Source organism: Mobula hypostoma, chromosome 21 (genome assembly GCF_963921235.1).
Source record: "Mobula hypostoma chromosome 21, sMobHyp1.1, whole genome shotgun sequence".
NCBI classification, from domain to species: Eukaryota; Metazoa; Chordata; class Chondrichthyes; order Myliobatiformes; family Myliobatidae; genus Mobula; species Mobula hypostoma.
The window spans coordinates 16,957,502-17,101,680 of record NC_086117.1 but is presented as its reverse complement, the minus strand read 5'-3'; the positions used below and the strand labels follow the sequence as shown (position 1 = coordinate 17,101,680).

The following is a 144,179-nucleotide window of genomic DNA, read 5'->3' as shown; positions in this document are numbered from 1 at the left end:
CCCCCCCCCCGCCCTTACTGCCATAGGTGGCTCAACCAGGAGCTAAGCACCAGTTGGCTAAACTCTTGGGACCTCAGGAGCTCGCATGGTTCTCCACGACCACAAGGTAACGTTTGTCGGAGAAAATACGTTGTACAATTACAATTGGTTCCAGCTGCCCCTGAATGTCTCACCCAATTGGCCATTGTTTATTTCATTTGATCTGCAAAGTTAATTTTGGTAGACAATCCAATCAATGGACATATCAGCCAAGCTTAATCTTAATATCCCTATAGCACAGATTTTCCAACAGGAATTATTGAATAGAAAACAATAGCAATTCTAGCTTTCTCTCACTTCATAGAGGAAAATTTAGATTGACCTCCGATTTTAGTTGCCATACCAAGCCTTGCTGACTCAGGACTTACTGGGATTAATCAGTGTTGCTGAAAACTAGTGGTTGAATCACGAATCTACAGTTAAATTACATCTTGAAAGTCACTGCTCAACTCAGAGCTGAGGGCAATACAGAGTGACCTGAAAGCCAGGATCAGGGAGGCTAAAGACAGATACAGGAGGAAGCTTGAGTGGAAACTCCAACAGAACAACGTGAGAGTGGTCTGGAGGGGGCAGAGGACCATCACTGGGTTCCGGCAAACTAGCAACAGAGGAACGGAAGGCAGTGTGGACACCTCGGGCCAATGAACTTAACCTGTTCTTTAACAGATTTGACAGTGTGGCCCCTGCCCATCCCCCACATGAGCCATCTGTTGTCGGCCTCCAACCAACACATATTCCACTCCCCCCTCCTACCCCCATCTCATGACTATACCCCTTCCCCACACGAAACCACCACGGTGGGCTTCACAGCTGAACAGGTGAGAAGACAGCTGAAACGTCTCAACCCAAGCAAGGCTGCAGGACCGGATGGTGTCAGTACCATGGTGCTCAAAGCCTGTGCCCCTCAGCTATGTGGAGTACTTCGCCATATATTCAACCTGAGCCTGAGGCTCCAGAGGGTTCCTGTGCTGTGGAAGACGTCCTGCCTCATCCCTGTGCCGAAGACGCCACGCCCCAGCGGCCTCAATGACTACAGACCGGTGGCATTGACCTCCCACATCATGAAGACCCTGGAGAGACTTGTTCTGGAGCTGCTCCGGCCTATGGTCAGACCACACTTAGATCCCCTCCAGTTCGTCTACCAGCCCCGACTAGGAGTTGAGGATGCCATCGTCTTCCTGCTGAACCATGTCTACACCCACCTGGACAAGCCAGCAAGCACTGTGAGGGTCATGTTTTTTGACTTCTCCAGTGCGTTCAACACCATCCGCCTTGCTCTGCTGGGGGAGAAGCTGACAGCGATGCAGGTGGATGCTTCCCTGGTGTCATGGATTCTTGATTACCTGGCTGGCATACCACAGTACGTGTGCTTGCAACACTCTGTGTCCGACAGAGTGATCAGCAGCACTGGGGCTCCACAGGGGGCTGTCTTGTCTCCCTTTCACTTCACCATTTACACCTCGGACTTCAACTACTGCACAGAGTCTTGTCATCTTCAGAAGTTTTCAGATGACTCTGCCATAGTTGGATGCATCAGCAAGGGAGATGAGGCTGAGCACAGGGTTACAATAGGAAACTTTGCCACATGGTGTGAGCAGAATTATCTGCAGCTTAATATGAAAAAGACTAAGGAGCTGGTGGTAGACCTGAGGAGAGCTAAGGTACCGGTGACCCCTGTTTCCATCCAGGGGGTCAGTGTGGACATGGTGGAGGATTACAAATACCTGGGGATACGAATTGACAATAAACTGGACTGGTCAAAGAACACTGAGGCTGTCTACAAGAAGGGTCAGAGCAGTCTCTATTTCTTGAGGAGACTGAGGTTCTTTAACATCTGCCGGACAATGCTGAGGATGTTCTATGATTCTGTGGTGGCCAGTGCTATTATGTTTGCTGTTGTGTGCTGGGGCAGCAGGCTGAGGGTGGCAGACACCAACAGAATCAACAAACTCACTCGTAAGCCCAGTGATGTTGTGGGGATGGAACTGGACTCTCTCACGGTGGTGTCTGAAAAGAGGATGCTGTCTAAGTTGCATGCCATCTTGGTCAATGTCTCCCATCCACTACATAATGTACTGGTTGGGCACAGAAGTACATTCAGCCAGAGACTCATTCCACCGAGATGCAGTACAGAGCGTCATAGGAAGTCATTCCTGCCTGTGGCCATCAAACTTTACAACTCCTCCCTTGGAGGGTCAGACACCCTGAGCCAATAAGCTGGTCCTGGACTTATTTCATAATTTACTGGCATAATTTACATATGACTATTTAACTATTTATGGTTCTATTACTATTTATTATTTATGGGCCAACTGTAACGAAAACCAATTTCCCCCGGGATTAATAAAGTATGACTATGACTATGACTAGACTTGAAGAACGGGTAACTTGAAGTTCTCTCCCTGGATAAATCAGGAGAGGGACTGGAGTTGGGGGGGAAAAACATTCAGAAAGAACATTGAATGACATTTGTCATGTGTTGCAAAATTAGAATCATGAGTTGTTCAAGCAAGCAGAGAATACTTGCCCAGGAACGTGATAAGTCTCCATTCAGACTGGCACTTTGAATTCATCATCCAGCAAGGTTAATAACAGAAGGATTAAGACCATGAGACACAGGAGCAGAATTAGGCCATTTGGCCCTCAATTCTGCTCTGCCATTTCATCACAGCTGATTCATTTTTCCTCTCAACCCCATTCTCCAGCCTTCTCCCCGTAATGTTTGACACCCTTATTATTACCAACCTCTGCTCTAAATATACCGTATGATGTGGGTTGCACAGGCGTCTGTGGCAATCAAATCCAGAGATACATCGCCTTAAAGACCCACAGCCTCCAATACTCCCTGGATGATCTACCTAAAATATATGGAGCTCCATGAATAGAGGCTGATATTACCTTCCCATGTGTATTATTATCTTTTCTTTGTCTGATTTTAGATACCAACTTACTTATAAGGTCTCCAACAGTAAAATAAGTTGATTTAAATATATTTACAACTTCAGAAATACAAAGCGTACTGCAATACACACATATCAATTTTAATCCAATCAGTCAATAGTGCACAGAAATGCTGGAAGAATTGTAATACCCTGTATATCATATAAGCGAACACGGCGCAGCACATCACACAAACCAATCTTCCGTCCGTGGACTCACTTTACACCGCATGCTGTCGGAGCAGTGCTGCCAGGATAATCAAGGACACGACCCACCCAGCCAACACACTTTTCGTCCCTCTTCCCTCCGGGAGAAGGCTCAGGAGCTTGAAGACTCATATGGCCAGATTTTCTTTCCAACTGTGATAAGACTGCTAAACGGATCCTGACCCGGATCTGGGCCGTACCCTCCAAATATCCGGACCTGCCTCTCAGTTTTTTTGCACTACCTTACTTTCTATTTTTCCATTTTCTATTTATGATTTATAATTAAAATTTTTAATATTTACTGATTTTTACTATTTTTAATATTTAATATTTGTAATCCAGGGAGTGGGAAGCACAGAATCAAATATTGCTGTGATGATTGTACATTCTAGTACCAATTGTTTAGTGACAATAAAGTATAAAGTATGTTACTTTTGAAAACCTAAATCCATGAACACCTCTTTTTTTTCTCTTTTTGGACTCCTTATTTAATTTAGCTTTTTAAAATATATATATGCAAGCAGGCACTGAGGTTGGGTGGATTAAGGGTGGAAGGTGAAAAGTTTAAGGGAAATTGAGGGGGAAACTTCTTCGCTCAGAGGGTCGTGAGAGTGTGGAATGAGCTGCCAGCACAAGTGGTGTATGCGAGCTTGATTTCAATGTTTAAGAGAAGTTTGGATAGGTACATGGATGGTAGGGGAATGGAGGGCTATGGTCCCAGTGCAGGTTGATGGGAGTAAGCAGCTTCCAGCAAGGACTAGATGGGTTGAAGGGCCTGTTTCTATACTGTACTTCCCTGTGACTCTGTAAAATTCTTACTGTAATTTTATTATTACGTTGTAATGTACTGCTGCCACAAAACAACAGATATCACGACATATACCAGCTATATTAAACCTGATTCTGATTCTGATCACATTCAGCATTACTTGTTTGCTCCTTGATGTATATTGTTCATCCACTGCAGATTGAGCCCTTCCCCTTGGTACAATCATGGTTACTTCATCTCTACTGGGACAGAGTGGAAATGGGGAACGGCTGTTCTGAGTTTTGAATCGCATCGGATAGGGCACGCTGTGGGTTTTCCCCAACCCCTCCCAGCCTGACATTCCTTCCTGCTGGACTGGCGTCACTAAATGATTTAACTTACTAACACGCCGTTCAGGAATTCTCTGCTAAAAACTGGCAGCGGGCAGGAAGTCTGCCTGGCATCACTCCCTCAAATTCCAGCTGGGCCAGTCTAGGACCAAAGGGCACAGCCTCAGAATAGAAGGACATCTATTTAGAACAGAGATGAGAAGGAATTTCTTTAGCCAGAGGATGGTGAATCTGTGGAATTTGTTGCCACAAATAGTTGTGGAGGCCAAATCATTGGAATATTCAAAGTGGAGGTTGATAGTTTCTTGATTAGTGAAAGCATCAAAGATTAAGGGGAGTGATCAGGAGAATGGGGTTGAGAGGGATGTTAAATCGGCCATCATGGAGTGGAGGAGCAGACTCGCTGGACAAAAATGGCCTGATTCTGTTCTTATGTCTTATGGTTTAATCTTGATGCTAGACTGTGAGGAGTCTTTGACCGCTTGCAGCTTCGCCCAGTACAACTGCAGTGGTCCAAGTCTACTTGAGCTGATTTTAAATGAGGTTTTGCAAGCAATTGCCTTTCTACAGCTTTTCATTTCCAGGCATGGGTAGTATTTCATGAAGGTGGGCTGGAAGGGTGGGGAGTGGGAGCTGCATCCTCAGAAGAATCACATGAGATCAGCATCAAGTTGGCGAACCCAAGAAGGGTTTTGTGCATCTCGGGTCTTGGTTGAGTACAAGCTAGAATAAAAGAACTGAGCCCAGGTCAACGGGCATGGAGGCACGGAATGCAAATGCCTGTAAAAGGAATCTTTTACGAAGCATATTTTATCCTATCTCAGTTGTGACCCTTCTTCCCTGTGGTATCACACAGGGTTCTGCCAATCTGATAAATACTGATAAGCTATCAGTGTTTAAACTCTCCATCCAAATATTTATCCACTTACATTCCTGAAGTAAACATCATAAGGTTGTTCTCTGGGCCAGACTAAAGAGTCATCTAGTTGGAGTCCAGCTACGGAGGAGGTTTCATTCTGTTACCCACAGCAAGTTGTAACATATCTATGGAGATGAATTTGTGAGAATGTTAGGTTCTTGGAATGTTCCCTCTCATCCTTCTCATCTTCTATCCTTATGAAGGGTTTCAGCTCTGTCACCCAAACAGAGCAGAAAGCTGAAATTGCAGTCAGTGGTCAGGCTTGTGATCTGACCTTGTGGAAATGATCCCCGTGAGAATATTGCATCTTCAAGAGAGAAGTGAGGAGACCATGGAAGGGGGTAAAGTGCAAGGTAAACAAACAAATTGATCATTTTCTAAAATCAGAATCAGGTTTATCAGTGATATATAGCAAAAATATATCACTGGACATTCAGATATCTGATGATGGAAGGGAAGAAGCTGTTCCTAAAACATCGAATGTGGGTCTTCAAGCTCCTGTACTTCATCCCTAATGGAGAGGAAGGTCATATCCTGGGTGCTGTGGGTCCACAATGACGGATGCTGCCTTCTCGAGGCACCATTTCTTGAAGATGTCCTTGGTGGTGGGGAGGGTTGTGCCTGTGGTGGAGATGGCTGAGACTACAACCCTCTGCGGCTTTATTCGATCCTGCGCCTCGGAGCCTCCTTACCAGGTGGTGACGCAACCCGTCAGAACGCTCTCCACCGTAGGTCGGCAGAAATTTGCCAGAGTCTTGCCAAATCCCTTCAAACTCCTAATAAAGTAGAGCGGCTGATGTGCCTTCTTCATAATTGCATTGAAGATCCCCACCACCCAGGTCATGCTCCCTTCTTGCTGCTGCCATCAGGTAGAAGGTACAGGAGACTCAGGACTCACACCACCCGATTCAAGAACAGTTACTACCCCTCAATCATCAGGCTCTTGAATAAAAGGCAACAACTACACCCACTTGCCCCATTATTGAGATGTTCCTACAACCAATACTGCCACTTTAAGGGCTCTTGATCTCTTGTACTCGTTATTTATTGCTATTTATTTATATTTGCATTTGCATACTTTGTTGTCTTCTGCACTCTGGTTGAACTTTCATTGATCCTGTTACGGTTACTATTCTATAGATTTGCTGAGTATACCTGCTAGAAAAGGAACCTCAGGGTTGCATACAGTGACATATATGTACTTTGATAATAAAGTTTACTTTGATCATGTCTATACCTATCTATATATATTGTTGTGCAGAAAGGCTGTTGAGGGGAAGGAACTACTTGTGATCAGAGGGGGAAAAAAGGGTTGAATTGTAAACCAGTCCTCTTGGTGTACAATTTTGTAACATTCTAAGCACCAAGATTCAAGATTCAAGATTGTTTATTGTCATTCTTCTGTTCACGAGTGTAAAGGGGAAGGAAATGATTGTTACTCTAGATCCAATGTAGCATGTAAAAACACAATAAACACAATAAAAAAAGATATAAATATAAAAGAAATCCTATAAAACATAATGTACCATTAACTTAATTAGATATACTGATTATAGGTACATAAGATGAGGTGATGTGTATGTAGTGGCAGTGGGGATTGGTGGGGCACGTTAATGGATGAAGGTGTCGATTGGCCTGATGGCTTGGAGCAAGTAGCTGTTTTTGAGTCTGGTGGTCCTGGCGTGGACGTTGCATGATCTCTTCCCTGGTGAGAGAGGGACAACGAGTCCGTAAGCAGGGTGGGTGGGTTCCTTCATGAAGTGAGCAGTTGACCACCAGTGAATTGGTTTGGAGTCACTGTACAGTTGACTGATGGTGGTGGCCTGAGTGAGATCCCACAGGATGAACTCTGCTGAAATCAGCTGGAAAATCATACCCTAGGACCCGCCAATCTGTCTGCACGCACCATTAGGTTGGCAGCTGGAGATTTTCCCATGGTTTGCACAATAGCTGGCATTAGAGAGAAGGGTGAGAATAGAAGTGGATAGAAGGTTGCTCAGTGATCGGAGAGCAACGTTGGTGAGTGGTCATACTTCCTTTCGGAAAGAGTAAACAGCCAGGGTGTTGGAGGGGAATGGGACTGAGGAGAGAGGGAGAATCGAGAGGAAAGGGGCTAAAAGGCGAAGGAGCCAAGTGAAAGTGGAAGTAGAATGTGAACTTCTGGGGAGCCGGTTACAGGAATGAGAACAGAAGTAGGGAGGCTAAAGAACGGGGACAGAATGAGGCAAGGCAGCAGTGTGGGGGGGCTGAGGAAGAAAACTTCAAAACAGGCATGAATGCATATGTTACATGTGTGCAGCTAAGCCTGGCCGTCAACTGCCTTGGACTTCCTTCACATTGGATGAAGACTTCATGCTGTTAAGGTTGTGCAGTAGCATCGGCCACTCAAGTTATAAGAATTTTCACACAAGCAACTTCCATTCCTCGGATCTGGAGTAGAAGCACGTTCAATCCTGAGAGACTCCCTCAGAAGAAAACTTTGTCAGTGTCTATTTCACAAATGCCTAGCTTTTTTTTTCCATACAAGCTACAAGGTCATCAGGTTAAACTGCACCTTCGATTGATGGACTCCAGCTAATGCTTGAAATATTTTGCAGTCTGTTTCCTCTCTAGAAACTCCTTTCTCTCTTCATCTAAAAGCCATTTATATTTCCTCCCTTAATTCTCTTCTCATCTCCTAACGTTGAACATTTGGCCCTTGGACCACAGTTGAACAATTCTAACCTCGAAACACTAATTTGAAAATTTACTTCAGTTTGTCTGGAATATTACCTTTTTTCCCCAAAGCCTAAATTCTTTGATAAAGAAACTCTTGCTTCCCAAATGTATTTCTGACACTCATCCTTCCAAGAGAATTCTTCCTGCAATGATGTGATGTCCTAGTCTATCTAGAGCTAGACTGCCAGTGGTATCCATGTAGAAGGTTAGAGAGATGGACAAACATGGGCTGATGGTGGACCCCAGAAAACTAGGAGATCAGAAACAGAAATAAAATTAACTTTTCATAGGAAGTAGGTGGAACAGATATTTAAAAAATGCTCAGTAAAGGTTGGTGATTGATATTTGATCAATGAGGTCACAAAGACTAAATGACTAGTGTGTACTACTGAAAAAAATAACAGAGAGGGCAGCACAAATGAGATGAAACATAGATTCTGTGCATACCAGAAAAAGAAACTGTTTGAGGTTACCTCTATCAAAAGCATTGAAATATACAGATAACAATCAACTGACAGAGTTCTTGGAATCCAACATGCACAAGCTCTTCCTGTTTGGGGTGGAGTGCTGTTTCGAGCTCTCGGTTCTTTACAGAGAAATTATAAAGATAGCAAGATGGTTGACAAAATGAGAGGATACTATCATTTTTGTCTCCAGATCCAAAATCTGGATCAGAATTTTGAATAAGGTCTCACAGAGTCTTCCACTCATTAAGAAAATATCGCCTTGAAGTCCTTTGGGATTTGGATTTTAAACATCTGGTATTGAAACTATGATTATTTGTGGTCCTTTCCCAGCATAATCCTGCATTGTTATGGGAGAAGGGCCAGAAAGTAGTGGAAATGAACACAATATAAGGTGCTCTTCACAGGCTGACCATTGTGACTATTTTCTAATTTTGCTGTACTAGGATTGAAGGTTCTTGGTTACAGTAACTAAGCCCAGGGCTGTTCAAGAAATGCATCACTTACCTGAGTAACACACACAAAATGCTGGTCAGACAGCATGCATGGAAAGGGATAGAGTCAACATTTAGGTCAAGACCTTTATCAGGACCTCCAGCATTTTGCATGTCTTACGGAATCTGCAAATTTACCTGAGAGGCAAATGCAAAGTCAAGCTCCATTTTGTGCCTCAGTTCCCAGCCTTTCTGCCATTCTTGCCATTTTTCCTCAGTGACATCACTAATTCTGTCTGATTATGAACATTTTTATCACATGAATGTGCTCCCACTGAAAATAATATGGAATCCATGCCAAAGCAAGACAGGGGGCAGGAAGAGAAGCAATGTTTGAAAGTCCCAGTTGTGTCCCTATCACTATATTTGTTCAGCTCATAAATCTGAACATTTCAGACTTTGTCTGATGTTTGAGTTTAAAGGATACATGGAGAGGCTATGAGGGTTGCTTCTATTTTTAATATAATGTAGACAGTTGTTTATTAATATGAGATGTCATATGTCTTTTAGTATTATGGTTGTCTCTTTCAATTAGTTTTCTCCTTCACTTTCCTTCTTTTGACTGATACTGAATACTCTTGCACTGTGTTATTTTGAAAGAGCTATCAGTATATCCACTGGTTGTCAGTTGGTAATCTGAGTTTTAACTGATGTGCCTGGACAGCAGTTTTAAAGGCCCTGCTTCTGTGTAGCAGAGCTCTATGATACCATGACTCTATGGCGTAAAGGTAGGATGTTAGATTATAATCAGATTGATTTAATTGCATCAGAGACCATAAGACCATAAGACATAGAAGCAAAATTAGGCCATTTGGTCCATTAGGTTTGCTCCGCTATTCAATCATGGCTGATTAATACTCCCTCTCTACCCCATTCTCCTGCCTTCCCCCTATCAAGAACCTATCAACCTTCGCTTTAAAAATACCCAATGACTTTGCCTCCACAACCATCTATGGCAATAAATCCCACTGCTTCACTACCCTCTGGCTAAAGAAATTCCTCTTCATTTCTGTTCTAAAGGGAAATCCTTATATTCTGAGTCTGTTCCCTCTGGTCCTAGACTCTTCCAAAGACTAATTTTTTATTTACCTGCTCCATATTCTTATGGAAAGAATTCCCCAAATTAAGCCCTACATGCTGGTCACCTTCTGCCATTCTGAGAGGGATATTTTTCCTCCAAGTTTCAGTCTTTCAAAACACTCCTCATCAGTTGGGCATTTTCTGTCAGGTAAAAAAGACAACCCAGAGGTTGGGCAACATGCCCAATATATGGTTGGCATCCTGTGCTGAGAGGCTAATGAAACTTCTCAAATGGTATAATGCATGAAACATGAGAAAAATCGTGTTTTCTTCTCCAAGAGAACAGCAAGGCTTCACTCTTGATCATCGGCCTATGAACTCTACTGCATACCATCCATACTTTAATTCATTCTTGGAATTTGGATAGTATTAATTGCCCATCTGTAATTTCCTTGACTTGACGTGCATGATGTGTATTTCAGAGACAGTTAAGACAAAGCTCCATTGGTAGGGTTGTCGTCACACTTAGGTCAAACCAGGCAAGGAAAGAAAACTTCCTTCTCTGGTTAGTGGTGAACCAAATAACTGGTTGTCTGTCATATCTGTAGAAACCTGTGTAGGAGAGCTTTCAACGTGGAAAAGCTCTTGCACTGGGGCATTTCCGCTGTCTCAATCTCAGAAGTCTGGTTTGTCTAGTGGTACGAATAGTCATCACAGCTGGGATCTTCCTTGATTGCAGTGGACGGAAGAGCTGGAAAAGAAGGCGCCAGAGGTTTTTGCAGAGCCAGGAAACTTCTTCCAGTTTGCCCGCGAAACAGCTTCTCCTTCCTTTGTCATGTCTCTCTTTTCTTTTAAAGGTGGCTGGTGTCGGAGTCCGTAATCTACAGTTGCAGCTCAAACTATGGTTCTTCGTGGGTGGTGGGTTCTCAGTTTCAGACTCGCTGTGCAGCCTGGCATTTTGATAAGTCCAGCCTGGAAGATGTGCGCCTTCAGGGACAACCTAGTTCCTCGCCGATGTCGCAAACTGCAGTGTTGCAGGAGATTGAAATATTGAGACAGCAGGCAGTGTGCACTGCTATCTGAAGGCCCTTGCACTCAAGCGATCTCTCTTTCTCTCTCTGTCTGTCTGTCTCTCTCTCTCTCTCTCAGGTGAATGAGAGTCTGTTGGTCCTCTAGTCGAGGGAACTCAAGTGAGCGGTGTGGCAGATAGTAACATCAAAACAGAGAGCCGCTGGTCTCCTGCTCTCATTCATTGTAGGAGTGATATCTCTCTCTCCCTCACTAGTAAGAGAGAGCCTGTCTGAGACGTCAAAGTGTTGGGAGGGACAGTAGTTTTCTGATGGACTCCAGATCATGGTCTCTTAGGGGGCTTTGCTGGTGATTGTGTGATGAAGCTGAAATCTGTTCAATTTGGTTATAAATAAATGTTCAAATAATTTTTTAAAAGTGTTAAAAATATTTATTTACTGTGAATATCATGTTGAGAAAAAAAAGAATATTACTGTAACCAGGTGACCATTGGATCTTATTCAGTAGCGTTAAAAGTGTACTTAGGCAGCCATCCGGGTAATGCTAGAATAATTGTTTGTGCCTTTAAGGGAGACGGTGATGTCATTATGCACGCGCGGGATAGTGGGGAGATCATTTTGTTTCTGCTGAAGATGTGGTAAGGCGTTGGAATTGGTCTCTCCCAGAGTGTGCTGGGCATGGTGAGGAAAGATTTTCTCGAGTGAATGACTCAACGCTGGATCGCATGGCTTGGGCAAAGTTCCTCACCATCCCAAGTAGGATCGCCACCACCATATTTGTACCGTATTAGTTCTGGCATTTTTTATACTGCATACGCAATTCTGTCCATACACAAGGGTGTGGATCGAAAGTTAAACTGTGATTGTAACAGCAAGAACTGGTTGTGAATTTGTTGGTTTTGTTTCGCGACCCTCTACTGGCACTTAAACATCGAAGACCGATTAAGGAATTAAAACCCGAAAAAGTCTTTGTTGTCCTGAGCGTGTACTTTTCCCCAGGCTACAGAATCTGGTACCAGGAGCGGGGCTAATTCCGAGCCAGTTGAGAGGGTCTCTGATTGTTGTATGCAGTATAATGTACAGTACCCAATACGGTAGTGGTGAAGACAGGACCGTATTCCCGTTGGCCGGAAGGAGAGAGCGCGGTAGAGCCTCGTGGAAAGTGCGCTGGGGCCTCGGGACTGGGCCGGGACGTCAGCGACTGACGTCAGGACGCAGAGCGGTGACGTGGACCCCGGGAACTGCGGGTCGTAAAGCCATCGCGTTTGCAGCAAAGGATGGCAGCAGCTCCCTTTTGCAGGCTTGTTGTGTGAACTTTAAAGACTTGAGGTTTTACTATGTCACGCTCAGAGGACACACCAGTTGAATTTGATCTGAATGAACAAATTAAGGAATTATGTAGTAGATATGATGAATCCATGGCAACCATAGATAAATTAAGCAAAAGGTCCTATGTATATGTCCTAAGGGAAAGACACATTGTTCCTTTTACGGGGGATGTTGAGAAAGATGGGAGGTCTGTTGATGACTTTATTGAAGTACAACGTGCACTTCATAGTAGAAATCAGTCTGACCAGGATCAGTATGACTTTGTTATGTCCCTGCTCAGGGGTGCAGCCTTAGAGGAAGCACGGATGTGCAGTGATGCTGGGGAAGACCGCGCTGATGACTTGTTCGCCTATCTCAGGGAAGCTTTTAGAGACGAGCGTAGTGCAGCCCAGCTGTGGCATGGCTTCTACAGTCGCAAACAGCGTGAGGGTGAAGATGTAAGAGAGTTTTCACATGCCCTAGCCCAAGCTCTTAACTGCTACTGAAGCACTTCCCTGATGCTGTGACCAATGAGAGGGTGGTGCTAAGAGATCAATTTATAGAGGGGATCTGGGATCCTTCCCTCAGAAGGGAGCTCCACAGATTCGTGAGGGGTCACCCTGAGTCCTCAATGATAGAAGTGAGGGAGGAGGCTCGTTTGTGGCTTGTAGAAGAGCCCCTGGGAAATACAAGGTCTGGAAAGTCAAAGTGTAGCAGTAGCCAGGCGCAATGCTCGATTCTTAAAGCTGGGGAGTCTGAGTCTGTCACACTAGGTGACGTCCTTAAAGTGGTCGCAGAGCAGGGCAAGGCCCTTTGTGAATTGACTCCAGCAGTGAAAGATCTCACTGTGCAGAGGGATTTTGCACGCGCTACTAGCAGCAGACATAATTCACAGCCTAGGTTCACAGAAGATGGGCAACCAATATGTTTCAAGGTGGGAGGGCATTTGGCCAAGAGTTGCCCACAGAAGCGGGGTGCAAGGGAAGTGGAGCCTGCATCCTCCTGCCCTCAAGAGGTTGGGAGTCGGGCAATTCGGCGTAACCTCATAGATACAGATAATGTACAGCGATCTCACGACCAGTTGCTGCAACGCGCCATAGGAACATGTCCAGTTGTTGAGCTTGAAATATCAGGTGTCGCTGTCCGTTGTCTTTTGGACACAGGTAGTCAGGTAAGCACCCTGACCGAGCAGTTCTTTCGGGAACACTTGAATGGAGAGGACGAGGATATGTTGTCCACTGCTGGCTGGCTTAGGCTAACAGCTGCAAACGGTCTTGATATTCCTTACCTGGGGTTTCTAGAGCTCGAGGTTCAAGCAATGGGCATGAAGATACCAAGTTGTGGCTTTCTAGTAGTCAGGGATCCTGTTAGCACCGAACCACCTATCCCATGTATTGTAAGCATGAACATTATCAGCCAGTGTAGGCAACTTGTCTACACAGAGTTTGAAACAACCCTAGAAGAGAAGCTGGATTCTGATTGGAGAGGTGTTTTCCAGAAAGTGCAGATGCACACTACCGAAAAGAAAGCAGTAGTCCGAGTATTGGGAAAAGATACTGAGCACATACCTGCTGGATCTGTAGTCACCATTGCGGCTAGCAAGGCCACTGGCGATGCTGGTAGTGACCATAAAATGTTACTTGAGCCACTTACCTCCCCTTTACCAGGAGGTATTGTAGTCATTCCTACGCTCATTGACTCTGGTAATCTTATAGTGCCAGTGCAGATTTTAAACCTCTCTCGAGAGGATGTATGGCTCGCACCTAAGACCTGGCTGGGTATCCTGTCAAAGGTGGAGTGCATGGATAGTGATCCACAATGTGCAGTAAGATTTGAGCAGATCTCAGCTGGCATTGATCACGTGACAGTGGGTGTAAGGGAGGAGTGTAGTAATCACAAGTTAAAGTCCATTCTAGACAAGCTCGATATTGGGGGTAGTGAAGGACAATGAGCTCAGCTAAGAGCTTTACTGGTTAACTACCCGGATATCTTTGCAGTTGAAGAGGAAGACCTTGGGTACACTGACAAGGTCAAGCATGAAATTCAGTTAATTGATGACGAGCCTGTTTCACAGCCATACCGTCGCGTTCCGCCGAATCAGTACAATGAAGTGAAAGAGCACATCTCAAAGTTGTTGAGGAAGGGCATGATTCAGGAGAGCAATAGTGTGTACGCCTCGCCTGTGGTGTTGGTCCGGAAGGCTGATGGTAGCATAAGACTATGTGTAGATTATCGGAGACTGAATCTTAAGACCAGAAAGGACACGTTCCTGTTCCCACATATTGATGAGAGTTTTGATGCCCTGCGGGGAGCGCAATTTTTCTCGACAATAGACCTCGCGAGTGGTTACCACCAAGTGGCGGTAGAGGAGCGTGATAGGCATAAGACTGCTTTTTCGACCCCGTTTGGTCTGTATGAATACCTTCGCATGCCATTTGGGGTCTGCAATGGACCGGCGACTTTTCAAAGGCTCGTGCAGGCAACCATGAATGACTTAGTTTTCCAAATCATGCTTGTGTACTTGGATGATATTGTGGTGTATTCACAAACTTTCCAGGAACACTCAGAGAGGCTCGACACTGTGCTTAAGCACCTCAAGGAGACTGGTCTGAAGGTAAAACTGAAGAGGTGTCATTTTCTGCAGTCAGAAGTCAAGTTCTTAGGACACCAGATATCAGCCAAGGGGATAGGCACTGATCCTGAGAAGGTCTCAGCTGTTCAGCAGTGGCCAGTACCATCAACAGTTAAGGACTTAAGATCGTTTCTTGGCTTTTGCAGTTATTACTGACGATTCATTCAGGGATTCTCAAAGGTTGCAGGTCCACTGCATGATGTAGTGAATTTGTATACCAATGTAGGGAGTCCAAGTAAAACAAACCGGCTGTTACAACAGTCTTGGAAGAATGTCAGACTGCCTTTGACTTGCTCAAAGAGAAACTGACCAGTTCCCCTATCCTTGGCTTTGCCGATTTCTCCCAGCCCGTGATAGTCGAGACTGATGCCAGCAATCATGGGCTAGGAGCTGTGTTATACCAACAGCAGGGAGGGGGAAAGAGGGTTGTTGCCTATGCAAGCCAGCGATTAAGGAATGCCGAAAAGAATGATAGGAATTATAGCAGCATGAAATTGGAGCTGCTTGGGCTGTAGTAGAGAAGTTTCGTGGTTACTTGTTGGGTTCCAAATTCACTGTAATCACTGACAATAACCACCTATCCCACTTGAAAACTGCCAAGTTGGGAGCAGTGGAGCAGAGATGGATCTCACAGCTGTCAGTGTTTGACTTCAATGTCCAGTATCGTCCGGGTCGAAGCAATACCATGGCTGATGCGCTCTCTAGGCAGCCATTTGCAGGGGAGCCTGAGCCTGCCTCAGAGGATGCAGAGTTTGATGGGGCTGTGGCGATCTGTTGTTTGATCAATCGCGGCACTGCCCTTGACCCGGCACTGGTTACCGCTGGTCTTAACAGCTGTAGGGTTAAGCAAATTGGAGCCTGAGAAGCTGGTGCTAGCGATGTAAGTGGTCCGACGCAAGGGAACACTCCAACCCTCCCGGGTTACTCTAATGGAGACTTGTGTACTTTTCAGAAGCAAGACCCTGTGTTAGGTGTCCTAAGAGACTTATGGGATCAGAAAAGGAAGCTGAGTGGCCAGGAGCGTAAAACTCTGCCTAAGCCTGTTTTGTCTCTGTTAAGGCACTGGGACAATATCAGGGAGCGTAAAGGGTTACTGTGTAGGGAAGTTGAGGATGAGAAGCTTGGGGAATGTTACCAGCTTCTGATACCTAACAGCTTGAGGAGCAAAGTGTTAGAGTATGTGCATGATTCTATGGGCCATCAAGGCATAGAGCGTACTCTGCAGTTGTTGAGAAGCCGATGTTTTTGGGTGGGCATACACGAGGATGTGGCATGGTGGGTCAAAAATTGTCCACGTTGTGTACTAACTAAGATGCTGCAGCCTAGGATCCGCGGGCCCCCCCCCCCCCCATGAAGTCATTTCTGGCTTCTAGGCCGCTTGAGGTTGTAGCGGTAGATTTCACTGTGTTGGAGCCGGCAAGTGATGGGTGTGAGAATGTCTTAGTGGTCCTGGACATTTTCACTAAATTCACCCAAGCATTTCTGACTCGGGATCAAAAGGTGGATACCACAGCAAGGGTGCTCTTGAGGGATTGGTTCATGAAGTACGGTGTCCCTGAGAGATTGCATTCTGACCAGGGCCATAACTTCGAAAATGAGGTCGTAGCTGAGCTCTGCAACCTATACGGGGTAAAGAAAAGCCATACCACACCTCATCATCCTACTGGCAACGCACAGTGCGAGCGCTTCAACAGGACGATGCATGATCTGTTGCGTACGTTGCCTCTAGAAAAGAAGCACAGGTGGCTAGAACATCTACCTGAGTTGGTGTATGCATATAATGCGACACCTCACGCAACCACTGGGTAGTCACCTTACTGTCTGTTGTTTGGGGTGGATCCCCACTTGCCCATGGATGCTCTGCTGGGGCAAGAACAGACAGTGGACCAGAAACGTGACTGGCTAGTCTCAGTTCAGTTCTCTTTAGAGAAGCAGTTAAGGAGGTTAAAAGTACCCTTGTAGTGAGCGAGTAATCGAGGACGATTACTTGAATGCAGGGGAGAATGTAACCGGGTGACCATTGGATCTTATTCAGTAGCGTTAAAAGTGTACTTAGGCAGCCATCCGGGTAATGCTAGAATAGTTGTTTGTGCCTTTAAGGAAGACGGTGATGTCATTACACACGCGCGGGATAGTGGGGAGACCATTTTGTTTCTGCTGAAGATGTGGTAAGGTGTTGGAATTGGTCTCTCCCAGAGTGTGCTGGGCATGGTGAGGAAAGATTTTCTCGAGTGAATGACTCAACGCTGGATCGCGTGGCTTGGGCAAAGTTCCTCACTATCCAAGTAGGATTGCCACTACCATATTTGTACCGTATTAGTACCGTATTTGTACCGTATTAGTTCTGGTACTTTTTAAACTGCATATGCAATTCTGTCCATACACAAGGGTGTGGATTAAAAGTTAAACTGTGATTGTAATGGCAAGAACTGGTTGTGAATTTGTTCATTTTGTTTCTCAACCCTCTACTGGCACTTAAACATCGAAAACCGATAAAGGAATTAAAACCCGAAAAAGTCTTTCTTGTCCTGAGAGTGTACTTTTCCCCAGGCTACATTACTTTAAAAACATACAAATGTGTTCAGCTGAAAATTCTGGGAATCCATGTGCAAGGTATTCTTTTATAGTATTGAGCAGTGAATCTGCCATTGACTTGCAAGGGCTTGCATTCAATCTTCAGCACGTGATTGATTGCTCATGCCTACCAGAATGCCTGTTTTTTTGGGCGGGGGGGTGATGGTGGAGTACATCCTCTACTCATTCACCATGCTTTTTTTTGCTGGTGGGGGTGGTGGGGGGTAAGTCATTGCCTTGCTTCTCCTTCTGCATGGGAGGGGGAGCTGGGGGGGTGGTTTGGGGCTTTAACATTTAACTGTCATTCATTCTTTGGGGCACTCCTCTGTTTTCGTGGATGTTTGCGAAGAATTTCAGGATGTACATGTACAGTATACATTTCTCTGACATTAAATGTACCTATTGAAACCTAAAGTTGCTGATGCATGAACAGTACAGTGTATATACGTTTCATTCACCATATCCCTTTTTCAGGGGTACTACAGTTGCATGGTGGGGTGGTGCGGGAGGCGGTTAGTGCTTTTTACTGCTGCTAGGGTAGAGGGGGTATTGGGGTTCTAACACTTCTGTCATTCATTCCTCGAGTTTTTTCTGTTTTGTGGATGTCTGCGAAGAGTAAGAATTTCCGGTTGTATACGGTATACATTTTCGGATATCAAATTGAACCATTTGACCATGACTTCTTCTGTGCCTTGTCATGCTCTTCGCACTCCACAAAGCATGGCAGAACTGACTTTCAGGCCATCGCATCTCACTGTTGATATCATCTGCCCAGTCAGCTGGAGCTGGGATAGGCATGTCCCTATCTCACCAGAGTATGAGGCCTGCCAGCTGCCCTCACCTGGTCTAAGCAGTGTACTGGGGTGTGGTTGCTGTCGCTGAAAACTACTACTTGGAGCCACAAGTGAAAGCTGACTGACCATCGGGGACAATAGTGAGTGAGTAGTGAATTGACATGACAAGCCCCTTCACCAGAGGAGCTACCCCTCCCTGGACACTCCATAAACCCTGGTGAAACAGATAGTTTTTACAATTATGTTACTAGTCTTCTTATTCCAGATTTACTTAGTTATTTGTATTTAAAATTTTTTCCAGTGTGATGGGATCAGACTTATGTCACCAATTAATTAATTCAATCACGATGGTTCCCAAACCCCATGTTCTCAGACCACATGGTTGACTGGTTTGCCAATGGTCTTAGCCCAAGTCATGGATGTTTTGGGGTAGCAGGATTTTATTTCATTATCTAGTATTACCCCTTCCAAAGGCAGTGGAACTGGAACAGTGTATGGAAATCTCACAGCTACTTGCCACCCCCCTGGCAGTGGAAGGGAGGAGGGCAGATGATGGTGGAAGGAACAGAACAGCCCCCCCTCGTGCAAGGTTGGCGGAAGCCAGGAATAAAAGTACAGATCGGCGTTTCTGCCAACTCTCCATCAAAGTTTTAGTGCAAATTCATGAGAAGCCAGTAGGAGTTCGCCCTTCACAGTCCTCTGAAGTTTGTGATGCACCATGAAAAGGGAGGCTTTAGTAATCTTGATTGAGGATCCACAGAATGTGATCCCTGCTGCTGGTGAAATGTGCTTGGGCCTTCTGCGTAGGTTCAGATAATCCTACTCTATAGGCTTGGATCCCAGCCAAATCCAGTGATAACAAGCCTTGTTAAAACTGACCTCTCACACACTCAAATCTCTGGCTGCAAATCACAGACTATCACACTACACAGCTTAACTCCATTATCAACACCAGTGTGTGCATGATTTAAATAAAAAGTGTGATCCTCGTTGATCTGTGATGCCTGTTCTGCACAGGTCCTCAAAGTCTTTATCCTGTTCCCAGACCCACTCTAAAGTCCTGAAAGAAGGGCGGTTCAGTACCATAGCGGTTAACACAACGCTTTTCAGTGTCAGTGATCACCAATCAATCCCTGCCACTGTCTGTAAGAAGTTTGTACATTCTCCCCGTGAATGTGTGGGTTTCCTCCATGTGCTCTGGTTTCCATCCATATTCCAAAGATGTATAGTTAGGATCAGTGAGTTGTGAACATGCTCTGCTGATGCCAGAAGAGTAGCGACATTTGTAGACGGCACACAACATAGTCCGAGTACTGTGTTGGTTGTTGACGCAAACAATGCATTTCACAGCATTTTCAATGCACATGTGACACATAATGCTAATCTTTTCTTTAATCTACTTTAAAACAATGTAGTTAGAAAATGGGAGAAGGAAGGAGGGATAATAATATCTGAGGAAGACTGGACAATAATATGGAGGTATCAATGGAAGTATACCAGTTCACAGAAATGGAGGGAGTTCGGGTGGAAAAACTTGATATTTTATTACACCCTCTCAGAAATCCCATTATAATAGTAACTCCCCTGCTTGCTGGAGAAATTGTGGAAATCAAAATGCAAACCATTGTCATATTTTCTGGGAATGCCCCGTTATCAAAGACTATTGGAGTGGGATACATAATGCCCTACAAGACATCTTTAAATGTGAAATACTCTTAGAGAGTAAGACCATATATTTTGGGTATATACCTCAAGAATGGTTGAAAAGAGACAAATATTTAATGAATGTACTGCTGATGGCTGGTAAAAAGACCCTTACCAGGAAATGGTTATCTCAGGAGAGGCCAACTTTAAATGTATGGATAGAAATTACAATGGACATTTACAAAATGGAGAAGATAACAGCATCTGTTAATCATAAATTGGAACAATTTTATTCATATTGGAAAAATGGTTTAACTACATAACACCTCATAGGCCTGATTTTATTCTCACAAGTCAATGAGTATGTTGTAAAAAAAATCACTCCCTACTCTGTACATAGTTTTCTTCTTTTGATTTTTCTTTCTTTCCTTTCTATAAGTGTATACCTCAGATAAATATTATGTAGAGATTTGTGACAAATATGATTATATGATATATATGTACAGTATCTGAAATACATCTTATGGAAATGTTTGTTTGATGATGAAATTCAATAAAAAATAAATTACAAAAAAACCCAATATAGTTAGTTCTTCCTTTCTTCCTCTACTCCATCGTCCACATATTGACTATTAAGCAAAGACGGATGGTAGGAATGATGTGGAGGTGGTAAAGGTGGATGGGACGTTTGGAGTGCTGGTACTCTCCAAAAGCCCAGAACTACTCAGGTCAAATCCTAGCACGGCAAGTAATTACAGGATATTGACCAGGTCAGTTGGGGAGAGGGAAACACCATTTTCACCAGAGTCACAGGCACTGCCTGGCCTGCTGAGTATTTCCAGCACCTTCTGTTTTTGTTACAAGTTACCAGCATCTGCAGTTTTTCTTTTTATTTTCATTTCCTGACACAGCAAGTTGTAAAGTGACATTGAATGAATTTAAGTCAACTGCTTGAAAGAAATGGAGATGAAAGTTCTCAGATTGTCACAACAACCCAACTCGTTCACCAGTCTCCTTCAGGAAAAGGAGACTGACAATCCCTACCCATTCTAGTTCAGATCTGATTCTAGTGGAGCACAAATCTGAATCAGAATTAGGTCTATTATCATATGTCATAACATTTGTTGCTGCAGTAGCAGTACAATGCAATACATAAAAATAACAATTACAATAAGATATATATATATATATATCTCTTATTGTAATTGTATGTATGTGTATATATATATATATATATATATATAAATAAGTAGTGCAAAAATCGTAAGGTTGTTTTCATGGGTTCATTGTCCATTCAGAAACCTGATGGCGACCGGACAAAACTGTTCCTAAAATGTTTGAATGAGTGTTCCTGTACCTCCCCTCCAATGGTGATAATGAGGTGAGGGCATGTCTTGAGTAGCAGGGGTCCTTAATGATGGATGCCACTTTTCTTGAGATGTTGCCTTTTGAAGATTTGTGTCTAATATCCCTCATGTTATGGAGGTTAATGTTACTGATGAATCAGCAAATTTGAAAAATGAGACCAAATGGGCCAGAGTCAATTAACGTAACTTCCAGGTTCATTTGAGGATGAATAATTTCCCCCATTCTCATTTTATTGTCAGGCTGTCGATTTCTATGTTACTCTAGCACTGGTAGAACATAGAACATAGAAATCTACAGCACATTACAAGCCCTTTGGCCCACAATACTGTGTCAACCATGTAACCTACTCTAGAAACTGCCTAGAATTTCCCTACCACATAGCCCTCAATTTTTCTAAGCTCCATGTACCTATCTAAGAGTCTCTTAAAAGACCCTATTGTATCCGCCTCCACCACCATCACTGGCAGTGCATTACACACACCCATTACTCTGTGTGAAAAAATTACCCCTAGCATCCCCTCGGTACCTATTTCCAAGCACCTTAAAATTATGCCGCCTCGTGTTAGCTATTTCAGCCCCGGGAACAAGCCTCTGGCTATCCACACGATCAATGCCCGTCATCATCATACATGGTATGATGTTTATGTCTTTGGTTGAGAAGGAGACTATGGAGAGTTTTGAACTACTCTGACTACCTGTGAGAATAATCCCACCAATCATTTCAGGGAATTTTGGGAATTTCGCCTAGTGGTGATAAAAGAGTGGCGAGTTACATCAAAGTTCAAAGGGCATTTATTAGCAAATTATGGACACATTATACAACCTAGAGATTCATCTCCTTGTAGGCAGCCACAAAACAAAGAAACCAATAGAACACATTAAAAAAGACTATCAAACACCCAACGTGCAGAGAGAGAAAAAAGCAAGTAAGCAAATGGCAAATGCCCACGGCAGTATGGCATTAAGGTGTGTTCCCATGTATTTAGGATGTTGTCTGTACTGGTGACAGGGATTAGAAGTCACTATCAAATTTCAGCTTGCTGGATTGCAAGTAGGATGCATGGGACGCTGGTAATGGAATAATTAGCAAATAAAATAATTTTAAGATTATCCATCCAGCAGGAAATTGCTTAGATTATCTACAGGTTTTAGATCTGTTGTTAATGTGTTGTATATGCTGTGATAGAAGCACATGTGTTTTGCACTCATGGATATGAAATTTGTTCAATGACTTTATTATCAATTGCCATTACTAGAATTTCATTGATTTCAGTAAAATATCATTAGCAAAAGGCTGTGCTGTATGTAATACTATGTTTGATTCTGAATACTATATGTAGTATCTAATGAAGAAGATGACGGCGTGACGCAGCTCGCAGCAGCCACTCCGGTGGTGATGTCTGTTATTTGTCAAGTAGGGTGCCGTGCACAATCCTGATTTGATGGAGACGGACGTGAGAGCACGGAGGAACATCTGGTGAAACTTCTGAAATGCCTGTCTTGCTGCTGCTGCCACTGTGTAGCTCAGAATCTCCGGAGGGGAAGGCCCCGAGTCCTCGGCTTTGCTTGTTGCTCAGCGGCCGAGGCGGGGTCGAGGCGCTCCGCAGAGGATGGTGCTCGGAGAGGCTGTGTCAGAGGGGCTGGTCAGAGGCTCGAAGTTTTCAGATGGACTCAGAGTCTGCTGTGGTCGGGTGCTTCCAATGGTGCTGCATCAGCAAGTTGGCGGTGCTTGGAGGTTCATGGCAGGGAGAGTTTCTTTCTTCTACCGCCTGCGTGAGATGATGAGTCTATCGGACTTTGAGACTTTTTTTACCGTGCCCATGGTCTGTTCTTTATCAAATTATGGTATTGCTTTGCACTGTTGTAACTATATGTTATAATTATGTGGTTTTGTCAGTTTTAGTCTTGGTTTGTCCTGTGTTTTCTTGTGATATCATTCTGGAGGAATGTTGTATCATTTTTTTAATGCATGCATTTCTAAAATGACAATAAACGAGGACTGAGTGTCCTCATAATCTAATCTAGTTTATATATTGAATTCATGGAGTTGAATAGCACAGAACAGGACTTTCAGGCCACCATGTCAATGTTAATCGATATACTTAACTATATTTGTCCCATTTACCTGTATTTGATCTACACCCTTCTATAAGAAACACACACAAAATACTGAAGGAACTCAGCAGGTCAGGCAGCATCTGTGGAAATGAATAAACGGTTGATGTTTTGCACTGAGACCCGTCTTCATGACTGAGGAGGAAGGGGGAAGTTGCCAGAATAAAAAAGTGGGGGGGGGGTAGCTGGAAGGTGGTAGGTAAAGCTAGGTGGGTGGGAAGGTCAAGGGCTGGAGAGGAAGCAATCTGATAGGAGAGGAGAGTGGACCATAGGAGAAAGGGAAGGAGGAGGGAACTGGGGAAGTGATAGGTAGGTGAGAAGAGGTGAACAGTCAGAGTGGGGAATGGGGGGGGGGAAGAATTTGTCTACTGGAATAATCGATATTCACACCATCAGGTTGGAAGCTACCTAGACAGAATATAAAGTGTTGCTCCTTGAGGATGGACTCATCTTGGCACTTGGAGATTCAAGTGCATGTCTATTTTTGAAGATTCTCGAATGGCAATTGCAAGAGGTTCTAATGCAATATCAAATAATAGGGGACTAAGAGGACAGCCTTGTCGAGTACCTCGAAAAAGAGGAAAAAAAGGTGAGTTTAAAGAGTTAGTACGGACCGAGGCTACAGGGGAATGATATAACAGTTTAATCCAGGATATAAATTTCAAGCTAAAATTAAACATTTCAAGCACCTTAAATAAATAAGGCCATTCTACTCTATCAAAAGCTTTCTCGGCGTCTAAAGAAATAACACACTCAGGAACATTTTGTGAGGGAGTATAAACGATATTTAACAATGTACGAATATTATAAAAAGAGTAACGACCTTTAATAAAACCCGTTTGGTCTTCCGAAATAATAGAAGGAAGTACTTTTTCTAGTCTATTTGCTAATAACTTAGAAAAAACTTTAGAATCAACATTTAATAGAGATGCACATAAGATGTCTATAAGATGCACATTGAGCAGGGTCTTTATCCTTCTTTAGTATTAAAGAAATTGACGCTCTATTAAAAGATTCAGGAAGTTTACCAAGTTTCAGAGAAGCCTCAAAAACCCTACAGAGCCAAGGGATCAATAAAGAAGCAAAACATTTATAAAATTCAATGGTAAACCCATCCAGGCCAGGAGCTTTCCCCAAATTCATAGAAAGAATAACATTCTTAATCTCATCCATAGTAATGGAAGTATCTAATATAGAAGACATATCCTGTGAAATCTGAGGGAAGTCTAAATTATCTAAAAAATCATTCATATATTTGGAATCTCGAGGAGACTCTGATTGATATAAAGAAGAATAAAAATCACAAAAGGTTTGATTAATCCCCACATGATCCAGTATCAATCAATCATTTTGGTTATAAATCTGATTGATTTGAGATTTAACATAATTAGATTTCAATTGATTAGCCAGCAGCTTGCCAATTTTGTCACTGTGAACATAAAATTCACTTCTTGTTTTCTTTAATTGGTTTACAATCGAGGACGAGAGTAGTAAACTGTGTTCCATTTGAAGTTCAGTTCTTTGTTTGTATAACTCCTCAGAAGGAGCCATAACATATTTCTTATCAATTTCTTTAATCTTGTCCACAATTACCATCTCCTCCTGCTTCTGCTTCTTCCTCAAAGCAGCAGAATACGAGATAATCTGACCACGAATATAGCCTTTAAAAGTGTCCCAAAGAGTGTTAACCGAAATATCCTCTGTATGGTTAATTGTAAAAAAAAGCTCAATCTGTTCATTCATAAAGTTAACAAAGTCCGAGTCCTGAAGCAACAGCGAATTAAAACGCCATTGTCTATTATTTTGTATATTGGCCATAATTTTAATAGAAAGCTTAAGTGGAGCATGATCCGAAATGGTTATAGAATCATAATCACATTTAATCACTGAAGGAATAAGATGAGAATCAATAAAAAAAATAATCAATTCTTGAATAGGAATGATGAACATGTGAAAAGAAAGAAAAATCTTTTTCCTGAGGATGCAGAAAACGCCAAATGTCCGTCTTCATGACTGAGGAGGAAGGGGGAAGTTGCCAGAATAAAAAAGTGGGGGGGGGTAGCTGGAAGGTGGTAGGTAAAGCTAGGTGGGTGGGAAGGTCAAGGGCTGGAGAGGAAGCAATCTGATAGGAGAGGAGAGTGGACCATAGGAGAAAGGGAAGGAGGAGGGAACTGGGGAAGTGATAGGTAGGTGAGAAGAGGTGAACAGTCAGAGTGGGGAATGGGGGGGGGGAAGAATTTGTCTACTGGAATAATCGATATTCACACCATCAGGTTGGAAGCTACCTAGACAGAATATAAAGTGTTGCTCCTTGAGGATGGACTCATCTTGGCACTTGGAGATTCAAGTGCATGTCTAAGCATTTCTTTTGTTTGTTTGTTCGTAATTCAAGTACATCATTGTGTTTTATTTTACACTTTAAAATACAGTTGTAAAATATTATTTTTCTTTATTATTGTTGAACATTGTTAATTAACAGTTTATTACAATATACAGTAATACTCTAATAATCCATTGTATGAACATTTGGAATCTTGCTGGTTTTACATCTGGCTCGTCAGATGTTTTCTGCCCTCCCCATCCACTCAAAGGGGCCAGGTTTCTCCTGGCCCCCTCCCACTCACTGGGGCCCCAGTTCCTGTGCTCCTGACTCGACAGGGCCCTGGTTCCCACACTCACTTCTGGCTCAGCAGGACCCTGTTCCCACACTTCCTTTTACTAAGTTTGCTTATATATTTATTTAAATCTTATATCCATCCCACAACATGAGGGAGTAAAAATATTTGTGTTATGACTCCGTTGCAAGGTACAGACAAGAGAATGTAAAAGTCTAATGGCTTGAAGAGAGAAGCTGTCCGTAGCCTGTTGGTCCTGGGTTTGATGCTGCGGTACTATTTGCCTTTGCGGTACTATTTGCCAGACAGAGGCAGCTGAAACAGTTTATGGTTGGGATGACTGGTGTCTCTGTAGATCTTCCAGGCCTTTTTCTGCACCTGCTGCTATAAATGTCCTCAATGGAGGGAAGTTCACATCCACGGATGTGCTGGGCTGTCCGTACCACTCTCTGGAGTGCCCAGCGATCAAGGTTGGTGCAGCTCCTGTACCAGGCAGTGACACAGCCAGTCAGGATGCTCTCAATAGTGCCTCTGTAGGTCTTTTTCTTTTCATTTTTTTCTGGTGTGTGCATGCGTGTGCATCTGCATGCGTGCGCGATGTTGGCAGGACGATGTCTTTTTTTTAATGCCTTTACAAGGCGCGGAGAGAGAGGGAGAGACTGTGTGACGCTCCACTCCTCACACAGACATTTCGCAGTATTTTTCCCTTTATTTTACAAGGTCAAGTTGCGATCTCGACACTCAACCCAGCACGGATAGAAAGTGTACTCGGGAGCGGCTCTGACCGGGTTCGAACCCGGGAACCTCCATTCCAGAGTCCAGCGTTGATGTCATTGCGCCGCCAGCCAGCCCAACCTCTGTAGGCCTTAAGGGTTTGGGGGCCCATGCCCAACTCCAGTTCCCATGGTGCTTTCCCTTCCCTACTTGCCAGGGCCCAAGATCCCCCATTCCCACACATCTCACTAAGGCGCTGAATCCTACCCTCTTGTGCAACTGACCGGGGTTCCGTTTCCTGCACTCCCATTAAGCTTATCAGATTCACTGGGAAATTTATGGGGCAATTTAAAAAGAAGTGAGTTAAAGGTGTTTTGGGGTATTGATATGAATAATATCCAATAGTCCAGAAAATTTGGTAATCTGACACCTCCGAAGTCCCACATGTGTTGAATTATCAAAAGTTTTACTGTAGTACTAATTATATTATAGTATAATGGTGTAAGTATAGCTGTGCATCACAAACATAGTCAATATTATAAAAGTATACATTTATACTATTACACTAATGGCACTACACCAATAGCATGGAATAGCAATAGGTAACTAACAATAGGGTAAAATTTATATAGTCTATATATAACCGATGATTGATGTTTGTTTTTTTATTTTAACCAACAATGACAGATCTATGCAGGTCTTCTGTTGTCTACTCAGAGGTGACTGTCGCATCCAAGTTGTGAACGACATGGAAATTCACACAAGGGACTTAGAAACTGTCCTAGATCTGGTGGTGGGGCCACTGCTGAAGATGAGAAAATCTGCAGAAGCTGGAAATCTAAGCAACACACACTAAATGCTGGAGTAACTCAGCAGGACAAGGAGCTTCTATGGAAAAGAGTAAATAGTTGACATTTTGGCTAAGACCCTTCATCAGGACTGGGAAAAAAGATGAGAAGATAGAGCAAGAAGGTGGGGGTAGGGGAGGAAGAATTACAAGGTGGTAGTGGTAGCTGATAGGTGAATCCAGAGGAGGGGGAGGGGGTGAAGTAAAGAGCTGAGAAGTTGATTGGTGGAAGCGATAAAGGGCTGGAGAAGAGGGAATCTGATAGGAGAGGGTAGAAAACAATGGAAGAAAGGGAAGGGGGAGGAGAACCAGAAGGATGTGATGGGCAGGTAAGGAGATGAAGTGAGAGAGGTAACGGGAATGGGAGTAATGAAGGGGAGAGGCAGTTCCTGGAAGTTCGAGAAATCATTGTTCATGCCATCAGGTTGGCGGCTACCCAAATGGAATATAAGGTGATACTCCTCCAACCTGAGTATGGCTTCATCCTGGCAGTAGAGGACTGACATGTTGGGATGGGAATGGGAAGTAGAATTGAAATGGGTGGCCAGCTGCTGCCACAATGAGGCTACACTCAGGGTTGAGGAGCCACAACTTATATTCCACCGGGGTACCCTCCAATCTGATGGCATGAACATCGATTTCTCAAAATCCAGTAATTGCTTCCTCCTTCACCATTCCCATTCCCGTAGACCTCTCTCACCTCATCTTCTTACCTGCCCATCACCTCTCCCTGGTGCTCCTCCCTCTTCCCTTTCTTCCATGGTCTTCTACCCTCTCCTATCAGATTCCCCCTTCTCTAGCCTTTTACCTGGTTCACCCATCAGCTTCCCAGCTCTTTATTTCACCTTTGCCCCCTCCCAGTTTCACTATCACCTACCATCTCGTACTTCTTCCTCCCCTCCCCCCATCTTTTGCTCTAACCTCAACTTTTTTCCCAGTCCTGAAGGGTCTCGGCCCGAAACGTCGACTATTTACTCATTTCCATAGGTGCTGCCTGGTCTGCTGAGTTCCTCCAGCATTGTGTGTGTGTTGCCTGAGGCCACTGCTGTAGCTTTCAGTCTTTGTCAAGCAGTAACTAGTTCTGCTTGGAGCCTCTCTTCTAGGTTGTTGTGAGTGATTGTAACCAAGGCTCACAAGACCATTCCGGTCTTGCACACTCTGCTCCAGCCATTTGGGGACAAGTTTTCCATCTGCAATATTAGCTTTCAAGCCTTTAGTGGGGTTTGTCTTGATTTTTCCTGCCAAGGAAAGATCTCCATACAGTAGCTGTTTGGGCATTTGGGAATCCTTTGCATGTCTGACTCGCTCTGTCCACCGAAGTTGTGCTTTTACTTTCATGGCCAGTCTATATATAAAGTGTGGTATATTTGCTTTATATAGTTTCTGTTATTGAAGAGTCTATGTTAGGGTGTGGTACTTGATATATTGTGGTACTATGAATTCTTGTTGCCACAATATTGCATCACAATGCTGTATATCACTTAGCATTATACCAAGTATATTATGTAACATATAGATTTCTATACTTTTTCTGTGACCCAATTTTGGATGCAGGTCACGAGAATGAGAAATGTGTGAGGTTAATTTAAATCAGCTTTTGCTCATCATTACTTTTTAATGGCACCCTAGAAATGGGAAATAATGGTAATTCTGCATGTGTGTCCATGTGTACACACAAATCATTGGATATCTATATTGGTATAGGCACTATCAGTGCTGAGGAACTTGTTATAGTATTGAAGTTCAAATGACAGTGGAAGTAATTTAGCATAAAAGAACTTCAGAGAATGGGCATTCAGATCACAGGAATCATTTAAAGGAAAGTTGCGTTGGAAGATGAGGCCCACACTGGTGATGCAATTTTTTATGCCAAAGGGTGAAGCTGCAGGGCATTTTCTAATCTGTGCAAAGTGAATGAGAAATGGGAAATGAAATTGCAGGGCCGAGGGAATGTTCTGTGAACTAACAGAAGTCAGGAGAATCACCCTAATGGGTTCGGGTGGAACATTGTGCCCATAATCATTCACCACCATTGGATGGAAACTTGGTTTAAAGTTGACAATCTGAGGTCTTGAATTGGTTGTTGAGAATTGCTAAGTTTAAAATAATTAAAGTGTAAACTACTAAGAAATCAAACTGGGGTGCAAAACAATACAGAAATAACGTAACAGTGGTTTCTACAAATCATGACAATAGCCATGGGCCCTGGCTATGCCTGCCTTTTCATTGGCTATGTGGAACAGTCCATGTTCCAAGTCTTCACTGATAATGCTCCCCAACTTTTTTTGCGCTGCATTGACATCTGCATTGGTGCTGCTTCATGCTGAGCTCATCAATTTCATCAACTTTGCCTCCAACTTCCATCTTAGCCTTAAATTCACTTGAATGCCATCTCTCCAAGTTGTCATAGTGTTGTGCTAATCGCTAGGTTACCATGGCTCACCCAGTACATCAGCTTCGACTCCTGTTCCTGACCACTCTAACACTGGCCCACTCCAACAATGGCCCCTCCACTTACACCTTACTACTTTTTATTGGCTCAAATAAAACTCACTCCGGGCGAGATTTTTTCATTTCAAATCGTCCCCACCCTGCAAATCGTTCTCTTACTCACTACTTCAATTATTAAATTGGAATTAACATCTTCTCATCGCTGACAGTCCATATTGGCGCACCTCAAGGATGCGTGCTTAGCCCACTACTCTACTCCCTCTACAGCCAAAGGCTATGCTGTGATATGAAAGGTGATTCATGCTCTCCAGAGTCTTGGTCCTTTATTATTGAAATGTGGTTTTGTGCAGTGGGAGCAGGTTGGCTTAATTTTGCAGATATTGCATACACTCAGTGGTCACTTTATTAGCTACACCTGTACACCTGCTTGTTAATGCAAATATCCAGTCAGCCAATCATGTGGCAGCAACTCAATGCATAAAAGCATTGTTACTTGATGACCAGCAAGAGGTTCAGTTGTTGCTCAAACCAAACATCTGAATAGGGAAGAAATGCGATCTAAGTGACTGACTGTAGAATGATTCTTGGTGTCAGAAGGGGTGGTTTGAGTATCTCAGAAGCTGCTGGTCTCCTGAGACTTTCACGCACAACAGTCTCTGGAGTTTACAGAGAATGGTGCGGGATGCAAAAATACATCCAGTGAGCGGCAGTTCTGTGGGTGAAAACATCTTGTGAATGAGAGAGGTCAGAGGAGAATGGTCAGACCGGTTCAAGCTGATGGGAAGGCGACAGTAACTCAAATAACCACCCATTACAACTGTGGTGTGCAGGAGAACATCTCTGAGTGCACAATACCTCAAACCTGGACATGGATGGGCTACAGAAGCAGAGGAGCAGAAACATTCGTTCAGTGGCCACTTTATTAGGTAGAGGAGGTACCTAATAAAGTGGCTAATTTGTGTATAATGTCCATGCTGCCAAAAGTGAGTCAACAACTTGGAGTTTGGCCACTGAATGTATAAATGAGGAAGCATTTAAACATGGTGCAGCTAAGTGACAAAGAGTGAAGTGACTTTGGTTCTGAAGTTGAAATTATGAAGATTGAACAGTTCCCCTGCATATTAACTCCATGCCAGCAGCAATGTTGTTGAAAGTGGATGGATTGCTGCCGTGAAAAAGGTTGAGTAGAGCAAGTTTGATAACACTCCTGTGAAGTGTTGAGACAGAGTAACACACACAAAACACTGGAGGAGCTCAGCAGGTCAGGCAGCATCTGCGGAGGGAAATAGACAGTCGACATTTTGGGCTGAGACCCATCATTAGGACAGGTAAGGAAGGGGGAAGAAGCCAGGATAAGAAGGTGGGGGAGGGGCAGTGGAGGAGTACAGGATGGCAGATGATAGGTGAGGCTAGCAGTGGGAGGTGGCTGCGTGGCAGAGGGGTGGATGAAGTAAGAAGCTGGGAGGTGATAGGTGGAAGAGATAAAGGGCTAAAGAAGAAGGAACCTGGTAGGAGAGGACAGTGGACCACAGAAGAAATGGAAGGGAAGGGAATGAGGTTGAGCGGAGTGCTGGGGCAATAATACAGGCTTGCTTGACTTCAGTTTGCACTGGGGATGGATATGTGACAGATCTTTTGGTGAGGATCATGACTTGTTGGTCATCATGTAACAGAGATGGAATGGATAAAATTGCAGTTATGGACTACCAATAGATGACAAAACTCTATCCATATAAAATACTTCAAATCCATTGGTAGTTTAAACAATGAACCCCAATGGCATCCCCTGAGCCAATGACCCCAGCTTTGACTCTCATATCGCACGTACCTAGCTCCAGCAGGCAGGCCATATTGCCAAGAGCTTTGACTCCAGGTTCTTGAAAAATTGCTTTCCTTTCCGAGCCATGTCATAAAAGATTCACAAAAATGACAGAGAAATTGCTTTGAGAATCATTTGAAAAGTTACTGTACATTAAAAAAAATCTTCATTGACTGGTGAGAATCAAAAAATCAAAAATCAAAATAGAGCAGGAGCATCCAAGAAGGCACTGAGCACTTGAATCTCTTCCTTGGGCTCACTGAGTAATCTAGTGAAAACAGGAAAAGGACCATGTATTCTAGCAGGTATCTCTTCTCCCACCTGCAGCGGATCTAAAAATCCCACATTAGCTTTATTAGCTACCTCACAGTGCATCAACTAGGGTAATTCACTACACCAGGGACTGAAAAAGAAGTAAATTACCAACTCTACACAAAATGCTGGAGGAACTCAACAGGTCAGGCTGCATCAATGGAGAGGACTAAATGGTCAACATTTTGGACCGAGACGCTTCATCAGGAGCTGGTCTGCTGAGTTTCTCCAGCAATTTTCATGTTTTGCTCTGGAATTCCAGCATTTGCAAAATCTCTTGTTTATGAATTGATAATTTTAGTTATAGACCACCACCTGGTGGTCCATCTAAGATACAGCAAACTAGGAATTTTTGAGCAATGATTGTGGATGGGAAGCGATATATTGTTAGTGTGGTTAACAAGCTGGCTGTATTTTTTTTCTTTTTCCCAAACTTTTTGGGATTTTACTGAACAACATTTGAATATCAAACAGGTCTTGGAGGTCTCCTTGGAAAAACCCTTCCATTTCTATGAAAAAAAAAGTGGGGAAATTTGAAAAGGTTAAAAACAATTGTCATGATTTATGGTGCTATATGTCCATAGTGCTAGGTGCTACATGTATTATTTAAGTTCTAGATTCTAGATTTTAGTCAGGGTATTTTCTCAGGGAAGGGTCAGGAGGGCGCAGACACGCCTATAGCTATGATTCTTAACCACGATGAGGACAAGCATACTTGCATGCATGGGTGATTTTGTGAATTTACAAATAAATAGGCATAAAGCATTTTGAGACAGGAGCTCATGTAAATAAGATTAAAAAACATAAACTATCCATGTTAATCAGAAGTTAACAATTTCATGGAAAGAGTGCCATTGTTTTTATAGGAGGCCTTGTTCATAACTCAAGTCTCCAAAGAGAAAGAGTCAGCCATACCACTAACCTCTGCTTGGTTTCCTACATTGGAACACCTCGTTGGAGTCTAATTGACCAGGATCTGAGAGAATCAATCCAAATATTACCTGAGTTTTGCACCCAGCATTTCGTGCCCGATTGTAAAAGTGACTGCACTTCAGTAATTGCCTATGATGCACCCTCACAGCACTGAGAACAGGAAAAGCATTAATATCGTTCAGACTGAGCAATGTGTCTATTGGTTTTACGTTGGTGATAGGATACCCAATAATACCCAGATCAACTCTTAATGAAGAATTTGGTGGGAATGTCCTCCTCACCATCAAGGACGTCTTCAAGAGGTGGCGCCTCGTGAAGGTGGCATCCATCCACTGAGGACCCGCACCATCCCAGGTCATGCCCTCTTCTCATTACTACCATTGGGTAGGAGGTATAGGACCCTGAAGACACACGCTCAATGATTTAGAAACTGCTTCTTCCCATCAGCCATCAGATTTCTGAACCTGTGAACACTACCTCCGTCTTACTTTCTTCTAACACTATTTATTTTTGTAAATTATAATCATTTTATGTCTTTGCACTGTACTGCTACTACAAAACACGGAGGTGAGAGGAGTGGCAATTTGGCCGTGTTTTCTGATAAGATGATGGTAGAAGTTGGAAAATCCCAGGAGGCGATGTGGCTGTTTGAACGAGCGTGGTTGGAGCCATTCAACAATGGTACACCCTTTGTCTGGGTCCATGGTTATGTCTTGGGGAGAAAGGATGTAACCCAGGATTAAATGACTGAGGTGTGGAACTGGCATTTTTCTAACTTGCAATACCGTTAGTTTTCAAGGAGACACCGAAAGGGCTGATTGGATGTGGCAGACATGGTCTTAAGAGTCCTTGGAGAAGATAAGGATGTTATCGAGGCAACGAGCACATACCTGTGTAGCAAGTCTTAGAGGGTATTGTGAATGAAGGCTTGGAAAACAGCTGGACTGTTGGAGAGTTCGAAAGGCATCATCAAGTATTCGTAGTGGTCAGTGGGTGTTATAAATGCCGTCCCCCACTAATCACCCTGGGGGATGTGGATGAGGTTGTACACGCTCTGTAGATCCAGTACGGTGAACATCTGGGCCCTGCGGAGTGTTTCAAGTGTGCTATCGACCAAGGGTTCTTAATGGTGATTTTGTTGAGTCCACGGTAGTCAATGCAGGGATGGAGATCCCCATCTTTCTTTTTGACAAAGAAGAATCCTAAACCAGCTGGGGACCAGGACAGTCAAATTCAGCCATATTGAAGCACTCTGGGGATGTAGTCATTCGTGACTTGGGTGTCAGGAGGGGAGAGGGAGAACAGGTGACCTCGGAGTGGGGTGGTACCCGGGAGGAGGCCGTGTGGTCTGTGCGGCTGCGGGGTGCTGGTGAATCGATAAGGAGAATTTGGATGGACTCATGGTGCTCCCTGATGCTCACGTGCACAGGCCTGTGCGCACTCTGACCCAACCCAGACCCCAAGGGACGTCTGTCAATGGCCGCAATGCAAAAGGGGTGCGAGATAGACTCGGTAGGGAGTCCAAGCTCCACCCGTAGAAAGTTGCCTGCTGTGCCGAGATCCACCAGAGCCTCCTGTGCACGTGGAGTCGTCTTAGTGTGGAGGAAGAGAGCCAAAGTGATTGGGCTATGGTGCTGGAAGGAATACCCAATAGAAGGCCCTTTGTCTCGATCTGGTGGTTCCACTTTCCCAGATGTACTGGGCATTTGATGTGTGGGTGATCAGCTGCTCCACAAGCGCACAAGTTGTTTCTCTACCTACACTCACCACTCTTGGTGGGGGGGGGGGTGGTTAAGGAGCTTTCCCTAACTGCATGGGTCCTGGAGGAGTTTCTGATGAGGGTCCTGCAGCCTGAGGTAGTTCTGTGAACCGAGCTGGGATTCTGACTGGTAATCCAGAGAGTCCTTCCACATGAAGCTTGTCAACCCAGAGTGAGGAGAGGCAATCTTGGCTCGGTCCATGGAATACAGGGATGGTGGCAGTTCGAAGTGCAAGACGTACTGGGACGGGGAGCTATGCATTGGTAGGAGATCCATCGAAGTGTTCAGGCACCGTAATCCGGGGGTCCAAAGGAGGAGGTTGACTGGCAAGGGGTTGCTGTATTGAGTTGGAGAGTTGGTTGAGAGTGGTGAGCAGATGGTCAATTGTTTCCTGCGGCTTCTGGATTGTGTACTTGTTAAGATGGAGGACTTCCTTTAGGCGAGCAAACTCTGCTGGGTCAATTGTTGGTTCACTCATCCTGTCAGGAAATGTAGAGGAAGCTTGACTCAAACGCAGAGCAGCAGAGACAATTTAGCAGTGAGCAATCACTTTAATAATAAACTGCAAAATAACAAGCCACGAGGGACCCTTAAGCAAGAGAGAACGGATACTTAACACGACAAGGTAACAAAGTAACTGAAGGCCAGGAGCAACTGGTTGAGGCTGGCCAGATCGTGTGAGTGAGCAAGGATTGAGGATGAGAGCTGGGTTTAAATAGGCTGCAGGTGATGAGTTGGAAATGCATGGCTGGTGACTGCTGTTTGCTGGGTGGAGACTGGGAGGTGCCTGTCTGTGCAGGCCTGACACTGGCTGAGTTTACAGCCTTTTGCAACTTTTTCTGATCTTCTTCACTGGCCCCTCCATACCAGACGGTGATGCAACTGTCAGAATGCCCTCCACAGCACTTCTATAAGATTTGCTAGAGTTCTTGGTGAAATACCAAATCTCCTCAAACTCCAAATGAAATATAGCCACTTCATACCTTCTTTGTAATTCCATCAATATTTTGGACCCAGGATAGATCTTCAGAGATATTGACATCCGGGAACTTGAAGATGCTCACCCCTTCCACTGTTGTCCTCTCAATGAGAAGAGACATGGGAGCTGTCCGCTTTGTAATCTGAGTAACAGCATGCACCCACTGATCAATTTCTCAACATTTCAGAAGTAAAATCAGTTTTTCTCCCCTCCCCATCCCCAACTGGGAGCTGAAGAATTGACATGAACAGCGCAAAATGACAGGAAGACTACAACAACGATTGGAGATTATCCATTATACAACACCTCTGGTTGCACATAAAATCTGGAGGTTGAACAGATGGTTTCCAAAAAATGCATTTTTTAAAAATATTAGCTTTTCATCTCAGTATACTTTGGCGTAATATGCTGCTAAAACATAACATCAAAAAGCTTTCTGTTTACCACAAATCAATTTTCCAGGGCATGCTTTCTCTAATGTAAAATTAATTTGTTGCAGACATTTTTTTTTTGTGAGGTTACCCACTGGTAGAACCAGGCTTTAATTTGATTGTTTCTATTACTAAATATGTTGATTTTCCATGTGTAGAAATAAAAGGTAAAACTGAGGTTTTAATTAAGCAACCAGAAAGAAAGGGTTGCACAACCAGAGGGCATAGACTTAAAATAATTGGCTCAAGAACCAAAGGCAGATAAGGAGATGCTTTTTTCCATGCCCTGGATTGTTTTAATCTGGAGTAGCAACTGCTGCTGTAATAAATTCCAGAGGAACTTTTAGAAGTCAATCGTACATGGGCTTGAGAAGAAAAGGAGAAATGTGTTTGCTGGGTCATAGGGTCACAGTAGGGATACAAGACTAAGTTGGATAACGTTGTCAGGTGGCATGACACAAGGGCTCTAGAGCTTCTTTCTCTGCTGTGAGGTTCTCTTCTTGAAAGAGGCAATGAGTTTCACCGTCTATGTTTGAGGCTTGTTACTGAATGACATCGTGATGCAAACTGCTAACCTTATTTTATGCTTCTCAGGGTCTGATTATGATAGATAAATTTGAAAGACGTTTCGAATTTCTTTTTATGTGGATGGTCCAAGTCCTTTTATTTCCCTGTAAAACCTGGAAAAGATTCACTCTATCTGGGTTGGAGCATTGGGAAAGCCTGAGGAATTACTCAGGGCATCATCGAGGTCAAATTCGACAAACACAACAGCATTAAATATACTCTACTACAAGTTGCATTTTCGTGAATGTCTCTTTTTTAAATTATTCCATCATCTGATGGTATTTCACCCAGAACAATACCGAAAACATTGGCCAGACAATGTAGGTATTTTAGGAGGTTATTAGCTAAAATTTATGCTCATTGGATAGTTCTTCAGCTATTATTTAAGCAGCGGATCAAATAAAATGTTTATATTTGTAGTGGAGTCAGAGTACTTACCTTAATTTACTTGTGTGCCTATAACTCTTCGGGGAGAAATCATTATTCTTTTGAAGGACAACAATACAGTGGGTCCCCGATTCCATAAAGCTTGCCATATGTGGGGTACACACAGGTCTTTGACTGTAATGACCGTTACTGCCATAGAGGGAATGGCACAATATGAGTGCAACACTTCTACAGCGCCAGCGACCTCTCACTGTCTGTAAGGAGTTTGTACGTTCTCCCCGTGACCGTGTAGGTTTCCTCCGGGTGCTCTGGTTTCCTCCCGTGTTGCAAAGACGTACAGGTTAGTAGGTTATTTGTTCGCTCGGGTGTAGGCGCATTGGACCTGAAGGGCCTGTGACCACTTTGTATCTCTAAATAAAAAAATGAATGAATGATATTAAGAGGCTGTGTATAGTTCAGTCTGTTTTGTACTGTTGCCAAGGTCAAATTTCGTCCAGAACGGTTTGAAATTCAGAACCTTCAAAGGGACGCAGGTCTCCCAAATTTAGTCTGACAGTACATTTTCTGGCTACAGCACTCTCTCACACACTCTCACTGATTTCCAAACCACATCTGATGGAATTGCAGTGTCACGAGTTTCAGGTTTCTGCATCTCCACTGCTGCCAGCCTTCTGTTCAGATTATGTTGGACAAGAAGTAGAACCCTCCACCCTCTGCACAAACTGTCCCTCTACCTATCTGGCAGAATGACAGGTCTTACACCAAAAATGCACATCGTTCAGCACTAGCACCATCTCCTGCCTGCCACAAACTAACTGTACAGTCCATCACATTCAACTTAAATTGTACTTTTAAATTTTGTACCTAGCTCTTTACATGCATTCAAGATCAAATGATGACAATTTTGGATTATTTTGTATTCTCCATTGCGAATCCAAGAACCTAATAGCTAATAAAGATTCTACTATGCATCTGTTTAAATTGTTCTGAATGTATGATGATCATAAAGTGAAGATGACAGCAGTCTATTTCAGTTGAAAACATTGCTTATGTATAGAATGGCAAATAATGGAATAATCTGATTCAGGTTGTCACAGGCAAAAGAAAATCTGCAGATGCTGGAAATCCAAGCAGCGCACACAAAATGCTGGAGGAACTCAGCAGGCCAGGCAGCATCTCCCTGTCCTGCCGAAGGGTCTTAGCCCGAAGCGTTGACTGTACTATTTTTTTCCATAGATGCTGTCTGGCCTGCTGAGTTCCTCTCGCATTTTGTGTGTGTTACCCAGGTTTTCACAGTTTGCCAGCCACATCATCTATTCATGAAACCTTTATAGATGAAAATGAAGGAGTTGTTGCTTGCTTGATAGAAGCAAAAGAAAGTGTGTGTTCAATATCAACACACGACAGAACTGGAAGAACTCGGGTCAAACGTTTTCTGGAGGCAAATGGACAGTCAATGTTTCTGCACTCTGGTTGGTCTTCCTTTGATCCTGTTTTAGGGAATGGGGAAAGTGAGAATGATGTAAGAAGCTGGTGGAAGTAACAATGGCTGAAGAAGATGGAATCTGATAGGAGAGGACAGTGGACCATGGAATATTGGGAAGGAGCTGAGCAGGGAAACTGGAGGGAGGAATATGTGAGTGACAGGCAGGTCAAGAAGGAGGAAAGAGCTAGGGTGTTGGGGCCAGTGGGATAAGGAAAAGAATGTCCGAGAATATTGGCTACCGGAAATGAGAGGAATTGATATCCATGCTGTCAAGTTGGAGACTAGCAAGGTGCTGTTCCTCAAATCTGCGTGTAACATCAACTTGATAATTGAGGAGACTGTGGACAAGTACTTTATGTCGAGGTGGGAATGGGAGTGGAGTTAAAACAGTTGACCATCCAGGGATCAATGAAGAAATCCCCCAATTTGTGTTGGGTCTCACTGATGTAGAGGAGACAACGCTGGGAACATTAGTGTGGCCTAGTGATAAATAGGCCACATTTGTCACTAGATAGATGATAACAATGGATTCAAGTATAAAGAACTGCTTCACCCAGAGGGGCTGTTTAGAGGCCTGGATGGTGGTGAGGGAGGAGGGGTAGGGGCAATCGGGACACTTTGCGTGGTTGCAGGGATAGGTGCTCGGACAGGGATCAGTGGAAATGGACGAGCACAGAGGGAGTGATTCCTGTGGAAACTTGAGAAGGAGGAGAGGGGTTGATGTGCCTGGTGATAGGATCCTATTGGATATAGGTGAAGTTGCAGAGAGTGAGGTGTTGGATGTGTAGGCTCATAGAGTGGTGGATGAGGTCAAGGGGAACCCTGTGTTCAATGTATATGTTACCATATACTATCTTGATGTCCATTTTCTTGCAGGCATTTACAGGAAAAGTAAAGAAACATAATAGAATTTACAAAAAATACTGTACATCAACAGACAAAAACCAACAAACAACCAATGAGCAAAAGAAGACAAACTGCAAACAAAAAATAATATTGCAAACATGAGTTGTAAAGAGTCCTTGGCAGAGAGTCTGTAGGTCATAGGATCAGTTCAGTGTACTGGTGATCGAACTATGGTTGTTCAGAAGCCTGATGGTCGTAGGGTTATAACTGTTCCTGATCCCGGTGATGTGGGACCTAAGGCCCAGTCCTGAAGAAGGGTTTTGGCCTGAAACGTAGACTGTTTACAATTTTCCATCGATGCTGCCTGAGCTGTTTGAGTTCCTTCAGCATTTTGTGTGTCTTGCTTTGGATTTCCAGCATCTGCAGATTTTTTCGTGTCCCTGAACCTCCTATCCAATAATAGTAACAGGAAGAGGACATGGTTTCAATGGGGCTTTGATAATGGATGCTGCTTTCTTGTTGCAGTGCCCCATGTCTAGTGGCTGGAAGGGGAATGGGGCAGGCCAGGGAATTGAAGAGAAGGAGGCGAGGGGTCCTGTTAATGAGTGGGCAGGTGGGGATTAGACCCCATTTTCTGAAAATGGAAGGCATCCTAGATGTCCTGCAGTGAGGAGCCTCACCATGAGAACAGACACAGTGGGGATGGAGGAACTCAGTGAAGGGAATTGTGTCTTTGCAAGTGACAGGGTGTGATGAGGTGTGGTTGAGGTAACTGTGGGAGTCAGTGGTTTGTCAGTGTCAGTGGATAATCCATCTCCCGAGATGGAGACAGAGAGATCACACAAAGGGAAAGAGGTATCAGGGATAGACCATGTGAATTTTAGGAGGGGTAGATGTTGGTAGCTAAGTTGATGAAATTGATGAGCTTTGCAAAGGGGCAGGAAATGGCACCAGTGCAGTCATCAGAGCAGCATAGAAAGAGCTGGGGAACATTGCTGGCATAGGTTTGGAGCATGGATTGCTGCATAGGACCATCAAAATGGCAGGCGTAACTGGAGCCTATTCAAGTGTCCATGGTTAAAACTTCGATCTGGAGAAAGTGGGCTGAACCAAATGAGACATTGCTGAGGGTGAGCACCAGTTCTGCCAGACGGAGGAGAAACGGCTCTTCAGAAAAAAACGGAGAGCACTGAGTCCTTCCTGATGTTGTCAATAAATATCATTGATAAAAGAAATGCTATTAATTCTTTAAATAAAGCTTTCAGAAATTCATTTTTTAGTATCTGATTACAGGTTGTGGGTAGCTGTAATGGGGTCAGAGATGTCCTTCAGGAGAAATATGGTAGATGGAATTAAAAGTAACGTTATGTGTCATGTGTACATCAAAGCATATAGCGTAATGTGTCATCTTCATTAACAACCAACACAGTCTGAGGATCGTGCTGGGGCAGCCCGCAAGTGTTGCCCTGTTTCTGGCACCAACATAGTATGCTGATAATTCATTAACTCTGACCGTAAGCATGCATCTTTGGAATGTGGGGAAGAAAGGAGCAGCCACACAGTCACAGCAATACACTTTAAAAATAAGAAAGAAATATTTATTTATTTATACATATATATATATATATATATATACACACACACATACATAACATATATCTTTCTTAAATAAGTAGAAACTTGATGGCGGAGGGGAAGGAGCTATGTTCCTACGTTTGCTGCTTTCAGTCAGTGAATGTAATTGAACAATGAAGTCACTGAAGAAATGCAGCTGGTAGATATAAAGTAACCCTTTATTCGGGACACATACACATGCTGACAGCTTTTGGAGTCACGAGAGAGAGAGAGAGAGAGAGAGAGAGACTCCCTGATCCGACATTACAGCACATGTTTATATATTAAAGAACAAACGTAGTTTTCAAATGCCTGGGTCTTCCCACCAACACACCCAAAATGAGTGTTAATTACTATGGTGTCTGCGTCGTATCCATGCAATGGGGTATTGATTGCATTCATGCATATGCAGACATCTCAGTCAATTGGTTGTCTCCTGGTCTACAATCCACTCTAAGTAATGTTGTCTGGGCTGTATTATTCATGCAATTTACTGTTCCGAGCTGCATTTTGAATTCAATCCACAATCCATATACAGGACTGTTGAGATTAGAGATTAATATTTGCAATGTACCCTAACTCTAAAATGCACCCTAACAACAGCAAGGTAATAATGTCCTCCCAAGTTGCCTGCAGGATCCTGCTAAGTTTCAAGAAAATCAAAGTCAAAGTAAGTTTGTCATCGAAGTATAGAAAGACACCATACACTACCCTGAGATTTGTTTTCTTATGGGTATTCACAGTAAATACAAAGAAATACAATAAAATCGATGAAAACCGTGTTGAATTCAAGAACTGTGGGATAATGTTACAGCTATATAAACTCTTAGTTAGACCCCACTTGGTTAGTTTTGGTCACCTCACTACAGGAAGGATGTAGATACTATAGAAAGAGTGCAGAGGAGATTTACGAAGGTGTTGCCTGGATTGGAGAGTGTGCCTTATGAGAATAGGTTGAGTGAACTTGGCCTTTTCTCCTTGGAGCAGTGGAGGATGAGAGGTGACCTGATAGAGGTGTATAAGATGATGAGATACATTGATCATGTGGATAGCCAGAGGCTTTTACCCAGGGCTGAAATGGCTAACACGAGGAGGCATATTTTTAAGGTGCTTGGAAGTAGGTACAGAGGGGATGTCAGAGATACGCCTTTCACACAAAGAGTGGTGGGTGCATGGAATGCACTGCCAACGATGGTGGTAAAGGCGGATACAATAGGTTCTTTTAAGAGATTCCTAGACAGGTACATGGAGCTTAGATAAATTGAGGGCTACGTGGTAGGGAAATTCTAGGCAGTCTCTGGAGTAGGTCAGCACAAAACTGTGGGCCGAAGGGCTGTAGATTTCTATGTTCTAAAAATTACACGCAAAGACGGACAAACAACTAAGGTGCAAAAGACAACAAATAGTGCAAAATAGAATAGAATATAAATCAATAAATAATATTGGGAACGTGATAGATAAGCATCCACCCAGACACTGCAGCTCAGATGAATCAAAAGGCTATTGAGCAACCGAGTCTATAGATAGATTGCTTATCCCTGCTTCTGCAATGAGATTACAATCAAACGCTGAAGGCTGTTAAGTTGCTAAATTTGCGATACCTTTGAGAAGGGATTTTTGCTGTCAACATGTAATCTTGAGTTATCCATTTAGAGCTTGACTGAGATTATAGCTGATGTACTATATCTCTCAGTTGTGGTTTTCATTGCTCAATCAAGAGTCCATGCACCACTCCCTTGAACCAACTTGCCAGCCTCTAGAGGCTGGCCCGCCAGTGCAATGCTTAGAGGTCGCAGTGCTGTCAGAAATGTAACCTTTCAGAAAGGATGTATCCTCCCTTAGATAGGTTCCAAATGATTTATGACAGAAGAAGAGCAACCCGCTTCTCCTGGCTAATAAGTGTTGAAAATATTCATTCAACATGATAGAGCTGCACAAGATGCTGAGAGGCACAGATAGAGTGGACAGCCAGAGACAGTTTTCCGGGGCAGAAGTGGCTGATACGAGGGGTTGTAATACTAAGGTGATTGGAGGAAAGTTTCGGAGGGATGTTCGAAGTATGTCTTTCGCATGGACAGTGGTTGGTGTGTGGCTTGCGCTGGTAGAGGCAGATATATTAGGGACATTTTAGAAGCTCTTAGATGGGCACATGGAGGGCAATGTAGGAGTGAAGAGTTAGATTGATCGTAGAGTAGGTTGGCACAACATAGTGGGCTGAAGGGCCTGTACTGTACTGTAGTGTTCTGTGTTCTATAATACTACTGAAAACAGTTCAGCTTTAATTAACATGTTGCTGTTTTAGGGAACTGATATGTGCAAATTCAGTGGTGTGTTTCCTGCATTGCAACAGTAGTTATAATGTGAAACAGACGTTTATCAATGCAGATCAGTTTTCCCTTTCACCTCACTAATGTCAGAAAGAATACAGTTCACTTAGAGCAGAGCAAAACCATTGATGTATCTTTTGAAGCCAGAATAGAGAAAGAATGTATGAAATATGATAAATATCTAGAAAGTTTTGTCAATATGCTAATCATCTTTTGAAGTTATTAAAGGATATGCTAACAGGCATTGTAGTGTTTGCAATTGCAGTTTCTATTTCCATAAATATCTCCATTTAAAGTATGGCTTTTGCTTTGTCGGTAAGCAAAAAAGAATATAAAAATAGGAGCAGGAGATGGCTACACCTTAAGCCTTCTCTGCCATTTTATATTCATGGCTGATTATGTTGCTCAACTCTACTTGATATTCATAACTCTTGATTCCCTCCAGTGTTCAGAAACAAAAACTATTGATCTCGGCTTTGAATTATTTAACAACTGAGCAGGATAACTGGGAATTCAAAGGTGAACAGGATTCTTAAGATTCACAATGCTTCAAGAAATTCCTTCTCATTGTGATTGTAAATAATAGATTCCTTATCCCGAGACTTTGCCATTAACCAAAATGATATACAAACAGTGATAAACAATGCTAAGCGTTGGATGCCACAGTAGCAAAGTGGTTGGCATGACGCTGATACAGCTCGGGGCTGCACTCCCCAGAGGGGCCTGTTCCACACGGCATCGCTAAATAAATAAAATCAATTATTCAATCAATTCCACTGTGCAAGGTGACCATGAGCCTCCAAAGGCCATCACATTCGTTCTCCATCCCACTTCAGTTCCGACCTCCCTGCCCTTGCCCTCTTCTAATAAACACACCCTCAAAGGGCAACGTCTCTTCTTCCTCTACAACCCTGAGGACAGAATGCTGAATTCATTAGGGGCGATCATGGGTTACGGCTGTTGATTCGAAATGCGGTTGACAGTCAGCCGTGAACGTACTGAATGGCAAAGCAGCTTGTGGAGACGCGTGGCCTATTTCCGTTCCTGTTTTTGTTTTACTCATTGGTGCTTTTATCTGCTCAGCAAAAGCATCTTTCTAATGAGGATACTTATGGCAACAGAAGTTGCTGCTGTTGCATTCCGTGTCGGCATATCTGTTTAAAAAGATCGTATGGTACCGCGCAATCGTCTTGGGCACATACAGAGCCTGAAAAATGTATTCACCAACCTCAGAAGTGTTCATATTTTATTGTTTTACAACATTGAATCACAGATTTAATTTGGCTTTTTTTTTAACACTGATCAACAGAAAAAGACTCTTTCATGTCAAAGTGAACACAGATCTCTACAAAGTGATTGCATAAGTAATCACCCCCTCATACTTAATATGACATAACAAATCACTGGTGCAGCCAATTGGTTTTAGAAATCACATAATTAGTTAAATGGAGATCAAGTCAAGGTGTTTCAATTGATTGCAGTAAAGATACACCTGTATCTGGAAGGTCCAACTGCTGGTGAGTCAGTATCCTGGTAAAAACTACACCCTTTGAAGACAAAGAACACTCCAGCCAACTCCGTGGAAAGGTTATTGAAAAGCGCAAGTCAGGAGATGGATACAAGAAAATTTCCAAGTTGCTGAATATCCCTTGGAGTACAGTTTAAGTCAGTCATCAAGAAATGGAAAGAATATGGCACAACTGTAAATCTGCCTAGAGCAGGCCATCCTCAAAAACTGAATGACTGTGCTAGAAGGGGACTAGTGAGGGAGACCACCAAGAGACCTATGACAACTCTGGAGGAGACACAATCTTCAGTGTTTGAGATGGGAGAGACTGGGCATACAACAACTGTTGCCTGGGTGCTTCACCAGTTGCAGCTTTATGGGAGAATGGCAAAGAGAAAAAAAACTCACATGAAATCTTGGTTAGAGTTTGCCAGGAGGCATGTGGGAGACTCTGAAGTCAGCTGGAAGAAGGTTCTATGGTCTGATGAAACCAAAATTGAGCTTTCTTGCCATCTGACTAAATGCTATGACTGGCGTAAGCCAAACACAGCAGATCATCAAAAACATACCATCCCTACCATGAAGCATGGTGGTAGCTGCATCATGCTGTGAGGATACTTCACTGCAGCAGGCCCTAGAAGGCTTGTGAAGGTAGAGGGTAAAATGAATGCAGCAAAATACAGGGAAATCCTGGAGGAAAACCTGATGCAGTCTGTAAGAGAATTGCGACTTGGGAGAAGATTTCTTTTCCAGCAAGACAATAACCCCAAGCATAAAGCCAACACTACACGGGAATTGGATAAAAACAACAAAGTTAATGTCCTGGAGTGGCCAAGTCAGAGTCCAGACATCAATCCAATTGAGAATTTGTGGCTGGACTTGAAAAGGGTTGTTCACTCATGGTCTCCATACAATCTTTTTAAACAGATATGCCGACACGGAATGCAACAGCAGCAACTTCTCTTGACAGAGCTTGAGCAATTTTGTGAAGAAGAATGGGGAAAAATTGCAGTGTCCAGATGTGCAAAGCTGATAGAGACCTATCCACACAGGCTCAAGGTTGTAATTGGTGCCAAAGGTGCATCTACTAAATACTGACTTGAAGGGGGTGAATACTTATGCGTTCAACTATTTTGTGTTTTTATATTTGTAATTAATTTAGATCATTTTGTAGAGATCTGTTTTCACTTTGACACAAAAGAGTCTTTTCTGTTAATCAATGTCAAAAAGGCCAAATTAAATCCACTGTGATTCAATGTTATAAAACGATAAAATATGAAAACTTCCAAGGGGGGAGGTGAATACTTTTTTAGAGGCACTGTATGTAACATGAGATTTGTTAATTTACCACTTACAGGTCTGCTCTTGCATGCCAAATAATTTTTATCTTTCACCCTGATGCTTGTTAATTGAATGTCCTGCCGTTACACAGTGACCTGGGTTCCATCCTGACCTCTAGTGTTGAGTGTGTGTATCTGCAAGTTCTCCTGCCATATTCAATAACCGATGGGTTATAGTTGGTGGGAGGAGTTAACTGGAGTAAGTCTCAAAGAAAATTATTAGGGGAATGGGATTGCTCTTTAATCTGGCATAAACTTGATGGGCCAAAAGGTCTCCTTCTTTGTTGTAAAGTAATGCTGGTGATCTTTAACCAGCAGCAATGGGATCCTGGAGCAGAGAGCATTATGGTCTCAAATGATTGTCCACAAATACAGGGGCACCTGTCACTATATTTGACCGTGGCACTACTTTCATTTCATCTATCCACAGTGCCAGAGGTTGTACCTCTTCTTATAACACTGTTTTCATTGCAAATACACGTATTTATGCAACTCATAACCATCCTTTAACCTCTAACTTTATTTTTTGTATATTTCTTTGTTCTTTACAATTGTTGAATGCTGTTGTTTTTCATTGCGTGGCTAACACACCACAGCAAGTTCCCAATACACCTAAATGTATATGGCGAATAAGGGTGATCCTTGTTCCGGGTCCATTAACTGGAGGCTGCTCCTCAGTTTATTTTTGGGTTTTTTTTGGTTTGGTGTCATTTTTTATTTCATTGCCATGACAGAAAATTTAGAGTGAAGGAGTCCTTTCTGCCTTGATGGCTATCCCAATAATTCATTCTCTGGTATGAAGCACCAGGTAATGTTAAGAGGCTTTATGATATATAAATATAAGTTATTTGTAGTTCTGGGTTATAAGACCATAAGTTACAGGAGCAGAATTAGACCATTTTGCCCATCAATGTCTGCTCTACCATTTCATCATGGCTGATCCTTTCCTTCTCAGCCCCAATCTCCAACCATTTCCCCGCATCCCTTCATGCCCTGACTCATCAAGAATCTATCAACCTCTGCTTTAAATATACCCAAAGACCTGGCCTCCACAACTGCCCGTGCCAAAGAATTCCACAGATTCACCACTTTCTGACCAAAGAAATTGCCCCTCATTTCCATTCTAAATGGACATCCCTCTATTCTGAAACTGTACCCTCTGGTCCCAGACTCCCCCACCATATGAAACATCCTTTCCACATCCACTCTGTCGAGGCCTTTCAACATTTGATAGGTTTCAATGAGATCACCCCTCATTCTTCTGAATTCCACTGGGCACAGGCCCACAGCCATCAAATGCTCTTCATATGATAAGCCTTTCAATCCCAGAATAATTTTTGTGAAGCTCCTTTGAACCTTCTCTAATGTTAGCATATCCTTTCTTAAATAAGGGGCCCAAAATTGCTCACAATACTTCACTACTCCAAACAAGAGAAAGCCTGCAGATGCAGGAAATCTGAGCAACGCACACAAAATGCTGGAGGAACTCAGCAGAACAGGTAGCATTGATGGAAAAAAAGTACAGTGGACGTTTCTGGCCGAAACCCTTCGGCAGTACAATACTCCAAGGGAGGCTCACCAGTGCCTTATAAAGCCTTATGTTATGTCAGTGCTCCGCTCTTGGTTCAGATGAAAATAATCCCAAAGTAGTGAATTCTTCAGAAGATCCCACAGGATTTTAATAATTTCAGTGTAAAGCATTAGTCTATGTACCTTGTGCACATCTGAGCTTTCATGTAAGGCAAACACAAAGTATTGGAATCAGATCGATCGAGCCCAAGAGGAGGCTGTTTTGCATTTTCTGATCCAGCCAACTCTTCTACTATCCTGCTTTTGACGAAAATATAAGGACATAAGAAAAGGAAGCAGGAGCAGGTCTTTGTATGAACTTTAAGCTCAGCACCACTCTCCTGCACTAAATCTCTACAGGCCATCCTGGGCTACAAACTCAGGACTTATGGACACCTCCACATAGGAATAAACTCGCACAACATTATTAAATTCAAAAGCCTGATGTATGTGCATACTTTCTTTCCTATCAACAGCAAAACCACTTTCTCTCCACTTTTAGCAATTGTTCTTTCTTATTAGTTTGATGTGTTTTAATACCATTCTTTACAATATCATGGAGGTATAGTTCCTTTTTAATTTCCCCGCACAATCAGGTTTTGGATATCTGTAAAAATTAAACTAATTTGTTAGTTGATTTCACTGTTAATATACTCCACAGTCTCCTTGGAAAGATAATTCCAAAGATTCCATGTCCTTCGGATAAGAACTTTTTAAAGTATCTCAGTACTGAGAATTTATTTTATTTTATTTAGAGATACAGTGCGGAACAGGCCCTTGATCAGAATGACCCGCACCGCCCGGCTATTTCAACACTAACACAAGTCTTTGAGCTGTGTAAGGAAACCGGAGTACCCGGAGGAAGCACATGCAGCCATGGGGTGAATGTACACCAGAACTGAACTCGGATCTCTGGGTTGCCCCGGGCTGTAATAGCGTCGCACTAGGGCCATGCTACAGTGGAGCCCTTGTTGACACTGTTTCTTGGCTTCCCAAACACCAGCTGGTCAAACCATCATCATTGCATCCTGAACGCTTTATAAGAACTTTATATGTTTCACTTTCCTAAATTCTATAAAGTATAGGTCCATGCGACCTGATCCTTTGAGCATTTACGTTTTTGGCTGACCATTGTGAGGAAGCGCTGCACACTCAGAAACGCCTTTTACAGAATTTGAACTCTGTCATCAAGGTGATCCCATGATCTGAACTCCCCATTTCTCCAATGTGACCAGGCTGCAATGTCTCTTATTTGCAATAGTGCCTTCATTTTGTGTCTGAAGGACAATGTAAAGATTCTAGATCTTAGAAGAGATTTTCTAGAATTGTGGTGATGGTTTTCATTTGAGTGGAGATTTAATCATTTGCAATGTTGTTTAATAAAACCGTGGATGATCTTCTACCTCCATTTTACATTTCAAGCATATTTTAATGGGCAGCCCATTATCATTAAGTTTTCTTTGTACATGTTATCTGAAACTCTGTGGGTTTAAAATATGAAAAGTAATAAACTAGTCAAATAAGTCCAGCAGACTGGAAACACAAGAGAGTACAGATGCTGGAATCTGGAGCAACAACGCTAGAGGAACTAGTGTAGGGGAACAATCGACATTTCGGGTCGAGACCCTTCGCCTGTACTGAATTCCCAGAATAATTCAGCAAAACGTTTTATAGTATACATGAAAATCCCCAATAGCTCCATTTTGTAGATTGTAAAAAATGGATACTAAAAACAAAAGAGAAAGGGTATAGGATTCTCTCAGATATAAATGTATCAATCCTTGCGGTAAATATTGATAAATTGCAGTCCATTACAACTTGCTGTGAAGTTTCAAGCAAACTCAGCTGCTGCAGTGCGACACCCGGCCGCCAGAGGCCGCTGTCGGTGGCGTCTGTGAATGAGTTCCAGCGTGCCTTGCGGTGGCCGGAAGTTCAAGATGGCGCGGTGCCCGGACGGCGGCATGGGGGTCCGGCTCAGCGCCGATATGGTCAAATATTACGAGGTGTTGGATTTCCAGTTCTGCGATGAGGTGGCGAAGTACGAGAAGATGGCGAAGATCGGACAGGGGACCTTTGGGTGAGGCTGGTTACAGAGGGCAGCGTGGGCTCGGGGCCTGGGGTCTAGGCCGCAAAAGGGACCTCAGCTCTGGGTAACCAAGCTCATCCTTTCCCGAGACTCAGGAGACTGCAGATTTGGAATTTTTTAGCGTTACTTACGAAACGCTGGAAGTACTCAGCGGGATTGGCAATATCTGTGCAGGGAAATAAACAATGGACGTTTTGGATCTTGATTCTTCATTCAGTCCATCGACTGCCCGTTTCCCTCCACGGTTACTGCCTGATCCGCTGAATTCCAACGGCATTTTGTGTGTTTCACGGGTGAAGAAATGCTTCAAATGACACCACCTGCCATTGGCATTTCCAGACCACAAACCTCCCTATGTTAACACCGCTATACTTGAGTTCTGGTTAGAATCATAGAAAAGTTAAGCGCTGAAAAAAACTCTTTGGACCATCTAGCACGTGCCGAACTATTTAAGCTGCAGCGACGTGCACCGGGACCATAGACCTCCATAAATTAACAAATTTCACGTCACATGCCGGTGATAATAAACCTGATTCTGACAAGCACCGTTCATATACTTATCCAAACTTCCCTTCTTAAATGTTGAAATCGAGCTTGCATGTACCCCTTAAACTTTGTGAGTCCTGACGAAGGGTCTCGGCCCGAAACGTCGACTGTGCTTCTTCCAATAGATGCTGCCTGGCCTGCTGCGTTCCACTAGCATTTTGTGTGTGTCCCTTAAACTTATCACTTTTCACCCTTAACCCATTGAGGTTCCTCTGCAGAGAAATGGCTCAAAGTTCATTGTGAGGAAGTGCTCAGAACGGCCCTTTGCAGGCAAAGTTGAACTTTGCTGTCAATGTGATATTTTGATTAGATCTTTCCATTTCTTGAAAACTTATCCGTGTATAAACATTAAAACCTGTTATCTGGTCATCGTGTTATTATGGCTGGTAACACACAAACTGCCAGAGCAACTTAGCAGGCCAGGCAGCATCTAGGAAAAGAGTACATTCAACGTTTCGGACTGAAACGTTAACTGTAGAGTTCTGTTGAGGGGTTTCGGCCTGAAACGTTGACTGTATTCTTTTCCTAGATGCTGCCTGGCCTGCTGAGTTCCTCCAGCGCTTTGTGTGTGTTGCTCGGATTTCCAGCATCTGCAGATTTTCCATTGTTTGTGATTGGATAACGTGCTGTTTGTGACTTGGCTGCAATGTCTCTTGTATTGCCATAGTAACTATATTTCATATATTAGGGACAATCTCAAGGTCTAAGATTTTAGAAGAGATTTTCTACAGTTGTGATGGATTTGATTTGAGCACTTACTGTCATTTATAAAATCGTTGATGATGTCTACCTTCATTCAAAGGTTTCAAAGGTCCAACTTAATGTCAGAGAAATATATAGTGTACATCCTGAAATGCTTTTTCTTCGCAAACATCCAGGAAAACAGAGAAGTGCCCCAAGAAATGAACGACAGCTAAATGTAAGAACCCCGAAGTCCCCCCCTTCCGCACAGAAGTGACAGCAAGCAACAATCACCCCTCCCCCCCCCCACCGGCAATAAAAAGCAAGCATCAGCACCATCACCAAGCCCTCAAGCGTGAGCAAAGCAATTGCAAAGACACAGACTTGCTGTTACCCCAAAGACGTTGTGTTACACCCAGCATTCAACATGCTGTGGATTCTCTCTTCCTAATAAGGGAGAAAAAGGTGCCTCTGTTTTCCCAGTGAGCAGGGAGACATAACAAACAATTTGCTGGTTTATGATGTTAAAAAGTCAGTTATGTCGCTTTTTTCAGGCTCTGTGCCCGAAGATTACAAACATCCCGAGTCTTCGGGCTCACAGCAGACATCGTGACTCCCTCAACAACACACAGGTCTCCTGTTGTGACACCGACCCTCAATCCGCCTGTCTCCAGAGCCCTGAGATCTTAGGCTTCAGAATTCGAGCCGGACTCTCAGGCCGAACCCTTGGCGTGCCAAACAACGGTCAGTCCTGAAACCCCAAGAACGGGTCCCATTCCCGCAAAGAACCGAAGTCAGCCTGTAACTCCAGGTCAGGGGCTTCAAAAGAACCCTGAAAGGGAAAAGTAAAGATATTAAAGATGGAAATAGAGCTGTTTCCGAAGATACAAGCAAAGGAGTTGTCATTTAGTGCCATCTTAACTTCCTGTATGATCTCCAGTTGCATCAATTCCATACAGTTCAATTTGTTTTAAATCTTGACAGTGAACATACTTCAATGGCAGAGTGGTCGCAACTGGGAAATAGGAATTTCCAAGCACGCTGAAGCTTCTGAATGAAGAAACATCTTTATAATGCTGAATGGTCCATCTTTCATTATCAGATGGTGCTTCCTGATTCTGGAATTTAGCTGGCAGAATGGCTACTTTATCGTCCACCCTTTAAAGGTGTCTGAATCTGGGAGATCCTGAGACTTGTTCTAAAGTATTCAAATTGCAACACAAAATACTGGAGGAACTGCAGGTTGGGCAGCATCTGTGGAAATGATCAGATAGTTGATGTTTCGGGTCAAGACACTCCTTCAGGAATGTTGTATTCTTTACTCGAAGCTGTTCAATTTCCTTTCATGAAACATCATTTCATTCTGAAAATTTAAATGTATCTTTGTGAAAAGAAGTTTTATTATTTCTTGGATAAGACTAGCACATGTATGATCTAATTTAAACCCTGCAGAATTAAAGAAAAACTCGTATTATTTCATACACGTGGAGGTAAATGGCTGACTTGGAAATACTTATGAACTGAAAGTATGCAAAATGGCTCATGGTCCTCCTCAAACTGGAGCAGAGAATTCTGTTTTTTCTCATATTCTTAACGAAAAGCAAAAATAAGGATTGATTTGCCTGACACATATGACTTGCTGTTCGTCGTTCTTTGTAGTGTAGAGAAGTGGTTGTATTTTCCAACTGAACTATGCTTGCACTTCATACGGTGTTTCATTGTAGAAAAACATTGAAAGATTCTGAGGATGTATTAAGCCCTGTTTTCAAATTCTTAATTCAGCTGCCTAATAGTGTACTTTCTGCTCATTACACTGCTGGCATTTAGCAGGAATGAAGGTCTGTCCTTGGTCACTCAGATGTAGAAGGATTCTTCATTGCTGTTTCTGTAACAGTTCGGTTTTACCAATTAGGGTTGTTAGCTCTGAGCTGAACCCCTGGACTTGGAGGACTAGTGGACATCTCTTAGTCTGGCCTCTACCCTTTGACTTGTTTGACATGGGTGACCCTACCAAGCACCAAAACATAAAGCCCTGACTCCTGCCGACATAGTTCTCTGGGTCACTGAGACATGCAAGTGTCCAAACCATGACATGGTCATGGTCCTCTTGGAAGGCCTTATAGGATATAGGAGCAAAATTAGGCTTAGCCCATCGAGTCTGCCATGTCTGATCCATTTTTCCTCTCAGCCCCAATCTCCTGCCTTCTCCCTGTAGCCCTTCACGCCCTGACCAATCAAAAATCTGTCAACCTCTGCCTTAAGACTGGGCCTCCCAGCCACCTGTGGCAAAGAATTCCACAGATTCATTGGAAAATGGGGTCACCTCTTTCTCCCTTATTAGGAGAGAGAGAGCCTGTGGCATGTCGAATTAACAGGTGAACAATGTCGTCTTTGGGGTAACTGCAAGTCTGTGTCTGCTATTGCTTTGCTCACGCTTGAGTGTTGGCAGCAGGTGTGCTTTATTTTTGCCGGTGGGGGGAAGGGGATTGTTGCTTGCTGCCGCTTACGTGAGGGAGGGAGGGGAACTGGGGGGAGGACTTCAGGGTTCTAATATTTAACTGCCTTTCATTCTTGGAGCACTCTTCTGTTTTGTAGATGGTTGCAAAGAAAAAGCATTTCAGGATGTATATTGTATACATTTCTCTGACACTAAATTGTGCCTTTGAAACCTTTGAGATTCACCACTCGCTGGCTAAAGAAATCCCTCCTCGTGTCTGTTCTAAAAGGACATCCCTCTTTTCTGGTCCTAGACTCTCCCACCATAGGAACCATCCTTTCCACATCCACTCTATCAAGGTCTTTCAACATTTGATAGGTTTCAGTTAGGTCACCCCTCAGTCTTGCAGTGTATCCAGGTAGAATACTGCATATAAATGTGGTGAGACAAAAAAAAAACATGGTTCTGAAAGTATAACTTGAGTCCATTGGAATTCTAAGAGTGCAAGGAACCATTTTATGTCCTTTCATGCTTAAGTACTTTGCTTATCGACAATAATATGCTCATCTGATGTAAAAGAAACATACACAACTAGCAAGATGAATGCAAGTTTCTGATCTTTCCCTTTCTGTGGAATAGTGTTGTATGGCTGTATTTGTTTTTGTGGAATTCATTGGTCACTGGAATGTTTCGATTAAAAGTACTGTGATTGTTTTACAGGGAGGTGTTCAAAGCACGTCATCGGCAGACAGGGAAAAAAGTGGCCTTGAAGAAAGTTCTCATGGAAAATGAAAAGGAAGGGGTATGTTGCCAAAATTCTATTATCAGTGTGGATATTAAAGTTTAACTTTATCTCCTCTGGAGTCCTTCTGATAGTTAGATAATGTGAGTGTATAGTGACTTAATTGGCCAATTCTTTTACGAACGTTTGCTTTTTATCTGCAAATTGCAGTTTACAAATTTTCTTTGATAATTAAACAAAATGGCCGCTTGTGTGAGTCTGGTCAGTGCCCTTAAGTAGTCCTTCGCAGATGCAGTGCTGCTTCCAATTTCAGCTCCACTTTAATCTCTCTTGATAGACTACCCATCAATCAGGGAAAATGCAGCCGTTGTCGCTTACACACAAGCCAGACACCATTGCCAAATGAACCTTTTAAAGTAAAGTAAAATTTATTATCAGAGTACATACGAGTCATCGCATACAACCCTGAGATTCTTTTCCTTGAGCGCATACTCAGCAAATGTATAGAATAGTAACTTAACAAGATCAATGAAAGAACATAGAAGACAAACTGCAAATGCAAATGTAGATAAGTAGCAATAAATAATGGGATAAAGAGTCTTTAAGGTGAGATCATTGATTGTGGGAACATCTCAGTAGATAAGTGTACTTATTCTCATTTGTTCTAAAGCCTGGTGGTTGAGAGGTAGTTATTGTTCTTGAATGTGGTGGTGTGAGTCCTGAGACATTTGTATCTTTTTTGAGGCAGGAAAGCTTTGGAAACTTGTGCTGATACAACACAACTAATCTGAAGTTCTGTTGATTTTAGTTGATGTTTGAGCTATTTCAAACTGACTCATCAACTGTCAGTTTCCCTTCATAAACATAACCTGACCCACTGAGTTCTTCCAGCATTTTGTTTATTGCTACAGATTCCAGTATCTGACGTGATATTCTGGGTTCCTGTCACATGGGCTGTATAAATAGTGTCTATTCTTGTACATGCAAAAATGCAGCCAATAGGACTGATACAATGGAGGGATTTAAAAGTAAAGTTAAAAATTTTTAAATTGAGCCATTGCTTTAGCAGGTGCCATTTTAGAGCAGTGTGCACTCATGATAAATGAACATGTTAGCAACTGAGAATCAGGATCAATATCACAGGCATATGTTGTCTTTGTGGCAGCAATACAATGCAATATGTAATAGAAGAAAAACAGAATTGCAGTAAGTACATATATACACACACATATGTATATGTTAAATAAGTAGCACAAATATAGAAATTAAAAAGTGGTGAGGTAGTGTTCATGGGCTCAATGTCCATTTAGAAATTGGATGGCAGAAGGGAAGAAGCTGATCCTGTAATTGTTGAGTGTGTGCCTTCAGGCTTTTGTACCTTCTTCCTAACGGCAGCAGTGAGAACCAGGCATGACCTGGGTGATGGGGCTCCTTAATGATGGATGACACCTTTTCGAGGCCTTGGTTCTTGAAGATGTCCCGGGTACTATGGAGGCTAGTGCCCATGATGGACTGACTAAGTTTACAACTCTCTGTAGTTTATTTCGATCCTGTGCAGTAGCTTCCCCCATACCAGTTGGTAATATAGCCAGTTAGAATGCGCTCCTCGGTACATCTGTAGAAACTGCGAGTGCCGTTGGTGGCGTACCAAATCTCCTTGAACCTTGATAGCTATTGTTGTGCCTTCTTTGTAGCTGTATTGATGTGTTGGGTCCTAGATCCTCAGAGGTATTGGTACCCAGGAATTTGAAATTGCTCACTCTGTCTACTTCTGATCCCTGAGGACCGGTGTGTGTTTCACTATCTTACCGTTTCTGAAATCCACCATCAGTTTTTTTGGTCTTGCTGATGTTGAGGGTTTTGGTTGACTTCAGGTGGTCAGTTATGAGTGCACTGGAATAATTAAATATAGAAGTATTACAAATCTTATGTCTGTGGTGTAACAATGTTGTGAAGATCTTTTGAGTTAAAAATAAGTTTATTCCCACAAGTGCTGTGCAAATAATTTTTAAACCATTTTTACTAGTTTCCCATCACGGCGTTGAGAGAAATAAAAATCCTGCAACTACTGAAACATGAAAATGTGGTGAATCTTATTGAGATCTGCCGCACCAAAGGTGAGTTTCATCTCAAAGTGAAAATCGTTCGGAGTGTAACACCTTTAGTGAATGCATAATAGTTCAGTGCCCTGAATTTCCTATTGCAAATAACTGAAATTTGTCCACAGCAAATAGCTGTCATTGTGCAGGATTGATACAAAGTTTCCATAGCCTGTATAACTCAAAATATATCTGTGGTAGTTTGGTCCACACGTTGAAAGAACGCAGTAGATCGTTTGTAACACGAAACGGAGCTTTTGAATTTCCCCATCAAGAGCAGTTCCTTTGCAACCCAAGAGGTGATGCTCAGGAATGGAGTGAAACAGTGAATTAATACAAGCCATTCAAAACTTGGCATTTCAGTCCAAAGGTGTTTGGTCTTGCTCGTTTACCCTTTCACCCTCTTACCCTTTCCTTGTAACTGCCTCATATTTTTCCCAATGGCTAGCAAGCATTTTCTACTATTTATGTAAGATTATACAGATTTTTTTTTCGCTATCTCTGTGAACTGACTTGAGGACAGTATTCCCTTCAACCTGTTGCCTGAAGTAATAGCGGATGAAGATTTAGGCAAGGAAGACTCCACAAAATTGATCTTTCTCCCAAAACCAAAATCTCTCCAGCTCTTGTCTCTATTCCTGGCTCACTGTTGTTTCGGTCCAAACAAATGAGAGTGGGATTTGTACCTGAGACAGTGATGCTTAAAGGGGGGCAGTGATGGATTATTTCTGTGTAATCCCTCCAGCCACGCAGTATAATCGCTACAAGGGCAGCATCTATCTGGTATTTGACTTCTGCGAGCATGACCTGGCTGGACTGCTCAGCAATGCAAACGTGAAGTTCACTTTGGCAGAAATCAAGAAGGTGATGCAGATGCTGCTGAATGGGCTCTACTACATCCATCGGAACAAGGTGAGAAGCAGTGAGATGGAGTGACCTAGCTTGGTTTGATTGGTTGCTATCAGAGTTGAGCTCACAGCCACGTTATCATCTGATCACTATAAAGCTAAATGTACAGTATCGTGCTGCCTTTTCTCCACATTGCTAACTAAAATGATTTGGAGTTTTATTAAATGGGGATTGTTTCAATATGACTTTTAATGCTGACACCCTAGAATATTGGCTCTCAACTTTTCCATCTCATTATCTTAGCAGTGTGAGACTATTTTCACTACAGAGACTGCAGTAGTTCAAGAAGGCACTCCCCATCCGTTTAAACGCAATTAGGAAATAGTAATGAATGGCCCCTTTAAGCTGTAAATCTATTCAGACACTTCTCTCTTCCTTTGTTGTGTGTAGCATCTTGTGTACTCGATAACCACTGTACATCCCTTTGTGACCCTGCACTTCAAAGATTAAATCTGAATGGAGGTGAATAAATACAAGTCTTTTTTTAAACAGGCCATTTGTGCAAGACATCACAACGTAATAATGAACTAAGGCTTGTTATCTTATATTTGGCTCTCAATAACTGCAAAGATGATCTTGTCAGAAAATAAAAACTATGCACTGCTTTTCCATTCTTGTTTGTAGATCCTGCACCGAGATATGAAAGCAGCCAATGTTCTGATCACTCGGGATGGTGTGTTGAAACTGGCCGACTTTGGTCTGGCTCGAGCATTTAGTCTTGCCAAGAATAGTCAGCCAAATCGCTACACCAATAGGGTGGTAACCCTGTGGTACCGTCCACCAGAGCTCCTGCTAGGTAAGTTACTCTAAACCCGTGACAAGCTTAGAGAATATTTCTTGCGTACTTTCCCCTTTGACATTGCTAGTGGATCACCGTTGTTTTCTCTCGAGCAATTAGCATTGGTCAATAAGATATAGCTTTGTCTCTTAAACAAATCTAGTTCCTTATTTTCTGCTCAGTGTCCACAAGGCCCTCTTTCCCTCATCCCCCAATCCTGCTTTTGTCCCAATAGATTCTAACCATCATAATATGTGACTATTAAGCCTTAGAGATCCAAGGGGAATTGTATTGGAGCATTTGTGCCAGAGTTATATTTATAATTTCATCAAAACTATAAACTTCTGTCTGTTCCAAAAGAGAGTTGAATATTTTGTTCATAGCAGGCTACTTAGAATTTGTATTGGGTGCTATTTTTAAGCATGTATAATTATGATAACTTTGTTGAAAGAGGTGCTAACACTGTGAAGCAAAGTTTGATAGTATATACCACTTGTAGCCAGGAGAGGTCAACACTGTGAAGCAAAGTTCGATAGTATACACTTCTTGTAGCCAGGAGAGGGCTCTGTCTCATTCTCAACAACTTTCTCTTTACCGGTGGGATTGGCAGTAGCTATCTGCTTTAAATTACAAAAAGGCGACATCTTTTAAACCAATAGAGAGGATCAGAGAATCACTACACTACAATTCGTCTGTTTGAGTTTTTTTTTGTTTTTAATATCCTAAGTAAAACTTTCAATATGTACATAAAGCTCTGAAAAGTAATTTAAATTTAACTGATTTCTCATTTTAATTCCCCAATTATTTGGATTGTTTATTTTTATACATTTTTATTAGCTTTGTGGAAGGGAATTACTTGGTTGTGTTTATTATGGGAATTATCACCAAAACTGAATGAAACTCGACATCCTAGGATCTGTGGCCAATTATCAAATGTAGGACTAGGTATTTTTGAGGCTGTTGTTTCCCAGTCAGAAAGGGGAAAAATGAATCGGGGAAACAAAGAAATAATCTTTGTTGAGGTACTCACTTTGTATATTGGATGAGGACAGAATCGAGAAGTAATGTCATTTGATCTGCTGGGATTCACTATGCAGGTTTGTATGTGAAGAATGCCTCCTGGATTGAGTTTTTAAAAGGCCATGTATTCTTGGGAGTTAATCATAGTACCTTCCAGATGGAAAACCTGGGTGTATCACATTCCTGCAAGATATACCTTTCCTTTAATGAGTTGTTTCTTTCCCTTTTTCCTGAATCCAGGTGAGCGAGACTATGGACCGCCTATTGATCTTTGGGGTGCTGGTTGCATCATGGCTGAGATGTGGACACGGAGTCCAATAATGCAGGGCAACACAGAACAGCACCAGTTAACGTTGATCAGTCAGCTCTGTGGCTCCATTACAGCAGAGGTACAGCCTGTTGGGTGCAGGAATACTAGTGCCCAGTAATAATACAGCCAGTAAATGTACTGACTTATGTTTAGATGATACCTTTAAAGTAGGAGCATCTTCCACCACAGATAACTGATGAAGAATTAGAAAGAATGGCACAATTAATGTAAGTTGAAGACTGTGATATTGGATTTGGGAGTGCCTGAAAGTGCAGGAGGCACCAGACTGATGGGGCTTCATAGGCATCGTGGTTGTGTAGTGGTTCGTGTAGCACTATTTCAGCGCCGACTGCCCAGGTTCAGTTCCGCCGCTGTTTGTAAGGTGTTTGTCTGGAAGGGCTGTGTGGCTTTCCTCCAGTGCAGCGTTTCCTCCCACATTCCAAAGAGGCGAGGGTTAGTAGGTTAATTAGTCAGTGGGTGTGATTGAGTGGCATGGGATCGCTGGGCTGGAAGGGCTTGTTACCATGCTCTGTCTGTCTAAAAGTGGCATGGAACAGGAAGTTCAGTGTAGCCTTTCTGACTGGGTGTGGTGCTCCACAAAGCAGACAGCTATCCTGCTTTTGGTTTCTCTGATATAGAGAAGACCACCTGAGGAGAACTAAATGCAGAAAACTAGCATTGGAAGAAATGCAAGTGAATTGCTGTTTGAAAAGATGTGATAGGGCAGGGTTAAGTCACTTTTGGTTGTGTAGGAAAGTGCTACAGGGACGGGAGTGATTGTGGAGAAAAGGGTAGATTAGGGCAAATCCTGAAAGGAACTGGCCTGTGAGGTGTTGAAGGAGAAGGGAAAGTGCTGTTTAGTGGTGGAACTTTGTTGAAGCTTGTGTAAGTTGTAAAAGGGCTTGTTCAGATATGTAGGAAGGTGACAACCAATGAAGGGGCGAGAGATACAGAGGGGAATAGATAAGATGCTGTCACGGGCTCTCAGCTATTTCAAGGGACTATACCATGATTCTGAAAGAAGGCAGGCATCTCAGGGGCACTTGTAAGGGAAGTCTTTTTCATGAGGGCAAAGACAACAAAGCATAAGAAATGGGAGGATATTTTTAGGCTCTTAGAGGAGGGAGAAAGCATAGTCACGATAGCTGTGAGAATCTATATACTTGTATGGATGGTTATCACTAGCCTATTGCCTTGAGATTGGGAAGGATACTGAGAAGGGAAGAGTCAGAGGTCAACCGTGTGAAGGTGACAGCAATTTCAGAGCTTTCTCTTCACTTTTCAAAATTGGTCATTTCTGCTGTAAGTTGCATATCTATGACATGGTTCAGTTAATGCAGCTTGAACTGCTGGGCATGTACCATAGTCTTAATTTTACATTCTTTTTCTGTATTGTCATTTGCTAACTACTGCCGTAAACTCATGTCCCAAAGGCAACCATAGCCAATGCTGGCCTTTCCCTATCACATATATTCCCTTGCCTATCTTTTACCCCCCAACTTCTCTGCAACTTAAAACAAATGCAAGTTTTCTTTCTTTCCCAGTCCTGACAGAGCGTCTTTGACCCAAAACTTTAACCGTGCTTCTCTTTTCACTGATCCTACTACATGCTGAATGTTTCCGGTATTTTATTTGTTTTTTGCAGCAACTGCAGATTTTTAAAAAATCGTTTACTGAAGAATAAAACAGGCATTATCATAGTCGCAGTCAGTTCTTTCACTGGTGTCAGAGGTGGAAACATGGTGGATTTTCAAAATTGTAGTTATTGGAAATGGAGAACTGTTAAAGAAAGGAAATGATGGATGATAGTTTGAAAGGACAGGTGCAGGGGTGGCTTCTTGTAGGGTTGAAGGTGAGTTATTTTGTCTGGTATTTGTACGATGAAAACCATGACAATGGGATAAAAGAATTCATGAGCAAAGTGAGCAGTGATGTCATGTGGATGAAAACTGCTAAAATATGTGATTTAAGATCCGGATGGACAGATTTGGCTTAATAATGGGCATCGGGAATAGCAAAGGCATCTGTGCAGTTGGTCTTTATCTCCACAACAAGTGTCCTCGACCTGAGGATAATGGGATTAAATGAGCAATTGATCGAAAACAAAGAAACTGTCTTTACATTCCAGGAGAAATTTTGGCAGAGGAGAAATAGTACTTGATAACATGAATATTTGGTAACCTTCTGTATAAACCAGTAGGATGTTGATTGCCTGAACAAAACTTTACGAGTGGCACAGTTGCATAGCAGTTCGTGAGATGCTATTACAACGCCTACAACCGGGGTTCAGTTCCACTGCTATTTGTCTGTAAGGGGCTCCTCTGGATGCTCAGTTTCCTCCCGCATTCCAAAGATGTGCAGATCAGTAGGCTATTTGGTAAGTGGGTGTGACTGGACATCACAGGATTGTTGGGTTGGAAGGGCTTGTTTGTGTGTCTAAATAAAACAAATGAAGAAAGTGTAGTAGAGATTAAACTTGTGCTTGCTTGATTTCAGGTTTGGCCTAACGTTGAGAAGTATGAACTGTACCAAAAGTTGGAATTACCTAAAGGTCAGAAGCGGAAAGTTAAAGACCGGTTAAAAGCCTATGTAAAGGACCCTTATGCACTGGACCTCATTGACAAGTTGCTTGTCCTTGACCCGACCCAGAGGATTGACAGTGATGATGCACTTAACCACGATTTCTTCTGGACTGACCCTATGCCTTCTGACCTTAAGAACATGCTCTCAACCCACAACCAATCAATGTTTGAATATTTAGCCCCTCCCAGGAGGCGTGGCAGTCACATGCCTCAGCAGTCAACCAATCAGAACAAGAATCCCGCCGCCGCCAACCAGACAGAGTTCGATCGCGTATTTTGAAAATGGTTAAAGAAGTTAATGAATTGTAGAGTGACCTGGGGCAGGTTGTTTATTTATATAGATAGTGCCATATTGAGGGTCTTGTGATCAAAAGATGTTGAACTGTTATTCATAAATTGTGCCTATTACTAATTGGATGTTGTCAAAGGTACTTCTCTTCAAAAGCAAAAAATGGGCTGTGAGTCCAGAAATAACATACTATGACCCTGGTTAAGGAGTCCTGGATTGATTTCTGTTTTCTCGGTGATGCTGTAGTATTCAGCATAAGTTTAGAATTGTTTGTATTTCTTTGTTCGATCCGTAATCATTCCATCATTGGCTGATGTTGAATCACTTTGAGTTAGTACTTGGAGCACAAGTGAATGGCACAATGTGTCCACATGTCTTGGGATGTGTGTTTATATTCAGATTTCCCTCAGATGCTGCTCACCTGTTGCAATCTGACGGCATTCCAAAAAGAAAATGAAGAAAGTCAGTTATATCACCCGAAATAAAGATTTACAGGCATAGACAGTGAATAGTTTTCCTCTTACATTGGTCGTGACTTCAGAGCTCTTGGTAAATTCAGGAAACTGACTCATGTTCTTCTAAGCTTTATTTTCTGAAGATAAGCACCATGGAGATCTTTGGATGCTGAATAATTTGTATCTTGAAGAACTATATTTTGGAGAAAACAGTATCTTCATAAGCATCTGTAGAACATTGAAATGATGCTGCACTGTTTTTTTGGTGATAGAATCTTACTGAGATTATGGCTTTTTTTCCTGAAACCCAAAACTTTGCCATTTGCTTCTCTTTAAGTTGGTACTTTTTACATGGTTATACTATAAGATAATTGAAAGTTTTAAGAAAAAAGTAAAATATCTTCTCACAGATCAGCTCATACCTTGAGAGTGATTTGTAGGTGCTGATGTGCTGTAATAAATCCCGTTAGTGCCAGTGTTTGATTCCTATTCTAACGCTGCCTCGTTACTGACTTTCCTAGAATGCATGTCCACAGCTGAATAAAAATGAAATGGATTGAATGATTATTATACAACATCATCATAAATTTTCTGAGAAGTGTGGCCCTTTGTTTGCTTTCCCCTTCCATTTAAGACGCAACTGTGCCTCTTACTAGGTTATGTAATTGAGCAGTTTCATAGATTCTAGCTGCAGAGTATTATGAACTCTGGGAGAAACTGTGCAATATGAGAACTCATTTAAATAGCTGCGGAACTGCCGTTAATGTGATATATATTTCTCTGCAAAGTGGAATCACAGACTAGTTTTTTTTTAATGCAGTTTCTTTATTTATTTTGCTTGCAATATTTGATTTTATTCCAACTTTGTCATGACCAAATATCAGATTGTCCACTGGTAGAACAAAATAGCCTATTGCTTTCATTGGCATTGCCAGTACCTCCAGTAGTTTGAGTTCCAGTGTCTGGGATGTCAATATAGGCTCAATCCTGGAGTATTTTAAGAAATACTGTTAATGTGCAGTTCTTAGGTTCAAACAATTTCAAGGTAAATGATTTAGTTATGCACTGTACAATACAACATTAGAGCATATGAAAAATGTTTACAGTTTATTATACATCACATCAGTAAGTATGAATTCTAGGCTTTTAAATAAATTGTTCTGAAGCAATCCGGCTTTGTTTCTGTGTGTGTGTGTCTGTGTCTGTGTATCATTTTGGTCCATTGTGTACAGATTTGTTTTTATTCACTGCCCCAGTTATTCAGAATTTATTTACTTTGGTCTTATTTTTAATGTGCTAGCTTGGTTCATTTTTGAACAGGAGAATAGTCTGGTTGCAAGTTGTTTAGTCAGTATACATTGCTTACGCTAACCAGCAAATTTCTTAGCTACTCAGAATATTTACAGCAAATACCCCAGTTTAAAATTTACCAATGAGTTTATCAGGTTGCAAATAACCATGATGTGTTTGAATGTATAAAATATAATTTGCTATGTAAATGCAGTTGTGATCTTATGTCATGCCTCAAATGTTCAAAGTTCAAAGTAAAGTCCTTGGGTTGTGGGCACGACACAAAATGCTGGAGGAACTCAGTAGGCCAGGCTGCATCTATGGAAAAAAGTACAGTTGATGTTTCAGGCCAACACCTTTCGACAGGACTGGAGGAAAAAAGCTGAGGAGTACATTTAAATGGTGGGGGAGGGGAGAGAAACACGAGGTGATAGGTGAAACCATGAAACATGAAGAGGGAAGGATGAAGTAAAGAGCGACCGAATCGAGAAGCTTGAAAACAAATTTGGAAACCATGTGGTACTGGGTAAGAGCAGCAGGGACCACAGAGGGGGAGCAGTGAGGAAGGGTTTCACTGAATTCCCATTGAACGAAAGATTTGGGCATCCCTGGAAGAGACTTCGCAGTGTAGTAATCCAATCTCAAACGAGAAAATCTAGGTTGTGGGAACAGTTCAGTGATGGGCGAGTGAAATTGAGTGAAGTCATTCCCTTTGCTGGAAGAACCTGATGGTTAAGGGGTAATAACTATTCCTGAACCTGGTGGTGTGAGTCCTGAGACTTCTGTACCACCTTCATTATGGCAGCTGTGAGAAGAGAGCCTGACCTGGGTTGGGGGCGGGGGGGGGGGTGTTCCCAGATGATGAATGTTGCTTTCCTGTGACACTTCATGTAGATGTGCTCAGTGGGGAGAGCTTTACCCATGACAGACTGGGCCATATCCACTACTTTTTGTAGGATTTTCTATTCAGTGGCATTGGTGCTTCCATACCAAGCTGAGATACAGCCAGTCAATATACTCTCCACCACACATCTATAGAAGTTTGTCAAAATTTTAGATGTCATACCAAAAGTGCTTTCTTAGTAATTGCACTTGAATTCTGGGCCCAGGACAAGTCCTCTGAAATGATAACACTGATGGATTCAAAGTTGCTAACCCCCACCCCTCCACCTCTGATTTCCCCTACCCCCCAGTGAGGACTGGCGCATGGATCTCTGGTTTCCTTCTGAAGTCAATGGCTTTGGTCTTGCTGACATTGAATAAGAGGTTGTGGTACCACTCAACCAGATTTTCAATCTCTCTCCTATATGCTGATTTATCACCACCTTTGATTCAGCAATCAGAAGTCTGTCAATCTCTGCAAGGCCACTGGGGAAGTTGAAGCCTAATGTCTTGCAAGCCTGAGCTGTGTGAACAGAGCTTGTTTTGCTGTTTTAGTGCTGTCTTGTGTTTTGTGTTTGCTTCTGCGGAGCAGTGTGAGTATGCTAAAACATAGAATAGAAACAGACAAAGCCGTGCCAAACACGTCTTTACCATAGAAATTACCCAGGGTTACCCATAGCCCTCTATTTTTCTAAGCTCCATATACCTATCCAAAAGTTTCTTAAAAGACCCTATAGTTTCCGCCTCCACCATCATCGCCGGCAGCCCATTCCATGCACTCACCACTCTCTGCGTTTTAAAAAAAAATTTACTCGACATCTCTGTATCTACTTCCAAGCATTGTGCCCTCTAGTGCTAGCCATTTCAGCCCCGGGAAAAAGCCTCTGACTATCCACACGATCAGTGCTTCTCATCATCTTATACACCTCTATCAGGCCAACTCTCATCCTCCGTCGCTCCAAGGAGAGTAGGCCGAGTTCACTCAACCTATTTTCATAAGGCATGCTCCCCAAGCCAGGCAACATCCTTGTAAATCTCTGCACCCTTTCTATAGTTTCCACATCCTTTCTGTAGTGAGGTGACCAGAACTGAGCACAGTTCTCCAGCTGGGGTCTAACCAGGGTCCTATATAGCAGCAAACAACAGGAATTCTGCAGATGCTGGAAATTCAAGCAACACACATCAAAGTTGCTGGTGAACTTTATGCACACATTCTTTCACTCTCCTTTTTCTCCCTCTGTCCCTCTGAATATACCTCTTGCCCATCCTCTGGGTACCCCCCCGCCTCCTTGTCTTTCTTCCCGGACCTCCTGTCCCATGATCCTCTCGTATCCCCTTTTGCCTATCACCTGTCCAGCTCTCGGCTCTATCCCTCCCCCTCCTGTCTTCTCCTATCATTTTGGATCTCCCCCTCCCCCTCCAACTTTCAAATCCCTTACTCACTCTTCCTTCAGTTAGTCCTGACGAAGGGTCTCGGCCTGAAACGTCGACTGCACCTCTTCCTACAGATGCTGCCTGGCCTGCTGCGTTCACCAGCAACTTTGATGTGTGTTCCTATATAGCAGTAACATTATATCTTGGCGCTTAAACTCAATCCCACGATTGATGAAGGCCAATGCACTGTGTGCCTTCTTAACCATGGAGTCAACCTGTGCAGCAGCTTTGAGTGTCCGATGGACTCGGACCCCAAGATCCCTCTGATCCTCCGCACTGCCAAGAGTCTTACCATTAATACTATATTCTGCTGTCGTATTTGACCTACCAAAGTGAACCACCTCACACTTATCTGGGTTGAACTCTGTCTGCCACTTCTCAGACCAGTTTTGCATCCTATCAGTGTCCTGCTGTAACCTCTGACAGCCTTCCACACCATCCACAACACCCCCAACCTTTGTGTCATCAGCAAATTTATTCATCCATCCCTCCACTTCCTCACCCAGATCATTTAAAAAATCACGAAGAGTAGGGGTCCCAAAACAGATCTCTGAGGCTCACCACTGGTCACTGACCTCCATGCAGAATATGACCCGTTCACAGCCACTCTCTGCTGTCTGTGGGCAAGCCAGTTCTGGATCCACAAAGCAAGGTCCCCTTGGATTCTATGCCTCCTTACTTTCTCAATAAGCCTTGCATGGGGTACCTTATCAAATGCCTTGCTGAAATCCATATACACTATATCTGCTGCTCTTCCTTCATCAATGTGTTTAGTCACATCCTCAAAAAATTCAATCAGGCTTGTAAGGCACGACCTGCCTTTGACAAAGCCATGCTGACTATTCCTAATCATATTATACCTTTCCAAATGTTCATAAATCCTGCCTCTCAGGATCTTCTCCATCAACTTACCAGCCACTGAAGTAAGACTCACTGGGCTATCTCTACTCCCTCCAATCCTCCAGAACTTCTCCTGTCCTCATTGAGGATGCAAAGATCATTGCCAGAGGCTCAGCAAACTAACTGATGCTGGGTTAATGGTGAATTGGTTGTTAAGATTCAGAATTGGCTTGCCCATGGAATGCAAGTGATAATGGTTGATTGACTTACTCTGCCTGGAATTTTATGCTTAGTGGTGTTTCCTAGAGATCTGTACTAGAACTTCTGTTCTTTGTGATAATATTAATGGTTCAGATGAAAATATATGTGTTAGGGAGAGTAAATTTCCAGATGATATGAAGATTGGGGGTGTTGTGGATAGCATAGAAGACTGTCAAAATATACAATGGAATGCAGATCAGTTGCAGATTTGGGTGGAGAAATGGCAGGCAGAGTTTAACCCAACTATTTAAAAGATCAAATGTAAGGAAACAATACACTATTAATGGCAAGATCCTTAACCACAGACTCTGGTTCCTGACTCTGAAAGTCACTGCACAAGTTGATAGGGTGGTAAAGAAGGCATTTGGCAGGTTTTTTATTAGTTGAGGGATTGAGTTCAAGAATTAGAAAGTTATGTTGCGGGTTGATAAAACTGGTTAAGTTGCTTCTGGAGTATAGCATTTAGCTCTGGTCGTTCTATTGTAGGAAGGATGTCGAGGCTTTTTTTGGCGAGGTTTACCAGAATGCTGCCTGGAGTAAAAGGCCGGTGCTATTTGAAGTCGGACAAACTTCAGTTGTTTTCTTTGGAGTGGTAGAAGCCGAGGGGAGATCTGATAGATTTAAAAGTTTATGAGAGGCATAGAGTAGAGAGCCAGTATCTTTTACCCATTTTTGAAATGTCTAATACTTGAGGATATGCATTTAAGGTGGTGGGGGGGGGGCAAGTTCAAAGGAACTGTGTGGCACAAGATTTTTTTTTAAACAAGGAGTGGTGGGTGCCTGGAATGCACTGCTTGGGGTGGTGTTGGTGGAGGCAAATACAATGGAGGCTCTTAAACTAACACTGATGTGCAGGAAATGAGGACAAGGACATAGGCTGAAGTGATTATTTGGACATTTGATTCCTAATTTACTTAGTTTGGGAAAAATCTTGTGGACTTGGTCCTGTCCTGCACTATTCCATGTTCTAGACTCCCAGTAGAAATTGTTTAGAATTATTTGTATTAATATTGCTAAGCCACGGCCAACGAGAGGGGAAGTGTAAACATGCCAAGCATATCACTTATATTTGCATACAGTACGGCAAAGAACTGTAGCATCAAAGATGGCGCGGTAGAGTCTGACGTTTAGCTGCGTGCCAGGAGTGGAGAGGTCAAAGGTAGAAAGAGCCACGTGCTGCCCGTTGCGGCTCACGATGGCGCGGTTCTTCCGCGCGTTGTGGAAGGCTATCGGGAGGGGTGCAATTCCTGAGGAGAAAAGGAAAGAGGCGGTGCTCGGCAGATCAGTCAGTGCCTGGGCGTCAAGCTACAGCACGGCACCCACTAAAGCGGCCCTCCGCATTCCCGGCATGGATTATCAGGTGAGCCGGACCGCCACACATTACACCGACGGGGAAGGGGGCCCTAGGGTCAGGACCTAGGGAACCGGGATTGGCGGCAGGGTCGTCACGGGAGGAACACCCTCGAGACCCGCGCCGGTCGGGACGGGGGTGGGGGCGAGTGGTGGATGGGGACCAATGCCGGGGTCAGGGGGGCGAAGTGAGGGGAGGGGGGTGTTGGCGGACCTGGACCAGGATCAGGTCCAAAGGAGCGGGTGAGAAACCGGGACGGGGCGGGAAGACCCACATAAAGTATGGGGGTGGGTTAGTAACGATGCAAACGGCCTCGGAGCGGAGCCTGGGCATATTTAGATGGTGTTGGCCACTAAGGAGAGTACGGAGCCGGTTGGAGACTAGGTAACACCAGCAACTTTGATGTGTGTTGCGTCCGCTGCAGAGTTGGTTCTTTCCCGCCAAAAGGTGCTGAATTTGGCACAGGTCGCCAGCTGGGGTGATCTGAGCAGATGTTTCCTCAAACTTTCAGGAACAACCTGTCTTTATTTTCTTAATGATCCGGAGCCGAGCTCTGACGGTTGGCCCTCAATACGCTCAAGAGTACGTTCCATTCTAGTTTTTTCCAGTGCAGTAAAGTTTTATAAGTAGCGGTTTGCAGTATTTAGAAAAAGTGGATGAGTTCTTGTTTCTGTTTGTAAACTATTTTACATTGCGTGCTGAACACAGGTGGGTTATTTGAGTTAGAACAATACCATTTTCTGTATCATAGGCTGTTCTTTCCCTTCAGAATTAAACAGACATTTGTTCGTGAGGAGAAAAGTACAGTTAGTAAGTTAGTTTCCTGTTAGATAATAAAATGAAGCAGCAAATTCCTTTAGCTTATTTGAGAAGAATATTTTATAATCCTGTTCTGCGTTGTATTTGTGATTTCTTATCACCTCACAGGGTGAAAAGATTTACTTGGATGTTCACTCCCCCCCCCCCACCCCACATTTTCTCTTTTCCCCTCGTTATTCGGCAGTAAGCATGTACCACCAAGATGAAGGACAGCTTGTATCCAACTGTAATCAGACTTTTGAGTGGATCTCTTGTATTCTTCACAATCTACCTCGTTACAATCTTACACTTTACCTGCACTGCACTCTTTCAGGAGCTTTTACAGTGCCTATAAAAAGTATTCTCCCCCCTCTCCCCCTAGAAGATTTCATGTTTTATTGCATTGAATCACGGTGGAACTAATTTAGCTTTTTTGACACTGATCAACAGAAAAAGACTCTTTCATGTCAAAGTGAAAACAGATCTCTACAAAGTGTTCTAAATTAATTACAAATAGGAAAAAAAAATTGATTGCGTAAGTATTCACCCCCTTTAATATGACACCAAATCATCACTAGTGCAGCCAATTGGTTTTACAAGTCATATGATTAGTTCAATGGAGATTACTGTATGCAGTCAAGGTATTTCAATAGATTGTGGTAAAAATACACTTGTACCTGAAAGTTCCAACAGCTGGTGAGTCAGTAAGCTGGTAAAATTCCGCAAAAAGGTTATTGAAAAGCCTAAGTCAGGACATGGATACAAGAAAATTTCCAAGTCACTGAATATCCCTTGGAGTACAGTTAAGTCAGCCATCAAGAAATGGAAAGAATATGGCACAAATGTAAATTTGCCTGGAGCAGTCTGTCCTCAGAAACTGAGTGCAAGAAGGGGACTAGTGAGGGAGGCCACCAAGAGACCTATGACAACGCTGGAGAAGTTATAAGCTTCAGTGGCTGAAATGGGAGAGACTGCATACAACAATTGTTGCCCAGGTGCTTCACCAGTCACAGCTTTATGGGAGAGTGGCAGTGAGAAAGCCACTGTTGAAACAAACTCACATGAAATCTGGTCTAGTTTGCCTGAAGGCATGTGGGAGACTGAAGTCAGCCCGAAGAAGTTTCTGTGGTCTGATGAAACTGAAATTGAGCTTTTTGGCCACCAAACTAAATACTATGTTTGGCATAAACCAAACACCACACATAAAAATGTTAAAAAATAGGAGCAGGAGTAGGCCATCTGGCCCATCAAGCCTGCTCCACCATTCAATAAGATCATGGCTGATCTGGCCATGGACTCCTCTCCACCTACATGCCTTTTCCCCCATAATCCTTAATTCCCTTACTATGCAAAAAAATCAAAAACATACCATCCCTACCACGAAGCATGGTGGTGGCTGCATCGTGCTGTGGGGATGCTTCACTGCAGCAAGCCCTGGAAGGCTTGTGAAGGTAGAGGGTAAAATGAATGCAGCAAAATACAGGGAAATCCTGGAGGAAAACCGGATGCAGTCTGCAAGAGAACTGACTTAGAAGATTTGTTTTCCAACAAGACAATGACCCCAAGTATAAAGCTAAACTACACAGGAACTGGTTAAAAACAACAAAGTTAATGTCCTGGAGTGTCCAAGTCAGATTCCAGACCTCAATCCAATTGAGAATTCGTGGCTCACGATCCCCATACAATCTGACAGAGCTTGAGCTATTTTGTAAAGAAGAATGGGAAAAATTGCAGTGTCCAGATGTGCAAAGCTGATAGAGACCTATCCCCACAGACTCAAGGCTATAGTTGCCAAAGGTGCATCTACTAAATACTTGAAGGGGGTGAGTAATTATGCAAATGATTATTGTGTTTAATAATTGTAATAAACAGACCAATTTGTATTCACTTTGACATGAAAGAGTTTTTTGTTGATCTTGTCAATAAAGCCAAATTAAATCCACTGTGATTCAATGTTGTAAAACAATAAAACATGAAAACTTCTTGGGGGGGAGGGTGAATACTTTTTATATGCACTGTATATTTTATTTTCCAACAAAACAAAGAGATCTGCTACTTTTGAGAGCCAAATATAATAAATTATCTGCTGATAAAGCTGTGAAAAGATTAATGTGGCTGAAGCAATCTTATTACCATCAAGGAGAAAAAGCGGGTAACTTTTGGCATGGAGAATTAAAAAAAAGCAGTCAAACAGAGCAATTAACAGTAAAACAACCTCTTCAGGAAGCCTAACAGTCGACTCACTGGAAATTAATAACAGTTTTAGAGAATTTTATAAACATTTATATAGATCAGAATACCCCCAAGCCTCTGAAGAACGGGACACATTTCTTGATCAGTTTCAATTCCAGACACTGACAAAAGATGCAAAAAAGGAGTTAGATAGAGGTATAACAATTGAAGAGATATCACGGGTTATCCAAAATACCAACAGTGGCAGCCTACCAATTGAATTCTACAAACCATTTCAAAAAAAATTACTAGTCCTACTCTTAAATATGTATGATGAATCTTGTCGGAATGGAACTCTTCCACCCTCTTTAAGGCTGGTAATGATAACGCTAATCTTGAAAGCAGACAAACCGCCTACAGAATGTTCCTCATTTAGACCGAATAGTCTAATTCGATCGGACACAAAAAATACTTTGTAAAGCCTTAACAAGAAGATTAGATCCTTATATCCCACATCTAGTTCATAATGACCAGAATGGTTTTGTGCAAAAATGCCAAGGATTCCATAATATTATACATAATTCAACATAATATTGAAAGGCATGAACAATGTTGAAAGGCATGGACAGAGAGGATGTGGCAAAGTTGTTTCCCATGATGGGGGAGTCTAGTACGAGAGGGCATGACTTAAGGATTGAAGGGCGCCCGCCTTCGATAGAATAGAATGGCTATATTTATTTAATGTATTGCCTAGATTTGTATTTGGAAAGAACTTCCTTAAATGGATTCAGATTTTGTATACAAATCCAATAGCCAGTGTCTTAACAAATAGTATAGTTTCTAATCCAGTCATCTTGAGGTGATCCACTCGCCAGGGATGTCCTTCGTCACCGATGTTGTTTATGCCGGCCACAGAACCCCTGGCTATGGCCATAAGAATGCAGACAGGCCTGTCGGGCATCCAGCGAGGAGAACAGGAACATAGAATATCCTTATATGCTGACGACGTGATTCTTTTTTTTAAACAAATTTATCTGTCAGTATTCCAAATTTAATGCAACTCATTGAATTGTTTGGGCAGTTCTCTGGTTATAATGTAGCCCCCTGGCCAGCCTCAGGGTCACTCGGCTCGCTGTCATCTAGGGAAACAGCCCTCGGCCCTGCCAAACTGGGTAATAGTTTGTGTGGATGCTCTGTGATGTACCCCACCCCGCCCAAATAACAGACAATACACCAGATACGATTAAATGATTTACAATTTATAGATATTACTGGAACTATATAATTAATAGAGAATAAAATATACAAGGAAAATAAAAGGCGCCACACTTGTCAAAGTTCAATCTCTTCATGCACAGTTGGAGCTCCGGACCCCTCTTCTTCACCCTGCAACCCCTCGGACCACCTCGACCAGCTGCCTGGGACCAACAACGGTGGTCGACCAGACGCTCCGCATGAGTCCGTCTCCTTGCCGAACACCCTCCTCGGGGTCCGACCCCGTTAGCGGACATCACCGCACCTGGTTCATCCTCTGTCCCTCTCTCCCGCCTTCTGCCCCAAAACCCCACGCATACAATAGCTTACAGATACACCAAAAACTTAACAACTATCGCAATTGGTTCATAACATCTTATCAGTAACGTGATTCAACAAACTGCTAGCAGGAAGGACTTTCTCAGCGTTTAACATAACAAAGAAGCCATTTTAATTAGCCTACACAGTAACATAAGAGATGAAACCCCCTTACAATAACATTAACAACTCAAAATCATCAATACTATTTTTGAACAAAGACTGAAACCAGTCATAATAACCCCATTTATAAATGCAAAGGAAGGATTTACCTACCCTGGTGTCAAAATTACCCCTGAAATTAAAACCATCGTCCCAACAAACTATCATCCACTAGTGGGCGAAGTGAAGGAGACATTCGATCGATGGATATCAATGCCCGTATCAATGATTGGCCGTATAAACATGATCAAAATGAATATATTACCAAAATTTCTATACCTTTTTCAATCACTTCCTCTCCCACTACCAAAATCATTTTTGATAAGCTTAATAGTATTTTCAGTAAATTCATTTGGAATAATAAAAAATCTTGACTGAGACTTAGGCTGCTATACCTGCCTTATGAAAGGGGAGGGCTACAGATCCCGAACCTGAAATGGTATTATTGGTCTGCTCAGTTACGTTCTGCAATGTTTTATCTCTCAGTGGAGGCCCTTCCAGCCTGGGTGAATATTGAACAGGCGTCAGTACCAAACCTCCCATTAAAGCTCCATCAATACTCTGCAGACCCAAGAAATCTGAAAAGAACAACCAAGAACCCTTTCCTCAAAAATACTATTGACATCTGGTATAAAGCACATCAGCATATTAAAGATACTCCTCCCATCTCTCGCTTCTCCCCAATATGGGGCAATAGTAGGGCAGGAAGAGCAGATGGTGGTTTCACAATCTGGGCAGACAAAGGTGTGCAGAAAATAGAGGACCTTTATGTGAATGGTAATCTTATTACATTTGATCAATTGTGTCAGACACACCATATTCCTAAAATATTTGCAACTGAAACATTTCATACTATCAAAATATAAGCATTTAATATCTGAACCACCACTATCACATCTTGAAAATCTCATACTTCTAAATCTAAAGGGGAGGAGTCAGAATTCTTATCCTATACAGCTTTGATGCTATATGATAAGGAGTCCACCATTGACAGGCTAGAGGCATGGCGACTGGATGTTCAAGAAGACATAAAAGAAATTGAGTGGGAAATGGCATGCAGTGGAAAGCGGCCAGTGAGTGAGTGGGCCAGTGAAGGAGTGGAGCTTTGAGGCTTTGACTCAAGAGATTCTGGCAGTTTTGGCAGTTGGACTGTGCAATCAAGTCAATCAAGATTTTAATAGCTCAGCAGAAAGCAGTTGATTAGGAAGGGAACAGTTACTCTATTGGGAGTATTCTATAGGCCCCCTGGTAGCAGCAGAGATACCGAGGAGCAGATTGGGAGGCAGATTTTGGAAAGGTGCAAAAATAATAGGGTTGTTATGGGCGACTTAAACTTCCCTAATATTGATTGGCACCTGATTAGTTCCAAGCATTTAGACGGGCCAGAGTTTAAGTGTGTCCAGGATGGATTCCTGTCACAGTATGTTGACAGGCTGACTAGGGAGAAGGCCATACTAGATCTAGTATTAGGTAACGAACCAGGTCAGGTTACAGATCTCTGTGGGTGAGCATCTGGGGGACAATGACCACTGCTCCCTGGCCTTTAGCATTATCATGGAAAAGGATAGAATCAGAGAGAACAGGAAAATTTTTAATTAGGGAAGGGCAAATTATGAGGCTATAAGGCTAGAACTTGCGGGTGTGAATTGGGATGATGTTTTTGCAGGGAAATGTACTATGGACATGTGGTCGATGTTTAGGGATCTCTTGCAGGATGTTAAGGATAAATTCTTCCCGGTGAGGAAGATAAAGAATGGTAGGGTGAAGAAACCATGGGTGACAAGTGAGGTGGAAAATCGAGTCAGGTGGAAGAAGGCAGCATACATGAGGTCTAGGAAGTAAGGATCATGTGGGTCTACTGAGGAATATAGGGTAGCAAGAAAGGAGCTTAAGAAGGGGCTAAGGACAGCAAGAAGGGGGCATGAGAAGGCCTTGACGAGTAGGGTAAAGGAAAACCCCAAGGCATTCTTCAATTATGTGAAGAACAAAAGGATGATAGGAGTGAAGGTAGGACCAATCAGAGATAAAGGTGGGAAGATGTGCCTGGAGGCTGTGGAAGTGAGTGAGGTTCTCAGTGAATACTTCTCTTCGGTATTCACCAATGAGGGGGAACGATGACAGTGAGGACAATATGAGTGAGGTTGATGTTCTGGAGCATGTTGATATTAAGGGAGAGGAAGTGTTGGAGTTGTTAAAATACATTAGGACGGAATATTCCCCAGGCTGCTCCATGAGGCGAGGGAAGAGATTGCTGCGCCTCTGGCTAGGAACTTTATGTCCCCGTTGTCCACGGGAATGGTACCAGAGGATTGGAGGGAGGCGAATGTTGTCTCCTTGTTTAAAGAAGGTAGTAGGGCTAGTCCAGGTAATTATAGACCAGTGAGCCTTGCGTCTGTGGTGGGAAAGCTGTTGGAAAAAATTCTTAGCAATAGGATCTATGGGTATTTAGAGAATCATGGTCTGATCAGGGACAGTCAGCATGGCTTTGTGAAGGGCAGATCGTGTCTAACAAGCCTGATAGTTCTTTGAGGAGGTGACCAGGCATGTAGATGAGGGTAGTGTAGTGGATGTGATCTACATGGATTTTAGTAAAGCATTTGACAAGGTTCCACATGGTAGGCATATTCAGAAAGTCAGAAGGCATGGGATCCAGGGAAGTTTAGCCAGGTGGATTCAAAACTGGCTTGCCTGCAGAAAGCAGAGGGTAGCGGTGGAGGGAGTACATTCAGATTGGAGAGTTGTGACTAATGGTGTCCCACAAGGATCAGTTCTGGGACCTCTCTTTTCGTGATTTTTATTAATGACCTGGATGTGGGGGTAGATGGGTGGGTTGGCAAGTTTGCAGACGACACAAAGGTTGGTGGTGTTGTAGATAGTGTAGAGGATTGTCGAAGATTGCAGAGAGACATTGATAGGATGCAGAAGTGGGCTGAGAAGTAGCAGATGGAGTTCAACCTGGAGAAGTGTGAGGTGGTACACTTTGGAAGGACAAACTCCAAGGCAGAGTACAAAGTAAACAGCAGGATACTTGGTAGTGTGGAGGAGCAGAGGGATCTGGGGGTACATGTCCACAGATCCCTGAAAGTTGCCTCACAGGTAGATAGGGTAGTTAAGAAAGCTTAAGGGGTGTTAGCTTTCTTAAGTCAAGGGATAGAGTTTAAGAGTCGTGAGGTAATGATGCAACTCTATAAAACTCTGGTTAGGCTACACTTGGAGTACTGTGTCCAGTTCTGGTCGCCTCACTATAGGAAGGATGTGGAAGTATTGGAAAGGGTACAGAGGAGATTTACCAGGATGCTGCCTGGTTTAGAGTATGGATTATGATCAGAGATTAAGGGAGCTAGGGCTTTACTCTCTGGAGAAGAGGAGGATGAGAGGAGACATGATAGAGGTATACAAGATATTAAGAGGAATGGATACAGTGGACGGCCAGCGCCTCTTCCCCAGGGCACCACTGCTCAATACAAGAGGACACGGCTTTAAGGTAAGGGGTGGGAAGTTCAAGGGGAATATTGGAGGAAGGTTTTTTTTACTCAGTGGTTGGTGTGTGGAATGCACTGCCTGAGTCAGTGGTGGAGGCAGATACACTAGTGAAATTTAAGAGACTACCAGACAGGTATATGGAGGAATTTAAGGTGGGGGGGGTTATATGGGAGGCAGTGTTTGAGGGTCGGCACAACATTGTGGGCCAAAGGGCCTGTACTGTGCTGTACTATTCTATGTTCTATGTTAAAAGCCCAAAAACAATCAATTAACACGAGAATGAAGATATTACAATACAAATGGCTAATGAGAACTTTCATTTATTCTACCTCTAAAGATTTAATTTGTTTTTACAAAGTTTCCATCTCTATTTTTTGTTGTTTCTCCTCTAATATATGCCTTCCATCTCGTGCTGGCACTAGTTTGATCTGTATTTAACTCAAAATAACTATATATTTTAGTTCCCACAAATTTAACAAAGTCTGGGCTTTGTAGCCATCTCACCTGAAATTGCCAGTTAGGGGGACTGTGAATAAATTTCTCTATATGAATACTTAATGAAATAGCAGCATGGTCGCTTATTACTAGGCTATCATACCAGCAACTTTTAATCTTTGGTAAGAGTTCTCTTGAGACAAGAAAATAATCAATACGAGAACGAGATTTACATATACTTGAATGACAAGAGTATTCTATTTTGCCAGGATTTTGTTCTCTCCATACTTCAACCAAATTTATATCCACAATGTATTGTTTCAGTAATTTTCTAGTTTGTGCCTTATAGGTATCATAGCCTGTAGAGCGATCCATTGCTGGGTTTAAAGTACAATTAAAGTCTCCTCCAATGATATAAAAGCCTCGTAAAGTGGACACAGTAAGGAAAAAATCTTCAAAAAATTTACGATTGTCCTCATTTGTGCCATATATACTGACTAAGTTTAATGTGAAAGAAAGGATATTACCTTGTGTAATAACATACCTTCCAGCTGAGTCTTGGATTATTTACATAATTTGAAATGGTGTTGTTCTATGAATAAGTACACCTCTAGCGTAGTTGTATGTTGCATATATTACTCGGCCAGGCCATCTATTCCGTACCAATTTAATATCTGAGACTGTCAGAGGGGTTTCTTGAAGAAAAATTATTTTAGACTTAAGCTGTTTGATCCTATTTATAACCTGTTTCAATTTGGTTAACTTCTTTAGTCCCCTAACATTCCAGCTTGTGACTTTTATATTAAAGGTATCCTGAGTGCTTGTTTGTTGCATATATTTTTTTTAGGCATCCGTTAGTCTCGTGAGACCATGGATTTGTGTCTTGGAAGGTTTTCAGGGAGCAGGCCTGGGCAAGGTTGTATGGAAGACCGGCAGTTGCCCATGCTGCAAGTCTCCCCTCTCCTCGCTACCAATGTTGTCCAAGGGAAGGGCACTAGGGCCGATACAGCTCGGCACCGGTGACGTCGCAGAGCAATGTGTGGTTAAGTGCCTTGCTCAAGGACACAACACGCTGCCTCAGCTGAGGCTCGAACTAGCGATCTTCAGAACCTAGACCAACGCCTTAACCACTTGGTCACGTGCCGACACTGTTCCATACATAGTTCATGTCAATTATACCAGGAAAAGGAATAAGAAGTATTACTGCTGTGTTGGGTGCACGACATACATAAAGAAAAACAAAAAACGCATATACATTTACACATATAGACATTTGAACTCTTGAATTCCCCCTGTCTTACTCAAAACAAAAAAAACTATAGGGCTTGTGCTGATCTACTCTATGGAGTAGCAGCTAAACTATGCAAACCTAACTCCATAGGCGACTAGTGGTGTCCATCAACCATGCACCTTATTATATCTTGAACATTATATACTCAACCCACTTAGCATAAAAATAAAATCAAAGTAGCCACTGAACTGTATGCCAGTATTGCCTATTATAAATGTTCATTCAGGTCTATGGAGTTCCATCTCAATAGAATTAAGGTTTCAACAAACAAAATTGTTATAAATAATTAAAAATAGGCAAAATAATAAAGGTATTTTAAAGGACCCCCATCTTGCATGGATTATGTTGAAATCTGCGGAAAGTTCCTTTTTCGACGAACACTCTTCTGACCGTGTTGAACTCATTTCACTGTCGCATGGTCTCAGCTGAGAAGTCCTGAGCTTGTACTTTATACTTTATTGTCGCCAAACAATTGGTACTAGGATGTACAATCATCACAGCGATATTTGATTCTGCGCTTCACACTCCCTGGATTACAAATATTAAATATTAAAAATAGTTAAAATTAGTAAATATTAAACATTTAAATTATAAATCATAAATGGAAAATAGAAAAATGGGAAGTAGGGTAGTGCAAAAAAACCGAGAGGCAGGTCCGGATATTTGGAGGGTACGGCCCAGATCCATTCAGCAGTCTTATCACAGTTGGAAAGAAGCTGTTCCCAAATCTGGCCGTACGAGTTTCCCTCATACGTGATATTACGCTGTTTAGTGAAGCGGAAAACAAACTCCCGATCCTGAAATCTCAGGAACTGAATGAGAACCGCTCTGTTCTGGTTTGGTTTCGGCAGTGCTAGAGTTCGGTGAACTTTTTCTAGAATGAAGGATCTGTCGGTGTCTAGCTCTAGCCAGTGCGGCGACATGTTTTGTATGAACTCCAGCAGTGGTTGGTTTCCGTCGGCGCCCTCCTGGAAGCCGAACAACCACAAGTTTTCCCTTCTACTCCGATTCTCCAGGTCTTCGGTCTTGGATTGCAAGTAGGCGATTCATTTCATGGCGTTGGTTAGTTCAGTCTTGTTCTTTTCCAGGTGCTCCTCTGCCGCCATTATTCGGTTTTCAGCCTCTTCCATCCGTGTAGTATTAGAAGCAACATTTCGCTTCACCTCTGACATACTGTTTTCCAAGGCAGCAACAGAGATGGCCATCTCACCCAGGTGGTCATCTATGCTGTCTAGTTTGGATCCAGATCCTCCAAACTCAGAGCGAAGTAACTTTAGTTCAGCTAGCACCGCCGTTAGCTCCGCCATGTTACTAGTAGCTTCTTCGTCTTGCTCTGTCGATGGAGTGTTGATTTTCGGTTTTTGGCAGCTGCATCTTCAGGTGAAAATATCACAGTCCTTGATTGTAGTCATTTTTGACATAGTCCGAGTTCAGTTGGTATTGTTAACTTAGGGTTTTAAAGTTGTTTAGTGCAAGGTTGTACAGAGCCTCCATGTTAAGCTGCCAGCTTGGTTCGTGGCTCCATCCGGGTCCCTGTATATTTTACATTGTTATTGTTTTACCTTATTCTAGCTCTTTGCATTGTGTACTAATTTGATCTGTATGTAAGACAAGCACTTCTCTGTATCTTGGTACATGCACCAATAGTAAATCAGTACCAATAATACAATACCTTGGAACTAAAAGGAGCTTCTCCCACAGTATACGGAACAGCAGAAGCAAAATGAATAATGGAAAGATTGGTGAAAAGCAAACTTGTGTATCTGAAGGCACATCTCTCTTGATGAAAATGGGATGAAGGGGTGTGAACGGAGGCAGAAAACAACACAGAAATCCAACCTGAACTTGGAATCACTTGTTTACCGTTCTAGTTATGAAGCTGATGGTTTGGTTCCGTGGTTGTGGCTGTCCTTCAATCCCCTCACTCAGCGTGAATGTTGATGACCAGTGTCCCTGCTCTACAGCAGTAATTATTAATACAAATCATGAATAGGCTACCAGTCAGTTTCCTTCTCTAACCAGACCAGTAAACTTAGTATAGAGCAATAAAGGCTTCCTTCATTTTTACATTGGAATATTAAAGATCATATTTCAGAAATATTTACATTTATTTTAACCACTTCTCTCTCTCTCTCCATTCTGCAATTTGAGAGTCTGTCAGAGGGCCTTCCCTGCTTTGGCATTGGCAGTATGTAGCTGGGACACTTACTTCCAGATGTGTTTTTTTTTTCTAGATACAAGTTCTCTGGCTCCTCTTTTGACTCCACTATCACCACTGAGTTTCTGTTTCAGTTTTCCTGTATCTGTCATAGTTTAAAAGCTGCGTGTTTATTTATTTATTGGGATACAACGCAGAATAGGCCCCGCCGGTCCTTTGAGCCGCACCGCTCAGCAACCCCAGTTTAACCCTGTCCTAATCACAGGACACGGGACAATGACCAGTTAACCTACCAACCTTGGACTGTGGAAGAAAACCGGAGCAACTGAAGGAAACTCACTCGGTCTCAGGGAGAACGTGGAAACTCCTTATAGGATGTAGTGGGAATTGAACCCGGGTCGCTGGTACTGTAAAGTGCTGTGCTAACCACTATGCTACCATGCCATCCTGATGGTGTGGGGCTATGTTGCCAATAGATTGTTTATCTCAGATGTGCAGTGAATGTATGAGGACATGTATGGTTGAATATCCTGGTAACAGACAATATTCTATGTCTGTACGTGAAGCTTGGGCACTTGCATCTGATGCTGAAAGATGCCTAAGTCCTAGTAATGAATAATGCAAGAAGTTTTCCTGGTCAGAATGACTCAGCATTACACAAACTAATTCAAACTTAATGTGCTGTGGCCACATCCTTTTGCATAAACAGCCTGGCACATTGTGTGTTGTTATGCATTCATGGAGAAAGTTTGAGGCAAAGTACAAAAGCCACATTTAGCACTGACTTTTCTTCCACATTTCATTACTAAGTAAAGCCCAGAATACTACTTGATCAATTCTGTATTTACAACACTGGTGACAGAAATGATTATATAATAATTCCAATTTGTTGAGGTCGTCTGTACACTTAATTTGCTGTTCAAAATACTATCAGTAACAGATCCAATAACAATATCAAGTGCTGTAACGCTCTACCAAATGTCGATGAATATGCGAGATCTGTGACTGGCTACGTAGAGAAGTGCATTGAGGATGTCATCATTATTAAGCACATCTATGTGAGGACAAATCAGAAGCCGTGGTTGACAACAGAGGTCTGCGCACAGTTGAGAGGTCAGGATGCTGGCTTCAGATTGGGGTATAAAACAGCTTTCAGGTCAGCGAGAGGTGCACTTTCCTGTGCCAACAGGAAGGGAAAATGGAATTATTATATAATCATTTCTGTGACACCGGGGACTTGTGGTGCATGTGGGAGGGCACTCAGATCCTAACAGATTACAAGCCCGTCCTGCATGTCAATGACAGTAACGCTTCCCTTCCTGATAGGCTGAATGTCTTTTACACTCAGTTTAATGTACGGAACGATGTGTCGACGAGAAAGGCCCCTGTACCCTCCTGAAAAGCAGGTAATCTGTCTGACTGCAGGTGATGACAGGGTTAACCCACGTAAAGCAACTGGTTATGGATCCCATTAAGTCCCATCTTCCTGCTACATTGGACCCTTTACAATTCACTTATCGCTCAAACCAGTCCTCTAATGATACCATAGCTTCTGCCCTCCACTCCATCCTGTCCCACCTGGAAAATGGTCCCTCGTGTGCCAGGATGCTGTTTATTGACTTCAGCTCAGCGTTTAATACAATCATCCCTCAAAGCTGGTGGATAAACTGTCCTTGTTGGGTCTCAACACTTGTCTCTGTAACTGGATTCTGGGCATCTTGACAGTCAGTCCGTGTTGGTGGAAACATCTCTAGCTCCGTTATGCTGAACACCGGAGCTCCCCAAAACTGCGTGCTCAGCCCGCTGCTGATGCATGACTGCATTGCTATATCCAGTTCAAATGGAATCATCATCTTCACTGATGACACAACAGGCTTTGGCCTCGTTAACGACCATGAGACGGTGTACAGAGAGGAGGTAGAGTGGCTGGCAGAATGGTGTGAGTATAATTTGAGTGTCACCGTGAGATGATTGTGGACTTTAGGAAGGTGCAGGCTGACCACTTCACATACACAGCTCCTCTGTGGAGAGAGGAGTACAGAGTTTCTGAGAGTGTATGTAACGGTTGATCTCACCTGGTCCCTTAAGACCACCTCTTTTGGCCAAGAAAGCACAGCGTTTCCATTTCCTGAGGAGATTGATGTGAGTGAGCCCTCCCCTGACCCCTATTCTAACCAGTTTTTAGAAGAGCACCATCTAGGGTGTCCTGACAAGCTATGTCTCCATTTGGTACAGGAATTGCAAGGAGTCTGACCGCAAGTTCTTGCATTCCTTCATAGGGACTCCTGAGAGGAAAATTGGGGTCTCTTTTCCACCCATTCAAGACATTTATCAGGACCTCTGCATACACAGGGCCCTTAGCATTGTCAGTGATCCCTGCAATTCATCCAACAATTTCTTTAACCCCCTACCATCAGGCAGGAAATGCCATAGTTTTAGGGCAAGAATTGTTAGGATGGGAAACAGTTTTGTCCCCCAGACCATAACACTATTGAACTTCCTGCCACCATCCAAGTGGCATCATTTATGAAGCGCCAGTAGTGTTATACTGTTTACTTTTGTGTCAGATGCACCTTATTGTTAATTTTACTTGTAATATTACTTTGTGTAATGTGTGCTGTGTTGTGTACCTTGGTTCAGAGGTTTCATTTGGTATACAAGTGTACGTTTGAAAATTTAGAGCTATAAATATAGCTGGGGCATCATAATGAAATTGTGTCTTTCCAGAATTTGGATTTACATTGTTCTGGTGCATTGAGTTAGAAGATGTATTTTTGTCTGTTCTGCTGTGCGTCAGTTGTTCTTTATTTGGTCCGAGTAGTGCTGTATAAAGTACCACGTTGTATTTGGTATGAAGGAGAACAATAGTGAGTATCTTCCATCTTACCTTTTGAGGAAACAGGCAGCCCTCAGGTTATTTCCTCAAAACCAAGGAAATTATTGGTCTTTAAGAAAAGAAAGTCAGGACAGAAGAACTCCTCGCTGAAGTGTTGGTAGTGGAGAAATTTGCGCAGTTTCAAGTTCCTGGGCTGCAGCAGCATAGGTTATCTTTCCTGGGTCCAACACATTGATGCAGTCACAAAGATGGCACACCAACAGCTGTACTTGCATTTTTGAGGAAGTACGGTGTGTCACCAAAGACTTTCAAATTCCCGCAGGCATACAGTGGAGGACAGCTGACTTTTTCCATTGCTGCTTGGTATGGAGACCCCAATGCACAGGATAGCAAAAGTCTGCAGTGGGTTGTAGACAAAGCCAGCTTCATCATGGGCACAACTCTCTCAAGAGGTGGTGCCTCAAGAAGGTGCCCCTCACCATCTGGGACAAACATCTTGGGAGAAGGTACAGGAACTGAAGACCCACATTCAATGTTTTAGGCACAACTACTTTCCCTCTATAATCAGATTTCTGAATGGTCCATGAACACTACCTTGTTATTCCTCTTTAGCACTTTTTTTTAATGTCTTGCTCTGTATTGCTGATGCACAACATATGTCACTGGTGATAAATCTGATTCTGATTCCATTCCTAAGAACTGAACTGTTTGTAAGACAGGAATGAACAGCTGCAACAGGAGAGTGGGTAGGAGTGGTGCTTGGTGGGGAGAGAAGGCATGCGAAAAAGCTCTCAAATCCATCTTGCCAATCTACCAAACACTGGGATGACCATCAGTTGCATCCTTGTAACCTGTGGAAGACCTTTTATTTCTCTTTCTTTTTCTTTTAAAAAAAAACACTTTCAAACGTCTGAAATGCACTGGATGATCACCTTATCTGAGACGCTTTGTTTTGACCTGCCCGCTGCCTTTTCTGTTAAATTCCAGGATGCAGTACAAACATTGAACACCTTGCAGACCAATGCCAGCACTTTGGAGCAGATCCGTCGGGAACGTGGTCAAACAAAGGGCAGTTTGGAAGCAATGAAATCCTTTATATGGCGAGCTGGCATGACGGTAAGAGCAATTAAGCATTTGAGATGGGTGGCAAAATTCACCTCATTACCGTCAGTATACTATACCCTAAAGATAGACTTCCATTCATTCAAGCCCTTCACCCATTGGTATGTGGGAAGAGTAATTTTCTTAATTTCTTAAATATTGATTGGCATCTCCCTAGAGGAAGGGATTTAGATGGGGTGGAGTTTGTTAGGTGTGTTCAGGAAGGGTTCTTGACACAATATGTAGATAAGCCTACAAGAGGAGAGGCTGTACTTGATAAGATGTGAGAGAATAGGACTAATCAAGTGTGACAGTGGAAAAGTGTGTATGGAGCCAGAGGAGATAACGGAGGTACTTAATGAATACTTTGCTTCAGTATTCACTACGGAAAAGGATCTTGGCGATTTATAGCCGATTGAAAAGCTTGAGCATATAGACATTAAGAAAGTGCTGGAGCTTTTGGAAAGCATCAAGTTGGATAAGTCACTGGCACCGGACGAGATGTACCCCAGGCTACTGTGCAAGGTGAGGAAAGGGATTGCTGACCTCTGGCGATGATTTTTGCATCATCAGTGGGGACAGGAGAAATTCTGGAGGTTTGGAGGGTTGCAGATGTTGTTCCCTTATTCAAGAAAGGGAGTAGAGGTAGCGAAATTATAGACCAGTGAGTCTTACTTCAGTGGTTCGTAAGTTGATGAAAAAGATCCTGAGAGGCAAGATTTATGAATATTTGGAGAGGCATAATATGATTAGGAATAGTCAGCATGGCTTTGTCAAAGGCAGGTCATGCCTTACGAGGCTGATTGAATTTTTTGAGGATGTGACTAAGCACATTGATGAAGGTAGAGCCGTAGATGTAGTATATGGATTTCAGCAAGGCATTTGATAAGGTACCCCATGCAAGGCTTGTTGAGAAAGTAAGGAGGCATGGAATCCAAGAGGACCTTGCTTTGTGGATTCAGAATTGGCTTGCCCACAGAAGACAAAGTGTGGTTGTAGACGGGTCGTATTCTGCATGGAGGTCGGTGACCAGTGGTGTGCCTCAGGGATCTGTTCTGGGGCCCCTTCTCTTCATGATTTTTATAAGTTACCTGCATGAGGAAGTGGAGGGATGGGTTAGTAAATTTACTGATGACACAAAGGTTGGGGGTATTGTGAATAGTGTGGAGGGCTGTCAGGTTACAGTGGGACATTGATAGGATGCAAAACTGGGCTGAGGAGAAGTGGCAGATGGAGTTCAACCCAGATAAGTGTGAGGTGGTTCATTTTGGTAGGTCAAATATGATGGCAGAATATAGGATTAATGGCAAGACTTTTGGCAGTGTTGAAGATCAGAGGGTTCTTGGGTCCAAGTCCATAGAACACTCAAAGCTGCTGCGCAGGTTGACTGTGTGGTTAAGAAGGCATACGGTGCATTGGCCTTCATCAACTGTGGGATTGAGTTTAAGAGCCTAGAGGTAATGTTGTACCCACTTGGAGTACTGTGCTCAGTTCTGGTCACTTCACTGCAGGAAGGATGTGGAAACTATAGAAAGGGTGCAGAGGAGATTTACAAGGATGTTGCCTGGATTAGGGAGCATGCCTTATGAGAATAGGTTGAGTGAATTCGGCCTTTTCTCTCTGGAGCGGCAGAGGATGAGAGGTGACCTGATATAGGTGTATAAGATGATGAGAGGTATTGATCATGTGGATAGTCCGAGGCTTTTTCCCAGGGCTGAAATGGCTAACATGAGAGGGCATAGTTTTAAGACGCTTGGAAGAAGGTACAGAGGAGATGTCAGGGGTAAGTTTTTTACTCAGAGAGTGGTGAGTACGTGGATTGGGCTGCCGGTGACCGTGGTGGAGGCGGATATGATAGGGTCTTTTAAGAGACTCCTGGATAGGTACATGGAACTTTTAAAAATAGAGGGCTATGGGTAACCCTAGGTAATTTCTAAAGTAGGTACATGTTTGGCACAGCATTGTAGGCTGAAGGACCTGTGTTGTGCTGTAGGTTTTCTGTGTTCTATGTTTCCAGTAGAGAAGTTAAGCAATTGGATCCATTGTGTTGTTTTTGCATGTTTCTTGATGGTACCCACCTAGAACCAAGTAATGTGGTGTGCTATGGAAGGATGACAGAAAGAAGATAGCAACCTAGGTCGGGGTCTATATGCATGTGAGGGAGGTGTTCTCAATTTCTCAATGTTTGAAAAGGGGAAAAACTAATCAGGTAGTTCTACTTCTGCTGAGAAGTACAGTATTGTGCAAAAGTCTTAGGCACATTTATATCACTAGGGTGCCTAAGACCATAGTATGGTACTGGTGCACAGTACCATAATTGTCAACGTGGAGTTGAGGGCAAGTTTGCAAATCTGGTGAGAGCAAAGGATGTTGCGAATAGTGCGGGAGGTGTGTGGGACAAGTGGTGGAAGAGTGCCAGGGGTGGGCGGGGGTGTTATGAGGGTGCAGATACACCCAGTCCTGAGACACCAGGTAAGGTCATTTGATCCAAACAATTTGTTTATTGATCATTACAGAATTTCTCTCTGGTGCCACTCGCTCCCTCTCCTCTCCCTTTCCCTTTTCCCAACCATGATTCCCCTCTCCCTGCCCCCTTCCCACTCTCAGTCCACATTAGAGACCCATATCAGAATCAGGTTTATCATCGCTCACATATGTCATGAAATTTCTAGGAAGATGCTGCCTGGCCTGCTGCGTTCACCAGCAACTTTGATGTGTGTTGCTTGAATTTCCAGCATCTGTAGAATTCCTCGTGTCATGAAATTTTTTTTTTTTGGTGGCATAAAATTACTACAATATTATGCAAAAGTCTTGGGCACCCTAACTATATATATGTGCCTAAGACTTCTGCACAGAACTATATATAGTTGTCTGAAGTCATTAGGTCTATATCCATGAATCCACCACTTTCTTGATTCTTCTGCAAAATGTAATCTTTCAAATGATAGTCATAGAGCAGTAGAACACAAACAGGCTCTTCAGCCCATCTAGTCTGTGCTGAACTGTAAATCTGCATATTTCCATCAACCCGCATCTGGACTGTAACCCCCCCCCCATACCCCTCCCATCCATGTACATTCAAATTTCTCTTAAATGTTGCATCTACCACTTCCGCTGGCAGCTCGTTCCACACTTGCACCACCCTCTGAATGAAGAAGTTCCCCCTCAGGTTTCTTTAAATATTTCACTTTTCACCCTTAACCTATGACATCTAGTTCTAGTGTCACCCAATGTCTGGAAAAAGCCTATTTACATTTACCCTATCTATTCCCTTCATAATTTGGGTTATCAAATCTCCCCTTATTCTCCTACACTCCAGGGAAAACTGCCCTAAAGTATTCAACCATAACTGGTGTCCTCAAGTCCCAGCAGCATCCTCGTAACAAAGAAGAGAAAATCTGCAGATGCTGGAAATCCGAGCAGCACACAAAATGCTGGAGGAACTCAGTAGGCCAGGCAGCATCTATGGAAAAAAGTGCAGTCAACGTTTTGGCCCAGAACATTGACTGTACTTTTTTCTGTAGATGCTACCTGGCCTGCTGAGCATCCTTGTAAATTTTCTCTGTGCCCTTTCAGTCTTTTCTTTCTTTCTTTTTAAATCTTTTTATTGAGTAAGTATACAAAAAAGGTAAGCCATATAAACATTAATACAATGTTAAAGTATAATAAAATTCCAAAAGATAACAATACCAAAAAGAAAATACTACAAACAATGTAATTTAAGCATAAGAAACCAAGATAACATAATAGTATACTAGATTTTATGTATATCAATGGAAAAAAAAGAAAAAAAAACCCCAAAAAAAAAAACCCACCGTGCAACTAACTAAAAGCAAAGCAAAGCAATGGGCTAACTTGAAACCAAACAGAGTTAAACTTAAAATCACGTCCTCAATCCCGACCTCCATTAAAACAGTGAAAAAAAAACAAGAAGGGTAAATATTACATTAAATGAAAATATCGAATAAAAGGTCCCCAAATCTGTTCAAATTTAAATGAAGAATCATAAAGGTTACTTCTAATTTTCTCCAGATTCAAACATAAAATCGTCTGAGAAAACCAAAAAAAGGTAGTTGGAGCATTAAGCTCTTTCCAATGTTGTAAAATACATCTTTTCGCCATTAAAGTAAGAAATGCAATCATTCTACGGGCTGAAGGGGAAAGATTACTAGAAATTTTAGGTAGTCCAAAGATAGCAGTAATAGGGTGAGGAGAGATATCTATATTTAATACCTTAGAAATAATATTGAAAATATCTCTCCAAAAAGTTTCCAAAGTAGGGCAAGACCAAAACATATGAGTTAAAGAGGCTATCTGCCCCGAACATCTATCACAGAAAGGATTAATATGCGAGTAAAAACGCGCTAACTTATCTTTGGACATATGTGCTCTATGAACCACTTTAAATTGAATTAGGGAATGTTTAGCACAAATAGAGGAAGTATTAACTAATTGTAAAATCTGCCCCCAATCATCCACAGAAATGGTAAGCCCCAATTCCTGTTCCCAATCTACCCTAATCTTATCAAATGGAGCTTTCCTAAGTTTCATAGTAATATTATAAATCATAGCCGATGCACCTTTCTGACATGGATTAAGGTTAATTATCGAATCTAAAATATATATAGGAGGAAGCATTGGAAAGGAAGAAAGTATAGTACTTAGGAAATTTCTAACTTGTAAATATCTAAAAAAATGTATTCTTGATAAGTTATATTTATTAGATAATTGTTCAAAAGACATAAGGGAACCATCTAAAAATAAATCCAAAAACCGTAAAATACCCTTAGTCTTCCAAGTTTGAAAAGCGCGATCCGTAAAAGAGGGAGGAAAAAATATGTTACCTAAAATAGGAATCGCTAACCCGAATTGATTAAGATCAAAAAATTTTCTGAATTGAAACCAAATGCGCAAAGCATATTTAACTATCGGGTTAGAGACCTGCTTAAGGCGTTTCGAATCAAAAGGAAGAGAGGAACCTAAAATAGAACCAAGTGTATAACCCTGAACAGATTGTAATTCCAATGCTACCCATTTAGGAATAGATAGTATGTCCCGGTCGAGTAACCAAAATTTCATATGTCGAATATTAATAGCCCAATAATAAAATCTAAAGTTAGGTAATGCTAAACCTCCATCTCTCTTAGCTTTCTGTAAATGTATTTTACCCAGTCTCGGATTCTTATTCTGCCAAATAAATGAAGAAATTTTAGAGTCAACTTTATCAAAAAAAGATTTAGGAACGAAAATTGGTAATGCCTGAAACACATATAAAAATTTTGGCAAAAAAAACATCTTAACTGCATTAATACGACCAATCAAAGTTAAATATAAGGGAAACCATTTAGATGAAAGTTGAGTAATATGGTCTATTAATGGTAAAAAGTTAGTCTTAAATAAATCTTTATGTTTACAAGTAATTTTAATCCCAAGATATGAAAAGTAATTATTAATCAATTTAAATGGAAATTTATAATATAAGGGAAGATGTTTATTAATCGGAAAAAGTTCACTCTTACTAAGATTTAATTTATAACCTGAGAAAAGACCAAATTGTGCTAATAACTCTAAAACAGCAGGAATGGATCTCTCAGGATTAGAAATATATAAAAGTAAATCATCAGCATAGAGTGATAATTTATGGGACTTTAATCCCCGAGTTATCCCAGTAATATTTGAAGATTCTCGAATAGCAATTGCAAGAGGTTCTAATGCAATATCAAATAATAGGGGACTAAGAGGACAGCCTTGTCGAGTACCACGAAAGAGAGGAAAAAAAGGTGAGTTTAAGGAGTTAGTACGAACCGAGGCTACAGGGGAGTGATATAACAGTTTAATCCAGGATATAAATTTCAAGCTAAAATTAAACATTTCAAGCACCTTAAATAAATAAGGCCATTCTACTCTATCAAAAGCTTTCTCGGCATCTAAAGAAATAACACACTCAGGAACATTTTGTGAGGGAGTATAAACGATATTTAACAATGTACGAATATTATAAAAAGAGTAACGACCTATAATAAAACCCGTTTGGTCTTCCGAAATAATAGAAGGAAGTACTTTTTCTAGTCTATTTGCTAATAACTTAGAAAAAACTTTAGAATCAACATTTAATAAAGATATTGGTCTATAAGATGCACATTGAGCAGGGTCTTTATCCTTCTTTAGTATTAAAGAAATTGATGCTCTATTAAAAGATTCCGGAAGTTTACCAAGTTTCAAAGAAGCCTCAAAAACCTTATAGAGCCAAGGAATCAATAAGGAAGCAAAACATTTATAAAATTCAACGGTAAACCCATCAGGGCCAGGAGCTTTCCCCAGATTCATAGAAAAAATAACATTCTTAATCTCATCCATTGTAATGGAAGTATCTAATAAAGAAGACATATCCTGTGAAATCTGAGGGAAGTCTAACTTATCTAAAAAATCATTCATATATTTAGAATCTCGAGGAGACTCTGATTGATATAAAGAAGAATAAAAATCACAAAAGGTTTGATTAATCCCCACATGATCCAATATCAATCGATCATTTTGGTTATAAATCTGATTGATTTGAGATTTAACATAATTAGATTTCAATTGATTAGCCAGCAGCTTGCCAATTTTATCACTGTGAACATAAAAATCACTTCTTGTTTTCTTTAATTGGTTTACAATCGAGGACGAGAGTAGTAAACTGTGTTCCATTTGAAGTTCAGTTCTTTGTTTGTATAGCTCCTCAGAAGGAGCCATAACATATTTCTTATCAATTTCTTTAATCTTGTCCAGAATTGCCATCTCCTCCTGCTTCTGTTTCTTCCTCAAAGCAACGGAATACGAAATAATCTGACCCCGAATATAGGCTTTAAAAGTGTCCCAAAGAGTGTTAACCGAAATATCTTCTGTATGGTTAATTGTAAAAAAAAGCTCAATCTGTTCATTCATAAAATTAACAAAGTCCGAGTCCTGAAGCAACAGCGAATTAAAACGCCATTGTCTATTGTTTGGTATATTGGCCATAATTTTAATAGAAAGCTTAAGTGGAGCATGATCCGAAATGGTTATAGAATCATAATCACATTTAATCACTGAAGGAATGAGACGAGAATCAATGAAAAAATAATCAATTCTTGAATAGGAATGATGAACATGTGAAAAGAAGGAAAAATCTTTTTCCTGAGGATGCAGAAAACGCCAAATGTCCGTCGACCCAGAATCAGAAAGGAAAAAATTAATCAAATTTGCAGATTTATTAGGTAAAATCCGTAAAGGAGCCGAACGGTCCAAAGCTGGAGATAAACAGGTATTAAGATCTCCGCCCCAAATCAATGAAAACTCGTTCAAATTCGGAAACTGATCAAACAATGATTTATAAAATTCCGGACAATCCATATTAGGAGCATAAACATTAACCAAAACTACTTTTTTATTAAATAGTAAACCACTAACCAATAAAAATCTACCATTCGGATCAGAGATAATATCCTGTTGTATAAAAGTAACTGAGGAGTCTATAAAAATAGAGACGCCTCGAATCTTAGCATTGGAGTTCGAATGAAATTGTTGTCCCTTCCAGAATTTGAAAAAACGTAGTCTGTCCCCCCTCCGTACATGGGTCTCTTGTAAAAATAAAATTTGTGCTTTAAGTCTCCGGAACACTTTAAAAACTTTTTTCCTTTTAATAGGATGATTAAGACCATTAGTATTCCAGGAGACAAAATTAATAATAGACTCCATAAATCCTAAAGTCAACCCATAACAAGGAGGATTGACAATAGGCGCGACCCACAAACCCGGAGAGGAAACAGAACATACAAAAGATACCGGGGAAAAGGACGCAACCAATACTTCAATAATGTATATAGCCCAAAGAGAAACAAACTAAAACGTGAAGCCCCTCCCACCACCCCCCACCCCAAGACCCCAAGGCGAAATCTAAAGCAGACCCGCCAGAAAGAAGCAAGCGCTAAAACTACCCCCATGACTTCCGGTATACGCTCCCTAAAAAAAAGGTATAAATATGAAAAGATTCAGCTAATTGTAAAACAGTAAAAAAATAAGTAAAAAAAAAGTTAGCTCAATTAAAATACACACAGAACAGAACAAAAGCCGGAAAGTATATATTAAAAAAAAACCACAATAAACCTCAAACTCATGAATAGACACAGCAACAAAAAAAATAGGATTATTAACATAAAATGATTATAAAAAGCAAAACAGAATAAAATTTAAAAAAAAACTACAAAATTTAAGGCCGCACAGGAAATACGTAAGATGACAAAAGGGAAGTAACCACCCAGAATCCCCTGGGAAAAGAAAGAAATGACGCAGTTAAAAAGAAAGTTTAGCAGCCATATTAAGAAATCGAAAGTAAACTTTTCTGCCCAAATAGGGCACAGAAAAGTTAAAACCAACCAATTCACAGCCTCCGATCAACGGAGAAAATTAAAAAAAAGGCAATTAAGATGTTGAAGATGAAAGTTGATCCAGATAACTCTGGGCATCCGATGGAGAATCAAAAAAACGAAGGGCTCCATCTAACATGCGAATCCTTAGACGTGCAGGGTACAGCAGCGCTGGTCTTAAATCCATCTTATAGAATTCCGACATCACGGATCTGTAACGGACCCGTTGGTCCCAGATTGGTTTACTGAAATCTTCCACGAATCGGAACTTAAGATCCGAAAAATCAATGAAACCTTTAGATCGAGCGAATCGAAACAGTCTCTCCTTGTCTTGAAAGTAATGAAAACGTAAGATAACATGCCTAGGTCTATCTGACCTAGACGAGTATGATGGGATTCTGTGAACACGATCCAGTAGCGGTGGTTGGTCAGGAAATACAGTAGGGAATGCATCTTTTAAAAGTTGGGAGAAATATTTCATAGGGTTGTTAGCTTCCACGGCTTCCCTGACGCCAATCATTCGTAAATTCTGCCGTCGCATTCTAGATTCCAAGTCAGAGTTTTTAAAAGTCAAAAAGTCAAGTTTCTTCTTCATTACATTAATTGTTTCTTCGACTTTCCCCATCTTAAGCTCACTTTGTTGCGCGGATTTTTGAAGATCAGATATAGCCGACTGATGTTCCGCAATACATGTTTGCATCTTATCAATTAAATCGGCAATTTTCTGGAACTTAGTTGAGATTTCCGTATGAATCAGGTCTTTAACAAAGCCCATAATTTCTGTACGAATCATCTCCCTAACAGAGGTTGAAATTTCCCTCTGAATTAACTCCGATATCGCTTTCAAAGTCACCGGTGATTCAGTCGGAGGGAGATCCGTAGCTTTCGGTTTAACCGGAGGTTTACCATCCTTGCCGTCTTTCCCGTTCTTAGACATAGCCGATCTCAGTATCATCCAATTGTCAGAGAATTCAGTTTAATTCAAAGTATTGTAAAAATTGATGCCTTAATAGTTAATTAAAGTATAGCTGACCATAGAGAGAAAAAACTCAGAGGTAATGGAGCGAGTCAAGAACGCGACTTCACTCCATGAGCGCTACCGGAAGTCCCCCCCTTTCAGTCTTATTGTTATCTTTCCTTTGGGTTGGTCTTGCCCCTCAATGGGCTGTACGATGTACAGCTCTAAAACTCAATCCCTGATTTCTTTCTACAAATTCTTCTACAATACCGTTGCCAGTTTGGTTTGTGCAATCAATATGTAGATGAAAATCTATCATGATATTGAAGTTCCCTTGAGATACATCCATAATATTTACCCATTTATGCCCTGACGTATTGAGAGGTCACATTTTGGGGGCTATAGATTACGGCTGCTGTATTCTGTGATTTATGATTTTTAACCCAGTCTGTTTCCACATCACTATGTGCTGCTATTTCACATGACTACATACTGTATCATGGCTCAGTACTACTTGAGTACCTTCCTTGATTAACAACACCTCCCCATGTCCTTTCCTGTTTACCCTGTTCTTTTGGAACACTGTATGACCTGTGTCCTGTGTTGACAGATTGAAGAACTGGACCAGCTTGCCATCATTCATGTGACTGGGACAAAGGGCAAGGTTAGTCCTTAAGTGTAATTCGAAAGAACAAGAGCACTGTGAATACAACTTCTTGTTTTGTTTTTAAGTAATCTGCATCTAGGTGGAGTGCTAATTGGCCTGATGATCTTGATCCAGACACAGTTCAGGGACTCAAAACCCTTAGATTTCCTGATACAATTCCTGTTCTTGTTTTTTTTCCCCTGTTGAAGGGAATTGATGCAAGAGTGTGCTAGATAGTTGGTAGGGTGGGGGAATCACTGTTGAATGAACCCTCATGGTGATCTGCTAGGTGGCAAATTCTTAAATTTGGAGATTTGCAGCTCAACTGGTGTGCCTCAGCTGAAGAAAGGGTAGTACTACAGCTGACCTGAATAGAGATGTGATTGTGGTGAATTGCAAAAAGAAATGAGGGAAAAATCACAGATTTAATGGGCAGCCCACTTCCTTTGGGAAATGTGGACGGACAACCAGTGCTTTTTGGGCTTTTTAGTCTCACTGGTGCCATTGAACTTTTGCTTTGTGTTTGGTCATTGGTGGTGTTATGTACAAATATGATACGCATCTTCTATTGCCTAAATGTCCAGGTGATGTTTTGCAGGTCACTTACGGATGTCAATGCTCCGAGCTTTTTGTTTTCCTTCTGTTACTGTCTGTCCTTTGGTGGCTTGATACTCTTTTTGGCTTTTGACAGGGTTCCACATGTGCATTTTGTGAAAAGATATTACGGAATTATGGATTAAAGACTGGATTTTACAGGTAAAATTAATCTTATTTTGACATGTTAAATTCTAAAGAGTCTTTAGGTGATGGGGTGGGTGCTTAGTGTTGTTTTTCTGGGGCAGTTATACCGGTAATTTCAGTGTCTTTGGTGTTGCAGACCTCATGCCTAGGAAGCACTTAGTCACTCTAACCTAGATCTGAAGACTTATCTTTGTTACTGTCTTCCAGCTGTGATGCCATTTCACTAAAGCGGTGGAATAAACATTGTGGCTTAAGTCTGTAAATTGCCACTGGATTTATTGAGGACAAATAATAGATTCTCAATAAAACCACTTTCAATATTGAAATTAAAAATATTTCCCCCTCAGAAGATGAGGATGCTTCTGTCGCTTTGCCTCGCTGACTCAAATTGTAGTCACGATCATTTTGGTTTAATTAGTATTAGGCTGCTTTGTTACAATTAATGGCTTGTAAGAGGTTGTTTGACATAAGTTGGCCCTGGTCAGTTATGTCTACCGAGGAATGTACAACAAAGAAAAGGTAAAGCCGTTGATCCCTGGAGTGACAATGATCTAACTGCATAGCTGTATGACCGTTGATCCCTGGAGTGACAATGATCTAACTGCATAGCTGTATGACCTAATGCACATGTGGTTTCAAACATCACTTTACTATACACATAATAAAGACTATTAAAGATATACTGTATCACCATAATAATTCGGTCAATTTACCCATCAATACAGATTGCAGAAATTTGGAGTGCAAAGTGAGGCTATTCTAAAAGAAAAAGATTTGCTTGATTTCTCACAAGTATGTTGAAACTTACAGTGAAGTATGTCATTTGCGTCAGTGACCAACCCTGTGTGAGAATGTGCTTGGGGGCAGCCTGCAAGTGTCACCATACTTCCAGCAGTAGCATAGCATGCCCACAGCTTACTGCCCATAACCCGTACGTCTGTTGTTTTGGAATGTAGGGGAAACTGGAGTACCCAGGGGAAACTCATGCAGTCGATGGGACCTCTACACAAGAGACAGTTTGCACCTGAACTGGAAGAGGACTAATTTCCTAGTGGGAAGATTTGCTAGTGCTGCACAGTGGAGTTTAAACTAGAGTCGCAGTTAGATGGGAATCAGAGTGCAGGAACAGTTACTGGAGAAGTTGTGGAGACATGTTAAAACCTCAGACAAAGTCAGAAATCAAAAGGTTGAACGTGCTGTGATTAAATGTCTTGAGCTGTGTATATTTCAATGTGAGAAGTATCATAGGAAAGGCAGGTGACCTCAGGGCATGGATCGACACCTGGAATTATGACATCATGGCCATTAGTGAAGCTTGGCTACAGGACGTGCAGGGCTGATAGCTCAATATTCTGGGACAGAGCGGGAGGAATTAAAGGAGGAGGGTGGCGTTACTAGTCGGGGGAAATGTCAAGGCAGTGCTCAGTCAGGACATACTGGAGAACTAGGGAGGCATTATGGGTGGAACTGAGAAATCAGAAAGGTATGACCACGTTAATGGGGCTGTATTATAGACCACCCAGCAGTCCAAGGGATTTAGAGGAACATATTTTCAGACACATAACAGACCGTTGCAAGAAACATAAGGGTGTTTCAGTGGGTCATTTTAACTTTCCATATATTGACTGGGACTCCCATACTGTAAAAGGACTACATAGGTTAGAGTTTGTGGAGTGTGTTCAGGAAAGTTTCCTTAAATGTATGCAGAAGTCCTAATGAGAGTGTGAGATAATTGATCTGCTATTAGGGAATGGGGCAGGGCAGGTGACAGAAGTTTGTGTAGGGGAACACTTTGCTTCTAGTGTTGACAATGCTATTAGTTTCAAAGTAAAAATGCAAAAAAATAGGCCTGGTCTGCAGGTTAACATTCTAAATTGGAGAAAAGCCAGTTTTGATGGCATCAGAAAGGATGGCAAGGGTGGATTGGGACAAGCTTTTTTCCTGGCAAAAGTGCACTTGGTAAGTAAGAGACCTTCAAAAATGAAATTTTGAGAATATGAAGCTTGTATGTGTCTATCAGAATAAAAGGTAAAGATAACGGGTGCAGGGAACCTTGGTTTTCAAGAGATATTGAGGCCCTGGTTAAGAAACAAAACAAGTATAGGCAGGTAGGAACGAATGAGGTACATATGGAATATAAGAAATGCAAGGGAGCACTTAAGAAAGAAATCTGGAGGCATTAGGTTGCCCTTGCAGACAAGGTGAAGTAGAATCCCAAGGGATTCTGCAGATATGTTAAGAGCAAAAGGATTGCAAGGAACGAAATTGGTCCTCTGAAAGATCAGATTGGTAATCCATGTGTGGATCCAAAAGAGATGGGGGATATCAAAATGATGTTTTTGCATCTGTATTTACTCAGGAAATGGACACAGAGTCGATAGAAGCGAATCAAAGCGGCATCAACTCTGCGGACCCTGTACAGATTAGAGAGGAGGACGTGTTTGCTGACCTGAGACAGATTAGGGTGGATAAATCCCCAGGGCCTGACAAAGTGTTCCCTCAGACCCTGTGGGGGGCAAGTGCAGAAATTGCCAGGGCCCTAATATAGATATTTAAATCATCCTTAGTGACAGACTCAGGATAGCCAATGTTGCTTCACTGTTTAAGAAAAGTTCTAAAAATAAACCAGGAAATTATAGGCCGGTGAATCTGATGTCAATAGTGGGAAAGTTATTAGAAGGTATTCTAAGGGATAGGAGATAAAAACATTTGAATGGACATGGATTGATTAAAGATGCTTAGCATGGCTTTCTGTGTGGTAGGTAATTTCTAACCAATCTTGTAGAGTTTTTCGAAGAAGATAACAGGAAAGTTGAAGACAAGGTAGTGGATGTGTCTACATGGACTTTAGCAAGGCATTTGACAAAGACCCACAAGGGAGGTTGATCAAGAAGGTTCAGTTGCTCGGCATTCAAGATAAGGTGGTAAATTGGATTAGGCATTGACTCTGTGGGAGAAGCCAGAGGGTGGTGGTAGAAGATTGCCTCTCTGACCAGAGGCCTATAACAGATGGAGTGCCGCAGGGATAGGTGCTGGGTCCGTCGTTGTTTGTTGTCTATATCAGCGGTTTGGATGATAATATGGTTAACTGGATCAGCAAGTTTGCAGATGACACCAAGATTGGGGTGCAGTAGACAGGAAGGAAGGACTACCTTGCAGCAGGATCTCGACCAGCTGGAGAAATGGGCTGAAAAATGACAGATAGAATTTAATGCAGATAAATGCAAGGTGTTGCACTTCGGTGGGACGAAGCAGGACAAACTGGGGAGTGCCATAGAACAAAGGGGTATGGGAATGCAGATCCATAATTTATTGAAAGTGGTGTCACAGGTAGATAGGGTTGAAAAGAAAGCTTTTGGCACATTGGCCTTCATAAATCAATGTATTGAATACAGGCAATGGGATGTTATGTTGAAGTTGTGTAAGACGTTGGTGAGGCCTAATTATTGGTCACCTAACTATAGGAAAGATGTGACTAAGGTTGAAAGAGTACAGAGAAAATTTACAAGGATGTTGCTGGGATTGGAGGAACTGACTCATAAGGAGAGATTGAATAGGTTAAGACTTTATTCCTTAGAATGTAGACGATTGAGAAATTTGATAGTGGTATACAAAATTATGAGGGGTATAGATAGGGTAAATGCAAGCAGGCTTTTTCCACTGAGGCTGGGTGGAACTACAACCAGAGGTCATGGGTTAAGGATGAAAGGTGAAAAGGTTAAGGGGAAACATCTTCACTCAGAGGATTGTGAGAGTGTAGAATGAGCTACCAACACAAGTGCAAGCTTAATTTCAAGATTTAAGAGAAGTTTGGATAGGTACATGGATGCTAGGGATATGGAGGGCCATGGTCCTGGTGCAGGTTGATGGGAGTAGGCGGTTTAAATGGTTTGGCACAAACTAGATGGGCTGAAGGGCCTGCTTCTGTGTTGTACTTCTCTGTGACTCAATCACGGAGAGAATATACCAATTCCTTACAGACAGCAGGGTTTGATTGAACTGTGACCTTCCAATTGCTGGCACTGTAAGCCACTACACTTACATGCAAACCAATTTTGCCAACTGCCTTTGACCATAAGATATAGGAGCAGAATTAGGCCATTTGGTCCATGAGTCTGTTCCGCTATTTCATCATGGCTGATCCAATATTCCTCTCAGCCCCAATCTTCTGCCTTCTTACTGTATTCTCTCGTCCCATGACCAATGAAGAACCTGTCACTCTTTGCCTTAAATATACATAAAGACTTGGCCTCCATTGCTGCCTGTGGCAAAGAGTTCCACAGATTCACCACTCTGGCTAGAGAAATTCCACCTCATCTCTGTTCTAAAAGGACACCTCTCTACTCTGAGGCTGTGTCCTCTAGTCCAGCAGTCCCCAACCACCGGGCCGCAAAGCATGTGCTACCGGGCCATGAGGAAACGATATGAGTCAGCTGCACCTTTCCTTATTCCCTGTCACGCACTGTTGAACTTGAACATAGGGTTGCCAACTGTCCCGTATTTGCCGGGACATCCGGTATATTGGGCTAAATTGATCTGTCCTGTATTTCCCCTGCTAAGGTAGAGCGTTCCTATGAAACCTTTCGTGCCAAAATGGCATGAAGCAAAGAAGCAATTACCATTAATTTATATGGGAAAAAGTTTTGAGCGTTCCCAGACCCAAAGAATAACCTAACAAATCATACCAAATAATACATAAAAGTGAAAATAAGTAACACTAACATACAGTAAAAGCAGGAATGATATAATAAATACACAGCCTATATAAAGTAGAAATATGTACAGTGTAGTCGGGAAGATGAAGGCAAAACCGATTTGTGGGGAAAAAATCGGCACGTATATGCATGCACGTCTCGCATGCGGACGCAGGTGTCCGCGCAAGGCTTCATGGTCACGATAGTTTTTCTTGAGGTAAAGTGTCTGTGATTTGACTGCTACTTTTGTCCCTTATTTGAGAGTGAGAAAGTTGGCAACCCTAACTGTAAAAGACATGTTGAGGTGAGTTTAAACCTACTTGAACACCCCCCCCCCACCCCGCTGCTCAGCTGGTCCACAAGAATATTGTCAATATTCAACCGGTCCGTGGTGCAAAAAAGGTTGGGGACCCCTGCTCTAGTCTTAGACTCTACCACCATTGGAAACATCCTCTCCACATCTACTCTATCAAGGCTTTTCACCATTCAATAGGTTTCAATGAGGTCACTCCTCATTCTTCTGAATTTTAGTGAATATAGGCCCAGAACCATCAAGCATTCTTCATATGACAAGCCATTCAATCCTGGAATCACTTTTATGAAATTCCTTTGAACCCTCTCCAGTTTCAGCACATCCTTTCTCAGATAAGGGGCCCAAGCCAGCTCACAGTACTCCAGTGAGGCCTCACCAGTGCTTTATAAAGTCTATTTCCTCAAAAACTACCTGCCCTTCCAGCTACCTTCATATTGTTTGCAAACTTTGCGACAAGATTGATCAAAAACTCTATTGAAATAGTTGCATAACTTCTGTTGGATGTGAAAGCTGATCAGAGACTTGATATCCTGTAGTGAGTGTCTTTCCTCACTAAGATTGTAGGGTAAGTTTGGCAAGATTGTGGAACTTTGGTTGACAAGAGATATTGAGTATCTGGTCTGGAAAAAGACAAGGTTATGTGTCAGATGCCTGTAAGGAGTTTGTACATTGTCCCCATGACTAAGTGGGCTTCCTCCCACAGTCCAAAGACATACCGGTTGGTATATATGTTAAGGATGTAAGAAATAAAGTCAAGTCAGTTCAATTCAGTTCAAGTGGTCATCATAAATTATCCTGTGATTAGGTTAGGATTAAATTGGAAAGGCCTGAATGGCCTATTCCGCAGTGTTTCTCAGTAAATAAATAGATGTAGACTGCAGAATTGAGTGAGGCCCATGAGGATAATAAGAGATGTAAAAGTACTCTTGAGAAGGAAATTTGGAGGACAAAGGGGGGCAGTGAGATATTCCAGGCATAGGTCACACCATCCCTGGAGCTTTGTTCACTAATGAATAAGAACATGGCTGATCTTGTACAGCTCTCAGATCCAATTTCCTGTCTGATTTCTACTTGTCAGAATCAGGTTTATTGTCACTGACATAAGTTGGAAAATTTTTTGTTTTGCAGCAACAGTACAATGCAAGTATGATAAATTACTATAAAGTTCAAAGTAAATTTATTATCTAAGTACATACATATCACCATATGGAATACTGAGATTTCATTTTCTTGTAGGCATGCTCAATAAGTCCCTAATTGAATAATAACCATATTAGCATCAGTGATTGACTGTACCAGCTTGGGCATTCAACCAGTGTGACACAAACTGTAAATACAAAAAGGAAGAAATAATAATAATAAATAAATAATAAACATCAAGAACGTGAGATGAAGTGTCCTTAGAAGTGAGTCCATTGGTTGTGTTTCAATGACAGAGTGAAGTTAGCCTCTTTAGTTCAAGAGCCCGATGGTTGTGGGGTAATAGCTATTCCTGAGCCTGATGGTGTAGGTCCTGAGGCTCCTGTATTTTCTTCCTGATGGTAGCAACAAGAAGAGAGCATGACCTGGGTGGTGGAGGTCCTTGATGATGGATGCTTCTTTCCTGCGACAATGCTCTGTGCAGATGTAGTCAATGCTAGGGAGGGCTTTACCCATGATGGACTGGGCTGTATCCACTGCTTTTTGTAGGATTTTCCTTTCAAGGGCATTGGCATTTCAATACCAGGCTATGATGCAGCTGGTGAATATACTCTCCACTACACATGTATAGAAGTTTGTCAAAGTTTTAGATGTCATGCCAGATCTTACATAGAACATAGTACACCACAGTTCAGGCTCTTCGGCCCACAATGTTGTGCCGACCCTCAAACCCTGTCTCTCATATAAGCTCCCACCTTAAATTCCTTCATCTACCTGTCTAGTAGTCTCTTAAATTTCACTAGTGTATCTGCCTCCACCACTGACTCAGGCAGTACATTCCAGGCACCAACCACTCTCTGAGTAAAAAACCTTCTTCTAATATCCCCCTTGAACTCACCACCCCTTACCTTAAAGCCATGTCCTCTTGTATTGAGCAGTGGTGCCCTGGGGAAGAGGCGCTGGCTGTCCACTCTATCTATTCCTTTTAATATCTTGTAAACCTCTATGATGTCTCCTCTCATCCTCCTTCTCTCCAAAGAGTAAAGCCCTAGCTCCCATAATCTCTGATCATAATGCATACTCTCTAAACCAGGCAGCATTCTGGTAAATCTCCTCCGTACCCTTTCCAGTGCTTCCACATCCTTCCTATAGTGAGGTGACCAGAACTGGACACAGTACTCCAAGTGCAGTCTAATCAGAGTTTTATAGAGCTGCATCATTACCTCGCGACTCTTAACCTCTATCCCTCGACTTATGAAGGCTAACACCCCATAAGCTTTCTTAACTACCCTATCTACTTGTGAGGCAACTTTCAGGGATCTGTGGACATGTACCCCCGGATCCCTCTGCTCCTCCACAGTACCAAGTATCCTACCATTTACTTTGTACTCTGCCTTGGAGTTTGCCCTTCCAAAGTGAACCATCACACACTTCTCTGGGTTGAACTCCATCTGCCACTTCTCAGCCCACTTCTGCATCCTATCAATGTCTCTCTGCAATCTTCGACAATCCTCTACACTATCTACAACACCACCAACCTTTGTGTCGTCTGCAAACTTGTCAACCCACCCTTCTACCCCCACATCTTCGCAAACTCTTCAGGAAGTAGAGGCACTGCTATGCTTTCTTCATAATTGCAGTTATTTTCTGGGCCCAGGACAGGTCCTCTGAATTAATAACACTGAGGAACTTTAAGTTGCTGACCCTCTCCACCTCTGATGCTCCGATGAGGACTGGCTCATGAACCTCTGGTTTCCTCCTCCTGAAGTCAATAATCAGCTCCTTGGTCTTACTGACATTGAGTAAGTGGCACCACTCAGCCAAATTTTTAGTCTCCCTACTATATGCTGATTCATCAACACCTTTGATTTGGCCTATGACAGTGGTGTCATCTACTTAGCCACACAGTCTTAAGTATAAAGTGAGTAAAGCGGAGGGTAGGCGCACAGCTTTGTGATACACCTGTACTGCTGTAGACTGTGGAGGAAAAGTTGTAGCCATAAATAAATAATGCAAAAGAGGAATGGTGAGACGGTGTTTGTGGTTTCGTGATCTATGCAGAAACCTGGTGGCAAAGAGAATGAGGTAGTTCCTGAAAAGTTGATTATGCGTCTTCAGGCTCCTGGACTTCCTCCTTGATAGTAATGAGAAGAGGGCATATCCCGGATAGTGAGGGTCATTAATGATGTATGCTGCTTTTTTGAGACACTGCATTTTTTTTTAGAGTGTCCTCGATCATGGGGTGGCTTCTGTCTGTGATGGAACTCACTTGAGTCTACAACCCTTTGAAGCCTCTTTTGATCTTGTACATTGGCGCCTCCGTACCAGACGGTGATGTAGTCAGTCGGAATGCTCTCTGCGGTACATCTGTACCTGGCTGAATCTATCCAATGGGTTGGGTATTGATTAAAAGCTTAGTTGATGGGTATTGAGAAATGCTGCTTCAGAGTAATGTTATCTGAAGGAATTTTTCCCTCATGCTCAAATGTTCTCTCCTTGGGCTGAGGAATTATCTGTAAGTAGCCAACTTGTAAAGTAATGGCTGCATTCCTGTGGCAAACTGTTGAAGTGTAGAGTTTAAAATTTAAAAATAGCATTTCATTTTTGAGTTACAGTTTCAAATCTAGTCTAGAAATACAGCATTCCCTCCTTTTGGTATGCAGGCATAAGTTTTTTTTTGGAAATTGGTCTAGACTAGTGGTCACCAACCTTTTTAAGCCCAAGATCCCCTACGTCAACCTCAGTGAAAGGCAAGATCTACCTACTAAATGGTTTAGAGAAAAAACAGCTCAGATTGTACTTACAATTTGAGGCCTTTTATTTGGGCGAATTGTGTTTGAATTACACAAAATACTTTTGTCAAACTTTCAAATTAATTCAAACGAGAAAACACTATAACTAGCATATCACACAGGCCATAGCTGTCCTTCTTTAAGAATATTACAATACTTCACACCTTTAATTCTAAATTTCATTATTTAATTTTATCTCAATATGAAAAATAAATGAATAAAAATTGACTGTTGCACTCAGTGTGATGACTGGGGCTGAATACTTTCTGCTAGTTCCCTGAAATTTGGCTCAAGTACAGACAGCCAGTCTGTGAAGTGTAGGGTTGCCAACTGTCCAGTATTCCCCCGCTAAGGTAGAGCGTTATGAAACCTTTCGTGCCGAAATGCTTTACGCCGAAGAAGCAATTACCATTAATTTATATGGAAAAGAATTTTGAGCAAAAAAAACCTACCAAATCATACCAAATAACACATAAAACCTAAAATAACGCTAACATATAGTAAAAGCAGGAATGATGTGATAAATATACAGCCTATATAAAGTAGAAATAATGAAGATTAACCCAAAACCGATTCGTCGGGTAAAGAAAACTCAACATGTACGTGCATGCACATACAGGTGCCCGCGCAAGGCTTCATGGTCATGGTAGTCTTTCTCAGGGTAAACACAAATGTCCCGGGATTTGACTGCTACTTTTGTCCCTTATTTGGGAGTGAGAAAGTTGGCAACCTTAGTGAGGTGTCTGTCAGTAAGTCAGCTCCTGTACTTAGATTTAACAATTTTCATCTGTGAAAATGCAATTTCACATAGATAAGTTGACCTGAAGTAGGCACTGACTTTTAGTGCTATAAAACCAACGCGCACACCACGCATTGCTCGGCCCCATCAGTAGTAATTGCCACCAGTTTATGAATGGGGATGTCATTTTCACGGACATATTTTTTAAACTCATTGTAAATATCCTCACCTCGTTCTTTCCTTTAATTGCAAAAAAGTGAGGAAGTCCTCCTTTGTTGTAAAATCCTGGAAAGCCATTCTGACAAATACAACAAGCTGAGCTGTTTGCATTACATCCAGGGATTCATCGAACTGTAGTGAAAAATATTCATGTCCTCTGACGGTGACTCTACCCTCCTTGTCACTGTTGCAGGGCCAAGCGGTATATTATGTATTACGGTTGTGATGCCGTTTTTCTTTTTAAAGTCATTAAAAACAGTCTCTGCGGTAATGACCATTGCTTCCTTGAATAAATCGCCATCTGTAAAAGGCTTCTTGTGTTTAGCCAAAAGGTGACTTACACGAAATGATGCTTCAATAGCAGCCTTATTTTGAGCAGCGTGTTTTGTGAAAAATGATTCCTGGGCCTTCAACCCCGATTTCAGCGCCTCAACTTTCCTGGCACGAGTTGCGCTCTTTGGGGGGAGGTGTCTTTAAATTCCTGGTGGTTGGTGTTGTGGTGCCGCTCCAGATTCCCTCTTTTAGTCAGTGCTTGTGTTTGGTGGCACAACATACATACACACTTGTCTTTCACCAAGGTAAATAGAAATTCCTCTTCCCATTCTGGATGGAATTTGTACGTTTTTGCCTTCTTTTGTGGAACCTCCGCCATGCTATCAGGATATCACGAGCGAGTGCAGATTGCTTTGCCTCTGATCTGAGCCGACATTCACCTAATTAATTAGCTTGTTTATTTTGGCTTTTTTTCTTAAAGATGTGCTGTGTGCATCCCAACTACCGCTGCACCCCTGCCTGCTTCACGGCCCGGAGGTCGGGGACACTGCCGTATATTGATGTTTGCGACAGTCTGTACTCTTATCTAATCTGATGGGTCACTTTGATGCAGCACAGGCTACGCTGAAAACGCGGTGCATGGAGGGGGAACTACACACATGCGCACTGGGCAGAAAGAACGGAACTAAACCCCCGCAACCCGGAAACAATCTCTCTTTACAAATGGCTTTTTAGCGAAAATATTGCTATATTACCATTATCCTATTTAGTATTACTTACTTTTATAATGCTCACATTACAACAGTATTTGTGTATTTATTTTTGATTTTTCTTCGGGATCTACTGGGAAAGTCTCAAAGATCAACCGGTCGATCGCGATTGATGGGTTGGCAACCCCTAGTCTAGACAATCTCAGTTGGTATCGAAACAGATAGCTGTATTGAATATGTTAAAGGTCATACAGTCTCAACTAGATGGGATAATTAAGCTTATTCGTAATTGCAGTGTAGAGCTAACATTGCATCTGGATTGAACTCATGAAATGAATACAGGATGACAGAAATAGAAGTGAGCCCTCCACTGCAATCCAGTTGCTAAAAATCACGTTCATCTCAACACTTAACAAGAAAAATGAGTTGGTTGCTCTTTAGAATCTGTTCATTGTATGAACTGATCCCAATGTGAGGCTGAAGTATTGCTTGATTCACTAATGATCATGAGTTTGGTGTTGGCCAAATGGGGTTGGGGTTGTTTGTTTCTGAACAGCTGAACTATTGTTTCAGGCTGTAATTAGTTAGAAAAATGCATTCTTTCAAGATCTCACTGTCATGCTCTATGCCAATTTACTGTTACACACTGTTGTTTATTTCCAGAGTCACAAGGAAGTGAACAATCTCAATCATAGTTTAAATGTTAATAATCTCATTCATGTACTTTGCTCTTTTACTCTCTTTCCATACACCCTTTTATGTACTCTTGACCCTGATGTACTTTTGACTGCCCTTCTCGTGCTATCTGGATTTTGAATTTCTTTTGTTTCTCCCTACCCCTGCCCTGCCCTGGTCCATTGTCTTTCAAACAAAAATGTAGACTAGTACTCCATTGGCATCCAGAGGGAATGTTGTGGTGTGGGAGGTAACACCTCTCAGATGATACTTTAAACCAAGGCTGTTTTTGCTCAGGTGGGTCTACAGCATTGTTTTCAATTAGAACAGGAGTGTTTTCCCAAACCAAGGGTTCCTAACCTTTTTTATGCCTTTCTTTGGGCCCCCTACCATTGATGAATCCCTGACCTAAACCTTAACCCATAATGCACAAATAGATAGAGGTCATAAACACGAGATTCTGCAGATGCTGAAAATCCAGAGCAACACACAAAAATGCTGGAGGAACTCAGCAGGTCAAGCAGCACCTATGGAAGGGAATAAACTGTCGACATTTCGAGCTGAGGCCCTTTATTAGGATAGATATAAGAGGTCATTCTATTTGTGGAAAATTGACGTGAGGTAATTGATTGCTGCACTTCTACAGTAGCAGTGACACTCCATTGCATGTAAAGTGCTTTGGACCATTCTGAAACTTTGGGAAAAGGTGCAGTTGAAATACACGCCTGGTTTATTGCTTTTGCTGTTTGCTCATGCGAGCTTTTTCACTGCATTTTACAGTTGGTGTATTTTAATCATCTCTTGTAAACAGTTCCCCACACTTGGTGCAAGTAAGGGAGAGAATTAGGATTAATGGCAAACCAATCAGCAAAGATCTCTTCACAAAGTACTTCTGGCAAGTGTATAATCGATTGGAAGAAACAAAGGTAAGAGACTGATCATCATTGGTCGGGGCATTTTTCAATTTGTTTTATTCACTCTTTCTTCAAGTACTGATGATTTCTGTCACAAGAATTGTGTTGTTGAACAATGTTTCTAGATCTACATAAAGGGTTCTGTGATGATTGGCAGTTGCGTATACTACACCAACAAGAAACTTTAAGTTTCCCTTTTCTATTTTCATGAGTCTCGAATCAAATACCCATTTCATAGGTGCTATTGACTCATTAGTAGTAAGCTTCCATCATGAACCATGCTTTGAAAATATTTCCAGTGTGATTAACTGGAATGGATTTTGATCCAATTCATTAGTTTGGAGCAATTTGTTATCCTTTGTGTAATGAGTACTTAATCCTGTGTGTTGCTGATTTTTGACTTGCAGAGTACAAATTGCATTAACCAGGCAAGGTCAGCATTTGCCACCCATTTAGACAATAGACAATAGGTGCAGGAGTAGGCCATTCGGCCTCTCAAGCCAGCACCGCCATTCACTGTGATCATGGCTGACCATCCACTATCAGTATCCAGTTCCTGCCTTATCCCCATAACCTTTGATTCCACTATCTTTAAGAGCTCCATCCATCTCTTTTTTGAAAGCATCCAGAGACTTGGCCTCCACAGCCTTCTGGGGCAGAGCATTCCACATATCCACCACTCTCTGGGTGAAAAAGTTTTTCCTCAACTCCGTTACAAATGGCCTACCCCTAATTCTTAAACTGTGGCCTCTGGTTCTGGACTCACCCATCAGCGGGAACATGTTTCCTGCCTGCAGCGTGTCTAATCCCTTAATAATCTTATATGTTTCAATAAGATCCCCTCTCAGCCTTCTAAATTCCAGATTATACAAGCCCAGTCGCTCCAATCTTTCGACATATGACAGTCCCGCTATCACGGGAATTAACCCTGTGAACCTACGCTGCACTCCTTCAATAGCAAGAATGTCCTTCCTCAAATTTGGAGACCAAAACTGCACACAGTACTCCAGGTGTGGTCTCACCAGGGCCCTGTACAGCTGCAGAAGGTCCTCTTTGGTTACCTTTGAGAAGACGGCAGAACACAGTAGCCTGGCGTTACTGCAGTCCTTCTAGTGAATGTATTCCCAGAGTAGGGTTTGCAGGGTTTAAATCCAGCGATGATGGGTCAGTAAAATATTTCCAATCAGGATTATGTGTTAACTAGAGGGAATCATCAGGTGTTGGAGTTCCCATTGCTCTTGTCTGCCTTGGTGGTAGGGCTTGTTGGTTGGAGAGGTGTTGTCATTAGTTGCTTGAGTGGGTAATTGAAGTGTATGTTATAGATAGTACACACTGTGGAAGGAATGAATGTGTTCGTCTGATTTTTGACTTGCAGAATGCAAGTTGCATTAACTAGCATTGTGGGGCCTTCGGAGATGAAGGCTTTTGTGTGATCTTGTTATAAATAAGGGACCTCTGGATACTTTGGGGAATGGGATATGAAACAGCACTAAATGGTTTTCTTCTTTTTCCCTCCACGCCTCGTCTTGATGCTGTACCCAGGACAGTGACTCCGGGACCATGCCTGCATATTTTCGGTTTCTCACCATCCTTGCCTTCCACATCTTCTTGCATGAAAAGGTATAGTATCTAGTATGGAGAAAGTGAGGGTAGTCTTGAGCAACACACAGAATGCTGAATGAACTCAGCAAGTCAAGCAGCATCTCCGTAGAGGAATAAACAGTCAAAGTCTAGAGCCAAAACCCTTCATAAGAGCTGGAAAGGAAGGAGGAAAAGGCTAGAATAGGAGGGTGGAGAGGAGGATACAAACTGGCAGGTGATGGGTGAGACCAGGTGAGGGAGAGATGGGATGAGGTAAGAAGCTGGGAGGGAATAGGTGGAAGAGGTAAAAGGTTGAAGAAGGAGGAATCTGATAGGACAGGAAGTGAACCATGGAAAAAAGGGAAGGAGGAGGAACCAGGAGGTGAGAAGAGTGATCTCACTTTTTTGCACAACTTAATTATTTTCAATATATATTCCTCTTTATAACTGGATGTTCAAGAGTAGTCTTGAGGTATTATGTGTGTCTATTAGATGACCCAAATGGCCTTCATAAATCATAGTATTGAGTACAAGAGTTGGGTTGTTATATTGGAGTTGTATAAGGCGCTGCTGACACCTGATTTGGAGGATTGTGTGTAGTTTGGTCACTTACCTATAGGAAAGATGTCAATAAGATGGAAAAAGTGCAGAGAATGTTACCTTGACGTGAGTTATTGGGAAGGGTTGAATAGCTGAGGAATTTATTCCCGTTGAGCAAGGAAGGACAAGTGGTGATTTGATGCAAAATTATGAGAGGTATAAGTAGGCTAAATGCTCTTTCCACTGAGGTAGTATAAGATTAGAAATGGGGGTCATGGGTTGGGGGTGAAAGGTGAAATGTTTAAGGCAAACATGAGGGGGATCTTCATCCTTTAGAGGGTGTTGAGAGTGTGGAATGAGCTTCCAGTGGAAGTTGTGGGTGAGGATTTGATTTCAACATTTAAGAGAAAGTTGGATAGGTACATGAATGGGAGATGTATGGAGGTCTATGTTCCGAGTGCAGGTCTAGGGAGATGAATAGTTCATCACGGACTGGATGTGCCAAACGGCCTGCTTCTGTGCTGCACTGTTCTGTGACTAATTGGTTGATGGGGATAAATCACCGTGAAACAAACCCCTTAAATTCTAAGCATTACCATTTGTGTTCCTTCAGATTGATGTCACAATATTAGAAGTTGGGATTGGTGGAGCTTATGACTGTACCAACATAATAAGGTAATGGATTTTATTTTGCTCGGCGATGTGTCTGTGTTGACTGTTTTTTTACAGTTCCATACTGGTGCATGCAACAAGCTCCTCTCTCATCCATGATTGCTGGCCTAAGCACTACTGCTTGGTATTTAATCTGACACATTAACCTTGAGTTTGCTTGAAATGTTTAGGCGTCCCATAGTGTGTGGAGTGTCATCACTGGGGATTGATCATGTCAGTATCCTAGGAGACACCATGGAGAAAATCGCGTGGCAGAAAGGAGGCATATTCAAGGTAAGAAGAAGCAGCTACAAGTAGAATGTAAATATCTTAATGTTGATGGTCATATGATTCTTCCAGTCGTGCTTACATAGATACACTATGAGTTTGAGCATGCAATAAAAGCTAACTTTTTGAAAGCTGAGAATCTTTTCCACTGAACACTTCAAAATCTTAAAATTTGCTTTTGAAATTACAAGATGTTTATTCTTTTAACTTTCCTCAAAAAAGATTTTTACATGGAATAATTTAGGATATCCTCAAATGCTAAGTAAGTGCCCATTCTTTCCAAAGAATCAGGTTTATTCTCATTGATGTTAGTCATGAAATTTTGTCCCTCCTCTTCCCTTGTCTTTTTCTGACAAGTGACAACTTATTATTGCTTTGGAATTCTGATCTTCGCTTCTAGGGTAAACTGTCACATTTTCCTTTTGTTTTCCAGCCTGGCGTCCCTGCATTCACAGTTCCACAACCCAGTGGGCCAATGGCTGTCCTTGTTGAAAGAGCAAACGAGATTGGAGTAAGTAAAATTTGAGTGGTTGGGAGAGGAATCCAAATTGAGGTGTACTTTTACTGCCCATTTCTAGGTGGTACACAGCATCCAGGAACTACAGTAAAGCTTCTGGAGAAGGTATTCCCACAGTAGGGATTTTCACGATTAAAATCTAGTGATGATGGATGATATCTTTCCATACTGGGTTATGTGCTAATTGGGGGAATCTTCAGGTGCAGGCGATCCCATTGCTCTTGTCCACCTTGGTGGTAGGGCTCATGGGTTGGAGAGGTGCCGTCACAAGTAGCCTTGGGGAGTAATTGGAGTGCATGTTACAGTGAGTACACACTGTGGGGGGAATGAATGTTCAGGGTGTTGGAATGTCAAGCTTCCTGAGATTTGCTAGTGTTTCACTTATCCAGACTAGTACAGAGTATTCCATCATGCTTCTAACTTAGCCTTGTGGATAAGTGGTTCTTTTTCCCTTCTCATGGCCCACTTGTGACTTTCGTTTACCTCTGTGCTGTCCTTCCAAACAGCAGTGACACCAACTGAACCCAGGCTGCATGCATTGTAAAGCGTTGTGCTAACTATAAGACTATAAGATACAGGAGCTGAATTGGGCCATTTTGGCCCATTGAGACTGCTTCACCATTTCATCATGGCCGATCCAATTTTCCTGGCAGCCCCTGTTTCCTGCCTTCTCCCTGAATGCCTTCATGCTCTGACCTTGCAAGAATCTATCAACATCTGCCTTAAGTATACATAAAGATTTGGGTTCCACAGCTGCCTGAGGCAAAGAATTCCTCAGATTCACCACCCCCCAGCAAAAGAAATTCCTCCTCATCTCTGTTCTAAAAGGATGTCCCTCTATTCTGAGGTTCTCTCCTCTGGTCTTGGACTCTGTCACCGTAGGAAACATCCTCTCTACATCTACTCTTTCAAGGCCTTTCATCATTCAACACACACAAAATGCTGGAGGAACTCAGCAGGCCAGACAGCATCTATGGAAAAGTACAGTCAACGTTTTGGCCCGAAACATCGACTGTACTTATTCTTCCATAGATGCTGCCAGGCCTGCTGAGTTCCTCCAGCATTTTGTGTGTGTTGTTTGGATTTCCAGCGTCTGCGTGCAGATTTTCTCTTGTTTGTCCTTTCACCATTTGATAGGTTTCAATGAGGTAACCCTCATTCTTCTGAATTCTAGTGAATACAGGCCCAGAGCCATCAGACATTCTTCATATGACGAGCCATTCAATCCTGGAATCATTTTTGTGAACCTTCTTTGAACCTTCTCTGGTTTCAGCACATCCTAAGATAGGGGCCAAACCTGCTCACAATACTCCAAGTGAGGCTTCACCAATGCTTTATAAAGTTTCAACATTACATCCTTGCTTTTATGTTCTAGTCCTCTTGAAATGAATGCTAATATTGCATTTGCCTTCCTCACCACACTCGACCTGCAAAGTAACCTTTAGGGAATCCTGCACAAGGACTCCCAAGTTTGCACCTCAGTTTTTTGCGTTTTCTTTCCATTTAGAAAATAGTCAACCCTTTAATTTCTTCTACCAAAGTGCATGACCATGCATTTCTCGACACTGTATTCCATCTGCTGTTTCTTCGCCCATTCTCCTAATCTAAGTCTTTATGTAGCCCCTCTACTTCCTCCAAAACTACATGTCCCTCAACCTATCTTCATGTCATCTGCAAAACTTTGCAACGAAGCCGTCAATTCCATCATCCAAATCATCGTAAAACAAATTGGTCCCAACACAGACCCCTGTTGAACACCACTGGTCACCAGCAGCCAAACAGGAATGTCTTCCTTTGTTCCCACTCTTTGCCTCCTGTCAATCAGCCACTGCTTTTATCCATGCTAGAATCTTTCCTGTAATACCATGGGCTCGTAGCTTGTTAAGCAGCCTGGTGTGGCACCTTGTCAAAGGCCTTCTGAAAATCCAAGTACACAACATCAACCAATTTGTCCTTGTCTATCGTGCTTGTTACTTCTTCAAAGAATTCCAACAGATTTGTCAGGCAATATTTTCCCTTGAGGAAACCATGCTTACTATGGCCTATTTTATCATGTGCCTCCAAGTACCCTGAGACACCATCCTTAATGATTGACTTCAACATCTTCCCAACCACTGAGATCAGACTAACTGGCCTATAGTTTCCCTCATTTTGCCTCTCTCCCCTCTTGGAAGAGTGGAGTGACATTTAGAATTTCCAGTCTTCTGGAACCATTCCAGAACCTAGTGATTCTTGAAAGATCATTACTAATGCCGGCATGATCTCTTCAGTCTCCTCTTTCAGAACTCTAGGCTGTACACCATCTGGTCCAGGTGTCTTAACTACCTTCAGACCTGTCAGTTTCTCAAGAACTTCCTCCCTGGTGATGGTAACTTCATACATTTCATGACTCCTGACACCTGGAACTTCCATCATATTGCTAAGTGTCTTCCACAGTGAAGACTGATTTAAGATGCATATTCAGTTCATCTGCTATTTCGTGATCGCCCATTACTACCTCTCCAGCATCGTTTTCCAGTGTTCCAATATCCACTCTCGCCACTCTTTTACACTTTATATATCTGAAAAAACTTCTGGTATTCTCTTTAATATTATTGGCTAGCTTACTTCCATGTTCCATCTTTACCTTAATTACTTTTTTAGTTGCCTTCAATTAGTTTTTAAGAACTTCTAATCCCCTAACCTGACTAAATTTTGCTCTGTTATATGCCCTCATTTCAACTAGTATGTTGTCTCTGACTTCTCTTGTTAGCTATGGTTGTGTCACCTTTCCTTCAGAATACTACTTCTTTTGGATGTATGTATCCTGCACCTTCGGAAATGCTTCCAGAAATTCCAGCCATTGTTGCTCTGCTGTCATTCCTGCCAGTGTCCTTTTCCAACCAATTCTGGCCAGCTCTTCTCTCATGGCCCTGCGATTCCCTTTATCCCCTGTAATACTGAAACATCTAACTTTAGCTTGTCCTCAGATTTCAGGGTGAATACAATCATATTATGATCACTTGCCCCTAAGAGTTCTTTTACCTTAACTTTTCTAATCAATTCTCGTTCATGACACAACACCCAGTCCAGAATAGCTGATCCTCTAGTGGGCTCAACCACGAGCTGCTCTAAAAAGCCATCTCGCAGGCACTCTAGAAATTCCCCCTCCTGTAATCCAGCACCAATCTGATCTTCCCAATCTACCTGCATATTGAGGTTTGACATGACTATTGTAACATTGCCCTTTTGGCATGCATTTTCTATCTTCGATTGTAATTTGTAGACAACATTCTTACTACTGTTTGGGGTCTGTGTGCAACTTCCATCAGGGTCTTTTTACCCTTGCAGTTCCTTAGCTCTATCCACAATTGTTCAACACCTTCCGACTTCGTTACCTCTTTCTAATGATTTGACTTCATTTTTTACCAACAGAATAATGCCGCCTCCTCTGCCTTCCTGCCTGTCCTTTCAATACAATGTGTGTCCTTGGACATTAAGCTCCCAGCTATAATCTTTCAGCCATGATTCTATGCTACCGTGCCGCCCCTTCTACCGTAATTCTACCCTTGTGATGGAAGGAAGTTCACTGCTGTAGCTGCTAAAGATGGTATTACCTTACCCTGCTGACCCCTCGGAGTGTTGCTGCACAGAGGGTTTGTCTCTTAGAATGCAAAAAAAACAAAATCCCAGTCCCGGTCCCGGTCCTAGCAAGGGGTCATCACTGGTACATTTGATTGGCCTATGGTGGACTAAGACATGCAGGCTCTTTTTACCATGGGGTCCAACAACATCCAATGTGATCCTACGTTTGCTTGGCCTGCTGTTCTTCATTCTGCTGTGGCAGTCGTAGATTTCAGAAAGCTTGGGTATCCCATCACAGATATTCAATTTTCCCCATTCAGATCACTGAAGCCTATTACAGCAGCTGTTCTATTCATATATACTTAATCAGTGTTTCTTATTTACTGATTGGACATTGAGAGCAGGGTGGTTCTTTAATACCTCTTGTGTACCTCAGTGGTTAAAGGCTGTAGCTTTCACCTAATTGTTGGCTGCACCACAGAATTCTCCCTGAGACAGTGGGAAATTTAGGTCCCGTGCCACAACTTTGAGCAAAAATGTAGACTGGCACCTTATGGTAGTGTAATGGACAGCACAACACTATTAAAGTGGCAGCAGCCTAGGTTCCATTCTGCCACTGTCTGGAGGCAGTTTGTACATCCTCCCCAGGACCGCCTGAGTTTCTTCTGAGTGCTCTGGTTCCCTTCCACGTTCCCATGACATACGGGCTAGTGGGTGAACTGCTCACATGGGTGTAATTGGACAGTGCTGAGAAAGGTGATGTCTCTTAAATGGAATGTTTTATCAAGCCCTCGTCAACTCTGAGGTGGACACCAAATATTTGAAAGTAGATGCTCAGCCCACACTCTCTGCTTGGGTAGATTAACTGGCTAGTCTTCACACTGCTGTTTGTGGAAACTTGTTGATTGCATGGGTTATCTACATTATTATAGTGATTTCATTTGAAGAGTGATTGAGTGAACAGTAAGACACTTGGGACAACTTAGCAGTTAGCATAACACTATTACAGCACCAACAACTTGCCACCTCATCCGATTGACCTGTTAAACTCGACAATCAATGCTGATGTTTGACCATGAGGGACTTGGTACTTGAGATTAAGCACAGTCATTGTGAATAATGAGCTGCTTCCAAACATTTCCTTTCCCAGTGCTCCCTGAAGCTGTGTCCAGATCTGGAGGACTTCCAGTTTGAGAGGGAGAAGCTGAGTTTGGGTTTGGCAGGAGACCATCAGAAATTAAATGCATCACTGGCTTTGCAACTGAGTCGGACGTGGCTCCAGCATCACCACCACCCAGGTGTGAAACTGCCTGTTACCCTCTGTGATGTCTTAACAACATGTGAAACATGGAGACCTGTGGGATTGGGTTGAGAATTTTTGAGTCCTGGCGTAGCAGCAGTTTCAGAGCCTCCCAGATTTGTTTAACATATTGGGTCAGACTGCCATAGGCTGTTTTGCACTCAGCCCCTCTAACCAGCAGAGACAGCAGACTTTAATCTTCTGTCTGACATAAACTCAGAGGTTAGCAGATGAATGTTGCAACACGATTGCAAATGAATCTTCCTGTTACAGGGGTTTATGATTAACATTTTTATGTTTGCTTCTATTTATTCTTGCGGAATGCCTGTCTGTACTTAAACAGTGACAGACCGTTGGTAGGGAGTGGGGGAGGAAAAGAGAGGAGACATTGACACAGTCAACTCAAAGCTTGATATGACTCCTACCCCCACCTTCACCCTAAGTTGATATTTAACCGAGGGTTCAGTTCCTCTGTTATCTCAGAATCTTTAATTCATAATCTAGCCAGGAAAGTTCTGACTCCGCAAGTACTAATTAAACTATTTCCAGACCCATAAGACCATAAGACAAAGGAGCAGAAGTAGGCCATTCGGCCCATCGAGTCTGCTCCGCCATTTTATCATGAGCTGATCCATTCTCCCATTTAGTCCTACTCCCCCGCCTTCTCACCATAACCTTTGATGCCCTGGCTACTCAGATACCTATCAATCTCTGCCTTAAATACACCCAATGACTTGGCCTCCACTGCTGCCCGTGGCAACAAATTCCATAGATTCACCACCCTCTGACTAAAAAAATTTCTTCGCATTTCTGTTCTGGATGGGCTCCCTCCAATCCTTAAGTCAGGCCCTCTCGTACTAGACTCCCCCATCATGGGAAACAACTTTGCCACATCCACACTGTCCATGCCTTTTAACATTCGAAATGTTTCTAAGAGGTCTCCCCTCATTCTTCTAAACTCCAAGGAATACAGTCCAAGAGCAGACAAACATTCCTCATATGTTAACCCTCTCATTCCCAGAATCATTCTAGTGAATCTTCTCTGTACTGTCTCCAACGTCAGCACATCCTTTCTTAAATAAGGAGACCAAAACTGCCCACGGTACTGACCCACGTGAAAATTGCCAAATATGCTGCCCTTTGGTAATACTAACCTGGATGCTGAGAAATTTATAGTTTTAATTTGACTAACTGATTTGACTTAAAGTGGAAAAATGGTTTGGGCTATAATGAGTCTTGTGTGTCCTATGTTGGGAAGAGCAGAGAGCTGAGTAGTCTAAATCAGCCAGGGGTTCCACTGTCAATTACAGCTAGAATGTACTGTCATGGGTCAGTTTGGGGGTAAGGGAAGAAATTGTGCTGTAACTGGTGAAGGGATTGGGTGATAGCAGGGAGATGACTTTTCTTGTTCGTAACTTTATATTCATTCACTGCAGTTGGTGTCACTGATTGTCCATTCACAACATCCATCGCCTGTCCTTGATTATATCTGAATTGAGGGTATACTCCATAGCCACTTTACTAGGTACAGGAGTGGAACCCAGTATGGGTTTCTGTTGCTGTAGCTGATCTCCTTCAAGTTTCGATGTGTTGCGCGTTCAGAGATGCTCTTCTGCACACCTCTGTTGTAACATCTCATTACTTGAGTTACTATCTCCTTCCTATCAGTTTGAACCGGTTTGGCTATTCTCCTCTAACCTCTCATTAACAAGGTGTTTTCACTTACAGACTTGCCAGTCACTGGATGTTTATTGTTTTGTTTTTGCACCATTCTCTGTAAACTCTAGAAACTATTGTGTGTGAAAATCCCAGGAGATGAGCAGTTTCTGAGTTAGTGAAACCACCCTGCCTGTTTGGCACCAACAATCATTCCACGGTCAAAGTCTTAGATCACATTTCTTTCCTATTCTGTTATTTGGTCTGAACAACAACTAAACCTCTTTACCATGTCTGCATGCTTTTTGCATTGAGTTCTGCTACATGATTGGCTGATTAGATACTTGTATTAATGAGCAGGTGTACTTAGTAGAGTGGCCACTCAATGTATTTTAAAGTCAGCCACATTGGTGGGTCCAGAGTCAGATCTAGACCAGATTAAGTAATGTCTTCCATTTCAGAACCAAATGAATTTATGAGACAACTCAGCATTATTGAGACCCACTATTTGAAATTGCTGATTTAAAGCTGTCGTATTGGAATGCAAAATGAATTTCGCCCTTCTCACAGTGCAGCTGTAGTTTGCCTTCTGTAGATCAAAGTAGCTTTACTCTTGTGGAAATATCTACTGTGTGGCCATTAATCTAGTCAGTAAATGACTTAACACTGCAGTATCACTTTACATTTTTCTAACTGGCATGATGTCCAAATACAAAACCTACCCAGTAGCAGTGGGGTTATCTCTACATGGACTGTAGAATTATATAAGGTGGCTCATTACCACCGTCTCATGGGAAATCAAATGATGACCTTACCTGCCACCCATATGAGAAAATAAAAGAAATCCAAATATTCGGGTAGGAGGGTGGCATTTTGGTGAAGGGTCCCAGAGCCAAAATGTGAACTCTGTTAGTCTGCTCTCTGGCTTGCTGAGTATTTTGCGCTCCTTGTTTTATTCTATGTCTTACTCACCCTTTTATTTTCCTGAAGCCATCCTAGTTTAAAAAGCCTACACTCACATAGCATTATTTGTCACCCACTGACCTCCTGGTCTGTGGTTTGCTTTGAATAGCTTGCTGATGCTTGTGGAAGTCAAGATCAGGCCGCTCTCTATTTCCTAGCTCAGAATCATTCCAGGCTGATGCAGCTGTTCTCTGCATGAAACAGGTCACCCAAATTCCCTATTCCAGCGGAAGAAACTTCCTCTAATTTTCCTTCAGCCCACAGGTAAAGGCTCAGACGTTTGCTTCCCTGACATGCGGGTATTCAGACACTGCACATACCAGGGAGGTCTTCAGTTAAGATCAGCTTTCCTCAAGGAATGCCTGGCTGTAGTCCTGCAGGGTTTCTGTGGCCTCTATATATTAAAAAAAAGCCTCTTCTGGGCTTTGCCAGCCTGTCCAGTTCGTTTCTGTCCTTCAGAGCATCCTCTCGTTCCTTCCCATTATTACAGCATTCATGCATAGAGTAGCAACATTTTCCTACATCTGGAAGAGTATTATGTCCCTTTTGAGAGTTGGTTGTACAAACAATTCTCAGCATGAAGCACAACAGGTGTTGGTAATGTCAATAGGGAACATCATGCTAGAACAAACAATATCTGTTTTGGTGTAACGTTGCACATGGAAACAAAGTAGCAATTGAGATTATTGGTTTTTAAATTAGCATTGTAAATCCAATGCCCTTGTAAAGCCAAAAAAAAGATATATTTTTGGCAAATCTGTAATTTCTTTAAAAGATTTCTTTTTTTCAGACATTTATATGGGCTTTTCAAACCCTTCTGTGGGAAATTGCAGGCAGCAGTATAAATTACAGGAACCTATATAATGCAAACATTTGACTATACAAATTGGTGTGAGCTGCTGTAAGTAGTTCTGATGTAACCATATTTAGAGTAACAAGCAGCACAGTGGAAAGATAGCACAATCTCTGCAAGGTTCATGAGAAAAGTAAGTGAACCAATGCCAGTGACATTTCCCAGACCAACAGTGCCAAGTTTCACAAAGTCAGGCCACGTCACTGGTATGCTCAAGACCAGATTCCCAAAACAGACCCAGACTTCAAGCACGAGATTCTGCAGATGCTGGAAATCTTGAGCAACGCACACAAAATGCTGGAGGAACTCCACAACCCAGGCAGCATCTGTGGAGGGGAATAAACAGTTAATGTTTTGGGATGAAGGGACTCAGCCCAAAAAGTTGATTGTTTATTCCCTTCCATGGATGTTGCCTGGCCTGCTGAGTTCCTCCAGCATTTTATGTATGTTTCTCTAAATCAGACTGTCATGGGAATGCGACCTGGAGGGCAGAGGATGTACTCAAAACTTCCTGAAGTAATGCAACATTCCCATTGACTCCTTAGAATCCCTGGCCCATGACTGTTAAAGGTTAGAGGAGAACCTTTCAGGATAATATTAGGAATCTCAGATTCATGCATTTGGGCACTGTAAATGGCAGAAGGAGCATACTAACTTACATCTTACCCACTCACTTGCCTATGCTGTAGCGCGCATTCTGCCTATTTGTGCAAGGAGTTTAAACTTTGGCCTCAACAGTCAGCCCAGGATAGGAGAGGAAGAAAATTGTCTAGAATCCTGAGGGAGTGGGAAGGAAAATACAGAGAATGGTCATAATGCAGTTCAGTGTACTGTGGTTGTAAATGTACCTGCTGAAAGTTTGAAATTTTGATGACTGGTCCCACACCAGACATGTTACTAGCATATGGGGGTGGTACTCTCAGACTTCTAAAAATTATTCCTTTGACCGAATGAACTGATTGCACTTTTGAATTAAACTAATAAGAGTGCAATGTGTTCTTGCTGATGAATTCAGAGTGGCAAGGGAGGTCTGACCATGTTAGTGCTTTGGTCACTGTGGTGGTGGGAAACGTGTTTGATTTAATGTTTGTGAGTTTTGCAGATTTTAATATTATTGTCAGTGATGGATTCTTGATGTCTCTTTGCCTTCTTACAGATTTCTCTCCACGACAGGAAGCACAGGACTTTGCTGAGCAGCATTTGAAACAGAGCCCACCTGTCAGCTTGTCCTTCTGCCCTAGCACTGCCATGGTGGAAGGTAACACTTGCTAATTCCTTGTGTTAATTTTCCCCCAACATTTTGGGCCACGTGCTCTGTAACAGCCAGGCTTCAAGATCATAATTCCTAGTTTTGTGGAGTTGTACAGTACAGAAGTGCATCCACCCTGTTGTGGCTGCACCAGTAATTTCTCCATGCATTGCTCAGAGGCTGGTTGGTACCCGATCTCCAATCGTTTTTTTTTGTGCGAGGCAAGCCATTCAACCATTGTGAAAGGGTTTGCCACATCCTGCCTGCGTTTGTCAGTAACACAAGGTTCTGCAGATGCTGGGAATGCAGAGCAGTGCACACAAAATGCGGGAGAAACCTAGGATTTAAACTCCTTCATGGAATTGTCGGTGTTGGGTCATTGGGCTCACTGGATTGTAATGAATATTGGGGACTAGCCACTCCCTTTCTCAGGAACATTCAGCTCCCTGAGCTTACTTGCACACCTTCTGTCCAAAGGACCAGGAAAGGCTGCCTGACCTTTAGTTTGAGATTTGCATTGAATTCCTGGGTTTTTCAATGGAAATTGGAAATATGGATACACAAGAAAAAGTTCTGTTTCTCAGCATTTTTGTTTCTCCACATGTGTTTGGTGTGAATGCAGAGATAAAATTCTGATGCTGTATAACTAATAAATTTTAGTTCTGACATTGAAGGGTAGAAATGAGCGAATTTCCTTCTCTTTTTTTCCTGATCAGATAAGAACAGTGGAATTTTTGGGATGCTGCCAACCAACCTATCTAGAATGGGGAAAAGGGAGGTTTTTTTTGTGTATTTGCTGGATTTAGCTTATTCAACGACATAAAATGCATTGCACATTTTGGTGGATTAGGGTGGGTTTCCACTTATTGCATTGGTGGAAGGAAAAACAGCAGGAAACCTCCAAGCCTGTTTTCGTGCTTGTGGCTTCTGCATTCTACAAATCTGTCAATCTCGGCTTTGAAGTTTGCATTTGTTCTCCCTTTTGGGAAAGTTGTCTAAATAAAGAAATATAGGTTAAGTACACCTCATCCGAAAAGCTTGGTGCTGGAAGTGTTAAAGATTTGTAATTTTTTCAGAACTGGGTGTGGTGGCAGAGACTGGTACATCACCTTCTCAGTACCTTGTGGAATTTTCCATTTGTGACATCTTGTCAAATTTTCCATTTGTGACATCTTGTCAGCACTCCGGTCAGATTTTGGAGGTTTTGGGATTGTGAAATTTCAGATAAGGGATACTCAACCTGTAGCTCTCTCTCTGTGAGGGAAAACAAAGTTCCAGTGTCAGAGTGGGAGAGCTGGTTGCTCAGGAGCCTGCCATCAAGACCTTTTCCCAGGACCGTGGGAGTGCTGCAGGTGTGTCCTTGATTATCTACAAGGTGGAACACTTTAGAAAACTATAAGGAAAAGTTTCCTTTGAAGACCTAAACACAGCAATATTGAGGATGTGCAACACCATAACACCTTCAAAGTAAGGTACAAAATCCTCCACTCTCCAGTGGAAACAACAGTCCTGGGGACTAACAAACAATGTGGGGTTGTTCCAAGTACCCTGGCCAGTAATTATCTTCATTTTACATAACGAATAACAACTTCATTTATAGAACCCCTTTCATACAAACAATGTAATTCAAGTGCCTTACAGTGGGATAAAAGTGCAAACATGAAATAAAATAAAAAATAAAAATAAATATTAAAATAAAAGACAATGACCGCAGTAGCGTAGTGGTTAGTGTAACACTATTACAGCTCAGGGTATTGAAGTTGGGAGTTCAATTCCGGCATCATCTGTAAGGAGTCTGTATATCCTCACTGTGGACTGCGTGAGTTTTCCCTGAGTGCTCCAGTTTCCACCCACAGCTCAAAGACATACCTGGTAGTTTAATTGGTAATTTTAAATTGTCCGGTGGTTAGGGTAGGGTTAAATTGGGGTTGTGGGGGGGTGTTGCTGGGGCAGTGTGGCTAGAAGGGCTGGACAGGTCTATTCCACATTTTCACGAAATAACTAAAAAGATGGTAGTTAAAAGCAACGTTAAATAAATAGGTTTTGAGCTGGCTTTTAAAAGTATCAACTGAGTCTGCATCCCTTATAGTTTTAGGTACTAGATTTCACAGTTTAGGAACGTTGTTCAAAAAAACTGACCTGCCAATTGGCTTTTGAGGGAGGTTGTTTAAATTTAAGAGACCGGCAGAAGTAGAGCCGAGAGCTCGAACAGGATTATAAAACGAAAACAATTCTGTCATGTACTCTGGTCCCAGGCCATTAACAGCTTTAAAATCAAGTGAGAGAACTTTAAAATCAGTTGTAAAAGATACAGGAAGCCAATGCAGAGAAACGAGAATAATACCATAAGAGTAGAGTTAAGCCACTCAGCCTGTCAAGTTTTCTCACCACTCAGTCATGGCTGATGATTGAATTTTCCCTCTCAACCACGTTCTCCTGCCTTCTCATAACTTTGATATCCTTACTAATAATGTACCTATCAACTGCCACTTTAAATGTACCCTACGACTTGACCTCCACATTAGCTACTCATTATCTCGAAGGTGCTTGCTGTGTATAAACTGTGACGTATCCTCCATTTCAACAATGAACATAGTTCAAAAAGTATTTTGTTGCCGTGAACCTTGGCTGTTTTGAAAAGGATGTAAAGATTAAGAGAAGTTTAGCTTTATTTGTCGAATGTGCATCAGAACATGCAGTGTCATGCATCATTTGCATCGATGACCAACAGGGTCCGAGGATGGGTTCTGGGGGCAGCCCCCAAGTGTTGCCATGCTTCTGGCACCAGCATAGCATGTCCACAACATACTAACCCTAACCTCTAAGTCTTTGAAATGTGGAAGGAAACTGGAGCACCTGGAGGAAACCCACGTGGTTGTAGAAACTCCTTACAGACAATGGTCAGAATTGAATCCCGATTGGTGATCACTGGTGCTGTAAAGTGTTGTGCTCACCGTTACTTACTGCCCCAGATGTTTAAAAAAAAAGGGCAAAAGAAGTGAAAATCTTTTTATTTGAAAGTATACAGTGAAATAGTTGAAGTATTTTGACAAACTTGTAGGTTTAATGAGATACGGAGGCACAAGAGTCTGCAAGTGCTGGAGTGTGGGACAACGTGAAAAGATGACGGTACTCAGCCGGTCAGGAAGTACCTTTGCAGGGAAGTACCTTTGCAGAGAAATACAGTTGATGTTTCGGGTCGAGGCTCTTCACCTAGGCTAAAAGATACAGGAGAGATGGTCAGTACCAGAAGGTAGAAGGAAGAAGTGAGATTGCTGCATGATAAGATTAACGAGATTGTGCTTAAACCCACTTCTCCATAGTTTTTCCATTTGGCAGCATGTGACTTTCCAGAATCAGGTATATTATCGCTATCTCATGACGTAAAATTTGTTGTCTTGCAGCAACAGAGATAGTACTAGATTTTGGACTACTGGTCCAGTATCTGGTGATAGTGCTGTTCGCACACGAGTCAAGGGTCTCAGAGTACATGGCTGTGAAGCGAGCCGATGGCCCTCTGGTGGCTGCTGGAATACAGTCATGTGCAGGTGCTGCCATCTAGTGGATTTCAATGGTATATCAGTACACAAGGAGATCAAATTCTACAGCAGAGAACAACCCATGCAGTCTCCACAGGCTTTTCAGTTTATGCCACTCCTGAAAAGGACTATAAAACATTTTAAGACAGTGAAGTTCAAATAGAAATGCAATTCAGCATGGTTTGGATGAGCAGTGAGTTTCACCACCTTCATTCAGTAGAAAAGTTATTTATATCGGGTTATATTTACAGTACATTGACGTTCAGTGGTTTTGGCTTCATACCAGTGGTGCAGGAAGCTGTGCATTCCATCGGTGGTTTCAGGGTCCAAGCTGACTGCTGTGTAATATTTCTTCCTGGTTTGATTCCCAGATGGCCCAGCCTTTAATTTAAACTTGCGCTTATTGTTTTGTAATCACCCACCAGAAGGAACAGTTTTTATTGTATTCTAAATGTGTTTGTTAGATCACAATTAGTATTTCCTTTACTTAAGAAAGTAGTTAAATTTACTCAGTTCATTCTCATAATTTGCTCTTGAGGTTTGGCATCATTATGTAAGTTTCAATATTCTCGTGTGTGAAATTAGTTGCGTATGTGGGCAGTTGACGATACAGCTGCCAGAAAGGCTGAGCGGTTGGGTCTTTGAATTGGAACGATATTCCAACCTTTCTTTCGAACTCATTCCAGTGATGTGGGTGTTGCTGGTAAGGTCAGCCATTGTCCTTACATGAATGACCTGAATAAACTGCTAGAGAACTAAAAATAGCTTTATTTGTCGCACAGAGATCGAAACATACAGTTAAATTTATTTGTGTCAAAGTAAATCAGTGAGGATTGTGGTGGGCAAGTGTCACCACACTACCGACACCAACAAATCATGCCCATAATTCACTAACCCGTATATCTTTGGAATCTGGAAGGAAACTGGAGGCACTCGGAGGACACCCACGGAGTCATGGGGAGAATATACAAACTCACTCGCAGGCAGCAGTGGGAATTGAACCCCGATCGGTGGTTATTTGCTGGCACTGTACAACGATGCACTAACCAGTATGCTACTGTGTTGTCCCTCCAGACTGCAGCCTTGAATATCCTGCGAGGCCACTTGGGAGGGCGGCTGAACTTGTATGTGGTCCAGTGTGGGTAAAGACAACACACTTCCTTCCCTTAAGGAATTTAGTGAGTCAGATGGTGGTTTCCAACAGTCCAGTATTTTCACGGCTGCCAATGTAGACTCAAGCTTTTTAGTTACAGGTTTATAAAGTCAGATGTGTTTAAATTCTCCATCTGCCATGATGGGATTTGAATACGATGCTGGATCAGGATCCCTTGATTAATAGTCCAGAAACATAATAACAGCCCTACCAGTTAAATGAGGAGGGTAAGGAAAGTTCTGTGTTGAATATAAAAAGTATTAGATACTTGTTTGGCCAAAGGGTCAGTCTATTTGCCAATTTCCTCCCAACAGGTGAGTGTTACTGTTGGAGTTTGCTTGTGCGTGCTGAGGGAAGGTTTGAATGAAGAACAATGGTGGCATTTCTCCATAGTCATTCTGTAACAAGCCTGTGAACTTTAAAAGAGAACTCATTGCTTGAAAAGCTCTTCGGGGTATCATGTTCAAATGTAGCCTGGTTTGCCTGCCATCCTTTCTTTACTGGGGAAAATCAGTAGAGTGAGGGTAGGCAAGCTCTCCTTGGCCTTTCTCCAAAGTTGGCACACATCCCAAAGCAAAGGCAGATTGGTCCAATTCAATTCAATGAGAGACAATCCAGGGAGAGACATCTCCCACCACCAGGGGAATCAGAGAAAAGTAATTCACGCCAGACTGAGTCACTGATCCAAATGAGTCAGGGGAAGGAAGAAGTACCGGGTTGCTTCAGATGGTGAGAGATTAGCTAGGAAAAGCTTCTCATTTGAGTGTTCATAGGGTAGGGACTGAGAGCGCGTTACCTGTGCCTGACCAGATTTTCATGGTGTGGTTTTTGTGCTATATGATGAATTTCTAACTTGAGTTTATGTTTCTGCACGAAGGTTGTCTGGCATTTTACTTGACATTTGAATTTTTTTTTCGTCTCTTTGATCTCTCACCAGGGTTACGCGATACAGAATGGCTTGGTCGATCGCAGATCCTGAAACGTGGACCCGTCACCTATTATATTGACGGTGCTCACACAGTTGGTAGTATAAAGGTATGTTGACACGACCCGGGGTTTGACATCCTGTCGTGTAATGGTGTTAATGTGAGCCTGTAATTGTGTTATTAAGGTTTGTTGGCAGCTATTATCCCTCTCAATTTATCATACTTTTAGAGTTCCTACAGAATGACACCTGAAGCATCCTATTCTGACACTTTCCATCCACTGCACTGTCTTCCCCAACACTGTGAGCTCCAGCTTTCAGTTGTGTCGTGGGCATTGTGAAACTGAATCCAGAAACTAGGGGTGGGAGAAAGCTGCAGAAAATTGGTTGTGATCTTACAAAACTACTATGTATTCTGAATTGAATCTGCGATGTGGAACCTCTCCCTCCGAAACCCCTAAGAGCTCAGACTGGGCAGCCATAGGAGAAAGAAAATGCTTTTCAGTGATGTTTGAGTTGAAAGGGCGGGGTGAGTGTGAACATCATTATTCTTTGTTTCTGGCCATTATCTTATTGGTCCGAGTGAAGGTTTGGAGGCTGGTGAGATAAGGCCATTTGTCCCCTTACACCCTGTCCCATTCGGTACTAACAGAAAGAACAGCTTTGTATTCCAGGTGTATTAGATCACAATTAGTATCTTTTTTACTCAAAGTTTTAAAATATTTATTTATGCAAGCACAAGGAATTCTGCAGACGCTGGAAATTCAAGCAACACTTCACTTGCGAGTCGGCTGGGGTGATATACTGCGTCCAGTGCTCCCGATGTGGCCTTCTATATATTGGCGAGACCCGGTGCAGGCTGGGAGATCGTTTCGCTGAACACCTACGCTCTGTCCGCCAGAGAAAGCAGGATCTCCCAGTGGCCACACATTTTAATTCCACATCCCATTCCCATTCTGACATGTCTATCCACGGCCTCCTCTACTGTAAAGATGAAGCCACACTCAGGTTGGAGGAACAACACCTTCCGTCTGGGTAGCCTCCAACCTGATGGCATGAACATTGATTTCTCAAGCTTCCGCGAGTGCCCCACCTCCCCCTCGTACCCCATCTGTTATTTATTTATATACACACATTCTTTCTCTCTCTCCTTTTTCTCCCTCTGTCCCTCTCACTATACCCCTTGCCCATCTTCTGGGTCCCCCCCCCTCCCCTTTTCTTTCTCCCTGGGCCTCCTGTCCCATGATCCTCTCATATCTCTTTTGCCAATCAACTGTCCAGCTCTTGGCTCCATCCCTTCCCCTCCTGTCTTCTCCTATCATTTTGGATCCCCCCCCCCCACCACTTTCAAATCTCTTACTATCTCTTCTTTCATTTAGTCCTGACGAAGGGTCTCGGCCCGAAATGTCGACTGTACCTCTTCCTAGAGATGCTGCCTGGCCTGCTGCATTCACCAGCAACTTTGATGTTTGTTGCTTAAAATATTTATTTAGTTCGTTCTCATAATTCGCGCTTGAGGTTTGGCACCATTACCTCAGCTTCAATATTCTTGTGTCTGGAATTGGTTTCGAATGTGGGCAGTTGATGATCCAGTTGCCAAACAGACTGAGCAGTTGGGGCTTTGAGTCAGAACGATATTCTAAGCTTCCTTTCAGTAAGACGACTATTGATCTTTTACCTTGACACCACTTTTCAGTACTAGTCCTGTTTTCCTTGATTACTTTAATATCCAAAAATCTATCAAACCGTAACTTGAACGTATACAGAGACTGCACAGTCCTCTTAGGTAGAGATTTCTAAGGATTCGCTACCAGTTGAATGAAGAAGTTTCTTCACATTTGGGTCCTGAATGGCTGACGCATTATTTTACAATGAGCCCTGGTTTGAGGCAGTGGAATCATCATCTCTGCATCTACCTTGTCGATCCCTTCAAGTACAATGTCAATCAAATCTTGTTTCATTCTTCTAAAGTGTAGAACATAGGCCTGGTTTGGTGAAATTTGTGTTTAGAGGACAACCTCTCCCATTCTCAAATGCATCAGTAATTCTGGTAAACATTTGTAGCATTCTCAATGGCTGGTATATCCTTTCTAGGATCTGAAGGCAAGATCTGTAGACAATCTTCAAAATGCAGTCTCACCATGTCCTGTATAATTGTATTAAGATATCTTTACTCTTATACTCAATTCCATGTCCAGCATACTGTTTGCTTAGTTTCTTACCTTGCCAGCTGTGAATCACATATCAAGACATTTAGGTCAGAACCTCAACTTCTTTGAATCTTAAATTTTTTTTAAAAATTACCGCACTTTTTCTGCTACTGGATAACCTCAGATATTTGTACATTAAATTCCATCTCCAACGTCTTCACTAATTAACTCGGCTTGTTGATATCCGCTCGAAATTTCCTGCATCCTCTTTGTACCCTGCAAGGCCACCCAGCTTTCTGCTGTTTTTGGCAGTATTTTCAGCCTTTCCCTTTACTCTAACGTTGTCTTTAACCAACTTTGCTTGGCACATCTGGACTACTTTTCCTCTTGAGTTTTTGTGCTTTGGAGGGATATCTGCTCGAAACTATGTATTAATTCTTTAAATGTTACCATCGTCCTATTTACTGTTGGTTCTTATAATGCTATTTTCCAGTGGGAGAGAAGGGTTAGATTGATCTAAGAGTAGGTTAAAGGGTCAACACAACATTGTGGGCCAAAGGGCCTGCAATGTGCTGTACTCTTTTATGTTCCATCTACAACTCACACCCCATACCTTTGTAGCTTGCTTTGGTTAGGCTTAGGAACCAGGTTTTGGATTGAACTAGATCACTTATCTGAAGTTCTATGATCTTATGATCAGACTTCCCTAAGGGTTACATAAACATAAAGGTTATTTATTAATGCTTCCTCATTGTATAAAACTCTATGTAGAATAACCTCAACAGTGATCTTAAAAAAAAAACATTTAAGCACTCTTGAGAATTGCTCCTTCATACTTGTTGGTTTTTTTGGGTGTCCCAGTGTATTGAATCCATTGTTGTTATTGCACTATCCTAAGTTAAATATGTTGCTAATTTCCTAATTTATACCCTGCTTTCTGCCATCTGATTTCTTTGCTCCATTCTAACTGATCTTTCATTGTGATTTTTCTGAGTTCTCTGCTGCCTTTATCCCTCTTTAATCAGGGCTGCTATTTCAATTTTTCTAGTCTGTTCTAAAGTATCTCCAGGAATATTTAATTTCCAATTGTTGCAGAGATGTGGTTGCATTTATAATGTACCTATTGATTTCTATTTATACCACTAATTCATTTTTCTTGTTACAAATGTTGCTCCCTTTCAGATTAAGAGTCTTCAGTCTCAGTTCTCTTACCCTTTTTCCTGTTCTGATTTTAATCGGAGGTGCATACATATATTTATGTTATGATACATCAAACTTTGGTTATCATTCCTCATATCGCCACCTTACAGATTCTCTTTGACTTCCTGAATCTCCCCTCATCAGAGCAGACTGTGGATGGGACTGAAGTTGTTCTGGTGAACCTTGGTTGCCCTCTTCCTGTCTGCCTTGTGGACACTACAGAGTCATACAGCATTGAAGCAGGCCTTCTATCTCATCAGATTCAGGCCGAATGAAAGTATCCATCCATATAATCCCATTTTCCAGCATGTGGCCCAATGCCGCCTTCTCCTAGGCAATTCATCTAGATACTTCCTAATGCTTTCTGCCGCTCTCTCAGGTAGTACATGGTCATGTTTCGTGATGCCATTTTGTACGACGTCTGTAACCAATATCACTGGCAGCTTATTCACCAAGAGTTGGAGCAAGTGACAGTGAAAATATTGACAAGGTGGTCCAGAAGGTTAAGTCACGTGGAACCCAAGGTGAGCTGGCTAACAGGATCTAAAATTGGCTTGGTGATAGGAGGCAGAGAATGGCAATAGAAATGTGTTTTTCTCTGATCAGTGGCTTACCAAAGGGATCAGGGTTAGGAGACTAATGTGTGGCTGAGAAGCTGGCGCAGGGGGCAGGGCTTCAGGTTCTTGGTGGGTGCATGGAATGCACTGCTAGCGACAGTGGTGGAGGCGGATACAATAGGGTGTTTTAAAAGACTTAGAATCGGTACATGGAGCTTAGTAAAACAGAGGACTATGTGGTAGGGAAATTCTAGGCAGTTTCTAGAGTAGGTTACATGGTCGGCACAACATTGTGGGCTGAAGGGCCTGTAACGCGCTGTACATATCTATGTTTCTATCATTGAGATCTCTTCTGGGAGAGGTATGATGAGTTGCGCCTGAACCCAAGGGGGGCCAATATTCTCACGGGCAGGTTTGTTAGAGCTGTTGGGGGACAATTTAAACTAATTTGGCAGCGGGTGGGAACTGGAGTGAAGAGACTCAGGATAGGACAGATGGTAAAAAAGGCAAAGATAGCATACCGTCAGACTGTCAGGAAGGGCAGGCAGACGATAGGATAAAGTTGCAGCCTGCAGGGTGAGTATCAGTGTATTAGGGATGCAGAATCAAAAATGGTAGCAAATACAGTATTCAAAGTGTTATATCTCAATGTACGGAGTATAAGAAATAAGGTAGATGATCTTGTTGCACTATTACAGATTGTAAGGTATGATGTTGTGGCCATCACTGAATCATGGTTGTAATTAGGAGCTGAATGTCCAAGGTTAGACATTGTATTGGAGGGATAAGAAGGTAGGCAGAGTGTGTGGCATGGCTCTGCTGGTGAAGAATGGCATCAAATCAGTAGAAAGATGTGACATAGGACTGGAAGATGTTGAATCCTTGTGGGTTGAGTTAAGAAACTGCAAAGGTAGAAGGACCTTGATCGCAGTTATATACAGACCTCCCAACAGTTGCTGGGATGTGGACCACAGATTACAACAGGAAATAGAAAAGGCATGTCAAAAGGGCAATGTTATGATAGTCCAACATGCATGTCCATTGGGAAAATCAGGTTGGTAATGGATCTCAAGAGAGTGGGTTTGTTGAATGCCTACAAGATGGCTTTTTAGAGCAGTTTGTTGCTGAACCTACTGGGGGAATCAGCTATTCTGGAATGCATTTTATCTAATGAACCGGAAGTGATTGGGGAACTTAAGGTAAATGAACTCCTAGGAGACGGTGATCACAATATGATTGAGTTCAACTTGAAATTTGATAGGGAGATAGTAAGGTGTGACGTAGCTGTATTTCAGTGGAGTAAAGGATATTATAGTGGTATAAGAGAGGAGGTGGCCAAAGTAAATTGGAAGGAGCTGCTGGCAGGGATGACAGCAGGGCAGCAATGGCGTGCGTTTCTGGAAAAATGAGGAAAGTGCTTGGATACATGTATTCCAAAAATAAAGCAATACTCAGATAGCAAAATAGTACAACCATGGCTGACAAGGGAAGTCAACGCTAATGTAAAAGCAAAAGAGAGGGCATACAACAAAGCAAAAATTAGTGGGAAGATAGAGGATTGGGAAGCTCTTAGAATCCTACAGACAGCAATTAAAAGAATCATTAGGAAGGAAAAGATGAAACATGAAAGAAAGCTAGCAAACAATATTAAAGTGGAGAGTAAAAGCTTTTTCAAGTATGTAAAAATAAATGAGAGGTGAAAGTGGATATAGGACTACTAGAAAATGAGGCCAGAGAAATGATAATAGGGGACAAGGAGATGGCAGATGAACTAAATGAGTATTTTGTATCAGTCTTCACTGTGGAAGACACTAGCAGTGTGCCAGGCATTGAAGGGTGTGAGGGAAGAGAGGTGAGTGCAGTTACTATTACAAGGGAGGAGATGCTCAAAAAGAATGAAGACCTAAGGGTACAAAAGTCACCTAGAGGAGATGAACTACACCCTAGTGTTCTGAAAGAGGTAGCAGCAGAGATTTTGAAAGGATTTGTAACGATTCTGCAAAAACCATTGTACTCTGGCATGGTGACAGAGGACTGAAAAATTGCAGATGTCACCCCACTGTTTAAGAAAGGAGGAAGTCAGCAGAAAGGAAATTGTAGACCAGTTAGCCTGACCTCAGTGATTGGGAAGAAAATGGAGCCAGTTGTTAAGGATGAGGTTATGGAGTACTTGGTGACACAGGACAAGTTCGGACAAAGTCAGCATGGGGGGATGGGGAGCTCATTGAAACCTTTTGAATGTTGAAAGGCCTAGACAGAGTAGATGTGGAAAGGATGTTTCCCATGGTGGGAGAGTCTAGGACAAGAGGGCACAGCCTGAGGGTAGAGGGGCATCCATTTAAAAACTGATGCGGAGAAATTTCTTTACCCAGAGGGTGGTGAATTTGTTACCACAGGCAGCTGTGGAGAACAGGTCGTTAAGGCAGAGATTGATAGGTTCTTGATTGGACACAGTATCAGAGGTTATGGGGAGAAGGCTGAAGAGGAGAAGGAAGGATCAGCCATGACTGAATGGAGGAGCAGACTGGGTGGGCCAGTGGCCTAATTCTGCTCCTATGTCTTATGATCAATGATGGTACAGCTCCCGGCAATCCAGCCTGTCATTCTGCCCGTCGAACAGTAGAAGGCAGCACTGATGGGAGAGGCCTGCACCCAACCAAACTCCACGCTACACTGCCTCCAGTGCCAATATACGTAGGACAAGTACACTACATTATAGGGCACTAGGAAATGTTCCATTATAGAGCAAAAGAGTGATGAAAAGGACATATGGCATTCTTACCTTCCTATGAGTTGGGGTATTGTATTACAAAACACAGATTAGACCTCACTTAGAGTATTGTGTGTAGTTGTGGTCATCGCTCTACATGAACAATGTGGTTGCTTTGGAGAAAGCATGGAGGGCATTCACCAGGAAGTTGCCTGCATTAGAGGACTTCAGTTATGTGGAGAGATTGGTGGGCTAGGATTGTTTCTCTGGAATAATGGTGGCTAAAGGGTTGTGAATTTTAAAGAAAATATGGTGAAGAATTATGGAGAGGGAAGTAGGGGGCGTTTTTTTTGAGGGGGGGAGATGGATTATTTTTCAGTGGTGATAAAGGGTGGAGAGTGGTTTCCTCACAGGGTTATACTGTTCAGAAGTCGTACTGTTCGTATTGTTCACGTGTAGACATAACTCTCCTCTTGTTTCAGGCCTGTGTCAAGTGGTTTCGGGAGCAGTCATTGAAAGAAGCAAAGTCAGTAAAGTAAGTCGTTATAAAATCATGTTCATGCTGCCTATGAGCAAGTCACTTGCATTGTACCAGCTTTCTCCCCAGTCCTTGAGGAACCAGTGGCTGCCCAGTGTGCAGATTGCATGAAGGGAATGGTTGAGTGATCGTACAAGCCTGGAAAAAAACGAGGATAAAGTCAAACACTGTCCTTTGTGTCTCTGCAAAATGCACATTGGGCTTAATGAAGGTTACTTAGCCAGTTCTGCACTGGTTTGTGTGAGGCTATATACGTAGGAGCAAAAGCTGATATCTTCTCCAGCTGAATAAGTGAGTGCACTATGCAGAATCAGCAAAGAGTGTGTAACAGTACGTTACTTAGAACTTGTATGGACAATGTATGGGAGGATACTCCCCAGATCCCGAGGTGGAGATTGGTTATCCCAGGAAGAGCTTGCCACACTCTGTGGGTGTGTTAATAGGAGTCACCGGCCCTTCCTCACAGCTGAAGCGGGTGTGATGTTGTTTTCCTGATTTCTGACCATTTATTTCTCCTGCTTAGGGGTCCTGTGGTAAAGGCACTGCTGTTCAACGCGACAGGAGAGAGGGATGCTGCTGCACTTCTCAAACTGCTTGCGGTAAGATCCACTTGGGTGTATCCTGTGGGTGATAGGAGTTTACGCGGCTGATATACATCATTGAAGGGCTTGTGTATTTGCTTGTAGTGCTTGCAAAGGAGAGAGAGCGAGATAAGCGTGTGTGTGTGTGAGAGAAAAGTAAGAGATTGATCCTCATATCTGGGAAGCACTAACTGCTGAGTCAGGCCACTCTGCTGGGATAAGAGTTATCTACTGCTTGGAAGGTCCTGTATGCATATGTTTAAATTGATTTCTGGTGAGCTGCTGCCCACACCATGTCATTAATTTTGTTAACTGGCACCATTGCTTGGTTTGGAAGCTGCTGCACTCATGGTGGCAGTATACCCAGGTGGGGAATTACTAAACCACCAGGCATGCCAAGCTAGCTGACTATTCCCCTCTGTGACCCCCGTCTAATGCAACCATTTATGCACCCAGAGACACACTTCACAGCCCTCCTAGGGAAGGAATTCTAGCCTGAGATCTAAAGATCATTACATATTGGGAGGTAATCCAGGGATGTGGCAATTGGTCATGTGAATGAAGATGAAATAGCTTCTTGCTTCCAGTGCTGCTCTGTAATAAGCTGTGCTGAAGCTAACCACTGCCCAGCACCTCCCAGAAGCCATAGACCCCCATTTGAGGAACACATCTGTGGAGAGACCGAGTGGTTGCACCAACTGCTGAAGCATCAAGGTCTTGTTCCTGTTCCTTTGGGCTTTGTTGTTCGAGAGGGGCACTTCCACGTCCTCCTCCCACCCCCCACCACACTTACTCGGAAGTTCTTATTCTATTCTTGCTACCTTTGTTAAGTTAATTTGCCTCTTGAAACACCCTCAAGTGTGATCCTATTGTACTCCAGTTTTCATCTTAATGGAGGTGATGTCATATATTGGCTGAGTAAATCTGCATCAAATGCAGCCAATGCTGAAAAATAGGAAATTTAATTACAGTATTTTCATATTAGTGCCTATGGATTTATTTATGCCATATCAGGAAATATTTCCAAAATGTGAATAGAAATTCTGCCAGCTGGTCAGGCAACATTGCCAGCTCTTGATGGTTAGCCCTTTAGCATCATGTATTAAACCCCTCGTGCATCTGCAGCAAGCTTCCCTTTTTTCCTGTTTACATGGTCCCAGTGACAACGGTACCATGAAGCTTCAGTGTTTGCTGGCAGCTCCATCTGAGTAGTTTTCCAGTTCCCGATTTCTCTTTCCTCTACTGCCCGTTATGCCGCTGGCATTTAGGACAGCAGTGAATGTCTCCATCTTTGCTGGTGTTCAGGGCTTTCCTCATAGTGTCAGTAGCTTCCTCTCGGTTTTCACTAGGCTCAGTCATGCAAGTCCCGGGTGGAGACTCAAGAACACCATTGCACTCAGATTAGAAGGATTTTTCATTGCTGTTTCCATAACAGTTTTGTTTTACCAGTCAGGGTTGTTAGCTCTGAGCTGAACCCCTGAACCTTGAGGACCGGTGAATCACTCTTAATCTGGCCTCTACCCTTTGACTTGTTTACCAAGAGCGAAAGCATAAAACCCTGACTCCAGTCAACATGGCTCTGTGGGGCACTGAGGCACACAAGCCTCCAAACCACGACTTGGAGGGGTTTTCCAATTTGTTTAGACCATAAGATATAGGAGCAGAATCAGCTCATTGAGTCTGCATCACCATTCGTTCATGCCTGGATTCATTATCACTCCCAGTCCCATTTGCCTGTTTCTCCCTGCAGCCTTCGACTAATCAGTTTCAGAACAGCAGTATATGGATTACAACCTTAGCATTCATCCTGTGTGAAAGGTTATTGGGAAATTAACCAGAAATGTAACTAATCCAAGCCCAGGTGGTTACTGCAAGAGCAGATTTGAGGCAAGGCAAGGGGCTCATCTGTAAACTCCCCAAAGGAACACACAAGTCAGGAAAGCGATGGTATGATTCCTCTTCCAGCTGCTGTTACACTCGTCCATTATCCTGGCAAAGAAACCCCATCATCATGTTGGCACCTTGTCCCCCTTTCCAAACATTTACTTCCTCTACCATTGGCACAGTACATCTGTGGTATTTGCCACATACAAGATGTATCATGCTTAATGCTGGTCTGACAGTGCCTCTCAGTCAATGGTTTGCATCACAGTCTATTGGACCTCTCCCTCCTATGTGCATCGGTTGACTTCAAAATGTATTCTCAATCCTTCCTTTGGGTCTAAATCCTAGGACCCTGTATCCAGATAACTCTGGGATTTCCTTCACCCAGTTCTGCAATGGCTCAGGAAGGTGATTCACCACCATCATCTCAGTGACAGATAGGTACGTACTGTTTGAGGGCGCCACTCAGAAACTGCATGTCATTGCCCAGCCTTACTGACCGTGCTGACGTCCTAGGAGTGGAAAGTAAACTCTTTACCGTGTTTCTGTGTGCGGCTTTGAAAATCGGACAAGATGCACTTTCCCAACATTTTTCAAATGACCCTCACACAATCTTTCCCAGCATCATCCACACTCAGCTGCTCTTTTTAAATGAGATGGTCATTACAATAAACATTTAAATCTATGCGGATTGCTGTGTATTGCTTGTTCCTGTGCGTAACAATAAGCAGGCATGAGTTTCCTCCCACATTGCAAACCATATGGGTTAGAGTTAGTAAGTCGTGGACTTGCTATGGTGGTGCTGGAAGCATGGCAACGCATGTGGGCTGCCCCAGTACATCCTCACTGATCTGATTTGACGCAAATGACACATTTCACTGTATGTTTAGATACACATGTGATAACTATAGACTTTAAAATCATGCATTTATGTAGAACCTTTCTGTAGCAAAGCATCCCTGGGGGTTTCACTGGTGCACCATCAGACAAAAATTGATGCAGGGGTCACATCCTGAGATATTGGGACAGGTGTCTCCAGCTTGGTTGGCAGGTTTTAAGGGGTATGAGGGAATTGCAGAGTTCAGGTGTTTGGCAGTGTTCCCCAGGGCACCACTGCTCAGTACAAGAGGACATGGCTTTAAGGTAAGGGGTGGGAAGTTCAAGGGGGATATTAGAGGAAGGTTTTTTTACTCAGAGAGTGGTTGGTGCGTGGAATGCACTGCCTGAGTCAGTGGTGGAGGCAGATACACTAGTGAAATTTAAGAGACTACTAGACAGGTATATGCAGGAATTTAAGGTGGAGGGGGGTATATGGGAGGCAGGGTTTGAGGGTCGGCACAACATTGTGGGCCGAAGGGCCTGTACTGTGCTGTACTATTCTATGTTCTATGAAAGTCAAGACAGTCTCAGGTAGAGAGATGGAAGATGAGGAGACAAGCAGATTTGGAATCATTAATTACCGAAGCAGTTTCAATGCTGGGTTGTTATTTACATCACGCTCCTGGAATGTAGTTATAATCCCTTTGGTGACAGCAAATGCTACTTTTCTGCTTTAGCACTTTAAACAAAATCGTTGCGGCTCCTGAATTTTTTGGAGCGCTCAGTTGATGAAACCTCATCTTTGACCTCCTGAGTAAAGTTGGGTTTTTCTTGGAAAGGATGGTTAAATAAAAGAAGAGGTGAATAATGGAACGATTTTGTTTACGGAGGATAGCAGAAGACCTGAAATTACTCGTGTTGTAAAGAGGATCTTTAAATGTATGTGGCAAGTTAGCTCCTTAAAATAATGCAGCTTTTGATGTACCCCTTTCCTACCTTGTCTCTGCCATTGTCAAACTCCTGATCTCAAAGGCTTGTGGCAGGATTTCAGAATCAGCAGTGGCTACTTCCAGTGATTAGAAGTGGCGGTGGAGGGGGGAATGATTTGAGCTAAGTCCCATTTTCTTTTCGCCAGGGTTAGTGCTTGGCATAGGCAGACCAAAGCAGGAAGAAAAATAAAGAGAGAGTCTGCTACTCAAACAATAAACTAATTTATTGTTTCTTTCAGCCATGCCAGTTTGATTTTGCTGTTTTCTGTCCCAATCTCTTGGATGTAGCACAGAAGAATCTAAATCCTGGTAAGTGGTGTTTGAAATGCAATTTCCTTGTAGTGTCTGTGTAGAAAGTGGAACTTTTACTGGGTCCTTGAACTGCACAGTAATTGGCTATATCTAGGGTTGTGTTGAATGATATGGGTTAAGAAGGTTGTAAGATACTTTGCAGATTAGAAACGTATTTTTTGTGTGAGGCTGAGTAAGTTGTTAGGCCCGTGCTTATCTTTAGGCGATTAAAAAGCCACGTATTGTCGCTTAAAAACTTCACATGCAGCTATGTCTGTCAAGGGAACCTCCCCCCATTATTAGTATTGTAGCTCATCGAGTGGGAGGGATATGAAGCTATGTGATGCATTCAACGAATTAGGGAAGACTGAATGTGCCAATGGAACATTGTGTTGAAGATTACAGGCTGTTTTGAAATAATAGTAGTGAAGAATTTCTAATGGTGGGATATTAAGGGGCAGTTGATTCAAGGACTTGGGCGCAGCTTGGACCACTCTCAGCTGTTGGGTTCAAAAGGGTTCAGGGTCAAAGTGCCATTGGTCGAAATCATTCAGTTATGGATTCACACAAGGATAACTAAGGGAAGGCCATATGAGCTTTAATGCTGAGTGTGGTGTGGTGTTGAGATGCTTAGAATGGGTTTATTAGCTTATGAAACTGATGTTTAAATCCTGCTGTTAATTTAGTGACCAGTGCAATCTAGTAATTTGACCCAGTTGATGAGTCAGCAAGGGCAGTCTATCAACAGTAGCTTAAAACTGTATTTGTATGATGTTTTGGAGATATCAGTTTTGGGAGTTCTCAAATCTTAGATGAAGGTTAAAGTTGCTGCCACCTGATGTTTCAGCCCACAAGATCAAGTGAACCACTCATTCCTCATTGCTGCCTGTGGACTCCTGCAACCTGACCTCTTAGTCCAGGAGAATCTTGGTGCATTATTTCCTAATTTTAGTATCCTTCAGAAGAACGAGCAGCAAAGCACTGCAGTGAGAAAGATCTAGGTTTAACATGGTTTTTTTTTTAAAATTTCAGATCAGAAGAATTACACAGTAACTTTGGAAAATATGCTGAGCCGTTGCCTTGAAAATCACAGTGCATGGTGCAAATTGACAGAAGTGACGCATGACAACTTGTGGAGCCTGTCAGGAAGTAATCTGGAGACCTCGACCGCATTGCTTAAGAAGGGTAACTTGGACAGGGGAACATTACCCTTTAGTGAATTGGACTGTGACCCGATGAGTCCTCGAGCCCTTGTGTTCCCCTGCATCAGCAAAGGCTTGCAGTGGATAACCCAAGGTCGGGACCCCGGCCTCCAGCCTGCCTCAGCAGATTTGCAGCATCTGCCAAGGGCTGCGACCCTGAATGAAGCTTCCACCATACAGATCCTGATCACGGGTAGCCTGCACCTTGTGGGAGGGTGCCTGAAGCTCCTGGACAAGTCTTTGTCTCAGTAAAGGCTAAACATTTCTTTACTGTGAATGTCAGACATTGCTCTGAGGGCGAGGGTAGGAGGATAGCTTCCAGGTCCAAGATGCTATCTGTTGTACTTGACCCTATTAATGCTATCACTTCATATTTAATGTTACTGTACTTCAACAGACAAGTGGAATTTTTGATGAACATTGATTTTATTTAATTCAAAGGTAGATTGTGTGAATGGATCTTCGATTTTTTTTCTCTAGCATGATTAATATGGGAAATGAACATCAGGTTTTCAGGTCTGATAATTTGTATGGCTAAATTTTTTTGGCACTTGAATTATTTATTAAAAGAAGTCTTAATCATTATGGGTCTTACAAATTAGAGAGAAAGTACATGGAAATAATCTGGGGCAGTAACACATCCACTTGTGCTTTGAAAAGTAATTGAGGGCACTTGTGTGGTAATGCCTGGGATTTCTCGACTGGATTTTTCCTGGTTTCCTTGTGGGTATTTTATGACCCAGCAGTTGCACAGTAGCAATCCTACCTCTGGATGTGCAGAGTTGGAAGCTTCAATGCACTTTGTGATTCATTTTTCAGAATTTATTTTGAAGGTATCAAAAAATAGCATTACAGATCATCACAAGTGTGAAAGTAAACATTAAGCAACACTACTGGTAATATTTGTGAATTGTAAGCCAGATGCATGGCAGCCAAATGTATTTTCAATATGAAGTGAGGCTTTTTACAGTATTGGATAAATTTAACAAGCAGGTACAACTGCACAATGCCCCTCGGTCTGGACTGACATCTCCATTTGAAAGCTGGGATCAGACCTGTGTGATAAGACCAGCTGACTCTGGCCTTGCCTAGTGATCTGATAAATTGATTCTTTTTATTCATATAAATGTCAGCAATTGCAGTAATGAAAAGAAAATAGGCTCCAGCTCGTTCTCTCCAGATCTCTGAGGACTTTGACCAAGAAGTTCTCAGAGCCTTGTGCTGTGGGGTGGTCAAATGCTTTATGAAGACTAACAAGTTAATTTTTTAAAAATCTCAATATAAACATTCAAAATCCATATGTTCATATTCAGGTGAACAAAGAGTGGTGATGTGTGAAATACCAGGATGGTTTGACACAGCTTTGTATTTGCGATTCCGGTACACTTTAATTTCAGCAGTGTTAGAGGGCTAAAAGAGAGCTGTAAATAAGGTTGCAGAAGAAATCGGATGATGAGTTACCAGTTGTACCACATAGTGGTTCATTGTCAAGCACCACCTGCTGGATTCTGGACATGAGTAACCTACTGTTTTTCAGTAAGCAGCACCATCTATAAGCACAGCAGCACAATTTGTGAAAATGCATATCTTAGTGCTTCATGAACGGAGAATAAAATGCACATAACTAAAGAAGACAATGTGCTTGTCTGCTGATTACAGCAAAAGGTATTATCATTTTTCCAAGGATCACAGTGATTAGCTACGGGCTGCCTAATTTTAATTCCATTTGTGTACATTATTGTGGAGCTACCCTTGGGGTTCCACCAAGTGCAGTCACATAACAAAAGACAGAAAGGTGGAATAATTGGGACAGAAATCCTTTTTCCGTAGTTTAGCAGCTGACTAGAAACAAATGTTGTTAGCACATTCCAAGGTGTTTGGAAAATTCAAATTAGTGATGTGATTAGGATGATCTGTAAAACCAAAAGAAGTACATTCAAACTTTTATATTCTGATTTCCAGAAAAGTGAGTGTTAGAATGGCTGCAACCATATGGTTGTCATTGACTGCTAAGTAGGAATGTTACTTCCTTCTGGTTAGCTAGCTGTAGTAAATGGGTCTAAGTATCAACAGAACCGGGAACTATTCAAGGGTAGATTTCAAACTCCTCATTGTGAAGTGGAAATAAATAAAATACTTGGGTAGATCGAGATTGATGTGTTAGCGAGGGTGACATTAAATTGTTCAAGCCCATGATATCATTCATTTCCCCTTCAATTCTTGGCTGTAGACTTAAAATCTAGAAAAATTAAAATTAATATTTTTAGTACAGCCATTACGTTGTGTATTTTAAATATCTTAAAATGGCCTTTTCTTCACCCCCTCTGACCCTGACATACCATGGTATGCAAAATGAACAATCTGCTGTCAAAAATGGACATGGAATTCCAACTTCTTTATTTGTAAGTATCCATTTAAGGCAAAATAATCAGTAATTTGTCTGAATCATCAATATATTTGTTGGTCTGATTATGATATTGACTGATGGGAAGTAATTAGCTAAAAATTTTCATTGCTGACCAAAAGAAAATCTCAGATTATCTGAATAGGAAGAGCACTCCTACTTTATTTGTCAGAATTGTTGCCATGATTTGTTGTTTTAAATTATTAAACTTAATTTCAAGTCAGTTTTTGAGTGGGCTGCTGCCTTTGAAGTTGATGGGAATCAAGTAGGAGGATTCGTACAAAAATAATAATCTGTGGGTAGTGTGGGGAACAGTTTGAGTTGTGGTGGTAGGGAGGAAGAAATTATTTTAAGTGCCATGACTTTTAAGGAATGTTAAATGTCTTAAGACAGATATTTTTTCCTATAAGGATCTCACAGATAATATTTGTGTTGTTTCTTTTCAGTTTCTTAATTGCACAACCTCTAATGATAATGGGAAAAAATCATAAATTTCAAGGTCTTGAAAGACGTTTATTTTTGCAATTTTATCTTAAAGTTTCTGTATAAAGATGATCCACACGACAATAAGTTGTATGCATTTTTTGGGTTGAGAACTTCAAACTTTTTGCCTGTGTGTAACTGGTTTAAATAATTTTGAACTGTACATGGTGATGAACAAAATAATCATGTCCTTGTTTTAATTTTGCTGTAAATTATAGTCTTAAGCAATATTTAATATGAAATGTTCATTAAAGAACAGACATTTTTCCAATTTGATACTATATGCAAATCATTTTGTACTTTTCCAGGCATACAAATCAAAAGCACAGGTAGGCCACTTGTCCCTTTCAGTCTGGTTCATTTTTTGATAAAAATCAAAAATTGATTTCATTGTAATCTCTATATTCCCATCTGCTCCACCAATCTTTCACCCGCCAGCTTATGAAGAATATACCTTCAAAAATTCAAAGATTCCCTTAGAGGAAATGAGTTCCAAAGGAGAAAAACATCAATCTATCTTAAATGAGTGATTCCTGATTTCTGAACAGTATCTCCTTCCAGTATTCCCACAAAAAAGAACTTCCTTTCCACATCCACTTTCAAGCCCCTGCAGGACCTTCAAAGTCAAAGTAAATTTATTAAAGTACTTATATGTCATCACATACTACACCAATATTCATTTTCTTCCAGGCATTTACAGGAAAATAAAGAAATACAATAGAATTTATGAAAAACTACAGAAGTAAAGACTGACAAATAACCAATGTGCCAAAGAAGATAAATTGTGTAAATGATAAAGTACTGAGAACATGAGTTGTAGAGTTCTTGATAGTCAGCTTGTAGGCTGTGGAATCAGCTCAGAGTTGAGATCTTGAGTGTTTATCCCTTCTCACTCAAATTCCAGCAGATGCAAGCTTAGCTTGTCAAACCTTAAGTACCTTTCCCCCAGCACACTAATTTGCTGGCTTCTCTGGAAAATTTATTGTGTAACATCTCAAAGTGAACTAATTGGAGTAATAGTCAATAGTCCAGCATTGCCAAACCCCCACATCTGTCAGGTTATCATTTTGCAATCTAACTGGTTTAACCTCCCTAGTTTTGTTTACATTACCATAAAGCAATAACATTCTGAGCATTCCTAATTGTAGTATTGGCATATCAGTATCTTTTACAAATCAGGCACTAGAACCCTCAGATTCATTGCCATCTGCAAGCTCTGCAAAATCTCACCAGGTGATCTTGGACAACATTCTAACCATTTTGTCATGTAAAATTAAAAGGGAAATTTCATTGCCTATTATATCCCATTTACCAGATCTTTACCCACTCAGTTAAGCTATCTCTTTGTAGTCTCCTTGTCACCTACGCAGTTTAATTTCCACCCCCTTTAGACCATCAGCAAAATTAGCAATCAAGCCTTTGGTAATTTCATTCATTCACCATAACTAGTAAAAAGTTGAGGTTCCACCATAGGATTCAACTCATTACGCTGACTAGAGAACAAAATGGACACTTAACAGCTTTCC

The 144,179-nt window shown here is 42.2% G+C and overlaps 2 protein-coding genes across 2 annotated transcripts; both read left to right on the top strand.

Moving 5' to 3' along the window:
• Window positions 1–49,788: 49,788 nt before the first annotated feature.
• On the top strand, window positions 49,789–63,986 carry cdk9 (cyclin-dependent kinase 9 (CDC2-related kinase)). The gene is made up of 7 exons (XM_063073527.1): window positions 49,789–49,942; window positions 54,336–54,417; window positions 56,384–56,474; window positions 57,202–57,368; window positions 57,990–58,161; window positions 59,404–59,552; window positions 61,970–63,986. Exons 1-7 carry the CDS (start codon window positions 49,803–49,805, stop codon window positions 62,333–62,335), a joined length of 1,167 nt encoding a protein of 388 aa, XP_062929597.1. The 5' UTR covers window positions 49,789–49,802; the 3' UTR covers window positions 62,336–63,986.
• A 4,667-nt stretch (window positions 63,987–68,653) lies between these two features.
• fpgs (folylpolyglutamate synthase) lies at window positions 68,654–142,909 on the top strand. The gene is made up of 16 exons (XM_063073534.1): window positions 68,654–68,866; window positions 84,752–84,880; window positions 94,821–94,874; window positions 95,548–95,612; window positions 107,964–108,078; window positions 109,609–109,686; window positions 110,801–110,862; window positions 111,030–111,132; window positions 111,560–111,637; window positions 116,358–116,505; window positions 121,136–121,237; window positions 126,858–126,955; window positions 133,945–133,997; window positions 134,524–134,599; window positions 138,513–138,582; window positions 139,597–142,909. The coding sequence occupies exons 1-16, from the start codon at window positions 68,702–68,704 to the stop codon at window positions 140,016–140,018; spliced, it is 1,818 nt and encodes a 605-aa protein (XP_062929604.1). The 5' UTR covers window positions 68,654–68,701; the 3' UTR covers window positions 140,019–142,909.
• Window positions 142,910–144,179: the final 1,270 nt, after the last annotated feature.

Bases quoted from the DNA above. Each gene is read 5' to 3' on its own strand.
- cdk9 (XM_063073527.1), top strand. From the start codon at position 49,803: ATGGCGCGGTGCCCGGACGGCGGCATGGGGGTCCGGCTCAGCGCCGAT. The intron at 49,943-54,335 runs GTGAGGCTGGTT...ATTGTTTTACAG, and splicing joins ATCGGACAGGGGACCTTTGG to GGAGGTGTTCAAAGCACGTC. The intron at 57,369-57,989 runs GTGAGAAGCAGT...TCTTGTTTGTAG, and splicing joins ACTACATCCATCGGAACAAG to ATCCTGCACCGAGATATGAA.
- fpgs (XM_063073534.1), top strand. From the start codon at position 68,702: ATGGCGCGGTTCTTCCGCGCGTTGTGGAAGGCTATCGGGAGGGGTGCA. The intron at 111,638-116,357 runs GTAAGTAAAATT...TTCCTTTCCCAG, and splicing joins AAAGAGCAAACGAGATTGGA to TGCTCCCTGAAGCTGTGTCC. The intron at 133,998-134,523 runs GTAAGTCGTTAT...TCTCCTGCTTAG, and splicing joins AAAGAAGCAAAGTCAGTAAA to GGGTCCTGTGGTAAAGGCAC.